We start from the raw sequence: 136,102 nt of genomic DNA on the forward strand, positions 1-136,102 counted from the left end.
ACCGTCCCTGAACAGGATCCTTCTTGCACACAAGCACACATAATCAGAAGGAAATATCAGGCTCATGGAATAAACTCTAGATGGCAGTGCAGAGGAGGTCTTGTGTAGGCCTGAGGTGAACGGTGTGAGAGTGTGTGCTGTGTTTGAGCTGTGCCTTGTTGCGTAGCTGCAGCAACAGTGTGAGGGCATCTGTGAGTTTCTCCTCCAGCAGGAACAGACGTGTCTTTTCTTTCTCCTCCAGCCTTGGCTTGTCCTCCTCTTCCTCGGGCCTCTGGGAGACGGGAGGAGGAATGAATGAATGCAAAGAAGCTAAGACGTCAAACAGTGGTGGAAACAATATTCAGATTCTTTACGTACATAAAAGTAACAATGCTCCATTAAAAGTTCAAGTATGACATATTAGATTGTTAATACTGCTGTGATGTAGCAATTTACTGTTGTAGTAGGTCGGGTTTGAGTTCGACAAACATTTCACAGAGCGAGTCTGGGTGCAGAAACACTGTGATGAGTGAGTTAGACCTCAGTGGTCAAAGCCAAAGAAATAGACTTGAGTGAACATGAACATGTGACTGCATCACCCTCATCTTTCACCTCTCTTGACTTTTTTTTTTTTTTACAGGGAAACAGTTTAACTTGAAGTTATCCAGTTAAATGAACCAATGCACTATTATGTACAGTTATGTTTTTCATATAAACCACATTCTTCTGTGTGTTGGTACCATCATCTGTCTCACCTTTTCTTTTTCAAAGCCTCTGTTTCCCTCCTGTTGCTCTTGGTTTGGTCCCCTCCAGCTGCAGCGCCCCCTGCTGTCTTTAGAAGTGCTGATGAGGTTTTTATCATGCAGGGAATGATGAACCATATGGTTCTGACATCTGGAAGAAGACAAACCAGAGTTAATAGTTTTTTATGTGCATGTGTGAGTGTGTGTTGGTGTTCAAGTCAAATAACTGTAATGAGGACATTTCTGCATTGTGAGGACACATTGGCCAATCCATTATGTCAGTGATGGTCCTCACAGTGATAGAAAGACATGCTGTGTAGTTGTGTGAGTATTGATTTGGTTTAGACTTAGACTGTTACACAGAGGTGCATAAATGTGTGCACACCCCTGAGAAGCCAGTGACTGTTGTTGTAAGCCTCATTTTGGCCACAAGAGGTTGCAGTGCACCACCTCCACAGTCAGGACCGAAAGCATTCGTGTTTTCTTCCGGTTTATTTTAAATTTCTCCATGCACTCTAAACACAACGTACATATTCTGTGTGTTAGCATTATGCTCATGTCTTTCTTGACATGAGTATTACACAAACTTGACACATCACATGACATTAAAAAGATAAATAAAAATAAAACACTTGCATCTCAGGGCTTTCACATGAAGGACTACACCCGCTTCAGAAATTCTGATTGGTGGAAGTTTGCACCTTTTCTCTTTTAACATAATGGTAGCAAGCAGCTGTAGTGAAATGTTAGCAAAGAGATGTACAGGTATCCACTGAAGATCCAGAGACGATCTGAAACTAGTACCACATGTTCTGATAAAGTTACCACCACTTTACAACACATGCATATGATGCATGCAGGAGTGATATAAAGGACGCAGGTGTGTGTGTGTGTGTGTGTGTGTGTTTGCGTGTGTGTGTGTGTGTTAGGTGTTAGCTAACCCTTTGCTACAGCTTTGCCGTTGGCTGACGTTCTTCTTCGCACCTAACAGGCAGCACTGTCCTTCCTCCCTCGGCCCCCTGTCCTCCTCCTCTTCATCAGAGGCAGCTCTCCCCTCCACGGCTCTCTGCAGACACTCTGCATCTGTAGACAGTAGAAGCAGTTTCCTTTACTTAATAATCCACACCTGTGTACCTGTGTGGATTGGGATTTTGTTAAAAGTTGGGGGTGACTTATTAATGTTAATGTTGCAAATCCTTGGTGTGTGAATAATATTTCATCCGCCAATGCAAAGCTTTAAAATTCCCCATGACGAACATGTCAAAGGGAGCAAAAGCTGGAGGGAAAACTACAGTTCATTTAGAGCATATGATGTCTGAACCTTCACTGTTTAATTATTCATCAGTTTTCCAGTCACTCACCTGTCTTGCTGCATGTGTCTTCTGCTCCGAGTGGATACATTTGTTGACGGGAGGAGTTAAAGATGCAGGTACAGCAGGATCTGAGGGTGATAAACATAGAGAACATAACTAAAATACTAAAATATCAGCTAAAACTGTTCACAGATGCTCCCCCAGCTTTTGTTTGTGGGTTATTGCACTTTGTACAGTATGGATTTTAGGTCATGCAGGGTAATGTCAGGATCAGTCTAATGTCAGATTTATCATGGCACCGTGACTTGGTTGAGAGACATGTCAGGCAACATGTAGAACACCTAACCCATAAGAGACTGCAGTGTACTATGATGTGCATCAGGCAAAAGCGTTTTTTTGAGCTGCCAGTGAGCTGAAAGACGCCTGTAACATGATGTAGAGCTGAGTCAAACTGCAGAAGCAGGTAATAATTCTCTGAGGGTTTGTAACTACAAGTGACACCTTTCACAGTCATTTGAGTCTTTGCAAAAGCAAACATACTGATTCATTCAGTTTTAATTTTTGTGGTTTAGTGTGTCAGATGTTTCTTTGATGACCATCAAAGCAGGTTTAAACTGTCTCTAATGCACCGTGGCTTTCAAATGAAATGAATCTGAGTATAATCTGGTCTCTGAGGAGGGTTACAAAGAGCCTCTGTTAAACATAAATGCATCGGTGTTTGCTGAAAATTAACCCCTTTTACCAAACACTCCTGTTCAAACTGAGTGTAACCTGAGTGTAACTCAGCCTGTGGGCTTTAATGCATTGAATTTCAAATCAGCAGAGCACAGAGGCAAATGATGTGTAAATAGATGCAACAACACACCCATGCTCACACACACTTTCACTCAAGACCACACACAGTGTTTGTACCTGTACTGGTGCAGTTCAGTCTCCAGCTGGGTGATCCTGGACTGGAGCTGTGGCACAGACTGAGCCTGCTCCTGGATCAGTCGAACCCTCTGTAGCCCCAAGCTCAGAGCCTCCCTGGCTTCCTCCGCTCGCCTCCTGATGGAGATGATCCGAAATCATCAAACCATTTCTCTGTGGTTTATACATTCTTCTATTTAATCTTCATCCAGTCAACTTTAAAAACTCCTGATAAAAACTAACCTGATCTGAATGTTCTCCTTCCTCAGAGCGGACTCCACCCCCTGCAGCTTGCGCACCTCCTCGTACGCCCATCGCAGCTCCTTCTCCAGGCGCTCGTTGAATTTGATGGCCTCCTCCAGCTGCCCGTCACGTGAGGAGCGGATCAGCTTTAGCTCCCTCAGAAGGGGGTCCCTGATGTCCTGTATCCTCATCACCTTCCTCGCCCCGTCTCCTCCAGCACCACTGCTATGTCCTTTAATTCTCTGTGTGGGTACCAGTTTTCCCTGTACGAAGGTGATGGACGTTGTGGGAGTTGAAACAGTGGAGTTAAAGGTGGAGGGAGAAGGGAGGGTGCGGCTCCTCTCCCGTCGGAGTGCCACCTCCAGAGCCAGGCAGCGAGCATCGCTCCCCTGCAGCGCCGAGCGGAGGTCCTCCACCAGCTCCCTCAGTGCTGATACCTCATCTGGAGAAGAAGAGCAAACGGGAGGAGTAATTAGTTATCATACACAGAACGATTTCACATAACATAAATATATGGTAATCTTAAAAATACAATGCATTGTTAAATATATATAAAATATAAGTTGTTTGCAGCTCCACCAAGTTTCCCCTCTAAATTTCTCATGTTTTCATTTAAATAACTGTTGAAGACATAAGGAGGAAAGAAAAAAATATAAAGAAAAAAGTTCATCATTCGAAGTTCCATCATTATCAAAATCAATACAGACTATCAGACCTTTTTTTTTCCTGCCACAATGATCATCTTCGTCTTATACTTATTCCACCACCGGCTGTAGGAGAACACGACTGATGACTTGAAGTAATTGGTGCTTATAAACTACTTCCGCCCCCTCTCTTACCGAACACTGTGCCAAGACAGTAATCACTGCTCAGTGTGTTTCCAGCCTGTAGATAATGAGCAGATTAAACTCTCACAACGTGTGTGTACAATTACGCATAGTTTCAAAGTAATAATAAAGTCATTAAATAATTTCATGTTTACTATTACAGGCTGTAGTAGATAGTGAAAGAAGATGTTTAAATACTCTGGAGACAGGAGGTTTTTCACAACATGTAAAATAATGTGATCCTGGTACAGTACCTGTCTCACGGTCCTCTTTGGTTCCACCTTTTGTAGATATGTCTACAGGTCCACTCTGTTCCCCCCTCAGATCAAAACTAACACACTTTCTCCTCCTGACTCGCGGCCACCGGAGCCGGATCTGTCTCTCGACCAGCTCCGTGTCCTCAGTGAGGGGCAAGCGCCAGGCACACTCCCCGGTGCCTCTGCGCGCACTGCGCACACGGAAATACCCACAGAGCCGCGAGTGGAAGTCTTTAAAGGACAGCTGACTGGGCAGCCCAGAACACACATCCCTAAACTCTTCATCTTCATCATCTTTCTCTCCATTTCCAGTTCCTTCCTTTCCTGTCCTCGTCCTCTTTCCCGTGAGCCCCAGCACGGCGCACAGCGCGGTGAAATCCTCCGCCGTCACCGTGTCCTCCCGGTTGCGGTAGGCCAGGTGGTGGAAGACCTCCTGCAGGTATTGGTCCATTCCAGTGGCCAGGACGACAATTTCGTTCTCCACGCCGGGGTCGGGGCAGTAGTAATGGGCCAGAGCGCTCCGGAGCCACTCACTTTTACGCGCAGCTCGCGGCAAGGGTTGGAAGCGCGACAGGGCCAATGCGGTGCGCTCCATGCCTACACATGAAGTAAGTTTTTCTTCTAGATGTCACCAAATAACAATCGGATTGTGCTAATTAGCATCGGAGATGATGTTGAACCTGACTGGCCCACTTCCCCGCAGTGGTTTGAGGCTGCGTAATTCCTTGGAAACCTCACCTTGGATTCCTCCCCTGTACATCAAGCCAAGATCTGATCCCCTCGAGTGCGAAAAAAAAGATCCCAACGCACAGACTCCACCCTTTTCTGTGCACAATCTGACCGCACGTGTGTGTGTGTGTGTGTGTGTGTGTGTGTGTGTGTGTGTGTATCACTGTACCAGTAAAGTGCTTTTCAGCTCTTACAGTTAGGTATGTGAGAAAGGCTGCTGTGGCTGTTTGAGTGGCTCATTTATCAAGTATTGCCACCAAACAGTTTACCACCCATATCTTTCACATTGTTCCTGCACATTGGACACATTGGACACTTCCTTTTATCTGATTAATGATCAGATGTATGGACTGCTGAGTCATTCAATGAGCTGCGCGACTCACGTTTTCTAATTAAATGATACAGTTTGCAAAAATGGAGGCATTTTGTGGCAACTGTCATCCAGTGAAACAATCACAACAGTCCAGAGTGAGTCATAGAGGGTTTTAGATTTCACCTTTACCAGAATGACTCTTAAGTGGCTCTGACTCATTACCTGTGTGGCAGCAACGACAAAAATGGGGAAAATGACTCCTGATACGCTACACCTTTGAACTGCAGTCGCCCACAGTTCTCACTTGAGAGTCAAATGTGAATTTGTTTCCAGGAAACTAAGCTACTCTTAGTGGAAATACCTCTCCCCACATTGACCTCACCACTTACTGCATGCCTGACTGGCAAAACAAAGGGAGCATCTTGGTTACTCTAAGCCAGGCATGACTAGACCATACCACGCAAATTACATGTGATTTACAACCCACTGCTGCACTTAAGTAAAGTATTACACAGTGAAAATAACTCAGTGCTTCAGATCTGGTGCCAAAACTATTTGTCAGTTGGCAGAAAACGAATCAATTGAACATTCAAATCAGCTACCAAACAAAAAGCTGCTGTAAATTCAGACAGAATAATCTGAGGACATCCACTTTTTTCTTTATCTTATAATATATTATAAACAAACTTGGCATTGAAAAAAATTTTCTATAGTCAAAGTCTACAAAGGAAACTGTTGGAATGCACTTTTGATTTGATTTTTTTTTTTTTTTTTTTTTTTTTTTGCATCACTGCACATTTAAACAAGGCTGGATCACCAACCAGGCAAAGGGGCAAATGATCCTTTGGGGTCCAAACAGCCCCAAGTTTACTCCACTCTATTTCTGTCTATAAAATCAGATCAATCTCACATTTATTAGAAATGTGAACCTCTGAAGAAGAACATCAACTACAGTATAGCATGAATACATCTGACATGACAGTTACCTTCTTTAATAATCAACTGATTCATGTAGAAAATATCAGAAAATTGTGACATGTGCCATCCTTATTCCCTGAAGCTCAAGTTAACATATTCATATTGCTTTGTTTTGTCTGACCAACCGTCAAATCCCCAAAACATTGTGTTTACTATCATAGATACCTCTCATTTGACTAAATTGATTAATGAATTATTAAAATTGTTCCCATGTCAGCTTTGGGGCAGTGGTTGGTTTCCAGCTACCTGAGGAATTAATGAAACTGCCATGTATAATGGAGGTCAGCAGGGCCCAACAACAGATTTGATGCATTTTAGATCTTAATCCCCCCAGTGCTGGACATGGAAACTAAAAAAACAAAAAAGAAACAAAAAACACAGTTAAAAGACTATTTTGATATTATACTACTATTTACTATTATACTATTTTTGTTAACTAAACTCTCTTTGCAAGTAAGTACGTAAGTTGGAAAAGTAACTGATAGATAGATAGAAACACAATCCACCTACCAGCTCCTCTAAAGCTCCCTGATTAACACTTTATATCAATCCACACAAAAACCATGTAAAACGTGATGTTTACACGTATACAATACTTTAAAATGAAAGGTAGAAAAAAGTATGTTATCATCACATCAGTATGCTTTAATCTCATCTAACTCTCGCTAGAAAGAAACTAAGATGATTTCCCAAATTTTCACTCTATTCCTTTCACTTCTATCGCTTTTAGTAAATATAGATCATTTGAAAAAGATATTACAGACTGACTTTTGGGTGGCTCATAAAAGATGTCTCAGAGAGTTGGGGAATTAGGACTCATGATCTCAATGATTGTAAAATCCTGGTAGCTGCATTCCACTACACATGACCAACCATACAAAAACATAGAAGCTTTGTTTTGTCTATGAATGGAAATGGGTTTTGTGCTGACCAGCAATGAAGAAAACTCCGCTCTCATCACAAACAGGGACAATTATTTGAAATAATCCATAATGAGTCACCAATAGTCCTACAGATAAGCATGTCTAGAGTTAAAGACCACACTTTTTTTTTTTTTTCTCCTTTGCTGGGCAATAGGTTGGTTATCTGAACAATCTGTGATATTGTTTAGTCTTTGCTTTGGTTTCCAGGACTGATCTGAGTGTGGTTGAAGTGCAGCGCTTGCAGTGACTCATCCGGGGCTTTTACCTTTGGAAAGGTGTGTACGGTTTATGTCTGTGCTACTTAAAGCTACGCATGTTGTAACTCTCCAAGACAAACAAATGCATTCTCTCAAAGACACGGAAATTGTCCTGAAGATATAAAAAAACATTTATCACCTGTGGCCTGTTTCTCGGACATGTGGAGGCAGGCAGAGCTTAGAGGAGGTAATCAGTTCAGGTTCTCTGACTGTATGTTGGAGACTTTCAGGCCTCTGTGCAGGAATCTGTGATAAGACAGTCAAGGTTAAGGTATGAACCGCAGCCACAGAAAAACACACACACATTATTTTAATATAACACAATGTAAATACAGTAAAAACTACTGTGTAGCCCTCAGTGGGTGTTCATACAACAAACAATGGCAAACAATGTTTTTTAGTGTAAACTACAAACAGTTTTGGAAAATAGTTAATGCTTAGTCTTAATCTCTAATAGACTCTTTTTTTTTTAATGTTTTTAAGTATATAAAAATGTACACTACACCACTACCCTGCATATATAGTACTCACACACCAGCAGAGGAATAAAAGTACTTCTACCACACTGTTAAGTATAAAGTGTCACTAAAAGAAAATACTCCAGTACAGTACAAGTGTGATTTGTTCTTGAGTAAATGTACTTTGTTACATTCCATTTGCACCCACAGGGAGTGAGTAAATTCCCCTGGTGCTGTTGTTGCAGTGAATGGTTAGCTGTCAGAGAGTCACCCAAACCTGCAGCCACACATCCATTCCCAGCGACAGCAAAATACAAGACCAGTCTTCACGTAAAGGTTTTTATAAAGTTAATTCAAACTCAAGTGTGAGAGACCCTCCCTCTGTCCTAACTTTAGAATCAGTATCTCTCTGTGAAGATCAGTCCTAAAAGAGAACAGGCTTAAGTAAATCACATAAGAGGTGTTTTGGTGAAGATAAATGCACTTTATCTGTTCTTCTAGGTGTGTGTGTGTGAGTGTGTGTGTGTGTGTGTGTGTGTGTGTGTGTGTGTGTGTGTGTGAGTGTGAGTGTGAGTGTGAGTGTGTGTGCATGTGTGTCTGTGTGGAGTAATTAGTGGTTAATGTGCAGCTCAGAGCTAGTCTCCTCCTCAGTCCTGCTGCTGTCGTTCTGCCTCCCTCTGAGAGTCAGTCCTCCAGCTGCTGCTCGCTCTGGGTGAAAGGACCTGATCTGAAAATGAAAGGATGGGAAGAAAGAAGAGGGGGGCAGTAAAAAGAAGGGTGAGGGTCTGCAGCCATGTGTGTATGTGTGTGTGTGTGCTTGTGCATGCATTCTTGTGTGTCCTGTTGTTCACCTTTGAGAGGAGGAGTGAGGCAGTATCAGTATTGATAGGAGCTGGGTTAAGGCTTTGTGTTGGCTGCCATATGCTCCCCTCAGGGTCAACAAAAAGACAAATACAGCCACACACTCCCAACAGACACACACACACGTTACACCTCTTTGAAGTGGTGACACTGACCGATATATTGTGTCCAGTTCAGCAGGGGCTCGGCCTGGTTTAACCCTGCAGGGATACAAAGGTCTCTAAACGTGAGGGTGCCAAATTTAACCTGTTTGCCGGCTATTGGTTGTCCACTCACTTCTTTATTGATCTGTGATTAGTGGACAGGAAAGAAAGGGAAGATAAAAGCAGAAACAGCAGCTTACTGTAGCTTAAAACAATGCTGCTGAGAGCTGTAAGATGGAAGCAAAACAGTGCAGGTGCCAGCTAGAAAACCAAAACAATTTCCTGAAAGACTCTAACACACTCCATGTGGAGCTGCAGAGCCAGGTCATAATTCTCTGTGAGTCCATCAACATTCAGTTCAATTCAATTTTATTTATATAGCACCAAATCACAACAGAAGTTATCTCAAGACACTTTCCATACTGAGCAGGTCCAGACCATACTCTTCAAAATATAATCTACAGAGACCAAACATTTCCCCCAAGAGCAGCACTTGGCGACGGCGGCAAGGAAAAACTCCCTTTAACAGGTAGAAACCTTGAACAGAAACTGGCTCATGGTGGACGGCTGTCTGCCTCGACCGGTTGGGTTGAGAGAGACACAGAGAGACAGAGAGACAGAGAGAGAGAGAAAAGGAGGGGGGGCTACCACAGTAGTCATGTTATCTGTTGCTCTTGTAAAATTATTGCTTAGAGCTGCTCTAGGTAGCAGTACCTCAAAATTCAAAATAGTGCTTAGCTACAGTATGTTGGGAAGTTTCTCTGAGGAATTTAAATCTCTGAGAGGAAGCCTAGTTTTTATCTAAGTCATCTGGTGTCATGGGGTTTACCAACGTGTTTAAAAGTTTGAGGATAAAGTATATGTATAAGAGCAGTGATAGTTTCCATCTTCACTGTATGTTAGGGCTTACTTTGTTCTGGTGCAGAACAGTGTGTGGCTGAATGTGTAATCTGGCTTTATTTTGTGATAGAACAAACAAGCTTTTGTAAGCAGTGCATAAGCTTTGAGTGCTTTGGTGATCTCTATACTTTGTGAGCGAAGGTGTGGCTCAATGACCTAAATCTCTGACAAAACTTCAACTCTGAAATGTCATGGAGACTTAATGCAGCCAGAGCGGAGCGAACTTTTCACAGGGGAGAGAGAGAGAGTGTGAAAAGAGAAAGAGGGGAGGAATGAAAACCTGTGATGACAAAAAAAAAATACTTGCAACAAAAGCGAAGGATGAAGCAGAAAGCTCACAGGAGAAAGTTTACAGTGTGGAAAGGTTGGAAATTGGAAACAACAAAACAGAACTGAAGTTTTCTGCTTGTCCTGTAGGAGTGAATTGTTGGACAAAGATAAAAATAAGGTTAAATTATAAGTTAAAAGTACATCAATCGATATTTTCTTTATCTTTAGTGAATTGAATGACTTGGAAAGGTACACTAAGTGACAAACTCACTGTTCCAGAGATTTTTAGCCTCCTTTATCTAGCTTCCTTCTTTTGGTTTAATGGTATATAAGCTGTATGAGTCAGTCTAACCGCTCTTATCAACCCACTGTGCCCTCGATTTGTCCAGCACCAAACAGCAGAAAGAGAAAATTTGTGATGAGCTGGAACTGGTGAGAACTTTTTTTGTAGTTCTGCCGCCCTATAGCTAGCAAGAGGATTTTTACTGTAAAGAAGAATCGCGAGGAAAAAATAACAAAAGATGTTTCTCAAATTGTTTACAGTTTGCAATGAAAGATTTTTTATATGTATTATTCATGCTTATGTACAATGTTTTCACAAAATGAAGGAGTCACTACAGTATCACAGACCATGAAGTCCCTCCATGTAGCATGTGGTGACAGGTAGAGTCCTTCAGTCCACAGAGCTCTAAACTGTCCAGATGGTCAGACGTCTTTCAGTGACCTTCCATTCACTTATTTTGTTGTAGATCATAAACTGCACATTGTTCAGTCACTCAGAGAACATCTGTCAACTTTGAAACCAATCCTTGTCCTTTCTGAGGGAGTAAATGTTATGAAGGTGTGTGTGAAAGTAAATACTTCTCACGTGGAGAGGCCCCTCTTCCCAAACACCCCAATTCATTCTAATCATGCAATCTGTGATAGATGAGGAGTGTGCCAACATGAACCTTGACATGAGAAATGAGGTTAGACAAAAAGCAGGCTCGGAGATCACTCTTTCAGTGGAGATGTGATTTATTATCTGTGTGTGTGTGCTTGTGTGTGTGTGTGTGTGTGTGTGTGTGTGTGTATCACATTGTAAACACCACTCCAGTGTGTGACAGTGTAAACATTTCCTCATTCCTGAGATATGGAAGGAGCACCGGCCTACCTTTGAGCTGTCCCACCTGTGCACAAGGTCATGGCTGAGACACATACGCATTGAGCCATCTACCCACTCATACACATCCGCAGCTACCCACCCTCTCACACACACACACACACACACACACACTGACACACACAGACACACACGCACACAGGATTTACCATCTGCATTCCTCAGAGCCAGTGAAGAGCCTGGATGAAGTTTAGGGAGAACAGATGAGGCATGTGGCTACAGGTAGAGCTGCTGCTCTGAGCTGAAACATTCACACACAGTGTCTGGGTGTGACTGAACACACCAACACATCCTAATATGTCATGTAAATTAGTCATTTGTAAACATTTGACGTTTGCTTGCTCACAATTTGAGGTAAACTATAAGAGATGTTCTGTTACACAGGAAGCTGTATGAAGTAATAGAGTAGACTGTAATATGCTAGTCTTTGGTAACTATCTTTTTGAAAAATTATCATATTTTCTGCAACACACGATGACCTGAAGACAACTGATTATTCTAGTTGGTGCACTGGAGACATGGGTCTGTGTGCAACTCACATGACAGCAACCTCAGATTTCAATAATTGTCTTATAAAAGCACTAAAAAAACCTGAAACCAGAAATCAAATATGCTTTGTTTTGTGTTTCTTGCCACTTGCGGACAGCAGAAACAAGTTGTGAACACCTGAAATGACAAACTTCTTAATTGCACATCCGGTAGTTATGGAGCAATATTATTGTTCCTTTGGAGTCAAGTGTCTGGCCACCTGATGAATGTAAGACCAAAATTCCCTCTCCTTTAGTTCTGTTTTGGTTTCAAAGATGCCAGAGGGAAATCTCTAGCTCTTTAGCTGTTAAATGCTTCACTGTGTTCACCAGCTAGTCTCTAACCTGCGTCTGTCTGCTGTTTGGAGCTGAGCTGGTAGTGTACAGAGTTTTAAGAACCTTGATACTGTAAACATCTGCCTAACAGCTACACAATACTGTATAGTCAGGTTTCCATCAAAATGTTTAACAATTTTTTTTTTTGCCAAATTTCCAGAATATTGGCACAAGAAAATACAAATGAGTGCACATTTCCATCCACTGTCATAATGTGCAGAGATGAACGACTGGTGTCGCAGTACAGGAGTTATAAGTTTGACATTGCTTGGATGCATAAAGCTACTGCAGTAAGACTGTAATGGGAAGATTACAGAGATTTTTTTTTATCTAGGCCCAGTCACGGCTCTCTGCTCCCAAACAGTAAACAGCTTGACAAAAAAACCTCCAAACTTCCTGTGGTCTTGTTTATGTATTCTCTATCTTAGTGCACAGAACACATACACACCACTGATGTGGAGCGGTTGCCTCCAGCATTACCGGCAACAACTCTGAGTAGATTTAATGATGCCAGAAGTCTGTGGTTGTTTGGCTCTTGTGAGACTTGTGAGTGACCGACAGCAGGGTCATGATGGAGGCCAGGATGAGTTAGAGGAGTCACAGCACTCATGAGCAGGTAGGTTTTGTCTGCATGGAGAGAGGTTCTCAAACAGTGAACAGTAAAAATGATACCAGCAAAATGATTGTGCCCTTGGTATCTTTCTTTATTTGAATGTTTTTTTTTTTATGTAACCCAAGATTGTGTACATAAAGAGGCAGATAAAACACACTGTAATTCCAAGATCACAATGTGACACAATATATTGTCTTGTTTCAGATGTCTGAGATTTGTACAAAGCATTGGGGACCCCTCGGTTTTCTTTGGGGGGGGTTATTTATATTCCAGCTTTACCACATCCATATGGAGTTATGAGAATGCTTCAGAGTGGCTTTTCAGATTAGAACCTGCATCATCTCAGCTACGTCTCACCTGACTAAAGAGGGAGGACCTGAGCTGTTCTCTGTAACAAAACCAGGGACCTTTTGTCTGAAGTGAATCTTTTTCAGACACGACAGCATTAGGAAATTTCTCAAGCAAAAGTTACAGTAACAGGAGACAGAGAGAGTCAGACTGATATGTAAAACACACCTGTAAAATAACTGAATGTTATTCATACAACATTTCTCCAAGTCTGCGCCACATACATACATTTTTTATTACTATACTGCCACCACTTGGCTGGGAGTTGGTAGTGCCGTAGTGTCGGTTGTTGCAGATCATGTTCTCTGTGTGGTGCACTCAGTTTTTCCTGTGTCTAGTTTAAAGTGGCAGTTCATGAAAACTGATAATGGGTGGAGTAATGTTTATGCTGGTTCTGGGAAATATGTCAGATGTGGCTTGCACTCCCTGGAACTGAATAACACTTTTTCCGATGTGGTATTTGTTGTTTTGTGATACATGTTACATGATACATGTATTGTTATAGATACATGTGATCTGTTGCCTACTAGAGCTGCAATGATTACTTGATTAATTGATTAGTACATAGAACATTAAATTGCAATTGTTTAGATAATCAATCCATTTGATGCCAACAGAAAAAAAGCCAAAATACCCTGACTCCATCTTCAGGGTGAGTATTTCCATGGTTTTTTTGTAGTTGTAGACTTAATATCTTTAGAGTTTGGGGGTGCTGGTTGGATAAAACAAGACAGAAAACAGTGAAAAATCTCCATCACAAGTTCAAAGGTCAAAGGTGACACCTTCATATGGTATGTCTTGTTTTGTCCAACCAACATTCAAAAACTTGAAGGTGTTCAGTTTACAGTTATATGAAACAGAAAAAAAGAAGAACTAATAAAATAAAATAAACTGAGTGGTGGCCATTTTACTGCTTGGAACCAAACCTATCCCTTGCATTTTCTTGCATATAACTATATTACAGCACCCCTCAGAAGCCTAAACGACACACCTTCAATCTGCAGTTGTTAATCTCCAAAAAACAGGGACAAGTACAGAAGTACAGTTATTCAGTAGATTAGACTCTATTCTGTCAGTGTTACCTGCCAGTTTGCCACAGCTTAAATAAGAGCTGAACCTTGTCTAACTAATGTAATAATATGAGCCAACACATTTTTTCTTCGGCTGAACTCGGATTCCACTCGGAGACACTCGGGGTGAAAAATGGGCGTGCTCGGCTGTGGTACGTCTCAGCCCGCGGTACAATCGGATGATCTCGGGCGGGCGGAGCCAAGTAGGAGGAAATGGTACAGTTGGCTGACTGCTCCCAAGAAAACCGGCGACGAGCATCCCTAGCCGGCAGTTTCATCGCTCATCTTCACAGCTTCTCACTCATTATTGCAACAGCTATCAAACAAAACTTCAGTCATTCACAAAAGAATACACCAACATTTAGCTACTTATAAACCAAGCAACACTTGTATGTTGCAATTTCTAGAAATATCCGTGAAGGGCTCGGAGATTAACGTTTCAGTTAAACGACTGCAGCATGGAGACGCAGATACATGTGCCCGTCGGGTCGCCGGTTATCAGAAAAATTCCCATTTTCGTGGACGAACACAACGTAACGGAGGGGGCGATGAAGCTCATTAAAGAGCTGAGACCGGCGTGGGACACCAGCCATGTCAAGACCAAGGTACCGATAGCCGCTGTGCTAGCTATGTAGCGTATGCTAGGCTAGGCTAAGACTGACAGCTCTGCAGCATCACCAAGCAGTGTCAGCCGGCCGGGAGGAGGGCCGAGGAAACATTAACGACTGGGGTGGTTTCATTTCTTTTAATAAACGACACACCGCCACACGGCCACATCCTCCTCCTAATTTATGAATGAAGACGTATTATGGTTTGGTTTTTAACCGTCTTGATAGTAAAATAATACAATAACGTTAGCCTAGCTAGCAAGACGCTCTCAGTTTGAACTCTAACTAAGCTAAGTAAATTACCGCAGTAAGTAAATTACCACAAAAAGCCACTAGGAAAATGTTATATACTTGAGCTAATGTCATTCCGTTTTCAGACAGCTTTATTTGTCCAAAGTACACAACATGAAGCATTAAATATAGCATGAAAGCCAAGTCATGCTGTCATCTAATCAGTATCAGTGACCAGCTGGTGCTGACGTGATGGTCAGTTTGGTTGAGAAACGTGATGATTGCTAATTGCTCAAGGAAGCAGGCACACCTTATGAAGGCTGTTTAATATCTGGTTAAATAAAATAAAACCATGTTTTATTTTATTTTCATATCACGTACTGCTCTCTCTTGTGAAATGTTCTGAATCCAGTGTGACTGAATGTTAATGGTAATAGAAACATGAGCTGCTGTGTGGGTGTCAGGGCACTGCATAGTCTGAAGCAAACTGAGAGACCTTTTAGGATGGAAATTTAGATTTTGTTGCACCAAATGTTCACAATTAACACCTGTTGTGGGTGTAACAGTCCGGTAATATATTGTATAGGGTTTAAAATTTGATGCATGCACATTAAAAAAAAAAGAAAAAGAAAGGACTTAAAACAGTTTTGGTAGTCAATTAAAAAAAAAAAAAACATTTTTAAGTACACTCTCTAAAACAAAGAAATAAACCCCTTGGTTTTACAGTTAGATTATTAAATTATGAAATTAAATTTGTGTCTTTATGAGAATGTTGTCATGAAAATGAAAAGCAATTGTCTGAACTCGGGTGGATCAACTTGCTTCAAACACCGGTTGTCCGCAAACTCCAGTTCCCCAAAACAGACACGGTGGACGGTGTAGTTCAGTTTCATTACAGATTGCAAAACTGATATATAGAGGTGACACCAATGCACATAGAGTCAATGGAAAGACACAAACAGATGGCATAAAGAAGATAAGGGACAAAACACAAATCTGTACCTGTTCTAGTTGTTTCACGTGAAGGTATAAAGTTTAAAACTTTCTAATTTAGATGGAAGATGTTGTATTATTCATGAATTCACAGCAAGAGGAGCAGAAACCAGACAGTCAAGAGGGAAATAATAGAAACGGTACTTCCTAGTAGAGTCTGTGTTTGTTGTCACAGCAAATTGCCTCCAAAGGTCATTTGGGGAACTCATCTCTTGCTTGGTTGGGGATAAAAGATGTACTGTAAAACCAGTCCTGCTGTCAAAGTGAGCCATAAATCCACTTCATGTGAAAAATGAAAGCTCCATCTGTGGGATGGAGCTTTATCTTGGAAGTCAGGGAGATCAGTGACACACTCAGCTATCACTGCACACTGGTAAAATACTCTGACGCATTATATAGTTACAGCACGCATGTCTTTGAAATTGTGCTGGATGAAGTTTGTAGTCTAATCTGTTTGGGGTCATGGACATAGAAAGTTTAACTGCTGCTGATGATAATAATGAAACATTTTGATAAACTGAATTTTTATGGATCCTTTCATATATAAACTGCAGCTTGAATTACTTTGCACAAAAGCAGGACTGCAACTACTGATTATTTTCAGAATTTATGAAAGAAAAAAACTGAAATCCAACAAACTTCTATATTAAAGCAGGAAATAAATGAAATGTAGAGAAGTTACATCTCCTGTTCACTGATCCAAAACGCTTTCTAAAGTACTTCCTGTTCTTTTCATGATCGCATATTAGCCCATTGTTAGCACTCTGCTCTCTGTAGCCTTCACCACTTCTGTTGAACATTTTACTTTGCCAGTGTAATATTAAAGATCAATAAAATCATCAGTCCATTTCCATTAAATGTGCATTTTGAAAGTATGGCAGCCGTCTTAAATAGACTACAGTACAGATAAAGTGGCTTCCTTATTTGCGTATGTGAGTTATTTCCAAATGAGCTTACAGGATGAAAACAGTCACACTGCCCATATTTGCAAACTATGTTTTCTAGTTTGAATTTCTTTATGTGACTTGAGCTCATTGACATTAACAGGGTTTGTATAGGGCTGGGTAATAAATCAGTGTATATATATAGACAGCTAGTGATGTTGTATGGTGATGATATGATCATATGTAACATTTCCCCAAATTTGAAGCAAATTGTAATTAAAACTCAACAGAATGAGATTTGAGGGTTTTGTTGTACGAATATGTTGTAATTGTTTTGTTTGTTGTAATGTTCAGTGGTAGAACATGGTTCATTCTGTTTTTGGTTTGGCTTCGGTTATTGACAACATCCAAATATTTCTAGAAATACAAGTTTGTCTAAACCTCTTTCTGTCCTTTTTCTGTCATTCATTGTCTCTGAGGTTTCCACGCTCTGTAAAACCTTCATCGAGATTGAGTCAGCTATTTAATGTAAGAAATCTCTTACATTTTTTTCTAGAAAATGAACTTGTGTGAACAATAGAGGGGAAAAAAAGAACAACTTCAGGAAGCAGACAAGGTTAAAAAGTGTCACAGACATTAAATTTTCGGTTTTAAGTATTTTTATGTAGTCTTACATACATCTGCCATAGTGTTAGGATGTTCTGGTCAAGCCTTTTGGTCCCTGATCCTGATCCTGATCTTTTAATAGTGGGATCAGAAGATATTCAGTATTGACTAACTTACAAATTGAAATAGCCGATGTATCCCACTAACTCCAGCACACCTTATTTTTCACGAGCTACTTGTTTTAAATACTGAAGTTTGGTGGTTCGGTAATTCAGTTGATGGGCTTAAATTAATTATATAATATGAATAAAGGTTTAATTGGGAAGCCCCGACTCCTGAAATTGATATGACGCAATGTGCTTGAGAGTTCGCTTTATTAGAACAACAAAAACACCCTGTCCACAGCACACGAGTGTGTTGTAGAGCAATCCATTTTAGAGGCTCAGCTTGTCAGGGAAAGGAAAATGCATAATTGATTCCTTGTAAAAGGATCAAGTAACTGATGTGTCATTGCCGGGTCAAAGTCTATGAAGGGACACCATTTACTGCTGTGACTCTCATGGTGCCATGGTTTGAACTCAGCTACAGCAACCATGTGTTTACATCCTGCTGGCTAATCTCTCTGGATCTGATACCCCAGCCACTCACACACCTGCAGCTCAGATGGTGACAGTGTTTACCTCGCTCGCTAAAGGCCAGACCAGCAGTGCTTTTCTCAATGACCATCACCCAAACAGGCTTTGTCCCACCGGATGCTTTTGTCCTTGTACGGCATGGTACTGCTGCATGACAGGCAATGTATTCATGAACCGAGTCACAGCAGATGATGGATGGAGGAAAATGTGAGATTAGGAAAAAAAAAAAAAAACCCAAAAAACTGTTGGTTATTTTGGTTGAGTTGGGAAGGATGTTCAGGAGCAGCAGGACCATTGTTTTGATGAGAGCAGGAAGTGCTAAACGTGGCAAAGAGCAGCAGGGCAGCACTGTTGACAGAAACACCTGCTTAGTCCCACCACCTGGACAGGAAGACTTTTACTGTAAATACACACTGTCCATTTCCAAACATCTCACACACACACACTGAGTTCCTGAAAACAGCAGATTGTGCCAATAGCAACAGAGCAGCAGTCTCCTCTTACAGCTTTCTCATGCTGAAGACAGAGCGATTCACCTCTGCCAAAAGAAGCCAGTTTCAGGCCGTGCAGTCACGCCATCGAACGTAGACTCATTGATGGAGAAAAAAAAAATGAAACGTCAGGCAGTATATGGATGAATGTTTACCTCTGTCTGGGTCCAAGCTTATCGCTGTCTGTCGATGTATTGATCACCGGTCTTAGCGGCGTATTGTGTGGCGGGTAGAAGGGATCAGTCATGTGGTAGCAAAGGCGTGTATGCTTGTGTATGTACTGTCATAACAGGGATGCCTGTGCGCCCATCTTTGTGGTCAGCCACGTGTGGAATGCCAGATATGTGTGAGTGAGCGTCTGGGCCGGGGGAGATGTGTATGTTGTTATTGTGTTTGCTGCAGTGGGATGGACTGGCCCACTGGTTTCCACTGGAGTGATGCTGCCATTCAGATATCTAGGGCCCAGCTTCAGACACAGAGGACTTTTTTGCATTCTCTTTACTTTAGAGGGGGTGTTGGGCCCAACTTGTTGATGTAACTGCAAAACAGCCCTGCAGAAGAGTCATTTTGGCTCATGCAAGATCACTTGTACAAACACGAGTCATTTTTTAAGCAGCACATATGATTTATTTTAGAGAACTTGCCACTTCTTCCAGTTTTCTCTTTTCTCATAAGGATGAGCAAAATTCTCCAGTGGTTTAGGCGTAACACGTGAGTCATGCCTTTCTCAACAGGAGACCAACCAAAATGAAATAAATAACTAAAATAAACTTAATGGAAATCAATATTCATAATCACTATTGCTTGTCAATATACTGAGACAGCAACTGTTATTTGTCTTAGATGTTAATGTCATATGTTGACCTGGCTTCCCTCAGTGCCTCTATAATGTTTCAGGATTTGATGGTCTGTGGTGTGAAGTTCTTGTTTTTACTCTTGGCAACAGTTTTATTATTAAACTTGTTCATGAACAGAACAGAACGGGTACAAGCAAAACTCTCTGAATAAAGTAATAGAGGTCTAAATTTGGCTGATTTTTGAGTGTCGTGTTGATGGACACCACTGTTCATCATCCTATGGGTGTAACGGTAATGGAGGAGTTACTCACGGGTGTCAGTAGTGTAATAAGTCAGACCACAGCTAACACACTGTAAACATTTTGAGATGTTCTTCAGGTTCAGCCTGCAACAGCCTACAAGCAACAGCATTGATAGAACATCAATATATAATTTGTACTTCATATATGGTATGAGATTTACGACTGAATGTTTCACTACTAGCACGTGAATTACATTACTAACTGTCTTGCATCTACCAATAGCCTGCACCTGAGGCATTTAAGAAGCCGGTAAATTATTGCGTCCACCAATAATCTGCATGTGAGACATTTAGAGGGAATCTGTGGATTGTATCTACAGAAAATAACCGGGGTCACACACTCCTCCTCCAAACTGCAGGAGTCTCTGCACGTACAATGGTCACATGCTGTGCCACTCTCCATAGCAAGTACCTTCTCAACCTGTGGGAAACACTGGATTGAGTTAAGAATGTTTTTCTATGATACATTTACCTCATGCAGGTCAGAGCTGCCTGGAGTCTGGACTGTTGATCCTGACCCAAGGAACACTGATAGCTTTGTGAAAGGACTGTAGAGAACATTTAGATTCTGTATTCTGTGTGCTGTACAGTCCGAGGTTAAGGCTATTCCTCTGTATGTCTGTGATCAGTTAAATGACTTATTTTCATCTGCTCTCAGCTCTTCACTGATGGAACCACCAACAAGCTGGTGGGCTGCTACGTGGAGGACAGTCCAGAAGACGTAGTGCTGGTCCGAGTATACGGAAACAAGACGGAGCTGATTGTGGACAGAGACAATGAGCTCAAAAGCTTTCAGGTAGTGTAAAAACAAACAGAGTCTAATGGGTGTGTGCTCTCTTCTGAAGTGCCACAGATTTGTTTGTTCCACCTAATTGCTACGTGCTGTGTGTCTTTGTGATTCTCCTTTAGGTGCTACATGCAAATGGTTGTGCTCCCCGCCTCTACTGCACCTTTCAGAACGGCATCTGCTATGAGTTCATGCAGGGGGATGCTCTTGGGACGCAGGATGTCAGGGATCCTTCCCTGCTCAGGTGTGGACATGGTAGAACCGTGTTAGTGCTCGTAATGTACCGGAGGTGGTACAGTTGTGAAACAGTTGTAGGCAGCTTTGTGTTCAGAATCCTTTGCGGTTTCGTCTTTCTACATAGAAGCTTTGACACAAACTGTTTCACACAGCGGAGATGCCTCGACACTGTGCAGGAAAGAGGCAAATGTAGCATACGACACACGCCAGTCACATGCAAATGATGTGATATGAAACGAATAAAGTCTGACACCAATGACACGTTTATGCAAAGGAGTTGCTCATGCCACTGTATTACTACAGCAATGTGCCCAAAGCAGTCTATACTAATACTTTATCTGGTAACGCACACTGACCTTGGTGTTTTTGTAACACACGGCACTCTCTGTCAGCTCCATGTGTGTTACGTGATGCATACAGTTGTTTTATTTGACTCCTTTCCAGAAATCTGCAGTAGATACTTGCCCTGATCTGACCTCGTAGATAGAAGTATCTCAATCCTGTAGCAGGGCCATCTGTCACTGGATCCTTGGATTTCTTTATAATCATTTTGTATAGTGTAATGATTTCATGTTGAAAATCTAGTCATGAGGATAAAACCGTATTCATGTTTTTGGTTGTGTGTCTCCTTTCAGACTGATAGCCAGGGAGATGGCTCGGATCCATGCCATCCATGCACACAATGGCTGCATCCCCAAACCTAACCTCTGGATCAAGATGCGAAAATACTTCTCCCTTGTGGCCACGGAGTTCACCGAGCAAGCCTCCAACATCAGGTGAGATCTGGATTAGTTGGCCCTCCTGTGTGTGGCTCTTCACACACTGTGATAATGGTTCACATAGCTCATGAAGCACAGCCAGTGAAATAGTTTTATCAAACAACAAGTTACCCTGTTTAGTTCTTTAGGTACCAGAGCTAGTTTATCTAACACATGAGTTACATACAGATTAGAGGTCGTGCTAAATCAGGAGATGTTGCAGATTTTACATGAAGGTGGCCTCACTTTTACCAGATCAGACCAGACTCTCGCTCAGCTGAACTGTTTAGCTAGTATTAGATAAAAAATACAGTATTTAGTGTCTGTGTTCATTTATTTTTTTCCTGTTGTGTTGGCTCTACACGTCAGCAACTGCTGTAGCCTCATTCAGTGATTGTGCAAAAAATTGATCCAAACGCAGAACAAATACATTTATTCAAAACTATCACGAATCACGAATATTGTGGGAATTTTTGTAAAAGTTATTAAGATTGTTTTTTTTCCCTCCCAGCCGTAGTTAGCTGACATAGTTATGTAAATCAACTAGTCCACCACCTTGGATGTGAGTGAAATATCTCAACAGCAATTGTATGGATTGCCATGAAATTTTGTTCAGTCATTCATTTTCACAAAGGAATAAATCTTACTGACTTTTGTTGTCCTCTGACTTTTCCTTTAAAGACCACAGCAGGTCAAATTTTATCATGTATCCAGTAAAATATCTCAACATCTATCAAATGGATTAGCTCAAAATGTTATATAGACATTTGTGGTTCCCAGAAGAATGAATCCTAGTACTAAAACTGAATCTTATACTTGACTTGGTGTCAACATGTAATCATCTACCCTTCAAATATAAGACAATCTCCACCTTTTCAAACCTGATCTCCAGGAAAAATGCTGTCTTGTATTTTTGCTAATACAGTACCTGATAAGAAACAGTCTGCATTATCATTATGAGCATGTTAGCATGCTGATATTAACATTTCTCATATAGTATTGCTGTACATTAGTACAGACTCACAGAGCTGCTAACATAGCTGTAGACTCTTAGTCTTGATATTTAGATTTAAAGGTGTTCAGAGGAGGTATGAGTGTTAGATATGGCCAAACATAAAATACAGCACTCTTTTCAATGGGCTGAAAACAAAAAGTAAAGTGGTAGTGTGGTTCAGTATAAATGAAAGGAACATTAGCAATCAGTGCTATATCAGCTGACAATCAAACTGTTTCTGATCAAAAAAACATTGTAAAGCCAGAGAGTTTATGACTCCTGGAACTTATTCAAACAACTTTTGACCCCTGGGCTGACGCACACATAAGGTCAGTGAGTTGGGTATTGAGAAATGCATTTTATGCAGTTGTGTTGTCATCTTTAGAAAAGGGGAAGGAGGAGAAGTTTAGAGGAGTTCATGCTGAAGGTGGTTCCCTTTGTGTCGTGGCACTGGACCTGTGGAGCCGGCAAAGGTAGACCGTTTCATAACCTGGACAGCTGCCCAGTCACAGCTGATATGATGGCTATTAGATTAAGTCCACCATGTGGCTTATATAACTGTAACAATAATAGCCGACTGGATTAGGGAGTCTGAGGCATGCAGTGGACCAGCAGATGTTTGCTTAGCTTTGTGTATCAGGTCACTTTACTCTCTTCCTTGGTAACACAGACAGCTAGAGTGCCCTGGTAGTGGAAAGCAGACACTTGTTACACTGTGGTCTGAAGCAGACTTTATAGAAGCCCACAGTTTAACAGGCTTTTTCAAAGAAGTTGAGACTCTGGGGGAGGCCGCAGGTGAAGGAGACGCAGTGAGCCAGGTAGAAATCTCCAAGGAGAGGGTGTGTGTGTGTGTGTGTGTGTGTGTGTGTGTGTGTGTGTGTGTGTGTGTGTGTGTGTGTGTGTGTGTGTGTGTGTGTGTGTGTGTGTGTGTGTGTGTGCGCGCGCGCACACCTGCCCAGCCTCTCTCCCTGCTTTCTCTCATCTCCTGCTATCAGGCTGACTGTGGATTAAGTCCCATAAGCCCATTACAGTTAGCACAGGGGTCTCTGCTCTGCTCGCCGGTCTGGTTGGCTGAGGCACAAACTCAGCGACTTAACCCTTTCTCCACTAGCCAATAATACCACTTTCAGACCGACACAGGTCAAAGGTGCACTCGCTGTTGATCTGAATGAGTCACTGTGAGTCATCTGAGCTGGGCTGAACCCTGGCTGGATGCACGTATGTCCAGTAAGCCTGTCTCATATGCACACAGATGGAAAAGGTCAAATGTTTTAATAGACAGAGCTGCAGGGAGGTGCATGAATACCATGTTTCAAGCACATACAGCGATAGAATGAATCACATATCAAATATTTATGGTCCGATCTCAAAAGTCATTTCAAAAGGAGACAGTAGTGTATCCATAGTGATTCGGGAGCACTCAGCAGCACCATTAGTATCCACTGAGAACTTGTTTCTCTGTGACTGTGATCCCAGGGGCCAGCTGGGCAGTGCCCCACTGAGCCTGTGTGCTGCCTGTGCATGTCGGTCTCAGCTGTGTTCACATCACATACAGTATGTTCCCAGTTAATAATGTTACCAAAACAATGAAAGCTGGTTTGTTCTGCCCCATAACAATTAGTAAAACAATTCCTGTTACTTTCCTTTGCCCCAGTGTTGTGTTTGCCGTTAAGCCTCGTCAAGGAGAAGAACCCGAAGCCTGTGTTAAACAGCTGACCTTTTCTGTCTCTTCCCCTGTCTCTGTTCTCCCTGTCCAGGATCCAGCAGGAGGTTCCCAGCAAGGCAGTGCTGGAGCAGGAGATGGTGTGGATGAAGGATCATCTCTCCACACTGGGCTCCCCTGTGGTGCTCTGCCACAATGACCTGCTCTGCAAGAACATCATCCACAACAGCAAAGAGGGTAAGCGCCCTCAAAGCATCACCCATTTGGTTGTCATGCTCTCCTGTCTTCACTCGGCACGCTGCACAGTTGTATTGTTTGCAGAGTGAAAAGAGGATGAGGAAGAAGAGATTTTCCTTTCCTATTGTTCAGGGTTTGTCTGTGGGGAAAAGGTCTCTGCTAAAATGACCCGGAAATTCTGGTGTGGATACGAGTCGTTTTCACATGAAAATAGCATTTTAAAAAAATCTCAAAGGGGCAGTGTAGACGTAGTCTGAAACTGTCACCTCTGATGATATCTGAGCTGTCAGGACATCCATTATCGCCACAGGATGCCACTGTGAACTCTTCTGAACACCACTGGTCGATCAAGGTCTTTAGAATTAGCACTTTTGCGTTTCACTTTTGCTAACCAGGGTTAAACATGCCACAGGCTGCACACTCCTCAGACCTCAGTGTCTTCTCAGTGGCTGGCTGGGAGTGGAGATGAATCTGTTTCTGTGCAGCTACACCTTTTATACACTGTACATGTGATGTGTTTTCAGGCCACGTTCGGTTCATAGACTACGAATACTCCAGCTACAACTACCAGGCCTTCGACATCGGCAACCACTTCAACGAATTTGCAGGTTTGTTGAACGTGATGCTACTGCTATATATGATACTACATCCATGTAGTAAGGCTTATTAAACAGCTGTATGTACATATGTGTGATCAGGTATGACTGAGCTGGACTATGGGCTGTACCCCAGTCGGGAGATGCAGATGGAGTGGCTCAAAGTGTACCTGCAGGCATACAAATTCTTCACCAAGAAAACGGAGGAGGTCAGCCCACGAGAGCTGGAGACACTCTATGTACAGGTCAACAAGTTTGCTCTGGTGAGGAGGAATATGTTGGCAAACACACACACCATCTCTACACACTCACACCCACTGTCTCACATTACTTCACTTCATCTGATATCTGATTTGTTTTTACTCAAGGCTTCTCACTTCTTTTGGGGCTTCTGGGCACTCATCCAGGCCAAATACTCCTCTATTGATTTTGACTTCCTCGGGTAAGTGTGTGTGTTTGTATATATGTATGTGTGTGTGTGTGTGTGTGTGTGTGAAAGAGAGAGAGAAAGAGTTAGAGCTGTGTGTGGTGCCCCCCCTGTGTAGAATATTACATGACTGATAGGTTTGTGTATGAAAAGAATCTGTCAGTGTGGGTTCAACAGAACATTATGAAAGAGTGAAACTGACCCTAACCCTAAAGCCAGCATGTCTCTCATTTCTTTTGTGAGCTTCCACACCACTTAACATTTCCTGCCCACACACCTGTAACACATACGGGTCAGGACTGCCTCCCCTAGTGGCTCACAGACAGGAAGTAGAGCGAAGGAGGTTCACAGACTGCAACCCAATCACTCCCATGTTGCTGACAGAGGCAGTACTAAAGTGAATCTCACCTACTTTGCATGCATGACTGTCAAAAAGGACCTGTCTGCTAATTTGACTACTGCTGCTTAGAAACGCAGTATATTACAATTGAACTGATACATTTTGGGGAAAAGTCTCACAGGAAATGAACTCAATTCTTGGGAAGAACATACAAATAAACAAGAGAGACTTTTGTTCCTTTTGTTAGCTAGGAGATGTATTCTTTTTCAGTGGATCAAACCCAGACCTCCAGCTGTTAACCAGTGGTATGGAGAAATTTTTAAAGTTCTACTAGTGGAAAGCCTGAGTTCTGTTTTAAAGGGGAAGGAGAGGTATTTAGAGAAGTTGTGGGCACCCTTTCTGGACCGCTTACCAGGCGACACAAGAGATTTAGTTCTCAGGGGGTGCTGCAGCGTTAACTGGCGCCCCTTTTACCCCTCTGTACTTGCCTAACTCAGCTTCCTGGGTACTGTCTTTGTCTCATTGCCATAGCTGCCTATTCACTGATTCACATATAATTTTTAAACTGTAAATGTTGTGAGAATTGTCTATATAAGGTATTTTATGGTGCTGCAATACTGTTTAATGTTTTTTTTTTTTTTTTTTAACTTCCTATTATGTCACTCTGGATGGCATTAGTTATTTTTCTTATAACAACGATCACTGTTATCATTTATGTTCTGTGTTTTGTGTTTGATCTAAAAATTCAATAAAATATATTAAATAAAAAAAATTGAACTGAAACTAATATTTTCTAAGAAGTGAACACATCTGTACTTGCTGTTGGTTTGAATTGTGTACTTGTCCAATTCTTAATTACCAAAGAATCAGTTTCTAATTCTCAGTGTCACAGTTTGCTTTAACTTAATGTTATCCACAGCACTGTGTGGACACAGGTCTTTGAAATGAAACAGACTGTGGTCAGAGATAAATATCTTCACCTGACCAGAGTTTGTTGAAAGTTTTGTGAAGTGCTGCGGTGTGTGTTGGTTAGCTGGTCTCATTTGTTAGTGCATGAGTTTGGTTTTCCTGTTCACTAACATCAGCTTAGAGTGTGGGTGATGGTGTAGACAGTATTAATACAATACTTCACCTTTGTCTGATAAAGCTAATGATCATTTGTGGGCTATACCTTTTGATATACCTCTTGTTTGTTGCAGGTACGCTGTGCTTCGTTTCAACCAGTACTTCAAGACCAAACCTGCAGTGATGGCCCTGCAGATCCCAGAATGAGAGGAGACAGAGGAGGACGGGATGAGGCGAGAAGACAGGCGGGTGGATGTAACAGGTTTTATGCTGGGACTTCCTATAGGGTGGGAACTCTTCTCTGTGAGCCAGCTACTGATGGGCCACTCCTTGGTCTGCCTGGCATCCTCTTCTGCAACAAGTGCAGTTACTCTTTTATTCCTTCAAACTTAGCTCCACATCTGTCGCATCTCTAGCTCAATAATTATAAAACTTCCATGAGTTCTATGTGCGTGTATGTGAGCGTATGCTCGTGTGTATGTTCTAAATTTATCTCGATAAACCTGACGTCTTGCTTTCCCTCTGCAGCTGAACCGGTTCGTAACGAGCACAGCAGTCTGAGTTTGGTTAGAGTTCGCTGTCTTAAAACCTGCTTTACTGTCTGTCACACTGGCGCCAAAATGTTCCGTAACGCTGGTAATGAAGGTCAAAAGAGGGATAAGACCGTTAAGGAGGTTTTTCGATGCTGACACTGACAGATAGTTTGTCCTGTTCTCTGTGCATTGTCTCTACGGGTCAATGCCACGGCCTCATTACAGTTAGAAACTGACCACTGAGGTGTTTCACCTGGGATTCCTCACATTTTGCATGTGGCGTGTGATGAGACCATTCCTCCTTCTGTCTGAAGATATTTTAACAGAGTTCTAACCTATGTGATCCTTCCTCTTATTTCTCCATATTTGGTGCTAAGTACTTGTAGCTGCGGTGTTTCTGCACTGTACTTCCCAGAGATCACCTGTTCATCAGATGCTGTGGGCGGCACTGCGTCGTCGTCTCTCCTCAGATTGATGCAGTTTGAGCTTCTGTCGGTTCCTCCTCTAGTTATTTCCAAGCTAACTGCTGCTGCTGAAATATGAAACATACTTTTCTGTGTGCGAGTGGACTCCTCCCCTGGAAGGACCTGCCAGACACCAAGTGTGTGGAACGGCAAAGCGGAAAAGCTTTTCATGGACTGGCTGCAGGTTGATTCACTATTGTGTTATAGCAATCAGTGATAGAGAGTAGGTAAATGTGCATGTATTTATTTATGTGGAGACATTGTGGATTATTTAACATCTCAGGTCAACAACTCTTCAGTTTGGGTTGCTTTAGTACGTGTTGCTTTATGTCAAAATGAGAAGTGGATCTGAAGGAAGAGGGGAGATTAGGGTTAAAAAAAAAAAAAAGGGAGAAAGAAGGGGACCTGTTTAAATGTCACTCTAAACTCTGTGTGTGTTTCTGTCCTCAAACCGTTTTTCCACCTTCTTGACTTTTATGGTTACAGTGAACCGCTCTGTTAAACTTTCCAGACCTCTTGGAAAATCCCCCCGCCCCCCGTGCACCTCTAATGCTTTCCAGCGTGTGCTCCCTCCCCATGTTACTATCTTTGATCTCCTCCCACCCCAGTTTTGTTTCATCTGTCCTTTTGTCTGTGGATATTAAGGCAGCAACACCTGTTCCACTAACCATCTTAACATCAGAGACTGCTCTCAGCCCCACACTTTAATCCATTCCCGTTCACATCGCACACTCAGAGCCAAATATTCTTACATAATCTGACACTGCGTAAGTTATGTAAAGTTCTAGCTTTCAAAAAGAGGCAGGAATGGGTTATCTGGGGCTACGTGTCCATCATGAGATCACCTCTTACTTGAATAGAAAAAGACTTCATATGAGTCTCTCTCATCTGAAACGTGATCATTTCCATGACTAAGTCCTCATTCGGTACTCTCAGCAGGACAGCTAGAAGCCTTAGAGGGCGGCTCCACTGATTTTACACATCAAAGTCTGCTCACAGGTGTTGATGAATTCTGCTGCAAAGGTGAAAAAAGTCAAAAACATTTCCTGTAATGCAACTCAGCATCACCTTCTCTGGCCTATATATGCCCACGTCTTTCATACTTAACAGTCGCAGTTTGCAATGCAGGGTTACTCTTGTGAGTTTGTGGTCTTCAGTCCCAAGCTGAAATGGGGCAAGTTATGTCACTTGCTACAGCTAATGATTATTTCCATTATCGATTATTGTTTTGGTTGTTTAGTCAATGAAATGTCAAAAAAAAAAATAGTGGAAAAAATGTGAAAATCGCATCGAAAAAGGAGGCTTCTTTCTTTTATTTTTGTTTGACCAAAGGTAAAAACCCCAAATATTTAGTTAACAATGATTTTGGGGTTGATTTATGACAAATGAGGGCAGCATATCTGCACACTGGAAAACCTGAAGCCGGTGAATGATGAGCATTTACTTCACTAGCTTTGCCTGAAAAATGACCACAATGATTAATCAGTTATCAAAAGACTCAGATTTGACAAAGCTCCTCCAGAGCCACAGAAGACACGATACACCTGTATTCACAGGAACAAGCCACTGGCCATCACGCTGATATTCATGTGTAAAATCAGGAGTACAGTGCCCCTTTAATGAGCACCGCTGGTCTTCATGGCCCTTGCTCATTAATTTCTTATTGTCCTTTTTTTCCTCAGTCTGGCCATTGGTTGTTTAAGAGCCTTCAAATTTTAATCAGACACTGGCAGCTTCTTTCCTCCTTGTATTCATGGATATTTAACCCCTCATTAACCCAGCAGGGGGAGACACTGAGCTCTGACCTTTGTCCTCCACCCTAGGTCTCATATAACTGACAGGCTTAATAATTTCCCAGGTGAGCAGCAGCCTTTCTGAACAGTACGACAGAGACTAACTGGTGACAGTGGTTTTCAGTCAGGATGGTTGGCACAAGCGTTTTGAGAGCGATCATGATTACGTCATCCTTAGAAGTGATGATTAAAGCCTTGTGAATGTGAATTATAACTGGTTTTAGGGCTGTGTGAGACTAAAAGGGTTTAGTGGAAGATGTACTCGTATGATGGCACATATTTGGGAGCAAAAAGCGACCAATGGAACTGTCTTGAAAAAGCTCAAATCACCGACAGCAGTTGAGCATTTTTAATTTGGGAATAATCAAGAGCCCCTTATTTTAGGGAACTAATAGTGGAGTAATCTGCTTAGTAGATTTACAGACAAAGGCCAAATTAGTGAGCTTGCTGCTTGAACGCACAATCCTAATACCCTGGTAGGAATTTAACCTAGATATAAAGGGCATTTGCACTCCATGAGCACTGAATGAATTTCTCCATTCACTTAATCGAGGACACTGACCCCGAGCGGACCTCCTCTGTTGACACAGTTTGGGATTTTTGAAGAGCAAAGTTAGGGCAGGTTTATTTAATGTCCTCTGAAATGGCATCCATCACTGTAGACAGACACTGATGGTAAAGGCTGGAGCTAAACGTAAAGGTTGAACTGAAAAACACATTCCACACAGAACTGAGGTTGCACTCATGCAGGCGTGTGCTGATATTTTAGCAGCCGTGCCCATTGGTCACCTTACCCACTGTGTTACCACCAAAACATTTGGCACCAAAATATACTTAGTGTTACTGAAGTGGTTCGGTCCGGTGTGTGTTCTAAATACCGTGGAGTACACATCTACACCACTGCACCAAGGTGAGAGGTCAAACCAGTTTCTTAGTTAGAACTTTTTTTAAAACAAAAAAAAAAGCTAAAATTAGCTATAAAGTCTGTCAAAAAAAAAGTCAAACAATAAAGTTTAACTATTTTTCTCAGCAGCTGCAGAAGTTTAAATGCATCATTTTCATAGTCATGTTTCCATTGCACAGTGGATAAGGTGACAATGAGCCAAACAAGACATGAGTGTAAATATTTGATGAAGTTCATGAAAACGTTGCCTATTTATAGACCAATACATCTTATCTGTTTTTGTGGTGAGGACTCTCATCCCAGACAGGCTGTCTGAATTTCCTGTTCCATGCTGGCCATCAAAGATTTCCCGCTCTTTGCGTTAGGCCTTTTAGGGTGTTCGAAAGCAGTTTTAAACAGGGTTTATTTATTGAGTGAATCTAACTTTGCATTTTACACATTTTCTTTTATTTTCTAATCATACCAAAATGGTTAGCTTAGGAGAGTTTGCATTGCAGTTCTTTTGAGATTACCTATTTTTGTGTGTGAATGTACTAACTTAATTTTAAGAAACACTGTACAGATAACTGATTATTTTTTTTTCCCCCCTTTGTATGCTATTTACTTTTTGTAAATGCTTTGACTTGAAACATAGAGCGCTGTTTAAAGGGAGCCAGCGTTTGGCTTGTAGATGTGACTTTGTAAATGTACTCATCCACTGCTAAAGGAGATGCTGTGTCAGTGTGGGTGGCCAGCAGAGAGATGGAGGATGTAAATACTGTAAGAAATACTGTGAAAAGCTTACTGTACAGTGATCCTTCACACCTCAGTAGGAGTGGCAAGAAAAATTATTTAACAGTTGTCAGTAAATATTTCCATAAAATGATTAAAAAAAATGTCTTTGGACTTCTTTGGTCTCAGAAGTGCTGGGAATCTATGAAACTACCAATATTTGACTTGTGTTCTGTTGGTGCTCAAGTTTCCTCCTCTGTTTGTGTCTGTGTGCCAGCTGACCCTGTGCCTTGGCCCTGACAGGAGGAAGGAAGGCGAAAACTTCGGTTGGAGGACATCCTGCCAAAACACACGCACTATGGTGATGACTTCCAACATGCAAAGAACAGAACTTGTAATGTCTCTGACTTCATATCTGCATTTTTCTACCCACACTCATATCATTACTTTGTTTTATTTAATAGACTAGACTTTTTATCAGTGATGTCACATATTTCTGTGAACCAATCAGGACTTCAGCAGTGTTTTACAGTTGTGGCTTATTGCTTTTGTTGCCAGGCTAATGTAAGTCAAGTCTGAACAAACCAGATGGATAATAATGAAGTTGACTCTTCACCTTGGTGCTGAGGGAATCATCCAAGCCCACATCCCACCCCATCTGGTTAGCCAGCTAAGTTAGCAGCATGCGCAGCTTATTTAAGCTTTTATTAATTAAATGGAGGCGTTCGTTTCTGTGTAGGAGTATTGTGTTTGTGTACAGCACCTGCTAGATACTTAATTCACAATTACTCTGACATTGTTTTTGCTCTAGCTAATAGCTGCCAACTGGCCACCTGGTTGTAGTTGTTTAGCTGGCTCCAGAGAGGCAGGCGGTACATGATTGGCTGAAAGGTGAGAGGTGACAACACCACCACCATGAAAAGTGAGCTTAAAACATGACGACATGATGAAATAACTGTATCACTGGCAAAAATGCAAGCAAGTATGAAATGATATAAGTCGTAGCTCTTGCAGGGGATAGACAATGTGGGTTAGGGTTCCCAGACTGTTGTGCCAGTCTTTTTAGCAAGCTCTTTAATTCGTTAGGGCGGCCCTGAAAATGGGCTGTGCGGTGCCTACCCTCTGCAGGACATCAAGACCATGATCCATTCATAAACTGCTTCTTTACATTTACAGCACTATACTTTTAGAACTCATGATAAATCAGTAGTTGTGACATTTAAACAGCTCTTATCAACAAACTCTATGTATCTAAGTTTATGGTTATGCTACAATAAGTCTGCAATGGTACATATTAATAAGAGGTTTATAAATGGATTTTGGCCCAGATTTCTTGCAGAGCATTCTGGGAGGTGAGTGCTCAGACTGTCCGTTGGACAAGTCTCCCCACAGCATTAAAGAGCCAGCTTGAAATACAAGCAAAGTGCCATACTGGAGGAGAATTTTCCACAACCTGGCAACCCAGAAATTTTTCTTATATAACTGATCCATAAATAAATGGTAGATGATTTACTTACCATTAGTAAAGCCATCATGAGCTTTTTCAATTGTGCCGTATTAGAAAGTGGCATCACAGTGAGGACTGCTCTTTGGGGTCTCTCATATTCAGGGTTTGTTGAGTCTCTCAGAGAAGCGTTGATTCAGCTCTGGGGTAGTTTTACAAGTTGTGATACAATGCCAGGGTAAATTATGATTAATATATTCTGATTTTTAATAATGCATCATTGCTCTTCAGTAGTGAAATTACTAACTACCTCGGTCTCTCTGTGGTGTTTTCACTGTATTTTCAACTCATCACACAGCCCTTTGAACCAGTTTATAAAACGGCTTCCACTTTTTCATGGACTTTTCATGAACTCTCTCAGCAGGAAAGGCACAGGTTTAACCAGTGACACTAACGACAGCTGTGTTCCACTTAGGTGTGTCCATTCCAGTGGGATATCACACACAATACCAATGACGTCTGATCGGGTGCAGTCCCTAATTAGTGCCATTAGTTACAGCTGTGTTTTTTTGTTAAAATATCCACTTCTCAAGTTTATTATCAGCTGACGTGCATAAGGGAAAAATGCAGAACGGAAGAAAATGCTGTCATGCTGCTATAATGTGCAAATGTTGGCGAGAGCTAAAAAGAGCTGAGGTGGTGTGTTACCCTGGGAACGTCCTCCGAGAGCCCTGAATGATGGAGCAAAGTAATTACTGAACCAACCAGGGCCTGCTGGGAGAGATTCACACAACCCTGACACGCAAGCATGTACTTATTAAAAAAAAAAAAAAAAAAAAAAATCAAACCCAACACAATTAACACAACCAATTTATTGTCTTTCAAGGAAAAAAAAAACACACAACTCTGAAAACATAGAGAAATGTACACCTTTAAATTACACAAGCTCTTATAAACAAAATAGTCTCTTTCTATATTTACATCAGCAGGGGTGACGACAGGAGACTCAGCATGTCTCCACCGAAATAAGATAAACGTTTTCCTCTGATATCCATCTCTGTACACAAAAGCCAGCATCTTTACTCCACACAGCCCCAACCCCGAGGTCTGAAATTAGTCTTTTCCCGCCATTTTGATTTGTCAACCCTGAAGTTAGCTGAAGGTGGACTGACCCCAGTGTTATTTAGTTTTTGTTGAGTTGTCCCACTGGTCAACATGCTGATTGAGGGATAAGAACAAGGACACCAAGACTGCCCATGGACACAGCTGTGTTAGCCACAGATGACTGACGGGCTAACATACTGAGGAGAATGTAGCAGGTTTATTTCTGGCAGTATTTTTACCTGATGCTGGCACATATTGAGCTGAGGGATTCTGGGAGGCACAGTTTGCCAAAACTCCAGAACTTCACTTGGAAAGAGGCAAATTAGCTAGTTATTCATTTTTTGTTTTACATGCTGCTTAAACTGTACCAATTTGTGACATAAAACTACAAAGTAAGCTACAACATTTGAAGTCAGCTTACAGGCACTTAAACACAGTGTGTGCTTACTGTGTTTAAGTGTTGGAGCTAAGGATTTGAAGACAAACCAAATAAAATCTTGAGGTGGTATTCTTACTTGAAAAGTCAGGTGAATTTTCATAAACAGTTTGCAGGATGAGACAAATCAACATGTCTGTCCAAACATATAAGCTGGTACAGCTCCAACTGTTCCAACTGTGCTTTTCATCCAGTAAAGATTAATTGCACCCATCTGTGATTACCACCTTACAATCAAGGAACATAGTATACAAATATACATCTATGCTTACATAGATCATAATATAACTCAGAAAGTTAAATTATTAACATGCAGCACCGTAGCCAATGACGTACTGAGGCCTGATGGATAGTTTAGGTGTCTGTGTTCTCATTAGTTGACCAGTGGTTCAGTCTCTGAAAAACTAAGCGTATTCCTTTCACTTTGGGCAGTGCTGTCACATCAGCAGCCTGAAACCATCACTTGACATTTTCTCCAGTTTAGAATCCAACACGGGAGAGAGAGAGGGGTTACATCATACCGGATTTGCCTGTCTGTTAGATGTTTGTGGAACAGGAACATTTCAAACATGAAATGAGAAGACAACTGTTTAGCATACTGACTGATCTGTCACTGCAAAAATGTCATTTAGTTTCACTTTCAGTCTTCAAGTCTGAAACTAATTCCAGTGCAGCTTCAGGAAATTTGAGAAAAATGTCAGAATGTCAATAATAAAAATAATGGAACAAGGCCCGATGCACTAGTACCAAGAAAATGACCATTCCTGAAAAAAGTAGTTTTTCAAGATTAAAAAGAAAAAAAACAAAAAAACAAACAAAACAAGCTATGTTTTATTCGGATATTTCCTGAAGTGGTGCGGGAGGCTGAATCTCAAAAGGAGAAAAAAAAACAGCAGACATTTGACTACACAGATAGGAGGTCCTCAACACGACAATCAATAAACACTCAAAGAAGCAAACACAGAGGTATAAAAAATAGGTAAGGCTGAGGTCAACCCACCATGCTGTGAAGAGGGAACTGATAGACACACAAATACAGCATAACACAGCACAGCTCAACTGAACAGTGTGATGTGGGAGGGCGAGGGTCAGGAGGGTTTGATTGTTGATATACTGTCTGAGTCACAACAGGTGTTTCACTGGTATTGGACTGAAAAGCATCAGGTGCAGTGAGAGATCCCTTAACTACAACACCGATCTGTTTAATTCTCTCACTCCTTTTACATGGAGCAATGACTGATAACAGCCGAGTTTTTTTTTTGAGAGACCTGATTTTAAAACATATTGTATCAGCTTAAAAGTGAACAGTGTGCTGCTGTGATGTGATTCTAATTCAATTTCATTTATTAAACAGGCACTCCAGCAACTGGACACATTGTTTTTGTGATGAGGAGGACTATTCAGGCTGTGAGTACAGTTGTTTAATGTTTGGATCTGTCAGGATCACAAAAATAATCTCTTTGATGCCAGGTTATCTTGTTTTGGGATCACAAATTTCTAACAGAAAACCTGTTTTATAGCCTGGGTGTCAGGTTACATTATGGGAAGTGTAGGATCCAGTGTGTTTGAAGCTTGAACCGTTCTAGGGACTAAAAGACAGTGTTTATAAAAAAAAAATACAGTGAAAATACACTACACTTCTTTCCTCAGTCTTTCCTCAAGATCAATTCTATGTTATAATCTGCCCAGTTTCACTAATGCCTGCTCACTGGCTCCAAACCCAGACAGTCTGAACCACAGGTTACATGGGTTAGATATAACATTTTATCAAAAGATAGAAGATACACTACACTGCCCCTGTGTGTCTTCACTAGGCAATAACCAATCTTTACCAGCAGGGGGCAATACTGACACACAGATAACATAAAGCTTCATCACAGGCCTGTTGCTCCAGCCACAGAAACATTACTCAGCTGTTCACCAGGTGAAAACAGGGATTCTACTGAACTTTTTTTATGGCTCCGTTTACACTTTCCTCCAGTCTAGTCCCTCTTGGCCATTTGATTTGCCAAAAGTCAACACAGGAGGGAAATAAACAGCCTAAGAGATTAAATGATAAACCTTGTGTCAGTAAAACTTCCAACTTCTGTCTTCTAACACAAAGCAGCAGATGAGATGATGTCTGTGAAGGGAAAAGAGTAAGAGTTTGTCTTTATGTGCAGGGCAGGGTTTCACTGGAGACTGCAAACTAACAAGGGAACGAGTGTGACATTTCCTTGCTGAGGAGCAATTTTCTCGTTCAATGACAACTCAGTCGCTCCCTGTTTTCCCTAGTTCATCCTCCATTCTTCCTCTCTGACTGTCAGTCAACAGCACCCCTTCCTTCGCAGCTATCCTCGCAGCCCCTCCCATCCCTCGCCTCCATTTTCCTTTTTTTTTTTTTTTTCAAACTCACCCCCCCCCCCCCCCTTCAGTCTGTCAGGAGCACCAGTTCCCCCTCACTCCTTTCTCCCCCGTCGCTTTCCTCTTCTTCGCTGTACGGAGGCCTCTCCCTTTCTCGTTCCCTCTCTCGTTCCCTCTCTCTCTCTCTGGGTAGGGAAGTGGGCGTGGCGTGGCCCTCTGCTCGACGTGGGGCTGGCGGTACCTGTGGCAGGTAATGCTCCAGCAAGGCTGGGTGAAAGGGCATGGTCGCCACGGTGACCGAGCCAGCGCTGCCTGGGTACTGGCCATCGCTGTGGGAGAAGTGCATCTGCTGAGGCTCTGTTTGACTGAAAAGACACGTAGAATAACAGACTGAATCAGCTTAGCAAAGTTTAGCTGCAATGCATTTCAGCAAGAAACCCGTCACTGAGCTTTAAATTCTTTCCCATTCGCTGCTAATGGAGGGTGGAAGCTAAAGATTACTGTGTTGTTTACTGCGCTGGCAGCTTTAATCTTCTGGGTTCTAGGTCAGTTTTGGATGAATTCAGCAACTATGGCGCAGTGTTTCGTTGACAAATTGAGTGTTTTGAATTTGCATCACTGACTGGCTTCTCCATAGCAACATGACTAAGGGTCATGGTTATTTTATTATAAATTCTATGACAGACACAGCATTTCTGCTCAGAAGCAAAGCTGAAATCAATCTGGAGGAGCCCTGCTTTTCAGTGTATTTAAATAACAGTTAGCCTAGCTTCCCAACATTAGCACTGATTCCCACTACACAGGTGGTCACTTTGTACATTTCCCTGTGTTTCAGACCATTGTGTAACGTATAAAGTCATGTAGTAATGCAGGAAATACTAACAATATCTCTGGAAATCTCAAAAAAAATTATTTTGAGAGATTCTGATTTTGACATTTTATATCTCAAGAAAGTGATAAAAGAGGGAACAGATGTGCTGAGAAAACGTTTGTGAGGCAGAACCAACCACTGTTAACAGTTCCAACCTCCAACTCCTCCAGCTTAACTAGTTGGAGGAGTTGGAGGGAACAATGGCGAGGGATGCTATTCATCGCCGAGGACAGACTGAAAACAGCCCAGCTGCAGTATCAATACTCCACTTTTGTTTCGGTCTTCAAGAATAAAAAAAAAAAAAAAAAAAAAAAGCTCTGGGAGCTGCAGGCATTGTCTACGATGTGTGGAGGTGCAGAGCCAACTCTTGTTAATTGAGTGAATTGTCAGTGTTGTCTGCCAGGGACAAATTCTCTCACATTATCTCAAAGGTTTATGAAGTGCACGCCGGCGTGTACTGGTGTCTACCTGTGTGTGTAGGTCGCTCTCTGCTCCTGCCGGCGGCTCTTCATCATGGCCTTGTACTCGCCCACCCTCAGCCGCCGTCCCTCCACGATGCATGTCCGTTTGGGTCGGGGTTTGTACTTGTAGTCTGGGTAGCGCTCCAGGTGCTGCCGGCTCAGCCTCGCCTGCTCTTCATAGTAAGGCTGCTTCTCTTGGTTGGACATGGCCTTCCACCTGGAGCCTAGAGACAAAGACACACAGGCACAAAGAGGATGAGGGAAAGAGCAGATGCACAGTTCTCTGACTGTGTAAGGGAACATGGCTCAAATTTACCTTTGTGTTTGTGTGTTGATTCTGGCTTTGTGTTAGATTTAGACTCAGTCATTCACAGATTTTTCCAATTCAAGTCTGATTTTAGTTGTCTTAGTATGAGCAAAGTCTTCAATCTGAGTCCAGCTGGGGACATTAGTTGCCTGTTATGTCCCTTTCTCTCACCTTGTTTCCTGTCAGTATCCAATAATGTCATCTTCTTTTTATTTATTTTAGACAGATATGCAGTTATGTTTTGTTTCTCCGTATTAGAAAATAAAAATAATTCTTTAAAAATCAAGTACATTACACATTTTCTACAAGCTGACTTCAATTTCACGAAACTTATTGGACTCACTGTCACAAAAATATCAGTGTCAGTAAATCCCTTTAAAAGTGAGACTACTCTGTGTGACCTGTAGGCCATAATAATGAGACATGTCCCTTAATTTTTCACAACTGTATTAACTAGATGTCAAAATTGAGTGACACTGCAAACCACAGGCAGAAAACAGCAAATAAATCTAAAATGGAAGAAGGAAGGACTTGGGCCAGACTGTGAGAGCCTCGGCACAGCTGCCTGGTGGGATACGACATGCTAGCTTCTTGTGTGACTTTTGTGACAGGAACGCTGAAAGTTAAATCTTTGACAAGCTAAAAATGTGGTGTAACAGAAGCCCAAGTAAAGAAGGATCTTTCAGTCACCAAATTTATCATTAGCGTGAGTTACACAACAGTGTCTGACTAAAGTTTGCTATATTTTTAATGATCACTACACTTTTATTAACATTACACCATCAGGGCCTACTCGCTGATTAAAAGGTAGCTTCGCAATTTTTGTTGACAAAATTAGCACTTCTCTTTAACCAAACACTCATTGTGACGCTTGAGGATGACTATTTTTATTTTTACCTAAACAAAGATGATTTGGTCGGTTAAGTTCCTCCTCTCTGAGTAAAGACACGGGGTGTGATATTAAGTTGTGTACTAATTGACAACTGGAAAAACTTTGATAATAATAAGATTGTGTGTTTAAAACACAAGTAGATTACTATTACTGAGATGCAGTAACTGGCATGCATGTGTATATTCACATTTGCATGTTTGTGTGTGTCCGTGTGAAGGATGAGCGCACATGAGCTCTCCACAACAGAAAGGAATGTAAGTGTTCGGTCCAGGGACGGGGGTTGAAGCCAGGATGTGTGCTTGTGTGCGTACATGTCTGGTCGGAGAAGCAGGTGGATATTCGTGCGCTCACATGTTCCAGGCCGCGTCTCAGAATAGAGACACTGAGTGAAACCCACCCCTACCCAGTGCTGGGCTCACCCAGGATCTTGCTGATGGAGGAGTTGTGCATATCAGGGAAGGCCTGCAGGATCCTCCTGCGCTCGTCCTTGGCCCACACCATGAAGGCATTCATGGGTCTCTTGATGTGGCCTGAGGAGGGAGGGGGCCGGGCCTCGGTGTAGCTGCCTGAGACCGAAACGGGCAGGGCACCTACAGGAAAGAGGGTTACGGTCAGAGAACCACACCAAACTGCCACTGCTATATGTTAACTTTTCTGGTGACTACATTTAAGCTCGCCTGCTTATTAACCTTTGCTCATTGAAAGTACATTTTGCGTTCATCCACAAAAATCCTTCTCCACCTACATTCTCCATCATGAAGTTTGGAACACAAACTTCAAGAAGGCGATGATGTATTTTGATACAGTTGAATCTGGAGTTGATGGTGGGAGTTATTCTTGGATATCTAAATGTCAATGTGATATTCTGAGAGGGCAATAATAATAGTTTGTAATGATAACTAGTATAGTACACTGCCTTTGAAATAACACCGCTCATCTCTCCCAACAATGAGGACTGTTAAACCGGCTCCTCCGTGGACACCTACCCTCAGAGTCGCTGCTGAGGTGGTCCTCAGTGGACGGCAGGCCATGTCTGTCTTCACCACGCTCGGAGTGAGAAATTCTCTCGTTGTGGGGAGAATCTTTGTACTCCTGCAGCCGTAGAAAAGACAAAGACAGGTGAAGTCAGACATGCAGTAAAGCCACACAAATATTCACACTCCAGCACAAAGAGACGATTTGAATTTCGACTGCAGTAAAAAAGATGACCCAGTGTCCGAGGGGTGTGTTCAAGGCACACATGTGTTACACAGAATGCTATTTAAGGTAAAGAAGCGGCACGCTCGCCATATCAGCTGCTGTTTAAATGCAGAGCTGTAAATGCAAAGAAAGGAAATTACAACACCATGGAGGAGGAAGAATGGTGTTTATTGTTTGAGGGAGGAAAGGTGAAGGAGAGAAGGAAGAGACGGGACATGACAACTTCTGAATTTGCAAAACTATCACACCACTGGTCTATTATCTGTCATTCATTCCCGTGCTGTAAAACATTATTTATCCCCATGCGATAGAGTACCAAAATAGGTCAGTCAACAGTATTGGCGTTACAGCAGCAGCAGAGGCGAGATGGAGCAGGATAATGGAGTAGAGGAGGAGAGCCACAGAGTACAGTATTATTGTGGACAAAGAGAGAGGGCAGGTGGCTCAGTCAATGCCACACTGAGGCCTTTGTGGTATTGTGAGGCTGCAACAGCTGTTGCTCCAGGATGAGGCTGGGACCAAAGCTCCAGCCACCTCAGAGAATGAAAACCAAGACCAGAATAGAAGACAGTTTTTACAAGAACCAAAACAAAAAAATAAAATAAAATAAAATAAAATAAAATAACAACCAGGGATTTTACAGCCGGGTTCCCGATGAAATATGTAATTTCAAGAGGCTTTAATCACACTTGAATAAATCCACACAGATGCGAGATGAGAACTAACCTTTATGAGTCCAAACTTTCCATTTAGCTTCACATTTTGCCACTAAATTTTTTGTGTCATTAAAACAAGGGTTTGTACTTTTTCCTACATGTAGAAAAATGACCTCACTCCCAAAAAGCAGAATGACAGCAGATGACACTGAATGTGCAGCCCCCGTTTTTTTTTTTTTTTTCACTTTCTAATAATGGAAACAACAGAGACATAACTTCTTTGTCAGTTTTATACCGCGTTTACTTATCAGCATTTTCCACAGGGCAACACCTAAAATAAAGTGCTGTAACAATATACTTGTGTGTGTGGTTATACTACAGCTGGGATATTCTTTTGTCGGTTAAATCCTCAGGAGGACCATGACTCTCTGTAACCCTAAACCTGAGTCTGACTCCTGATTAGACCCCCTGCTTGTAAGCCAGAGACAGAGAGGCACATTGAGACTGTTTGCTCATATTGGGATTGTTCAGTAAGTATAGTGAACTTACAAAACAATGTGCAAGTCTGGAAGGGGTTCTAGACCAAAACCTTGTGACTGTGTGTGTGTGTGTGTGTGTGTTCATTTTGTATGAATTGAGGATCAACGCACCATCTTTCCACCGCTGTCTCTCTCTCTGTCCCTGTCTCTCTCCCTCTCTCGCCCTCCGCTGCTGTGACTCCTCAGGAGCTGCTGGGCATCGTGGATGGCCTGGGTGACCACATCGCCTTCCCCGAGGAAACCTGAAGACGAGAAGGAAGAGCAGAAACAAAAATGAGGAAGGAAGGAGATGATAATGACGATGATGAAGAAATTTGATATTAGACAGAGGAAGAGGTAGATATGATGAAATGATGCCAATGACAAGGTGCTTTTCAAATATACAAAACAGAAATTAGGCATGTTAAATCTATCTGAATGTCTTTTTCCCCTCCTTTTCTATTTTCTTTATGTCTATGAACATTAACTTAACAAAAAATTGAGATACATGTCTAAAACCTATCCAGTGTCCTGTGAAGTCTCATCTCATTCATGTTCAGTGTTTCATATTTATGCAAAGCCTCATTTTGTTTCTTAAGTGTGTTTAGTGTGATCACCTACAGTTCCTGCTTTGAAGTTAACCACGTTTGTTGCCAAGGGATCATTACTGTGGTGTGACTGCTTGAGATCATCTGTCAGTTAAACACTGGGGGTGGTACTGTGCCTTCATTCTTAGACTCTGGGTTTCTGTAGGCTCCCCTCTCTTACTTGTCTTACTCACACTGACTGTTGGTGCTGGTGCTAACTTCCCCTTTGTTTGCCTGTTGATAGCGTTCCACATGCTGTTGGTGGATGGCTCGAAATATAAGAAATGTCTTTTTGCTCCATTTCATCTCAAATCTCAAAGAAAGAAGTAGGAGACACCAAATATAAAGTGCTGGGTTGTATCAGTAATGGAGAAAAAAAGACTTTTTCACAGCGTTACTCTGGTGGAATCAGAGACAATATCATTGATAACAGCTCTGTAAGCATAAAAAAATTATGTTGTCACAATAACTTGAAAGATTTAAAATAATTTTTAGGACAGTTTACACACAGTGACTTTAAAGGTGCCTGTGGTTTGAACTGTGTATGAACTGTGTATGTCCTTGAGGCCTAATCAACTTGCTGAAAGCATTTCCTTCCTCATAAAAGCCAATTTGTGGAACATTTTTAAAGTGTTTACATTGTTTATACCCATCTTTGCTAGCTCACAGACTTCTTCTTCTTTCTTGCCTTTGTTGGCACATTGCTACATTTCTTGACGCATTACCACCACCAGCTGTCAGTGAGCACCTGTGTGCACGCACAAAGATGAGAACAAAACGCGGGAGCCAGTATTAAAGGCATTGCCTTAGTGGTCACAGCCTGTCCTGGCCCAAAAGAAGGCAGTTTAAACCCTGTTAACGTAACAAAGCAGAAACACAGAGGGGGTCTGATACCACAACTTTGGGTTGAGTGGTGGTGAAGGGGAACAGCTTCAGTGGAACTCACTGAGGGCAGATCGTGGTGGACTGTGGGATACTTCTCTCTGGAGATCTCTGGCTCTGTAGGCCCCCTGCAGTGCCAGCGATCCCAGCTCCAGGCTCTGTGGACTGGGTGTTTTCCCCAGCTCCAGCCCTTTTGGCTTAGAGGTCAGGTTCAAGGGTTGACTGGTTTCCTAAACACACAGTGAGAGCAGATGAGCAGGGGTGGGGCCACTTACACACATTCAGCCATAACTGCAAAGGGCAAGGGTGTGCGTGTATTCCGGTTATGCAGATACGGCAAGTCAGAGCGTATCTGTCACACCTTTATAGCGTTTCTGGTCTTTTGTCTTCATGTTCACTTCATCCCCTCTCTCCTTTTGTTTATCTAAGCTGTGTTTGTCTATCTCTGCTTGAGAACAAGTCGTGCAAATACAGTTCATGCTGCATACACACACAGGAGAAGAACACCCATACACTTATACCACACACATTAAACCTTTGAACAGAGGGTGTGGTGTATTCGAGGAGCTTTTCAGTCTCCAACATAACATGAAAGGACATTATCTGTTTAATCTGGAGCGCTTCACTTTCTTTAACACCACTCCAAAAACACACACGTATACAATACATGCACATACTATACAGTAAGCAAACACACTGCCATAATTCATAAGTCATTTGGGAATTTTTGCATGTTGGAGAGATAAACTCTCTGTTAGTTGTGGGTGTATGCAATACAAACGTTTGTGTTCCAAGAACTTGAGAAATGAGTTTGTTACACTGAGATATACATTTATACACCGCTGACCATAAAATGTACATACTGTAGTGATGTTGTACCTGTCGGAAAGAACCGCTGCTCCTCTTCACAGGGGTGGGATGAGGATTTGGTAGCAGCTGCATGGGATAGTCCACAGCTGTGGAAGGGGTAAAATTTTCTGTATGAAAGATGTTATCATTGGTTGAAGCTCAGACAAACACAGATTCATCTGTACTGAATGTGTGGTGAACATCAGCAGCAGGCAGACCATGATTCTATTCTGCTTGACAAACTGTTAAATACAGAAAAGGCTGTACCAAGGTCAAAGGTCACACTCGCTGTGATCGTGCATTTAATTTTATGTAGGCGAATGTGATATCTGAAGAATACTTTGAAGGATGTTCTTTAAAGTTTGCACAAATGTTCACTGTCACTCAAAAATGAAGTGAGTAGATTTTGGAGGTTTGAGGTCAAAGGTCAAGGTCACTATGACCGTGTTTACGTTTTGCTTGGCAATGCGATATCTTAAGAACCCTTTGAGGGATTGTCTTCAAACTTTGCACAAATGTTGACTGTGGCTCAAGGATGAACTGATTAGATTGTGGAGGTCAGAGGGCAAAGGTCAAGGCCACTGTGATCTTCTGCTTATGAACACCCAACACTAACCTTCCCAAACATTTCCATTATCAGTACAAACCACCCATAACCTCTAACTCTACATCTACTACAAACAGGTACCCAACCACACGGAGGTGTACCACCGACACACGATACTTCTAGTTCTGTAAGTATCCTTATTATTATTTCTTTATTATTTTATCCAGTTTTACCATTAACCCTTATTCACATCACAACAGGCCTGTTCAGTAAATTAAACTTCCCTTTGTCTCTTCACAAGCACCATGTGGAGGGAATTAGCAAGTCACGCTAAACACTTAAAGTTCAGAAATTAGTGTATGGAAGCATTTCAGATTTGATCCCTTAGATGGCAAATTCATGGATAAAGCTTAGATCCACCTTGCCTGTTTACATGTTAACATGTTTGTTCTCTTTAATTCGATAAAACCAATTCTAAAACAGAGAATGTTTCATCATAGCGTTAGCATTAAAGTTTAGCATAGGTCTCAAAATGGCTAAAAATGAGGTGCACATGGTTTGGACTTCCAGGGAAACTCCCCAAAGTACAATGTCCAGTTGATAGTGAAGTTATATGCAAATGAGCAAACTTATAGGACCAACATGAAATTAAACAGCATGGCACCTCACCCTGTCCCTGTTGTTAAAGAAAAGATGACTTCAGTTTTCTGGCTACAGCTGACCTCTTCCACACAACCCAACAGCCGCTCTACAATTTTTCTTTTACATTCATCTGTCAAAACATTCTGAAGCACTCACACGCAGACGCACACATTTCTCGAAATAAAGAAAGCAAATGAATGGCTATCCGTAAATTCCACCTACAATGTTTTAAAGACTGTCCTTGTGTCAGTTAGGTTTGAAAAGATAGAGAAGACAAGGTCACCCATGAGCACAGCTTTTAAGACTTGTGAAAGCAAGACTTCACAAAGCTGTGGCTTTCTTAGCCGTGCCCTCTATAGCCTGCTAACTGTACAAGCGTAAGTGTATGAAAGGTACTATCCACCATATTGTTCAACTGAAGTCTACATTTATATTTCACTGATGCCTTTCCATTTTCTATAAGATAGGCCTTGAGTTGAAGTGCACAAATATTAAGTTTCTCTTCAGAAACACTGGAGTCAGAAGATGTTCCAGCGTGGATGGCAACTCGTAGAGACGCGCTAATGGTGATAACTTTTCAGCTCAAAGTTTTTGACCTTCGAACAACACAGTCATTGTCAGATAAGTTGAGTGTTGAGTCTTCCTTCATAACAGAGCATGTAAGAATAGGCTACAAAAGAACTGACAAACCCCAATGTTCTCAGCACTTAGAGCTTGGTGGAGAGAAAACCTTGGAGTATTATTAAGAGAGTGCATACAGATACAGATAAAAATGCTGTGCAGTGTTTGATACTTTTTGTCCACCAGGAAAACTTATCTCCAGCTAAAAAAAAAAAACAACACAAGGTGTTGGTTGATTAAATACGTGCAAAGTGTGCCTTCCTTATAGATTACACTGTAATATAAACAGATTGATTCCAATATTTACCTTATGTGATACGATGAAAGATATCATTACTGCTGCGCAAATAACTTTCCAGAGTTGTTAAATGCTGTCTGTTAATATTTTTAAACCAGTGTGTAGTGTTAAGCCTCAAAAATCATGGATCTGTTACTCAAACCGGCTCTCATATTTAAGAGGGCCACCGAATTCAAAAGATAAGCAAAAGAACCAAAAACAGAAGCAACTAAAACTGTAGCAGAAGAAAATATCAGACCTGTGTGACAGGGAGACAGATTCATACATGACACAGAAATGTCATATTTCCATCAAGTTTCCTACATTGTTTTTGTTCATGTAAGATCTGACTGCCACTCTTTGAGTTACGTCATCTTGTTTTGTTAGTGCCACTTACTGTTTATCTCAATGACCATAAATTTATTTTACTGACTTTCTGGTATTGGTCTTCTGTTAACAGCTTTTTGTTTGAGGACTGACCTGGCTTGCAGGGGATTGGTTGCAACGGCAAGGTCATCTGCGGGTCAGAGGTGACAGGTAGGGGCTGGGTGTTGGGGTGGAAAGCCGGGATCATCACGTAGGGCATGTTCACCTGCTGGGACAAGGAAGGACAAATACACCTTACAAAAAAGCACAGGTTTCTGATCTGCAATGGAAACCTCTCATTTCGAAGTGTTAGCTATTATATTGGTGCTGCTGGCTGTGATATATATGAAGATATGTGAAGGTCTTGAGAGGAGCTGACCTGGATCTGCTGCTGAAGCAGGTTGATCTTGTGCTGCTGCTGGATCAGCTGCTGCTGCTGCTTGGCGATCTGAGACACAAGACATGTTCACCTTCACACACATCATGTACTGACGTAGCACACAGACACAAGTGCAGACAGAAGGGGGCACATTGTGGTGGGTGACCATGATCAGGTTCAGGAACCACCTTAGTTAAAGATAGATATTTTTGTAACAATTGACAGTTTATTAAATTATCCTGAAGTCAAGTCTAGGTGTGTATTATGTGTTTAGTAATGTGTTATAAACATAATCAGCACTGTTGAATTGTTGAGACAAAAATCTGATATGAGAGATTGAAGGTTGAATCACATCTGTCAAGCCGTGTCATATTAGCAGTGAACCCAGTTTTGAATTTTTCAATCGCAGGAACTTTTCCAGGAAACTTTGTAGAACCTGGTTCTAGTTTTAGGTCATTGTAGCTGCTCCCCAACAAAAGGTTCCAGCTCCTCAGGTGACCGTGGCTTTTATGGAGGAGAATATTTAGATGGCCCGGCAAGTCTTTGAGAAAAGGGGAACGCCACTGATTTTACATATCAAAGTCTTTTTACAGGTCTTCGGTAATATCATTGCACATGTGGAAAAAAAAAGCCTTTTGTGGCTCCAGAGGGAGCTGAGCAAAGTCTGATAAACTGCCTCAAGCGATGTCACTTGAGTCAACGCTGATTGACTCACTTCTTTCTAGGGTTAGAAAGAAGTGAGCTTACCAGACCTCTGTGGCCCGCTAATCATCTCTGTTTGAAGCTAGAGTCTCCAGGCTACATTCGCTGTTACTAGCAGCACCGCATTGTTGGTGGTCGAGTTGCATTGTGGGTAATGTCGGAGCCAGATTTAGAAAAGGAATGCATGGAATCAAAAAGACAATATGACTTATGTTGTATTGATTTTTTCTAAACTATTCGTGAGTCCGACAGTGTTACAGAAGTGCAAGGTTAAAATGGTGGAGTACTGTTAACAGTCGACTGGTCACTAGTATCAATGTCAGAATGAGGCATGGGAGTTACTTCTAATGTCATTATGTTGTTTTTACCTGAGTGAGACTAAGAGAGAGTGGAAGAACGAGTGACAGGGTAGAAGGACCAAAACTAAAATGTATTCACATATAATTACAAACTAAACTGAAAACAAAGCAGGAGAAAAAGGCACTAAACAGACCATCTCTACTTCACAGACTGCTGTCTTGCCTTTCTGGCATTTCTACTCTCCCACTCCACTGCTGCACTCCTCCCCCCTAACATTCATTCAGACATGACACAGTCAGAGTAGTAGAAGTGAATTACAAATAAAAACGCGATGCCTCTGTGCACGTGATATCTCAAACAAAGGTCGCTTTTAAATTTCATCCATCTAATTTGCAGAGTCTTTACGCTTCTTCACTTACAGTCAAAACACAAACATGAGTGGACTTTTAGTTCCTGATTTAATTCCTGGACTTTGTCTGTTTGGTCAGAAAGGCCCATTATAGTTTTTATCAAGATAATAACCAGAGTGGAGACAAAAATTCTTTTTGACATTACACCATGTGTGTATGTTTTGATGATAGTAGGGGTATGTATATGAACTCTGACTCATACCTGTTCCTGCTGTTGTCGAGCCAGCTCCATCTGCTGCTGCTGTTTCTCCAGCAGCAGGGCGGCCATGTTCCTCTGCTCGGAGTGGGCTCCCAGTAGCTGCTCACGTAGACCGCTCAGCTGGTTGATCATCATCAACAACTGGAGCTCCTTCTCTGCCAGAGACTCGGGGGTACCTGGAGGGGGTCAGAGAGTCAGAGTTATGTTTGGCTATGTGTGGCTTCAGTTGTGACTTTTCTACATGCCATATTTTGGTTACACATTCCAAAAATATGTCATTATTTACTCAACAAAATTTATTATACTAATACAGTTCAAATGCTACATTGCAGATAAGGTTCTCTGGTTTGAGACATTTCTCCTTGATTTTATTCAGTAAAACTACAACAATGACATTAGACTGTTTGGTTTCTTTGTCATTCTGTCTCTATCTTTAGTATATTTTTTTATTGATGTATTTTTAATCACTTCCTACAACTACAAGAAATAACAGCAACTGAAATAGTGAAATAATGGAAAAGAATAAATGCTGAGAGGTATAACAGCCAAACTATGCATAAGACCTGACTGTGGTTACGACAGTGGGACAGGGACGGTGGTCTGGTGCCTGGTGATAATATGCATAGCTTCACTAAGCAAGCCGTCCCACGTTCTCCTGTTTCTCCAGTCGTGCCTTATAGTTTGTTTCTATATTTTTGTTCCATCTTACCCTGATTTTAGAAGGAACATAATCTGTAACCAAACATTTTAATGCAAAATTATCCAGCGGTTTAACGCTGGATAATAAGATCGCTTTTGAAATGTGTAACAAATGATGATGATGGCAAATGAAAAAGTAAAGCTGATATTTGCACAATGCAATAGTAATGTGTTGGAAATAATTCTATATAAAAGGTATAAAGGTGTTGGTGGTGTCTGAAAGCTGACCTTTCAGTTGTCCTGCCCCCACTGTGCTTTTATCCAGAAGTTTCTCCTTCCAGTCAGCATTCAGCAGCTTCTCAATGGTAGGCATTACTGTTAACAGGACACAACAGGTACTTAGCAGAACCGCACTGAGCTGCACTAGATGGCGTGAAAAATATATTCTGTCAAATAAAATCCATCTGACACCAAACTACTTTCTGAGCCTCTCCTCTGCCTTCCTAATGGCATTGATTGAAGAAGACATTTGAGGTGCCGAAGGGCAGAGGTTGTTTGTGTGTCTGGGAGAAGTTTTGAGTGTTTGAGTGGATCAATATTTGGACAGAGAACAATCCAAGGTCAGCTGGTAGGGAGAATTTGAGAAAAATTTAAGGCAAGGAGTGCAGGCTGGTGAAAGACTCGAGGGCTGGGAGAGTCTCAGGAGTGGCTCGGAGAGCAGCCTTTTACTACACATGTGAGAAACCGAACGAAATCAGACAAAAAAAGTACCTCGATCCCCCCAAACCCATTCAAGAAGCAAACAACACCCTCGCTTCGCTAGACAAATCGTCACTTCTGCGCATCGATTTTGAGCGGACTGCATTGTTTCATGCTGAATAGCAGCAGAATGTAGTGCACTTAAACACATAAGATATGGAGTCGTCAAAGCCTGTTCAGTGAGAAAATTGTATGGACGTGTATGTACAGTATGTCAGTCTCAGAGAAAGACTCTCACAGAAGAAAAAAAAGCTTGAGGTGCAGAAAGGAGACAGACTGCGGAGCTGCGCTGATACAAATGCTTCAGATGGTGAGTGCTTGTTGAGGTGCAGTGCCAAGTAAAAGTCACTAAACAGACTCCCATTCTGCTGAAGAACAACCTGGTCTACAAACATTAACAACTGCATCAACTTTGAAATGATTTGTGTAAATGTTTGTCTAGATCTCTGAACAAAAATCAAACTTCAGATAAATAGAGACACTCTGCAAATTGGAAAAATGTCCGACTCCGGCCTCCCCTAGTGATAGTACCCTAATGTCCAAAAGACTCTACAGCGATGCTAAGGGCTGTGTGAGGTTGTACTTATGTACAGTGTGGCATGTTAATGCTAACATCAGCATGCTAATTGATGTTTAGAAGGTAGTGTTTGCCAGTTTCACCATCTTACGGCACCTGTTTGTTGGATGGTCAAAAAGACATTCAAAAAAAAAAAAAAAAGGGGGTGGGGGTTAAACTTTTCTTTCATGCTATTTTTTTTTATTCTTGATACAACTATTTCTGTCACTTTTCATGTGAACAACTGAGTGCAACACTGTGAATGTCTCTAGGAGAAACTGTGAGATGGAAAATGTCTGCCATTATCCCCATATTTTAGCAGATATAGCATCTCGATCCTCTCTGTGACAACCAGCTATTCACCTCACTTTCCAGTGTTGCAATTCAGATCACAGACATCTCACCTCTTTCACAATTTCTGGAAGTCTCTCACACATCAATAGCAGCTCCCTGATGCCTGAAAATCATATTACAATATCCCAGAAATTGTGGTTTGGTTTTTTTTTTTTGTTTTTTTTTTTTTGAGAGAGAGCGTGAGAGCATCCATCCTCTGGGGAACATGAATGTCTACATAAACTTTCACCCGAATCCATCCAATAGTAAAGTCATTTCACTATGGACCAAAATGGTGGACAATGTGACTGCTGCTTAGATGCATAGAAAAAGAGCCAGCTTTTAATATACCAGAATGATCCTTTCATATCTAAAAATCATCAGTCATGAAGTTTAGAGGAAATACCTTTGTACTCTGAGTTCTTACTGAGTTCATTGTTTGATGCTCAACAGCACTGCATTTCCAGAGTAAGCAGACCTTATGTTAAAACTATTTTGTGAAAATATTCAAAACAGGTATTAACGGATGTCAACAGTGTGGAAGGATGGGCCAACTAAAACAGAATGAACAGTGCTAGCCAGCCATGATTCATATTCTAAATGGCAGGAGTTATGCCTCCAACTTCACAAACTATAAGTTTATATAAGTCTATATATATAAGTTTGTATATATATATATTTTTTTTTCTTTTACATGGTATCTTTTGCATTTCTGAATATGATTATGAGGCAGCTCTGTCAACACTAGTCCTGACACTGAGAGCCACAGAGTATAACTTGAATGAGATACCATACAAAGAGTCTAGACAGACCTTCCTTGAAGTTGGATTGTCCTTCTGGTCGATCATGTGTCCTGACCTCCTTCAGTCCCATGGGGCTTTGTCTGTGAGGCAGCTCCTTACCTGGAGAGCCCTCCTGTGGGGATACAAAAAAAAAAAAAAAAAACACAGATCAACTGACAAAACAGCAGACCAAGATAAGTAGGTAAGTAAGTACAGCTTCTACTTTGACATATTAATCTGGCATGTTTCCCACATTTCTTAAATGCCTGTCAACAACCTTTCTTGCTCTTTCATGCCTTTAGAAATCTCCTTACCGAGGGGGAGCGGGACAGTGGTGGGGTCAGCTGGCGGGCCTCCAGTGGCTGATGACCAGACCAATCACGTGAGGGAGATGTCTTAGGAGGTTCAGCATTGGTAATGACTCCACCTCCTTTGCTGCACTCCTCTTGCTCTACTTTGACACCAACACCTGCCATGCTGACATCCCCACCGGAGAGGACGTGCAGCATTGGAGGGCTGGGCTCAACCATTCTGTTGAAAGACAAACACAACACAAAAAACAAGGTGTCATTTGGGTGTGTTGAGGTCTGGGTACTCACCACACCCAAAATAAATTTGATTTGATAGCTGATATCATCACAGCAAAGAACAAAGTTCAAGATAATGCCAGGAAAAAAAAACAAATATTACAGGACAGAATCTTTTGAAGCACTTTTTTGTCTTCTAATTTATCAGACTGACAAAATGATAATATTTCTGTGCATCACCTCTACGTGCTTTGTGTGAGGTGAGGAAATCTGCAAGATGAACACTTTAAAACAGCTTTTGGGAAACCTGGTAGCTTGGTAGTAGCAGCAATAGCACAGAGTGAAAAGATAAGGATACTTAGAGTACAGCCATGCTAACAGCTCTGTGAGGAGGTCCTTAGGAACAGCAGTGCTTTGAGCTAAATGCTAAGATAAATGGTATGTACGATGTTTACCACAGTCACCATCTTAGTCGGGTGTGTCGACTGTGATGTTGCTGATTAGCACGAAACAGAGTAAAGCTGAGGCTGATGGGAATGTACTTTGTAATTTGTTTTGTAGGTATCTGGTCCTGAACCGAGAGTAGTTTTTGTCAACCACATTGTGACACTAGATGAAAAGTCAGGGGATGACCAAAATGATTAGGATACGTCCTCTTTTGATATCTGTAAAATATTCCGTTTTTTCACAACATTTATTTTGAAAAACAAGAATAAAAGTTGCACAAAAGGTTGCTGCAAATGTTGTTGATTCTGTCAGGGCATGTGCACGTGGAGAGAGCTCTGTGTCTCGGGCCCAGAAACACAGAGCTATAGAAATGTAAAAGAAGAGGTTAAACCAAAGGGAGAGGTTTTCTTCACCTTAGTGAGAAAAAGTTAAAAACTAATGAAATCACCGTCCACAATTTCAATCTCTAATTTCCATCAATATAAAAATGCTGTCATTTCATACTCACAACTGTGCTGCAGAGTTGCTCTTTAACACTGAATACCGAACACTTGGCTATGTTTTTATTTTTGGATCACTGTTGATAAAGTCAATGAAACTCAATACACTTCCTGCAGATGATTCACATTAACACCTCACCTGGGAAGGGAGGCATTAAGGCCTTTGAGGCAAAAGAAGGCTTTCAGTGTGAAACATCTGGAAATGCTGAGTTTCATGGATGGTAGCTAAACAGTGATCAAAAGAAAGGAATAGTTTGGACTGGAAGACTGGAGACTGGATGTTGTTGTAGCGATAGAATCAGTACAGTGCAAATGTACATTACAGTGAATTCATCAAGACGAAGGAAATTGGAGTTGTGAGTCTGGATTAACAGGGAGCTTTCTTTGAAATATGATGAAATAATAAAACAGTAGCAATTAGATTTTTCTGATTGATTAGTGTAAATTACTTTAGAAATCATCCAGTTACAGAATTTATAAGACTGATGATTGAACTGATGCATTTCACTGTCCCCTCTGTCTTCCTAATGTTGAGGTGATGCAGATCCCATCACACAGGGGGCCCCTGGTGTCTGACGTGTGTCTTCTCAGATTTACCACTGTTTTAGGTCACTGCTCAAGTCATGGCTAAGGGTTAGGTGCTGGTTGTGTTACCACCACCTAAAGTCACAGACGCTTATTGTCCGAGTGCGTGCATGTGTGAGTGTGACAGTAAATATTGGGAGGCTATAGAGGAGGGAGACAAACAACGCCTCAGTGAGGGGGAGAAAGGAGGGGAGGACAGGTTGAGTGAGAGAGGTTTGAACCACAGTGAACTTGAACAAATCAACTTGGGCTTGTGTTTGAGTGTGTGTGTGTGTGTGTGTGTGTGTGTGTGTGTGTGTGTGTATGTTATTTCCCAGCTCTGCAGCAGGAGGAAAGAAAAACACAGCAGACAGCAGAACAAAACAAACAGAACACACAAGGGCAAAAAGTGCACATATATATAAAGAGGCAGAAAAAAAGCCATTGTTAGAGCCAGGGAACAAAGGAAGCCGGGACAATGGGGGAGAGGCTGACAAAAGCCGCCGGCCGCAGGAAACAGGCCGGATAACAATGCCAGCGGAATGTGCCGACCAACTCGGGAACACGGCAAAAAAATGCGGAGCGCCACCGTTCTGCGGAAAGCATAATAATGATTAGAGCCCCCCTCCACTTCACCCAGCTCTCCCAGCCTGCACACTGTGTTTGTGAACAAAGCCACCTGTCTGCCAGGGTCTAAGGCTCCGAACCTCAGTGATGTATGTGCATGTGTGTAAGTGTGTTTTAAGCCACACAATAAAATGCAGCGATAACTTAAAAGCGAAAACAGTAAAAGCCATGTCGTCTCCTACAACCTGAGGTGCAATGAATTCAACCTCGTTGTGGTCACTGCTGGAAATCTTTCCCACACAGGAAGTGATGAATCATAACTTAAGTAATGCAACACAAAAGTGTTGTTCCAAAAAACAACAGGGAAATTTGCACTGAACCTGCAGCAAGTCACACAAGTTAATACGCTACGACTGGCTCTGCTTTTATGTGACAGCTCAACACAATCAATCTGTGTTGAGCTGACTGATTGTGTTGCGGAAGAACAACACAATAAATCTGTTGTTCTTTCGTAATAAAAAACCTTCTTAGAATTCAAGAGTTGCAGAGTCTTCTTGTAGCTAAACAGTTCTGTTTAGATGCTTTGTTCCTCACCAAAGCCCACTGTGTTCATCCTTTAGGTCTGACAAACATGTTAAGCGCACAGCTGATTGTTTATGTCCACGGTTGCAAGCTAGTGCTCTTTGTCTTGCCTTTAGCTTTGGCTGCTCCTGTGCGACATTTCTTGGCAAACGGCCATCAACTGTCGGCTGGTGAAATCAGCGGGAATGTGCATCCCATCACCTGCATACTCATGTGGGTACATACTGGAAGGCAATACCTGCACTGTTGGTACATACCTGCCAGCAGTGCAGGTATTGCCTGTGGTAATGAAATACAGTGCACAGGCAGAACTGGACTTAAGGGCGATTTAAAATGCTAATACAATATATATTTTTAAGACAAAAATTGAGAATGAGTTTAAAACTCAATTTAAACCTGTTGTAATTGAATGGTAGGGTGGTGGTGATAAACTGATATACTAAAATATTTGACATAGTTGAGTGTATTATACTTCTTCTACTGCTCCCAAACTGCAGCTGCAACTATTGCGACAGCTGTTGCTCCTACCACTAGTACAACAACTGCAACTCGGCAAACTCGTGCTACTACCTGGTTTGGGTAATATGACAGCATTTATATAAACATATAATGATGATAGTGTGGTACCTCAGACTGTTGTGGATAATGCTGCTTATCTACAAACAGTTACTGAATTCATTTTCCACTGTACCGTGATATATATCATTATCACAGTATAACTTACATATGCCAGTTCCATCCATATCATCTGCTCTTGTGGCTGAGCATCTAACATTATGGCTCCTTCATATACTGCTTATACTACTGTTATTTTCAGGAACCCATCACAGCCAAGCAGAGCCAGCAAATATGGCTGAAACCAGTATCACTGTATTTGTGTATTTTCCAGTATAGATACTGAGTGTAGGACATAATGGCACATTTCTGCAAAATTACATATGAAATAATCGAAATTATTATTTAATTATTGTTTTTGTGTTATTTATTACATCAGACAACACTTTTAATACATGTAAAACTAAAACCTCCAGTGTTAGTACTTAATTACATTTTACTTCATTAAAAAAAGTCTAATTTCTTAGGCAGTACAAAAATCAAGCCCAGAGACTTTCTGTTTAAGAAAGTTTACATAACAGAAAAAGTCTAAACCATGTTAAACCACCTTTACCAATATGAAGAGCCACGTTAATTTAACAGCTCCATGGAATTTGGCTTGCTCTCCTTATAACCACCAAAGTAAAAAAAAAGAAAACTGCCAGGATTCTGCTGAAATACCTAATAATGTTATTACTGCATTTCAACACAAAGCCACCTGTCTGCCAAGGCTCTAAACCTGTGCAAATTGCGTGTGAAGGTGTGTGTATTTATACTTGTGTGTGTGTGCGTGTGTGTATTAAAAGTCTGAATCATAAAAAATCCATTTCACCCAGCTGCCCTGTAGCACATTAAATACAGCTGCAAGTGGGGGGGAACAACAACACTCAAACTCATTTGATGCCACCTGCTTGACTACTGTTGACTTTGAATGTGATATCACAGTTATTTGTGTGTAACTGTGTGCGTGTGTGTAACTCTGTGTGTGTGTGTGTAACTGTGTGTGCACAAATGTGTCTGTGTTTGGGCCTAAATCTTGTTGTCAAGATCCCAAACTGAAATTTCCAAAACAAAATGTCTGTTTTTTGGTTTGAACTGCGCAAGTTTGCTCTTCAGTTCTGGTGTCTCATTATTGAAATGCTGTTTTCAACACGCTGATACATCTCGTCTGTGCTAGCCACTGGAATAAAATATCAGCTATCAGCTGCTTTAAACCCACAAGGATCTGTATCAGCCTAATCTTGTCTGATTGCTATTTTCAGGGTTGGTGTGTGGTTTTTCAGAGCATTAGGAGGGAATGAGAAAGGAGGGATGAAGAGGGAGAGGTGGCAAACTGTTTAGCCAACAAGGCAGCAACCGCCGTCGGTATCGGTGAGGGGTTGATTGTGTGATGGCGGGGGGTCGGGCTGGCAGCGGCGGCACACTGAGTTTTGTCCCACGCTGAAAGTTATTCCTGGGTCTCCCCTCTACGTTCCACAGAGGCTGGACTGTAGAGCTGCCACAGGTGGCTTTCACACGCCTCCACACAGACTGTGTGTGTGTGTGTGTGTGTGTGTGTGTGTGTCACCCAATGCAGAGGTATGCGCAGAATCTCGGCGACCCACAGAGCCGTTGACAGCAAGGAATGCGTCAAGGTGTGTGTGTTTTACGAGCACAAAGGGTTTTTTTAAACAATGCCTTTAGCGTCTTGGCTAGAACAATGCAAACCAGTCAAGGTTATCGTCTTCCTCCTCATCACTCTCATCTAGTCAAACACACACTTAGCCTATCTGCAGCTGACTGCACCCATGTGGAACCTGACCTTGTGTATGCGCTGTATGTATGTCGTGTGTGTGTGTGTTGCATGATTTGAATAGCATTGCTTTCTTACGAGGTTATCTGATTGAGGCCTGTTTTCCAACCACCTACAGTGTTGTTCAGCTTTTATAAGCGCTCACCACATGTAGCTCAGAAATCACAATAAAACAGACCTCAGAGCAGCTGTTGAGCCGAACAAAGTGGAACAAAGTGACCAAAAACTACTATTAGACACTTCTGCAACCATTTTTTCACTTTTAAAATATATAGAACGGAACAAATTACTGACTGTAGTGGTGAGTTCAGCTCAAACAAGAAATAAACCGCCCAGGCAGGTGAGATTATGTTTTACCTCCAAAGCTAATCCTTTTGTTTGACATACTAAACGTTGTTTGTTTTATGAAGGTCTTGTGATAGGCATCATTCAGCCATGTATAAACGCAAAGCTGCCTCAAGGAAATTCCTCAAAAATAAATAAATAAATGAAGGCCCATATCTGTACTAGTATGTGTCTATTAAACACTTCTATAATGAAGTTTAGAAGAAGTGTCAATTTGATCTTCCCCGACTTTTCTGAGGGTTGCAGGATCAGTAAGATGCAAACAGTGGATCATAATACACATCAGCTACATTTACAGATTGCACAGCTCATCCAGCTCTGTGCCGATCAGCACACCTCTGCCCACCCTGACAGCAGCCACACCGCCACTCCCCCACTCACTCACTCCGCTAGCTTACTGTTATCCATTAGCCTTTACACTGCAGCTAAAACACCAAACACAACTGCTAACAAAACTTTCTGTCCTTAACTCACAGTGACCAACACAAGTTTGTTTACAGTGTCTAATCCTCCCACAGACAACTCGGCTGGCGGCTTCCTATTGGTTCTCCAGTTTCAATTTTTTAACTAGATGATAATTCATAAGCTGGGGGAGGGGGCGCATATATTTCCATTGTATTGTATTTTGCATTGCTTGTGGTGACAAATCCCACAGAGAATTATCACCTGAGTCTGCAATTTTCCTAGGTTAGAGTGAGCCTTTTTTGCTTCTTTTAGCTTGTTGTTTTGGTTTTCACACCCAGAAACTCAGCACTTATTGTCTTGTCTTGCATCCTTAGCTGCTACAGTTGGTGTAGACTTAAAGCGCTCATAGCAGAGTTAATATTGGTCTTTAACAACTCCAAATAAACCAGTGTTAATGTTTATGTGTTAGATGTGTCAGTAGGAAACTGTTTGCTTGAATAGTGTTCGTGTTCTGCTGCCCACAAGAGGCCTAACATACAAATGAATGCAGCTTTAAAAAGTAAAAATCTGAACTAACCCACCACGTCTTTTGATATTTATATTCTAACATACTGATTTGTTTCTAGGAAATTCCTGAAAACCAAATGCAACTGCAATGGAAACAGATGCAATATGTAACTTACTTTCAGTGTTACAGCAGTCGCTCAGCTATGATTAAAAAAAAAAGAAAAGTGTTGACTCCAACATATTTCTTGGGGAAATTCTTGTGTATCTGAATGAGCATGAACCTTGTCGACTGAAGGCCTGAGCAACCAAACATTATCAATACAGTGAGTCCAAGTGATCAGCAGAAAGCAGGATTCTTTGCTTTTTTTCGGTCCTATGACTGTGTTAGTGAGACTTTCTGGTGTAGCAGTACTTGTTTCTAGTAAAATTGCATATAATATTGGGAAATCCTTCTTTTTTGTGATTTGTGTGAACTAACCCTTGAAAAAAAAATAAAGAAAAGAGTAAAAATAAAGAAAAACAACTATTACTGTGGTCAGTCTGACCACAGTAATAGTTGTTCTGTAACAGAACTGCAATTGTCCTGTCCCCTGCTGTGAAGTGAATGCTCCTGTCGCAGCAGAAAAGGAGGCGATGGAGGATGACAGTGGACAGAGGGAACATGCCTCTGCCCTCAGATAAAAATCAGCTCCTCTCCTTTGAGCGCTGACAACACTGAAATCTTATACTTCCCACGACACAAGAATCACTTCGCACAAAACCTTCAGTTACCCAACAAGTTGTAACACGTAAAACCTAACATTTCCCCCCTGGGGGAATGGCAACGCAAATCCTTTCTGTTGTTCTCCCATTCTTTTCTTTTCTTCCTTTGTTTCTTTATTCTCTCTCTCTCTGTGTTTTTTACTCTCCCCCCTCCCAGCGGGAGCAGCTTGTTGAGTTTATATCGTCCTTGTCGATGTCCAACTAGTGCCTGAGGCAGAATAGCACAGAGTGCACAATAGACAGTGTGAGAGCACCAGGAGCCAGTCTCAGCAGTTGAGAGCAGCGGGATGAAGTGTTAGATATCTGAAGAGGTTTACTTGATAAGCAAATAAAGACTTTTTCATTGTGATCCCTGAGACTGACAGCTGTAATGACAGAAGGTTCCCTGCAGGAACACATCAAAGACAGAAAACCACAGCATGTCTCAGTCAGCTGGCTCAAGCACAACAGTCTATCAAACACACACACACACACAAAAAAAAAAAAAATCAAATGTAAAATATCTCACACCTAGATCTTTGTATATTTCCACAGTCGGTTCCATCACACTCTGAAAGAGAAACATTTGCAATAAATTGTCTCACACATTGTTCAATTGTTGACAGCGTTTCGTGACAGAGCTCTTACAGTAAGTTTCCAACCTGCTGTGCTGTCGTGTTAAGACAAGTGTGAACCGATGTATAAACAAATGTTTGGGGAAATGTTTCACAGTAAGCAATATTTGCACAGGGATGATAAAACAATTCAGCGCTCTGTGCCAGCTAGTGCCTGTCTGCCCAGAGGGGCCTGGCTCAGGCTGATCACGGCAAGACAGAACTGACACAAACTGAATCTCATCTCTAAATGATTTAAAAAGGAAAAAAAAAAAGCCTGCTTATGAATGACCTGGTTTCTGTTAACCTGAACCTCTGATTGAGAATCTGTGGGGCGTCACTTCGCTTAGATTAAGTACGTCCGAGAAAAGTTTCGTAAAATTCAGAGCAGAGTTAAACTTTGCGCAGAAGTTCAGTTAAGGAAAAACAGAAGAGACAATTATTAAAAAAGAAAAACAATTATGTCTAAAAGCTACATTTAAAAGAAGGTGGCACTCTCATCCCTCCACACCCCGTCTCTCTTTCATTTTTCTGTACTGACCTGGTATGGCTGAGCGGATGTGAAGAGATCCAACAGCGTTCCCTGACTGGAACAGAGCTGCTGACACAAGTCATAGTGAGTGGCTCTCCCTCACCAGTAACGCCTGTCTTTTCTACTCTCCTGTTACCCCTGACCCAACCAATCCCCTCCTCCCCCCCATCTCTTCACTCATGAGGGTAGTACAAAGAGCCTCTTCAAATCCCACCGTACAGGGGCTTCATTTGCATAATTAGCATGCGGTTGCGGGTAGCCCTCACTGCAGCCCCGACGAGCACGTTACCGATCAAGAATCAACCCACCAACAGGTGTGATAGCTGAGTGATAAGAGCATTCATTAGCTTCAGACACTTTCGCACAAAGTCGGCTTTATCCTCAGTGATGATTTCCTGGAAACGTGACCAAAACTGAGGAAAGCGGGGTCAGAGTAATGACAGAGCCATGATGTACAGGCCAAAGAATGAAAGGCAACATGTAGGCAAAAAAAAATGAGAATCAAATTCCATTGTTACTGCTGTTTAATATAATTATTTATAAAGAAGTGAGGAACCTGTCAAATTTCAGCCAGTCTGTAGCTGAAAGACCTTGATCATTAAAGCAATAGCACACAAAAAAAAAGTCTTTACTGATGTTTTTTCCTTTTTAAAACCTGATATTGTTCTCTTTTTTTTTGAATTTTTTGAATCAGTAAAAAAGCTAAAAACTGTTGGAAGCTGAAGTAGGTTGTCATAAAGTGTAATTTGTCATAATTAACTCAGTAGGCTGTGATTATTTTTGATCGAATAAAGAAAAATATAAATAGCCTCGTTCTTGCAACACACACGTTTGATGTTGGCTCTGGTCCATTTGTTTTTATTTGAGGTGGTTGCAGTTACACTACCTGCTTCTGTGGCAATACAGCTACGACCGCATTCTCTCAGTAAGCTGCAGATCATGGTTAACATGCTGTACTTTGTTTCTTGTGTGAGATTATTTTGGTGTCGTGATTACATTCAGCTGTACTGCCACTATCTTCTGTAAAGCCCTGTCTCCAGTCTGCCATATTGTCAACAACATAGTGAGTGCTGACAGATGTGTTGTATAAGGAAGTAGGGAAGGTTACCTGAGTTGGGTGCAAATGAGTAAGGACATGTCTGAGGTGTGTTATGCAGGGCTTTCACATATAATGACAAGAGCAGCTCTGAATGGAGCAAGGCCATTATTTACAATGGAGAGAGAGGCTGTGCAAACCACTGCGATGAGAACAGCTTGGTTTTTTTTTATGATTGGTTTAGAGACGTTCAAGCTAATTTAACCCCAAACTGACCCCCAAGACTTGTGTCCACAAGCATTCACTGTAGCGTTATACAACACTGCTTAACGATCCAACCGGGGTTTGAGAAAAAAGAAATATATCCGAAATCATCATGGGGATACCATGTTAGAACAGTAACATTATAACTGTTCACATGAACACACGATAAAAATCCTGGTTCTTCCATTTTAAAACCTGCACTCGAACCATGAGCGCCAGCTGCATGTGTGTGAACACATCCGCCTGTGCAGACACCCAGTATTTTATAAATAGAGCTGCATGTGCATCCACTGTCTGCGTGTGTGTCCGTCATGGGCCTTTCATTGGCACTGACTCTGAATTATGTGGTGTGTACTGAGCTCAGCTTTGTACATGACTGTGATCACCGTGGGAGTGATCAGGAGCCCTAAGTCAGAAAATGTATGGTTATATGGAGAAATATGCCAACAGTCAGATGGATGAACACCCCAGAGGAGTCTGCTGACCACACGATGCATGCTTACTATTTTTAGTTCTACCAGTATATACCGTACATGTGAATATGCATTTTCTCTAATCACACTGAACAAGAGCCATCTGAGATCCCACATACAAGTGGAAGTCGCCTCTGTCAAGTGCTTCCTGTCCTCACAGCCAGACCAGACGGTAAAGTCACATTTCCCCTGGCCTGTTTTGGTGCTCTTCACCAGAAACACTGCTTGGTTTTTCAATTCATAGTAAAGAAGAAATACTTTAATAAGGTTGAACCGTGGCAGAGATCTCAGTTCAGACCAAACTGAACTCAACTCAATTGAAACGCAGACTCAAAACTCTCAAGCTTCAAAGATAGACAGATTTTTTGCTTGGTTTACACGCCTTTTCATACTGTTTGTTTGCTTTTCCAACACTTAACCTGGCTTTTATTTACCACTACCTGACTGAGTGTAAGAAAAGTTCAAGAACAGGCATACGATCACACTGATGGCTGATCAAGTCTCAAAAGAATTGTGCGCACATGTTTTTGGATCTTGGATTTTTTTTTTTTTTTTTTTGTTTTATTGGAGAGGTTGGTAAGACGTCCACACTCGCACACGCACACACAAGCAGCAGCAGACTCAGTTCTTGAACAAAGCTTCCTTGCGTTACTGACTGGGCCTCATTAGAGAATGAGCTCTCAGGACTAGAGACACAAAAGCCTCGCTCTCTTCTCCTTTCCTTCCCCTCTCTTCCTCTGTTCTCCTGGCCTTTTGATGTCAAGGGTACTGAACCATAGTGCACAGTCCAAAGAATAAGCTCATCAAGAATACACACTCAGTTTCCTCATTTTTTTTTATCTTGTACTGAGTGTGTGTTTGTGTGTGTGTGTGTGTGCTGAGAAACGAACACAGAGAGCTACAAGCCCTGATAAGGTGCTGTTGTTCTGTGGTCGCTGGTCAGTTCATCACACAAAGAGCAGTGTTGGGAACTCCAGCGCTGCGATTGAGTGATAGAGACATCACAAAGACTACATTTTACTCCCCTTTTCCTTTTGGAGTTCAGGGGCTGCCCCACAGAGGCCCGCCTACTGCACACACACACAGACACACACACACAGCTCTAACACATCTCTATTTCACACTTCAAATTTGTCTCATACCCAGTGATGCAATAAATACTAGATTAATAGCACAGGAAGTTGAAGTTACACATGAAAGAAGGACCCACCAAAGAAAGAAGAACAAAGTGTGATGCTGATTCATTCACACACTTTCATTAACAGGCAGTGACGAATTAGTTGATAAGGATTTTTACTGTATAATGACAACGGTTTCTGTTTATGTTGAAAAGATCATCTGTATTGGAAAAATGGCAGATATTGTAAATTTGAGTTAGTTATTTTAAGAAAATAAAAGTTATACGTGAGGACACGTCAGGGTTAATTCCTAATCCAAGTTATGTGTTTGGGATTTTTTTTAAAAAAAAGCATATTCACTCATCAGAATACACAGAAGACATGGAAGAGGAAGGCAGTGCAATCTACAGACGTGTAGTGTGGCAGCAAGATTAAAAAAATCAACTCAAGTTTGAGAAAGAAAAACAAAGAAAAAGCAGCAAAATAAAGTAATAAAGTGAGTTAAATTTAATGGAATTAGATTCTAATCCTGGTTTTACTGAGGCGATGCCATTCATCAGCAGGGTCCTCTTTTTTTAATGCTCAGGTAGAAAAGAAAGACACTGAATCTGACAGTTTTTGTACTGGCCACCTATTTTAATGCTGGCATTGGTAGATACCATAGAAGAAATATGGGGAATTACTTTGCCAGAGTAATCAGTGATTATTTCAAGATCCATCAATCAAGAACTTACTAATACGCAGCTCATTCAAGTACATGTGCATCGGTTAAATACACGTTGTTTTTGGCAGTTGTTCTACCAAATAGCAAATTTCCATTTGATTTGGATAACTGGATACTGACCAGCACCCATCATACAGGTGTGGCACAAGTTTAGCCAAACAGAACTCATCTGCAACTTTGCTTTTTGTTTTTACCTTTTTAAAATCCCCCCTGCAATAACTGATCCTTTAAATGATAGAATGATTATTCATCATTATCATTGCTAACAATCTACTGATTCGAATTTGAATCTTAATCAGAACAAACACGTAGGTTTTTTTTTGTTTTTTTTTGTCGTGGCAGTGGTAGTGGTCTGAGTCACAGAGTCATCCCACTTTGACAAACAAAGAACTGAACTTTCCTCTGAATTCTACTGACCAACAAAGTTTAGGGTTGTGGTTTGTTTGATGCACCTCTTAGCGTGCGCTGGCTGAGCTTCTACAGAACGGACGAGGGCAGAAAGAAGCAGCTACATGTATCGTCACATAGCTCCAGCCCACGCTAGGGAGCATTCAACTCATAGTACTGAGGTGCACACTCACAGTTTAAACCATGTATCCACTGATTATAAGGCTACTTACCCTACAGCAGCATGCGCTTTTGCTGGTTAACTAAATAAACAGAAGAGTTTTATTTTCTCATCTTTGTCAAAGTAGGACAAGAGGATGATTTGAGGAGCAGCTCTGTCAGATGAAGCAGCACGTGCAAAGCAAAAGGACAGACACATTTGGAAAAATGGTAAAACTTCTGTTTTATACAAGCAACGTGTATTTGTGAGGGTTTTAAAAGACACAGAAATATCAGTGCACAGAAACAAGGACTTTTAAAGTGATTTCTAACAGATTCTGAGGCCTGTGTGCAGTAATCTTCCCAGTCAACAGGTATGTGAACTGAAGTAAGTGCTCAGTTTGAGTGGACACAGTGGGCTACAGCTGCTGTGCTGCCTTAATGCACTGCTTTCAAGCTCAGACTGTGATTTTCAGTAGAATTAGTGTTACGGTGTCAACGAGACAAAAAAACAATATGACAGGACAGCTCTTCCTGGTTACACGTACACGGCTCGGTATTTTGTTATTACTGCATGTGGCTTTCCTCATCGCTGCCTGAACATCTGCAGCTTGTGGCCTGTTAGTAAGTGGTATACACGGTGAGGCTTAGTGCTCAGTAATTCTCCTAGACGCAACAACAAATCACTTCTCCAATACACATCATCTAAACACATCTTATCATTATTAAATCTGTTGAAGGAACAGTGAGCACTGTGAGATGTTTTATGTAGTATACAACAGTAACTGTTTGATCAGCTACGTCTTGATGCATGTGCACAATACAAACCAGTGGGAACCCACAAGTAATCATTCAGCTCCATAGCACTACTAGTGGTAAAAAAAAAAAAAAACTCCAGAGGATTCCTTTAAGTACGGTCTTAGCTTCTTGTTCCTAACTTTAGTTTTACATTTTGCGCCATGTTTTGGCTTCAACTACAAAATACTGTATTTTCTGTCAGCTACAGCTACTGGTTACAAATCAGGACTCTTCATCCAAAACATAAGATCATGATTTCACAGCAGCTGCTGACCTCATGTGACTCCATGTTTTGCGTGTATTAATGTAAGTTTTCGCTGCCCCTGAATGTGGTTTCTTGCTGGGAGTGGGTGGTGGCGGTGGTGGTAATGTTTGCTTGCCAAGAGCTTCAGCCATCGCTGTGTTTACAAGACAAGAGGTTAGAATCCACCCTCTGGGCAGAGCTACTTCTTCATCCTCTCATGTTGAACCGAGGGCAAACTGGACGCCACGGTAACTCACTATAGCACAGTGATGTTACGAGCTGGTTAGTATGCTCACTTCAGTAGAAGTTAACATTGGTGTTGCTTTCCACTGTGGGTAAAGGAATGAAGTTTAATGCACAGTGTTTCTTCTACAGTGAAGTAAGTGAACAGCTGTTAATGCCAATGTTGGCTCTGCAGCAAAAAAAATGTTTAAGAGTGATGAAAATGAAACGTTACACAAATATAACATGTCTGCTGTGTTTCCATCCTGCTCCAATACGCCTCAGAAGCCTTGCTCTCTCTCTCTCTCTCTCTCTCTCTCTCTCTCTCTCTCTCTGTCCACTCTCTCTCTCTGTCCACTCTCTCTCTGTCAAAGGCTTTCTAAATAAGATGTATAAATAGGCTGATGACACAACTGCACCCTTCACAAAGACACTGAGGAGAGAGAAAAGAGAGGAGAACAGGACTCTGGCTTTAGTCACGGCTCCTTTATTCTACTGCTTTTCAGAAGCACAGGTTAAAAAGCAGCCATTTTTCTTTTCATGCCTCCCTCCCTCTCATCCCTCTCTCTCTCCCTCTCTCTCTCCCCCTCGCGTTGTCTGAAACAGGTCGTCTATTGTGGCGGCTAGCGAAAGGCTACTGTGGCATTTATCAGAGAGGAGGAGGAGGAGGATGGGGGGGGGGGAAGACAAAACACACTCCCAATAAAGCGATAGAACAAGAGAAAGGGAAGAAAGGATGTGTATGAAGGCCACTTTTTTTCTCTTCCTTCACAAAGCCCTCCCACCCCCCCATCCCTTTCCACCCCCTGCTCCTTCAGGCTAGCGCAGACAAAGGAGGCCCAACTCTCACAATGTGCTCTCTCCTTTAGCCCGGCACACTTTATATCCTCACTCCATTCACTGATGCTCCTTGAGAGCACCCACGTGTGCACAATGTATGTGTGTGTGAGTGTGCGTGTGTGTTTTTATGGAGTTTGTAATGGTGGCGGATGGAGGGGGTCTATGTTTGCTGAGGGTCTTATAGACCAAGGGGCCAGGGCTCTGAGGTGTTACTATGGAAACGCCTTTGAGCAGTAAGGAACACAACAGGTGATTCTGCTGAGGGCCTGTTCATCTCAGCATTGAGAAACTGCAGGAGGTCTTAGCTCTGTGTGTGTGTGTGTGTGTGTGTGTGTGTGTACATGTGTGTATAGCTGCTTATGCTGCAAACAACTTAGTACCATAGGTCTTAACCAGCTCCAATAAGCCGGAGATCATGTTTGAAGTTGCTTGCCGACCGCCGTAATGACACGCTGTCTGGCTTCGAACACAGGCCCCGACCACAGACCTGACTACACAGATGATACATCCACAGAGTGTCCGAAAATAGGAAAAACACAGGAGGAACACTGGTGGGGGGAAAAAAATTAAATCGAGATATGCTCCATTTACCCTTATGTTAGGGTTTATAGAGAAATCCATTCAAATCGCAGTGCCAATTCAAGACGCAGAAAGAGAGGTGAGAGCACGGCCACGAACAGGAAGTAAGAACAGCGAGCAGGCACCAATGATTATTAAAGGAATAAATGAAAATATATATGTTAAGCAGCTATAACCAATGTTTTTTATAATATCTACGTATTAAATGACAATGTGACAAAAAAAAGAGATCGCTCAGAGTGATGAACCCACAGATGAATCTGCTGCTCCCCTCAGCTTTACAGAAGTTTACAGTGAGTTTCAGCTCATTGTTTAGCTGTCCGGCCCACAACTTTAATATTTTGGTTCACTCTCACAACCCTCAGAGTGAAGTTTTGGGCCACAGCAGGCAGCTGTTTTCAGCAAATGTGCCCTAAAAAAAAAAAAAAAAAAACCTTGAACACTACCTGCTCAGCACAAACCTGTGGCTTTTGCTCTTTTCAGCTACTAAAACTGCTGTTTGCTCAATTAAAAGACAGGGCTCGGATGTGAAATTTAGAAAGTGATTTCACATTCACTACAGCTAGGAGAAATACTGTCACAAAGTAATTTTAATTACTTGGCAGTTGCCCCTCTCAAGCCACATAATTAGGCTACTGTAATAAGCGTTCTGTTTAATTACATCATAAAAGTTACGTAGGTCGGTTTTAGCTAAACATCTAAACCCTCGTCTCATCAATTAGTCTAATGTTCCAAAACAAATCCAAAAGCAAACCGTTTAAGATCATCAGCCTTGCTAATATTATCTTCGCATAAAGAAAATGGAACCATCAGAGACTAACGTTACTAACGTTAGAGCCTTAATGTCACTAATGCAGGGTAATGAACAGTTTGACCTATGGTCACGTAAGCCAATCAAGAGTCTTACCTTAAGGCATGTGGGCAGTCAAAAACTGACCTCCCACAGACAGCCCTCTTCCACCCTCGTCTTCACACTTCATCGCACTTGTCAAGCACTATAACAGTGTGATTAGGTTTAAATTATCGTGGTTTGAGTTAAATGCTTAGATAAGGCTAAGGGAGCTTTGCCATCATAGTTACAAACCATCATGGTAAAGGTTTTAAAGCAAAACTATGGGTCAAAAACAGGAAACAGTGCTCTCTCATGCTAAAGTCTGATGTATTGTTGACCATGTTATCCATCTACTGCACTTTCCTCTCTACATGGGCTTTACTTCCAGTTTCCTAGTTTAGAATCCGTGGAGCACTTTCATCGATGCTACAAAACCACAGATTTATTTTTAAAGACAAATGAAGAAAATGCCTTGTAGAAAACTGTATTTACTGTTGTCTTTATCCCTCAGGCAAGCGGAGACAGCTAATGGTTAAAGTACTCGTGAAGATCCGGCTGATAAAACAGGATTAACGATGTTCTTGTGTCTCTTTGCCGTCAGTGAACTGTCACAGAAAAAGGCTGGTGATTTTCTATATTTGCTTTCTTAAGAATTCCATGAAACGACCAAAAGCAACGATAAACTAACAAGTACTGTGCGACATATCCTCTTCCTCTGAGCCACAGAGCTCCGCTGTTGTCCAAAAACTGTTAAAAACACATCAGTGAGCCACACTGTTGCACTGGGTGACGTGTTCCTTTATCACCACAAACACGCACAATGTCGTTTATTTGAACTCAGTCCCGCATACATTATCCTTCTGCCGTAAATACTCACTAGAGCACTGAATGTGGATGAACCCAATTCTGAAATTAGTCCCCAACATTTCTCCTGCTTGAGAAATGTTTGCTAAAAGTTACAGAAGCTACAGGGACCAGCTCTTTTAGAAAATGACTGAGCCTTTTAAGTGAAACTACTGTTTTTAAAGCTCTTTTAAATTTTCATCTTTAACTACAAGCTTCTGCTTTTTCATTTCAGTGCCTTTCTTGTGAAACACTATTTGTTAGGGAGGGAAACTAAACATAGTTTTGTAGTTTGAGGAGAAAATTCACGATTCTTTAGAGCAGGCTTCTTTGTTTTCGGAGGTGACAGGCTGATAAAGTGGTTAAATGCCACATTCTGAAATTTATCTGGGTGGTTTCTCCCTCAATTGTGTTACACTTCAGCTAATGATAAAAGTAAGACACATGAAAAAGAATTAAAACATGGAAAGAAATCCTTATCTGCCTGCAGATAAACAGCAGAGAGCTGGCTAAGAACAGCAAATAGAGGAAGTATAATAACAAAAGTTTAGGGTTTGTAACTGGCATTCTGTAGCAGGACAGCATATGAGCTCATACAGCCCTCATCTACCACCTCAGCTTTCTTTCTTTTTTTTTTTCTTAATCAGATATACCATACTTCATGCTTTTTCTGATCATTTCCTTCGTGACTTGATCACTCATTATTTTCATCTAGGAGCCGAGAGTGGCAGGGGACACATAACAGGGGCAGAGATAAGTTATCTCACTGCGCGGGATGTGAAAATGAGCGTGTGATTTTCAAGAAGTTATCGTGTTCAGATGAAGATAAAATGCAGAAAAGCTGCTGTTATATCCTGTGAGGTTAGAAATATGTTTCACATTACTGAAAAAAAAAAAAAAAATCACATGTTGAGTTTAAGGAGGCATCACTACAGAAGATGTAGTTAGACGCCTGTTTTTTTGTTTTACTTTACTGAAAAAAAAAAGAGTTATCAAACTCTTAAACACACCATTAATGATAAGTAACAGTCATATTATAGTTCAAAGAAGTATTACACACCGCAAATAGTAAAGTCAAACAAGAAACCAGCTTATACAAAGCAGGCACACAAAGACCTACTGTCGCTTTAGATTTCGCAGATTTTGAAAGGAAATGCAAATCATGCCACTGGACTACAGTGGCGCAAACAAACGGTCTCTGGTTATTTGCAAATGACCACACACACACATACATGCACACTTTACAAACAGGTGTAGAGCATGAGTCTTGTGTTTTAAAAAGAAAAAAGTGTACTTAAGGTTTCATATTGCAACAGAGCAGCATTATTGAGCCTAAGGGAAAGTCATGTAAATGAACCAGGAAACTGTTATGTTTTTATTTGTGCGCGCAGAGCTCATATATCAATAGAGTGTTTGTGAATTCCCTCGATCGGCGCAGAAATAAACAAATCAGCTGGAAAGAGGATGGCAACAAGCTGACTATACCTTTATCCTCAGTCTTGGCGAACAAAAAAAAAACATCTGTTTGTTGGCACTTCTCTGATGGCCATGCAAATGTGTGGGTTAACACTGAGAAACTAGTAAAAGGAGCTGAAACACATCAAAAAGCAAACAGAGCCTTTTTGTCATTGTGGCAGAGTATAATGTCCAACTGTCTGTAACTGTATTAATTCTATTTATGACATAATCATTTCTTAATTATGTTTAACAGTCATGTTTTTCATTTGAGCTCTACATTTATCATGATCATAGCAACACTAAATTCTCAACAGTATCATGTCCTTTTTATTCTTTTCTCTCTCTGCGGGCTCAGAATCGGAGGCAGATTATTACTGCGTATAAAGCATATAAACTTGCTTATTCATGTCCTGTATGCCAAACAATACTGGGCTGTTATGTGACAAGCATTATGGGAACAGTGAGACAAAAGAAACCTGTAGTTATGGCCCTTTCACAAAGATCAGAACTTGAAACACACCACATACTTCCCAACAAAAGCTTCCCTCTCCACTCTGTATTTAATGAAACACACCTTAGTCTTGTAGGAGCTTGTATTCTGACGTTGCGTGCTGAATGAACACACGTGCACGCAACACAGTCGTGTTGCGAACACACACAGGGAAAGTTCAGAAAATTCAAGTGCTGTGTTTTGGGGTTTTTTTTTTTTGTTGTTCTTTTTTAGGGATTAAAAACTGTTTAAAAGTGGCATGAGAAACGCAGGGCAGCGCTCGAGGATGCTTCCGTTCTTTCTTTGTCCAAACTGATTTACAGCTGTTGATAAATAGCCTGCCACAGCTGAGAGCGCGGGCTTTACTCTTGCATTATTAACGCGTTATTATGAGCTTATGACAGCGTTCACGGACGAGTGAGTGCACATTCAAAGCACAGCTGGCAGAACGTAAATGCACCATGCGTGTGCAGGACAGAATGAGATCTTCTAACTAGTTATTTAAAAACCTTGTTTAATCTTCAGCTTTATAAAAAAAAAAGGAAATCTAAACCAGTGGATATCACTTCCACTGGGTTAATCAGTTATCACATGCTTTAACAGTGCGTCTGGCTCAGAGACAAACACATGAAAAGCCTGTAAGAGCTTTAAGCTTCTGAGCAGAGAGGCAAAATAAATAAACTGTTAAAGAAGAGTTTGCTGCATGTAAAGCAGGAATCTTACCTTGAATGTGTGTGTAGATGCTTACACGCTTGTGTGTGCACGGCTGCTGTTGTCTCTAGGTGTCCCTGAGAGTGGCTCATCACCAGTATAAGACTTGCACTTTATCACCCGCCCCGTGTGAGCCACTGTGTGTCGTCTGTGTGTGTGTGTGTGTGTGTGTATAAGTGTGTGTTCCCTCTGCACTTCCTAAAGTCGTCCTTTTTTTTTTCCTCTGCCAAGGCAATAAGTGGAAAGTGTCTTAAAAAAGTCCCATGAAGAATGAAGACAGGAGGAGTTGAGACGAAGCAACAGGAATCAAAGAACGGTTCCACCTTTGTGTTTCCTTCACAAAGAGATGAACTCTAACACCTTCTCCTGACACATTTAACATCTCCGCTTGTAATTGCTGCTCCTTCTCACCCTGTTTGCCTCAAAGATGAAAAAAAAATCTTTAAATAACTGAAGATGAGATGCACCTTGGCACTGAAAAGATGACCAGGAAGTTCTCACCTCAGTCATTCTTTAAGAAGAAAAAAGAAGAAGAAAAAGCACCGCTCTCTCAGCACGTACACTAAACGTACTGGATTTTGTGTTTGTGGTATTGATGTACAGAATCAGCGAACACTACATGTTCACCGGTCACAACGGCTTAATATGAGGAGAACAGGCTGTTACATAATGCAAAAGAGGGCACTGCCAGGGATAGAAGCTGACTCTGATATCACGCTCTTATCAGGGAAGTAGTGAAGAATTAACTTGAATAATCTCACTTTATCCACTTTTAAGGCGCAGAATAGAAGAGGAACAGCATAACCACCTATTACGTCTGAACACAAACATGGATTTAGAGAGAGTAAACTCATAACTGACACCACAAGTAAGTACGGCATCGACAGCATCTCTGAGCAACAGACCATCGCTTTAAAAGACAGCTGCGACTGCCAGTTACTTTCTTGATTTGTTCACTGTTTGGTCAGAAAACTTCCCAGAGCCCAAGGTGACATACTCACAATTCATGTTCTGTCTGACCAACAGTCTAAATACAACAATATTCCGTTTACTATCATATAAGATAAAGTCTTAAACTCGTCACATTTCCAGAACTGCACCCACAGAGTCTTTGATCTTCTCACTTGAAAAATGATGACGGTTAACTGATTTTCAGATTAATTTCCTGCTGATCAATAAATCAACTAATCACAGTGCAGTAAGGGTAAAACTGCTGACCTGCAGCCAAAGATGTTTAAAGACGTTTTCTTTTTTCTTTAGTTAGCAGCACATTGTCTCCTCAGGGGGCTTTTTTTCTCTGTTAGAGCTGCTTTCTATTTAATTTGGGTATTCAAGTTTAACAAACAGTAACAGATTTCAAGCTGAACTGGAGTACTGTGAGCACCGACACCAAACTCTCAGTCATGATTTACCCATGTGTTCCTGAGCCTGTGTTCTCACGGTGTTCTACAGGTGTCAGTAAAGATGGAGCCTGGAACAACGTGCAGAAAAATTTCAAATTGAGAGAGATTACTTTCTTAATTCTAATTTTAAAGGCTCTTTAAAACAGTACTCTGCAAATGCATTTTGCTTCCAACTTATTTGTCTTAGCCTGTATTCTATCTCTTGTGTAACAATATTCCTATGCTGGCCTCTTGGCCAGGTCTGCCTTAAAACAGAGATATTAATCTCAATGAGACTTTTTTAATGTGAATGAATTTACATCTCAATTAGGGCAGGGGAAAAAAAAAGGTTGAAATCATTATCACAATATGTTCCAATTTTTCACAGAAAAATAAATTACAGTACAACTCTGCAACTGTATGAAAAATCAATTCTAAAATAATTAGGGCTGCAGCTTACAGTTTGTTTCAATTTTCGATTCGCTAGTCAAATATTTTAACTCGAAAATATCAGAAAAAAGTAAAAACAATTCAGTAAATCCTCACGCTGGAGAAGATGAGATGATGATGGATGGATCGATCAGAACTGCTGACAACTTGTCAATAATCAATTAACCGCTCAGCTCTGTAAATAATCAAACTGATATTCAAAGCAATGAACTGTTACGTGAGACCAAACTCTTCACGTCCAAAGCAAAAACTTCAATAACTCATCTGTCAATTTTTTTTTTAAATTTGCCACTTAGTCAGAGTCCAGACTAAGAAGAAGGCAACAATTATTATTCTAACAGTAACATGATATGATCATATTATCACAATATGATTCAGGTAATAATAAACAGTGCCTGTGAGTTACTGCCTCTGTGGACTGTGAGCATGTTTATCAGTCAGTCAACCAGCTGAGTGTTTTCACGTTCACAGTCCTAGTGATTCTTCTAAAGGACACAATGCAGCGAGAAGGTTTTTATTTAAAGAGATCACAAGGCTTCCCTGAACCCAGCATTGTTCTGTGTGATTGGCTTGGCCTCACACTGCGCTAAAGGAGAGGCTGAGGAGCACACACACACATACACACACACACGTACAGACACACTATTATTCTCCATTGTGGTGTTTCTCTGTGGACTCCTGGTTCAATAGGATTCAGAGAACAATGTCCAGAGGATATAGGAGGTCAGGAGGAGAGAGGGGAAAAAACCTTTGTCTGGTCTGCTGCCCGTATGGAGACATCGGATGTGTAGGAAATAGTGCGAGCACACACACACACACACACACACAAAGAAAAACAATACAATGCCACAAATTTAAACGCCTAATGGAAGTATAAAAAATATGATTGAAATATTGAAAATATTTCCTGATACTAAAAATAAAAGGTAAGATGGAGTTGATTAGTTTCTATATTATAAACACTGCGGAGTGCTTCACGGCAAACACATGGCTGCTTCAGGAAGAAGAGGGAAAAGGAAATAAAAGAGACTGCAAAAAAAAGTCATCCTTTTCTGAATGTTTTCTGTGTTTGTTTATTTCAATCCGTGGTTGGTTGGTTGGTTTGTTACGGTCCCAGCTTGTGCCTCTCATGTATTACCATTACATCCCAGTCACCAAGCTAAGCATCTGATTTTCCTTTTGTGCAATTATAACAAAGCGATTTCCCTGCAGGGATCAATAAAGTTTTTTCTGATTCTGAGAAATAAATACCTGACAATCCAGAAGGTCGTATAACAACACCGCTGCTCTGAAGGTATTTCAAGAGTCAAAAACACTATGTTTGTTGAATGAAGAAACAAACTGAGCAAAGAGATATATCATTTCTGGCTACCGGTGTGGATTAGGAAAAAGTGGCTCAACTTTGGAAACGGGTTAATAATCTTTTTTATTGTGTAGCGGATGCTGAGAGTGTTAGACAGCAAATGTTGTTAAATGACCTTCTGTGTTTTTCAAAGATAACAGAGGTTTTATTTTTAGAAAAATCAGATGCTTAACACTGGGACTTGAGTATAATGGTAATATGTGAGGGCACAAGCTGGGGCTATAGTAAACTAACCAAAGCTTGAGTTCACAAAAAAATTTGGATGCCATTTTTTTTTTTTTTTTGCAGAGCCTCTCTTTTCTTCAGTTTCCCTATTTTTGCTAAGCAGCTGTGTTATAATCTATAAATCACTCCACCCTGCTCCCAATGCAGAAAATGATAGACTCCACCTTACCTGTTTCTGCTGGAGTTCACTACAAGTTAATTATGATTTAACACACACTGGATAAACAGTACTTGTACTTTTTTAACACCTTGACACCTGCCAGCCAATCATAAACTATCATAAACTAAGACATGATAGAACTCAACCTGAACAACAGAGAGAGAGAGAGAGAGAGAGAGAGAGAGAGAGAGAGAGAGAGAGAGAGACAGTGAGAGCCCAGGTCACCTTTCCTACATGAACCCATTCACCTGGAAAGACAAAGCTCTGAAGGAGAGAAAGGGGGAGGAGGACAGGGAGGGGGGCAGAGGTGAAAGGTGAAATGCCAAACCACTCCTTGAGATTATCCTCTGTGTGTGTATTTGTGCATGTGTGTGTATGCGTGCATGTGTGTCAGATGGAGGGGGGCCAGTATATACTACACACTATACAGTGGTGTTGACAGAGAGACTCTTTTTTTACACCTGCACTGCTCCGTCCTGTTCACCGCTGTGGAGAGTTGTTGCTGGAGATGCAGTGTTACAGTCCTTCAACAAACCCAAAGAAAGAAAGAAAGAAAGAAAAGAAAAGAAAAGGAGTGGTAGCAGCAGGGGGTGTGAAGATGGTAGCGAAGGGGCCAATGAGGAAAGAAAGGAGACTGACGGAGAGAAAGGTCAGGGACTCCCCACTGACGGACAGCTTTGTATTCAGCCAGCCACTGTAAAGACAAGAACACAAACACACACACACCCAGACACACACTCGCACAAATCTACAGCCTCACTGTTCAGCACGGCCTCCGCTGTGGCAGAATGCCCACAAGCTTTTACATACATCATACTCTGCGCTCAGACCGGGACGTCACCTCTGAACCGGACCCAGACCTGCTGTCTGTCCGTGTGTCCGAGTTCGTACTGAGGGTATCCTCAAAGACAGCCTCACTGTTGAGCCGCATTAGACACACACACACACTTATTCCTGCCTTTTCACATGCTGTGGACCCCTGAAGGACCTTTGGGTGGGACCCTGGGCACCACTGACAACTACAATATCCCCATGCTTTGTGCATTACATGTAATAAATGACAGCTCCTGTAAAGTAAGCATGACTTTCTAACGCTCGGCCTTATCTAAACTACATTTCCAGATAAGTAACACCTGACAAGATGTTACTCAAGTTCTTCCTTCGTGTTATTTTTAAAAACATGACCGCTCACACAACTTTACATCATCGTGAAACTGTTGACGCCTGTACCTATTCTCGGTGAACCTGCTGATATCCGCTCATTTGCATCTGCCAGCAGAACTGACATCATCATCATCACCTTCGTCACCATCATCTTCATCACCATTACCCCCCCCTCCCCCCTCCCTGGATAATTGTGTGAGCTGCCTGCCATGCAGAGCAGTGCAGCACTGTGCTGTCAGACACTCTCTTCTGGCACATTCAGAGGAAAAAATAAAGACGTCACGAGAGAGAGAGAGAGAGAGAGAGAGATGGGGTGTCTGGTGGAGGTCAGTGGGGAGAAGTTGGGTCAAGTTAGAATAAAGTGGATGGTGTGACAGGATCATGAAGCAGAAGTGGAAGGTTTTGGAAGTTGGAGAATTTGAAATCCATGCCCCCCTTCTTTCTTTCTTTCTTTTTTTTTTTAGCTGATAGTTTGATCTCACTCAGCAAATATCACAGGTCCACACCTGAGGTTTAAGTGAAGTTTTCACAGCAAATGTTGCATGACGCAAAGACTGGCAGTGAGTGCTAGTGTGCGCAGCGGCTCCTAACACCTGAAGGATTTGTTAGTGACACAGCTTAGTTTTTACATCAAGTGCATTTAAAGCGTGATGACACTGAAATGTGATCAAGCCTCTACTCACCAGTCCCCGTGCGCCCTGGGCTCTCCACGAATAATAATAATCTAAACAATTAAAAAAAAAAAAAAAAAAAACTTCCGTCCTCCCCTTCTTCCTCTCCCGCTTTAATTGCTCACCGCATGCAAAGCACGGCGGTTTGGGACAGAGGCAGCTCGGTTCGTGCGCTGGAGTTTCCCTGCTCCCGGTCCTACAGAGTGGACAGAGACGGGCGGTCGCGGTGGGTTTCGGTGAGATGACGGTGTGGAGCAGAGAAAGAGGGAAGCGGAATAACAGCTGCCGTGCGTAAATGTTGTGGAGCCGGAGAGCGGAACTCTGCGCTGTCACTTACTCACTCCCGGTGACTTTCTATCTACTGCTCTGGGTTTCCAGCAGTCACCGTCCGCAGCGCCCTGCCGCTCACCTCCCACTTAAAGGGAGAGGGACTGATTTCCAGGTGGTGGGGCCAGAGAGAGAGGGAGAGAGAGAGAGAGAGAGAGAGAGAGAGAGAATGAAAACCAAAACAAAGAGTGAAGCAGGAGAGAGAGAGTCGATAATCTGTTACTTGCACCTTCGTTATATTTACACACAAACTGTCTATTGACGACTATTGATGGGTTAGTACCTATCAGTTGACAGTGTCTTCTCTTCCATTGCACCAATATCCAATCCAGAGATGCCACAGCCACAAGTTCCCATGGAGAAGTCTCCAAATGTCTTAGGGACTGTGTAAAAATTATTGGGGGTGGAGGCATCAGGAGGTCTTTCCCTATATTTATAATTCATGTCCGCCTTCCATTGTTAGATTTCTTATATAAAAGAGAGATGAGCACAGTTACATCATAAATCATGTGATAAATGTGTGTCATGGGTCATCAAGGTGTGCCAAGAATGATCAGTCTTTGGGGCAGGTGGCTTCTCCCATAACAATCAAATCAGTGGCGCAGGTGGAAGTTAAACATTGTAAAAGTTTTTATACTAACTAGTGTAATGAGATGAAATATAATGATCTTTACTGTGGAAGGTTTTTACCTTAACTGAGCAGTAACCCAGACAATCAGAGCTCCATTTGTACTGTGTGTTTTACTTTGGACATAAAATTCACCGACCCTCATGCTTAAAAAAAGAAAATGAATGAATAAGTAAATCTCAGATTGGCTGAAATATTACCATTATGCATCAAATGAATAAAATGTGATGCATCATTTGTTATATGTTATTACAGGAGTTGTACCATCTGAAAACTGTTATATTATATTAATCTTGATCTGTTTAAACAGTAAAACACAACCCTTTGCCCCGATCGCCAACCCAGTAATTCTCGTACACTCCCTTATTTTGTGGGCAGAGCAGATATTCTGTAAATAATTCTATAAAGAGTGAAAAGAAGCAAATCCTCCCACTGGAGAAGATGAAATTAGCAAATGTTTGGTAAATACTACTCAGTAAACGTCAGGTAGCAATTAGTTTTCTGTTGATCGAGTAATTGTTTCATCTTTAGTAACTAATTTTTCCAAACAAATTACAAACTCTGTTCTCTAATTGATCCATAACGGTTTCTATTCTCTGTGCAAAGTTTTGTTTTTATCTGTCAAGGTTTTGACAAGTTCACCATCGTAATATCTGCCACTACAATACTGCGAAGAATTTCATTTGTCCTGGTTAAAGCAACGAATAAATAACATTTCACAAATCTCTGTGTGTCTTTCCTGGAAAAATGGGCTGTAATCCACAAAAAACAAATGGGTACAAAATAAATGCCAATTCTCTTTTCTTGAAACATTTGGAAGAAAAGTTTTATTAAGAGTAATCATTTTTTCCCCCAGGTGCTTTAATTTCTTATAAATTTAGGGGGGAAAAAAAATGTTTGCACGCTTTTAGAGTGCCCTGAATATTCTGTATATACTCTATGTTATATTTCTTTCATTTCATATTTTATATATGTTGTATATTTGAAAACAGTAGTGTGTTTAGGACATTGGGAGACAGATTTTTAAATAAAGTAATTCTGGTTTAACAGCTGTTTCTAAACCTCAGGCAGGCGTAACACCAGTGAGGGTAAATGAGAAAATGTGATCTGAGTTTCTGTGCGTTTTCTGTCCACACTGGTGTTTTCAGATTGTTTTATAAGATTGTGCCAACAGCTCTGTGCTATGCTGTTGTTAAGCAGGTATAATTTTCACCATGTTCACAATTGTTGTTTGTCATGTAACCCTTTTCTAATTAGCACTAAACGTACAAAGTACAGCAAATGTCCAACAACTGTCATGAGAATCGGTCCAGTTGTTATTGAGACCATGAATGGTAATCTATCTGATAGTCAAGGACCAACATGTCCATCCTTACAGTCATGTTGGTATCGTGGTTTAATAATGATGTAAACTAAAGATTTTTCAGAGTGATCAGAAACTGTGAAGACAGTTTGAGACTGCAGTTTGTACTCTGCTTGTGTAATGCTGTGCAAAACAAGGTGATGATACATCTCTGAAAATAACTTCTTTTTCCGATTTCCAAACAGTGCGTTAGTGTTTCTGTTGGTCAGCTGTGCAAGTTGAAGTTGAACAAATGTGAACTCTTCCCTGCAAATTTAACAGGAAGTACATCCTTGAATTTAGTAGTTGTTCGGCTCTCAGCTGAAGTGAATGGGAGACTGGGTGAATATGCGCAGGACGCAAGAGTAACATGACTGTACCAATACACCTGTTAGTGCACCACGAGGTCACTGTTGAAGATGCACTGCTTTACAGGAGGGTTACGTGCTTCTTTCATGGGGTCTTTAAATCTCTTCTTCTTCTTCCTGTTTAGTGTATTTACCACAAAAATGGTAAATACAGTGTCACTGCAGCCTTCTGAGGTTGAATTGATGGACCAGTTACTCTGCTTGGTTCTGTCTCCTCTGACTCTGTAATCGCTTGCTCACTTTGTGTCTCAGTTTATTGGATCACACTGTAGCTGTCACTGGTGTCTTTCTGTTTCTGCTGTCAAAGGACTTGATGTGTAGAGAATTGGGATTTGATCAAAGTTTGATTCACTGTTCTTCAGTTTTCTTTCTCATGAGAAAACAGTCATCTAACAGAAACATAAAAATACAGTGTGCCAATAACAACACGTTGTTTCTGAAGAGTTTCTTAACACTGCTACAACCTGGAAGTACTGTACCTTCACCATAACTGTGAAAAGTTGTCAATCATACATCATACATCAGCATTCCCCAAAACCTCAAAGTTCAGCGGTGAAAAATGTTGTCTTAGTGATAATGAACATCCAAAACTGTGACTAAAAGATGCTTTTTTAAATGTCTCTGCATTAGTGTGGACAACTTGTACAGTAGCCTTGTCTTATCTGCATCTGTGTGAATAACGCTGGCAGTGAAGGAGGCGAAGAAGAAGAAGAACGGGCTGACAGAACGTCACAGAGGTGTGACCGAAGAAGTGAAGACCTCATATCAAGAGAGAGAGACAGAAAGGAAGAATAGGCGAGGTCATGGGAGTGCAGACGGTGAGAAGATAAAAGGAGGCGCGGCTCTGTGGGGACAGGGAGAGATAGAGAAAGAAAGAGGGGGAGAAAGAGAGGAGGAGAGAGAATGAAAGACAGGGAGAGAATGAGGTAGAGAGAGCTTGGCAGTGTGTTGGGGGAGCTGATGTGCCATTTCTAATCCCTCCTGTTCGTGGCTTTGTGCCGTGGCCCAGCAGGAAGTGGGAGCTGGGCAGACAACAATTAACAAAAGAGCTGTGAAGAATACAATTAGCCATCAATGGCCAACCACGGGCCTTTGTGCCTGTCGCCATGGAGACGGCACAACACCACTATACCGAGATTACAAAACCCTTTTCTACACTTCTCCTTTTTTTTTCCTCTCCCTCTACCCTTTTCTCTTTTACCCTTTCACTTTTTTCCACTTTTCTCTTTTCTTCCGCTTTCAAACTAATGTCCCTTTTTACTCTTCAGTTCATCTTTTCAGTCCTTTTCTCTCTGACTCATGTGTGCTGCTGTACATGTGATGCCTTGGTTCGTGCTTTCTGTAGAGCTACATGCTGTCTCTGGGCCATGATGTTCAGGCTTCTTGAATTTCTCTGGATGACAGACAGTCCGGAGAGGATGCACCTTGCTGCATCGTCCAATAAAAGAAACCGACCTCTCACTGTGAGTTCTGGCTAAATTAATTCAGGCCATTGTACTTGCGTATAACATTTACCTTTTAGCTGCATCTTTGCAGCACCTGCGGCTGTTTTCCAAGCTCGTTCCGTCATGTGGTGTCTCCACATCAAAAGAGGATGGTCTTTTGGACTGAGCTACTTTCAGTCAACAAGCTTGCTGTACCCTACACGGATCACAGCCACTGATAAATAGATGATTCTTAAAGGGGAACTCCACCGATTCTACACATCAGTTTCTGTTTAGACGTTCTAGGCAGCAAACAAGTAAAACTACTGGTGAAGAGGATCTAGAGAAGGAACTAGTCCTGAAATGTCAGCTTGTGGTTTAAAGTCTGTGCTATATAACTGTCAAAGGGCTCCTGCCTCTTTACAAGGGTTTTTGCTTGTTTGCAGCTGATAGACGTCTTTTGCAGTTGAGCACACCTCCCTGCAATTTAGAGAGTGTTAGCTACATTTAGAGCATGTTAGCTACATAGCACTCTGTTTTCAGGTGTTGGGAAGTACTACTGCATTTGTGCAAAAAGCTGCATGAAGCCTTTCGTGGCTCCATTGACCGAGGCTATGAGCACAACACACCAGAATCACCGACTGAACTGTTGGCAGTCAAGTTGCATTGTGGATAATTTAGCTCTGCTGCAATGGTTTTTTTTTTTTTTAACAGCCCATCAGGAGAATGACAGTGTTACAGCAGCGAGATGTGGGGATGTGAAAGAAAGCTTGTAAACTCTGTGGAGGGAAAATGTTACCTGAAAAAAGTTAACTGGAAAATGTCCACTTTCCAACACACTCACCAATCCTCAGTGGACTCCTGCACTGTGACTGCAGTCATGCCAAGGCAGGGTTTGTCACACAGAGCTTATTATTATTTTAATAAAAGTTTATCTATCTTTCTTATCTTAGTAGTAAACAAACAGCCTAAGAGATGATAGTTTTTTTTTTTTGTTTATCATTAAATGACTGCAGGTGTGAACGGACTGAAAGAGGAGTTTTGAAACCTCAACACAGTTTTTCAGTCTTGTTGCTTTTCTCTTCAAAACTGAGCCTTTTGTCTTCAACAATGCATCTGAACAATGGAGACACACTGTAGTATGTCAAAAACTGGAAGCAGAGGGAGTCAGAAGTGCAGCTGTGAGACACAGGGACTGCACCGGAGGAGGCCCTCAAAGAAAAGATCAAATGAAGTCAGGGCAGCGACTGTGGATACGAAACTGTCATTTAATCAAACACAGGCAAGACACGGAGCAGGAAGTGTCTTTAAACTGTCCTTGTGTCCACTTTATGAGGTTCAAGGTCAAGCTGGGCAGCAGGTTCTGACCCAAGTCCTTTAGTCTATGAACCACGTTCTTCCGTTTCCCCTCTATGTACTGCCTTAAATATTTTCAATATCTCACTGTATTTTTATTTTCATGTCACGTAACTGCAGACGTGAACTGTTTCAAAACTGAAGCTTGTTTTTCTTTTTCTATCCTCAGTGAAGATTTTTTTTTTCTGTAGTAGTTTTTTCTTTTTGGATACCTTTATTTGATTTTGTTAATAGTGTGAAGAGTTTCAGAACATAATAACGTTTCAAGTGGGCATTTACTATTTTGCAAACTGAAACGTGGTTGTGTTGTTTGTGTCACCTATTCCAAAAAGCATACGCTATTGTTTTTGACGAAGCATGTGAACAATGGAGAGAGGCGGCATTTTTCTGAGCGACTACCTTCAGCCCGCCAGCAGCAGCACAATGTTTTGATGATTATTATTTTAATATTTTTCACGCAGGCTTCACTTCCATCTCCCATTTCTACGGCACCAAGAGACCGTTCTCACATTTAAAGCTCCGTATGAGGACTTTTTCATGGCTAAATGTGAACTGTTTAGCTTAAGTTCATGTGCAGATAAATGAGGATCTGATCTAGTTCTCTGACATTTGTCAAATCATGGAGGTATCTTCAAAAGTTACAGTTTTTTTCTTTTCTTATTTTTGTAAAAAAAAATCCCTCCTTGCGTTACCTGGGAAAGTTTCTTTGCTGAACCTCAGAGGATGTTAAGGAATACAGACAAGCTGAAACCTACAAAGACTGGATAAACCACATTATTTCGACCAACTTGCACACATTTTTTAGTTTTTGACGGTCAAGAAGGAGCATGAATATTACAACTGAGTAAGCACACTAGACAACACATTGAAGACGGCTCAGTAACTAGTGGAGTTCTAGTGGTAGATGACCCTGCAAATCCCACAAGAACAACAGTTGTCGCGTGTTGCTGTACCAAAACAAACATGGACTGTTAGCAGCAGCTTTCGCTGTTTATATGCAGTAACACTGGTTCTTCATTGCAGAGTTTGGGTGAGATGCTGGATGGAGACTGTGTAGGACTGTAGAAGGAACTGCAGGTGAGGGAAGCAAAGGTATCTTCAGGTAAAGCTGTTTATTTACTGGTCTCTCTTGGACAACACACAGGTGAACTCACTGGCTGCACTGACAGAGAGTGGATCTGAAGACTTAACATTTGAATCTTTACATATCACACATATGATTTTATCTCCCAATGTCAACAAACTGATGTTGTTGTGGAGAAAGAGACTGATTGCACCTGTCGTTTCAAAGAAAAAGATTCTTCCTTTAACCTGAGTTACAATTTATTTTTGAAGTAATTATTTTATTCATTTACACTGGTACTTTACATAAATATTCCCATGTTATGCAACTTTCTGCTTTTCAAAGGGAACTTTTTACTCCACCGCATTTGTTTGACAAATGCAGTTACTACTGGAGATACTTTGCAAACTGAAGGCTCAGCACACCCACACAGGTGTTTTCAGTCCCTCAGGCTGACTAGACCTCCATGGAGAGATCCACAAATGAAGAATGAGTCTACAAATGTGCACAACAATTTGTGCATAATTTTGGGTTCTCCAATCTACACACAAATACCAAGCAATTTGAACACATGTAAAACACTTTTACAAATCCACACACCGCAGCTTAAATTACCTATATTAATAATTTACGTAAAGATTCTTAACTTCAGCTTCACAGATCTGATCATTTTTGCTTTTGAAAAGCTTCCTGTTCATACAAACGTCTGAAAATATTTGTGACATTCCTTTGTATTTATTTACAGATTGTTAAATGTGTGTGAACGGATGGCCTGATACACATGGACCGGGTTGTGTGTGGAGTTTTGAGACTCTTTTCGTGGTCTCCAGCTCCCACACAGATCCACAAAGGCATGCTGCGTTTAAGTGCAGGTGGAAATTGGGACATCTGAGTTTTGCATGAATTCAATTGTAATTTCAAGTCTTTATTCTGATACAGTGTTTAATGCTTACCTTCAAACAGATTTATTTCATTAAAAAACAGGGAATCCCAAGTATTTTTGTTGCTGTTTGGAACAGGAAAAAAATTGGCAAAGACAAATGTGTCATTGTATAATTCTTTTCAAAAGACAGTGTGAACATTTTGGCATTTTGAATGGAAATATAAAAGAGCTTTTTGTCGCACACTCATGATCATGTGCCTCACTTAGTTAGGGGGAGAAATATAGAAAAAAAAAAAGTCTTAACCCTTCAGCATATTGCAATTCATGAACTTTGCAAAGTCCCTCCAGCACCGAAAACAAATTTTCACTAATAGCACAAATTGGAACCAAGGAAAAAAGTTTCTAGCAGTGTGTCCTCTTAGATGGGAGACCAGTGAGAATGCTGTTGAGGTAAAATACTACTACTACTACTACTACTACTACTAATAATAATAATAATAAAGCAATTTGAAGACATTTTCTCATTTCATATGAGCTTCAGCCAAGTTAAGTGGACTCAAGAGGTAAGGTAACATAACAGTAACATAAGTGCTACACATCTACCTGAATGCAGCATCAGCTCTTCAGTATCATGAACCGTGCAAAGCTACCATTAACCCTGGAAAGAGAACAGCCATTACTTCCTTTTCACTGTCATTTGCTTTTTTCTTATCAGTTACTCTCCCGTGAGACAAAATATTCATTCATGTATGCTCACACTCTCCCACAAACACCTGCACACACACTCTCTTTCACCTAATTCTGATGTTGTGAAATACAAATCTTAATCTGTTTATACCGCACACACAGTGAAGACGTTCATGTACGCTTGTGCTTGTCAAGATTCTTCAACTGATCGACATGATCAGAGTGCGCTGTGTTGAGAGGAAACATTATCTCCTGCCGTGCTGAAAACTCAAACCACACTGGTGGTTGGTATACAGAATTTTTTTTTTTTTTTTTTTTGCAAAAGACGACATCGGTGGTAGATCTACCTTTGCTTTCCACCACTATGGTGAGCTGTCATTCAGGGGGGAACAGGATGCTGCTCTCTGTCCCTCATGACGTCCTCACTGGCCTTCCCTCTGAGGATCTTGCTGCCATAATAACAAGCCTAAAAAAATTGGATGAACTAGTATGGTTAAAATCAGTGCGTAGTGTATGTAGACAGTAAACTGTGTGCAGCAATATGGTTCAATTCAGTACATATTGTCAATAGATAATGGCAACAAACAGCATGCAGTACCATCTCTCACAGCTGGTGATAGCAATGTATTGAAAAGCAGACTGTTAGCAGCTGTTAGAATGCACTGTAATAAGTTACTGTGTGGTGAATGAGCGGTTGTGTCTGTTGAGGGGTTACCTTGTCATGCAGTGCTGCAGCTTCAGCTGATAAACCTGTGAATATCCTCTCAGCGTCATGGCACTGTTTTGAAGCGAGGTTTAGAGTGGCTGCAGTGTACAGGAGGTCATGGAGGTGCGTGTATCGATTCTCAAAGTCATTGTTAAACACCTTCTTCATCTTAGTAGTGAGTGCCCCGTCTTCATCGCATGCTGCTGTTTCTCCCATAGGATTTCAGCTCCCCTTATGTTGCGATGCAAAAAACCCAACCATCCTTTTTCACACTTCCCAGCTACTTTGGAGCAGTGTCCTCTTGAAAGGCTTTTCTGTGAGGCCAGATTTAATGTGCGAACAAAGCCCCCAAGGTGAGGAGGTCATCTCTGCTTCCTCTACAGCCACAACCTCGTTTCTGGCATGTTCAGCTAGCAGGGCTCGTTCTTTAGCAGCCACATCTCAGTCAACGCATGCTTTTTCCAATTAAGCGCCTATATATTTTTCCCTGTGTGTGATACACTGAATACTCTCATCTATGAGATATGACTCCATAACTCCCAGACAGGACAGATGTGGTGAGCTGTGATCGTCACATAGGAATCAGTTGGTTGTTATTGCCACTTTCTCTGCATTTGACAGTTTGGGTAACTTTTTATTTACTTTGATATACAACTCTGATACACATGTCAGTGAAATACTATCTGCTTGTTATTTTGTACCTCTGCTCTAATGCTACAAGCCATCACTCTCAATGACAGTGTAAGGTAATACAACTACAGATGCTGTGATTCTTGTTTTTAATAAGCAGCTGTTATTGTGCTTTGTCGTTTGTAATACCATTTGTGTCTAAAACTTCTGTAAGTTGTTCACTAACACTATAACACAGTAACTTTTCAAGGTGTTTAGCTAAAACACACAATTTAGCGATCGGCCTGTAGTTGTAAACATACATACTACTAAAAACTATATACTGTTGTATCAGACCTTGGTTCGTGTGGTAGACAGTTTAGTGACTGAAGCCACCATAAGCTGATTTCGAATTTACTTTAGGTATCGTGAGGAGACCTGTGCAAGATGATCTGTCCGGTGCGTACTCAGTGAGCATGTCAACAATGTAGGAAGGTTTTGGTTAAAACTCTTGCTGTATTTAACAAATGCATAACACTAATCTAGTCTGAGAAATGCATGAGTTTTTCAGAAACTGACTGAGACAGGAAGTATTTAACTTTAGATGTATTTCTGATCTGATCAAAGGCAGTCATGGAGATATTAGATGTGTGCTTCAGGAAGTTAAGATTAGCATCCAAAATCAAACCCAAGTTTCTGGCACGCCCACAAGGCTTTACTGACAAGGGAGTTAACAAAGAGTGAATTGCGTGCCTCAAAGCCTTGGGACCTACTCAAAGAATATCTGTTTTGTATTTATTTAGCTGTTAAACATTTTTTGGTCTTCCAGTATCTGACATCGGCAACGCACTGGATAAGCTCATTCACTGGGCTAAGGTTGTTGGCAGAAACAGATATGTATAAGAGTGTGTCATCAGCATGTGTAATCATATGGAATAAGTAGGTTAATAAAATATGGCAGAGTCATGAGCTGTTCAGTAAGTCATGTCCTCAGGTTTGGAGAGCTCCGTTTGTCCCTTTTTGAAACAATAAGAAGCACATTTTGGTCTCCACACCTTTCATGCACCTCATATGGATACAGTACAGTCAATAAAAGCAAAAGAGGTGCTGAAGGAAACAGGCTCCATGGTCCAAACAGAACGAGCCAAGACTCAGCCTGTACCAGACTATGTGCTGTGGCCATCTTGGACATCAAATCATTTTATGTACTAATTATATGATACCTCCATTAAAGATCTGATGTGTCATTAGCTAAACAAGGAAACAGTATAATAAGCAAGAATTTACTCTGCTTAGACCAAATATAACTGTAATGCAATGCATCAGTAACAAATCAATAACATATGACAAATATAACACTGACTGTGTTCGCGAATGTAGCCATTCACTAGTTTGCACAGGCTGGTAGATGTGACAGCATTGAGCCTCTTGTCAAAGATGAGAAAAATACAGTTCATTTATTTTATACTAATTTATTATACATTCTTATATCACATCATACTTTCTAGGCTCTCTACAGCCCGTGGCTCATGGTGGGACCTTGGGACAGGAAAGTGATATTTTCACAACCTGGCTTATTATTCACTTGCATCTGTTTGGTGTTTTGGTGTCAGACAGTGAAGTTAGCTGTGCCAGTGTTGGGGGCAGTAGTGCAGATCCAGCAACAATCAAACTGCGAAGTGCAATTTTCATGTGATTACCAGGATTTGCATTTGCACACACAAGGGCAGAGTAGTGGACGCAAAGCACAGTCATGTTTGTCCTGTGTTCTGTGGCTTCGCTGTCACATGTGCTCTGTATTTACTATTCAAAAACTGAACTTTGTGTAGATAAGTTGGCCGGCCGATGCAAATCTCTCAAGCAAGAAAATAAAAGGAAGATCATTTTTGATTTGAGCTACACACACATGGTTGTGGTGTGAATGATTGTAATCCAACACAGAGCTGTCAGTTTTTGCACCATGACATGGTGAGAACTGTGGAGGTGGCCACATCCATTAATGGTGTGTGTTTTCTGCGTGTTCTGCATTTGCAGAACGCGAAGAAAACAGACATCTAACTTAAAATTGCCATGTATTTGCATGCAATGACTGTGCATAAACGACATCCTTTTGGAGGGTTTTCTGGTTAATGTGTTTTGGACTGTTCTCCTCCACAGTGACGCTATCAGAATGCAATGGCACACCGAGCAGTGGGAAAGAGGGAATTTCATTAGTCACAAATTCAGCTGACAATGTATTCCTCCTCATTGCTAGCTTCATAGCAGGTGTGATATGCGCCTCTGGCTTCAAAATTACCAAAAGTTAGTTTCCATATTCTGTTTGTCAATACCAGACAGGGCCTCTTCCACAAGTGGAAAGGTCCGGTCACACCAGCATTTCTAGAATCCAAAATAAATAAATAAATAACGTGTTGCGGCTGTACAGGAATAGGTGTATGCACTTTCCAATTTCATGTCTTCATTAAAAAAAATCCATTGAGCTGCTGCTTTTTTGGCTCTTCCCTCTGTGATACTCATCATCGTCATTGTAATATTATGGGCCCAGATGTTCTGTCACAATCTAGAGACAAGTAGTTGAAACTGTGGTAGTGGATGACAGCAAAAGCTTTTACAGCAAGTCCTGTCCTCTGGCCTGCAGTGGAGTACTCCACCGATTAACCATTGCACTCCCTTTTCAAACTTTCATGTTAAATCTTTTTCTTTTTTTAAAGGATCAAAATTGATGCAGAGAGATATCGTCTTTTTTATTCCATGTATGTTTCCTACATTGGCCCTACTACCTATCCTACTTCAGACACCCTTGCTCAAAGGGAGAAGAAGAGCTCAGGCTTCGGTTTGAGCTCAGCTACAAACCTGTAAAGTTTTCTGACTGTATCTTGCACAGCTGTGACACTATCACTGATACAAAATCTTGTGAGCAGATTCTGTCTCTGACAGAGAGATATATACACAACTGCCAAAGTACTTAAAACCTCAAGGACCATATTAAAACAATACCAGCCATGCTGTCGCATCATGTAAGCATTTGTGTCAGTTTTGTTTGAGTGTCAGACTTTGTGTAAAGTTACTTTATTCTGTGCAACAGCATGGCCTTAAGAGTAATAATAAAGCATAACAACTAAACACAGATGATGGGAGCTCAACTGCATTTGTTCAGTCTTCAAACTTGTTCGAGTTGCCGAAACCAAAAACCCTTATATCCCACTTTGTCCATACAAACCACGCTGTTATTGTCTCAGTGGGAAGAACCGTGCCAGCCTTTACAATCTGACATCTTTATTCTCCCTCTTACCTTTCAGGTTGTGTACCTTTGTCTCTGCTGATGAGAAGCCAAGGCTTGCTGAGCAGCGCCAGCCTGCTCTGTTTGTTCTGCCAGGCTGGACCATGCTACAGCACCTTCAGCCACAATTAGCGGTAGTTTCTAACATATTCTTGTATTACCACGTTCTATACCATACAGCCTCAGCTTCTATTCGCACTCTTAGAGCGTCAGAGTTTCCCTAGTAGTGTGCCAGGTTGTTTAGAGAATGAAACTTTAATGATTCCCATGAGGACAGTGAGCTGTCCTCATGGGAAATTATGATAAGGATACAGCAGAGGAAAGCAACCTATTAGACCAGGTATGGTAGAAATGAATGAAATGCACTTAAAACTGGAGTTACTGAGGCCTCTCATAGTGTAATAAGTAGAATAATTTATCTCTAGGCACCTGATCATTTTTATTCACCATGCCAATCAATGTGAATCAATATTTTTGTGACTCTGTGTAATGTAAAGAGTATTGTTTGTAGTGACAAACTATCAATTATAACTCGACTTAGATCAGCTCTATGAGGCTTCTTTTTTTCTCATTTCCAGGATCAGACAGCTGTTTTCAGCCAAAATCCTCCTCTTAGCACCAGACTGCAGACAGACAACTTTAGTGAGCAGCTTGTGAACATAGCGGAGCATTGTATGTATAGATTCAATTCACTTCAGTTCATTGTCACCATTGGTCTTTTCATGGTATTTCTTAACAATATCTTGCCAGCCAACACCAGGAGGGATTTATTTCCACTACCATTTATTAACACAGCAGAAATGTACCAGTTGGAAGGTTGGCCTTACCAGCATGAAACCACTGACAACAGGCTCCATTGGCCGTGAGACAGATTACATGTTTGAGATATGTAACTAATTACACATGGTGCACTTGTTCTTGTTGTATTTCTGCAACTGATTACTTTACCATCCTTGCTCCTTTCTTACTGTGCTGAAGGTTTTGTTCATAAAGCATTATTAGGTACTATTATTATTAAAATTCTAATCAAGGAGTTATGCATATTGGTGCCGAGTCCAGGGTTGCCAGGTCTGTGTGATAAAACCAGCACGTGACAAATCAAAACCAGCTCAAAAAATCAGCCCAGTACCAGAACTCATAATATATTTCTGCAGAACCATATACACTGCTTTCAAAGTCCAACAGCATCGCTATCATTGCCGAACACATTGTAATATCTACAAAGTACACCATCAATGCTTAGTGTGCTAGCATTAAAAACAGTTTTGCCACAGCAGTTCTTTCATCTAGGTCTGAAAATGGCTTTGTGTAATTAGATACATTATATTGTCATGAAAAGATAAAGCTCTGAGGTGTAGACCAGTAGTTCCCAACCTTTTTTGTAGTCTCAGGAGAGTATTACATCATTACAGTGGCTGATCTGGAGTCAGTTTAGTAGGATTTGAGTATAAATAATTAATTTCATTGAAAATATGCATTTTTATTTATTGATATTATTCATGTAATTTTCATGCAAAATGGGTCCACCCAACCAGCGAGAAAAAAATAATTCAGCCGAAAGCAACACCTGAAAAGTAGACCACGGGAAAACCACGGACCAGTCATTCATGTACGATGGACTGAGCTATCGATTTTTTTCCTATGGACGAAAATGTCAAACATTAAATGATAAAGTGCCAAAAAGTAACAGATTAAATATAAATGAGTGACAGATCAACATATATTTGACAAAATGACATATTCATCATAATATGTCATTTGACATATTGTGAATTTATTATATGAAAAACACTTTTCATTTCATGGGTGAAAAAGTTACATCTAGGCAGGTGTAATTTACTGATATTCCACATGTGAAACATGAGAAATCACTTGAATCAGGTTCATTATTTGAAAGCAAAACAAACTACAGGAAACCAGAATCAGATTTTTTTGGTTTTTTATTTTTCATATTTTTTTTTAATTTCAGGACATGTGAGCTCACTGAATCATTTGGTGAGTGTGAAAATGATATGACTCCTTTACTATGGCCTTCACACTCAACCCAGTTGAACACCTATGCAAGATTTCGGAGTGATACATTAGATGTCTACCGCCATGATCAAAACACCAAATAAGGGAACATCTTTTAAAAGAATGCTGTTCATCTCTCCAGGAAAATCTATGACAAACATTGACGCTCAAATTAGTGTCTCGGTGAATGAGGAGATATAATTAGATTTTTGTGTACAAATGAAATAAAATGTGGAAGATTCAGACAATTGGGTGAATTTATGTACTGCGGGTTAAATGGATCTCCCACAAATGACTGTAAAAGCATCATAAATGCATTAAATGCACCTGAATGAATGCACAAAAAACTATTGGGTGTTCAACACAGGATGACAGTGAAGGTATTAGCATCACGTAAGACATGACGCTATTAACACAGTTTTTCTTAATTTCATAATTCGAGGGTTTAATCAATCAATCAAGAACTTTATTCAAGAACTTTTAAGTTCTTGATTGATTAATCATGAGGAAAGTGTATTTATACTTATCATGATCTGTGACAAATCATCAGAAATAGTACTGTACGTCAACCAACAGAAAAATATGTTATTAGAGCAAATATGTGTCTTTTTTACACACCAACACAAACCCTTCTGGCCGCAGTGGCAGTTGCTGGAGGCTTGTGGAGGCTGTGTCTGAGCAGCCCAACGTAATCTATACACAGCATGTCATAACAACCCCGACCTCAACTGAAGTCAATTACCCACACTGTCTTCCTGTGTCCCAGTTTGCCCCTCTTTTCTGGGGTTGTCAGACCCTGATGGTAGAGATTGGAATCAGGTCACTCAGCTGCTGTATCTCTACTCTGCCATTAGATAAATATCTGCTCTATCTGGAGGCTGCTGACTGCACAGGCTACCTGCTGCTTCACTCACACCTACACAGACACACACACACACACACACACACACACACACACACACACACACACACACACACACACACACACACACACACACACACACACCTACACACACAACCAGGCCTGTCCGGGACGAAATCCAGCAAATACTTAAATAAATGATTAAATAAGACGATGCACTGCACCAACAATGAAAACTTCTACAGATATTACACCAAAATATAAGCTGAAGAATGTGTGGTCATCTGTAGTTTCAGTGTTCATGACTTCATGAAATCAGGGATCATGTACTCGTTCAAATATGTTATCAGTGTCACATTAACGAAAAACTTCCTTCTTGTTTGAATTGATGAGGAACTTTGCTGCATCCTGCACGCAGTTCACGGTCAGATGCATGCACAACAATCACTGAGCTGTTGTTGCACCATTTGGAGTAACAAACCTCCACAAACCTCTTCATGGGCCGTGATGACTGGAAACCACTAAGAGAGACTTGTCATCCCCCAAAAATGACCCTCACAGAGACACACTGGGGTTTGTTGGGTCACAGAAGTAGTTCAGAGCACGGAAATAGACATGAGAAGCTAGTAGACCCACAGCCATTGCTCCAGGGAGGTTTTGGGTCACTTTTTCCGGCAGCAGTGGTCAGACAGAAAGATTTGGTCATTATATCTGGAAATAATACATTTTGTCAGATCAGTATGTTGATCAACAAAATCAACATTCTTGAGGATGGAATCCTTAACAGATTGAGCAAAAAGAAAATATGGGTATTTTTTCCTGTATAAGTATTAAGTATAATCAGTGGATTTATAGACTACTCATTTAATCATTTTGTGGTTTTCAGTGAAAATAAAAATCATCACGTCTCCATTTAAACAAAAAAGTAAATTTCCACCTTTCTCTTTTTTCACAAGTGGTGATAGAGAGGCGATTATTATCTTAGAACCATAGGAAATGAACACCGTGTACTGTTTGATTAAGGTGATGTTAAGTCAAATGTGGATCCTGTCACCAAGAGTCATTCTGTTGGGCTGATGCAACCTGGTCATGTTACCAAGTGAGACAATATGAACATCTGAAGTTTTTTAATGTGACCCAAACACTGGAAATACAATGAAGCTATGTGGCTAATGGTAGCACTGCTTAGTGAACAGTGACTCTGTGTTGAACACAACAGCAAATCATTCTCATTTATGTTTTTATCAAGTGTTCTTATACAGGGAAATGTATAAGAAAATGTCAAGGGAGGCTTAAATCGTCTTTTAGCTAAACCTCATCATGAGCTTCAGGCTTTGTAAGGTTGTTGTGTTCAGTTCACTTATTTTAAAAAGAAAATGGCTCTGTGAATGCATGAGCACTTAATGTGTGTAAATATGTAGGCGCCTCGCTTTTGACAATGAGATTCAACCTTCAAGGTATTAGGTTTTATAGCAACTTTCTTCACCTGCAACAATGTGACCCATGACATCCAGCTCAACTATGGAATGTATCATGCACACCAGAAGGAGGGAGGGCCCCTGACTGACTGACACCACTGAGATAAACACCAACAGTGGAAAAACCTCATAAGATTATTCTGCTTACCTGACACAATATCACAGCGATAGCGCAGATCTGCTTATGTGTGCATTAGGCAGAACAAGGTGTCATACTTTCTAACATGCAATAAGGCAAAGTGGCAAACAACACACACACACACTCACACCGACATATAGCAAGCCGCAGAGGGGCGGCTGAATGAGACTTGTCGAAACAACCCTTTTTTTGTGAGCTTGTCAACATGTTTCAGATGCTCCCGTCCGATAAGCAAAGTTCGCATTATTTCTGAGAAGCAAGCACACCGAAACACCCTCTTTTCCTACCCCTCATCCGCTGAATGCGGCAAAACAACACTGCGGAAGCATGTCAAAGGCGACAGCTGCTTTTCGCAAACATTACCCTATAAAGATATGGAGACCACAATGACCTGATTGGGTTGATACCGATATGCACAATATTCTATAGAAAGTCTCCGGAGGGACTGAAGATGCTCGGAGCAGTGTCGGCGAACATGACTTGACAGTGAGCCTGAACAACAGAGGGCAGTTGGACGGGCTCAGATACTCCCACCGGTCAGGACCCATCACCTCCCCATCTCCCAATTTTTCCCCTTTCCCTCCATCACTGTGCAGCTCCGGCTACACTTTGCCCTCCGCTGATGGAAACCAAATAACAAGCCACATAAAAGGCCTGCTTTCTGTCCCTCTGTCCACAGGCACACACATACATGCACATGCACACACAGAAGAGATAACAGGGCCTTTGCAGGGGCGGGGGAGGAGGGGTAGTTGAGGATCGAAGAGGGGTGTGGGGGAGTATGGCACTGCCCCACACAAAGGCAGCCCTGAAATAGCCCCCTTGCACAATGAGACCTGCCACTCTGTCTATGAGATAATGTCTAATTGAAAACACTGCAGCCATTGTACTCCTGTCACCGGCACTATTGTCCAGATAGCCCTCCCCCCCCACCTCTTTTTTTCCATTGACGCGGCACGATTGTTCCTCACCATTGTGGCAACCCTACTCTCTCTCTCTCTCTTTCTCTGTCTCTCTATCTCCCCTTCTCTCTGTATTGTTATAATTTCATTACTTATTTGTTTTTTGTTCCGCTTCTCCTTTCACTCCCCTGCAGACCTTTTGTTCACCATATTTAGGCACTTCATTGGGATTTGCTGCCAGTGTGTGTGTGTGTGTGTGTGTGTGTGTGTGTGTGTGTGTGTGTGTGTGTGTGTGTGTGTGTGTGTGTGTGTGTGAGCAGGTGTCAGTTTCAAGAGGACATAAAAACAGGAAGCAAGATAAAATAGTTCTCTGAGATGAAATAAAGCCCTTGCAGGCATCACAGAGGGGGAGATTGGTTTTATCCATGTGCAGCTCTTGATTCTGGTAATATGAAACATGGCCCTTGTGTTTTGTTGTCCTCTAAGACAAGCGGTTGTGGGGACAACAGGCAATGTCCTCAGAGAATTACAGCCTGTGCAGAGAAAAAGCGTTTTGTGGACATTGTAGTGGCCTGCCTGAGTTCAAAAACTATGAACTACCTATCACCCAATGACACAGATATGTGGTGGAAATAAGGGAAACATGGATCATGAATCATGGGCCTGATGAGACCAATAGACCTGAGGGAAGGCTCAGCAGTGCACCAGAGCCCTGTGGGGCCAGTGCTCGGCTGTTACATACCTGTTGCTGTATGCTGAAGAATCTCCTGCTCCTCACTTCACCACTGTCTTAGCAACATCATGTGTTCACAGCAGCTGTAAAAAGGCATAGAGGGTTGCATGAAGCATTATAATATGCTATGTGTTAGCTTTACAGTTATTGAGAAATGAACAAGGTCCCAAAACTTCAAGCACAAGTTAAGGGGAGGTTGTGAAGCCCCATTCACAACCTTGTCAAGTAAGGTTAACGTGAAATTCCTAGCATGTCTGAAAATCCTGTTGTTAACCTCAAAATATACCAGACACTCCATATATGCCAGATATATTAGTGCAAAAAAAAAAATCATATTTGATGACTGCAGAGTATACAGGCAAAGATTCATTCATAGGAAACTGTGTCAATACAGGATTTCAGTATTTAATATATTTTTTATTACTGAAAAGAAGAATAAAAGGTCTCTGGAGATTGGTTAGATCAGAAATGTTCATTTAGCCTCCAAACCTCTGGATATGCAGGTCAGTGTACACATTTGATTGACAGCTGAGACAGCATGAGCGCCAAGACTCACTGTAAACAAATGTGTGCCAGTAGCTGTAGCTACGTGCGAGCTATGGACAGTGTCTTGTTAGGAGAAGCATTGAGCAATGTGGACCACAGGAAATATATGGGCTCAAATTAGGGTAAAAAAAAAATTGATCTTGTAAAGTGATGTTCACAAATATTCCCAAAGTGTGTAGGTCTAAATCAACCTTTGTAAATCTGTAAAATAAATCTACACAAGAGATTCAAGATTGTAAATAAATAAAATCTGTGTACAAACTGTTTTGTTTTTCTCAGGAACAAGCTGCAGTAGTTGTACAGTGAAGGTGTGTGAGCTACAGGCTAGGCTACTTTCCCTGTCGCTTGTGGTGAGGGAACCTTCTGTACCTTAACAAGGTATTGCCAGCACGTTTGCATTCACACACATCTCCTGCAGCTACTCATCCACTCACAGAGAAATGTGAAGTTGACAGCCAGCAGCAAAAGACACAGATGAATCATTGTTCCTGTGCCTCTCCTGCAAGTAGACTTTAAGTCTGAACACTTATTCAGCCAAAGTTGTGCACCAACAAGTCAGGCCACAAATGTCACGTTGATTGAAAGAATTGCTCAGAACAATGATAATTATCCCTCTTGCTGACCTTCTTTACTGTCAGCAGATCAACCAGCACACTTCAAAGGCACCGTGGATATGGAGCATTTCACCCTGTGGAGGGACTAAAAGACGCTGAACCTTTACCATGACTGTTTGACACTGACAGTTTGACAGACAATATCAAGAGAGGTGCAGCACTGAAATGAAGATTCATTGTAGACATGGCAAAACTTCAGTTTGACTAGTTTGGGATTTATCCATAAAATAAATATGTTAAACTAAATTTATAATGCTGTATTGTGATGCTGTAGATTACAGCCCACCATAACAATGTTATTATTTATATTATAAAAGGTATGAATAAAATACTTACAGAATAGATTGCAATTTAAAAAGTTTTAAAATATGGAGTATTCATTCTTATTATTGTAGCAAGGGCATGCAGTGCAGTGGACAGACTACTAATCTGTAAAGGGTGTTTCCTGCCTTTCACCCAATGTTGGCTGGCTAGGATGCCCCCCCCCCCACCAACCCGTCAGTGACCTTTAATAGGATGAGCAGTATGGATAATGGATGGATTACTGTGGCTCAGCCAGGGTGGAAGAATGTTTTTTTGTAGCTTTAAAATAGTTCATGGTTTTATGGAATATGTTTATGTTTTTTGAAATGATCACTTAATATAATAACCTCTGTCATTGTTGTTCACCTTCGTTTCACTTTGACCATAGAGTGGCTGGAGATTGCACCTTGTCATTTTACAATATTCAGTGTTTGATTACACTTACAGAGTAACATAATTCTGGGTTTCTCCTTTCCTTGGTACCATACATGTATAAAGTATTTACACTGTAACTTGCGGGTGTAATCTAAAGCTTTACCCCTGGTTTTGGGTAGGAGGCAAAGATATAGCTACGTTAACATGTAATTTTGTTACTTTGGGAGCACAATTTAATATGTTCAATAAATCTTTTCTTTGTGTATTTGACTGTTGGGTTGGCAGTGTCTGAACTGAACCTTTTTGGGACTGCATTTGAAAAGGAAGAACTTTAGAATTTGATCTCTTTGGTTCCTCTTTGATAAGAAAAGGTATTTCATTTATACAGGTGACTAGATAAGAAGACAGCATTGAAAAGGTTTTTGTGCTGTGCCCCGGGTTGCACACCTGGTCGCACGTTCCACCAGGGCTGAGTACTCAACGCTGCAGCCCAGGTTCAAGTCCAACGTGGGCCCTTTGCTGCATGCCATCCCCTGTCTCTCTCTCTTTCCAGTTTCACTATCATAATAAAGTAAAATAAATGCCCAGAAAGTACAAAAGGTTTTTGGAAAATTACCAATTGGCTGCACTCTGCTGCTGTTAGATTATGTGTGGCTCAGTCAGTACCTGACTCACAGCTGGAACCTCTACGGTCAAATAATACTCATTATCATTTGAAACTAAACTCTGCCACTAAATTTCCCATGACAATTCTGTTTTATGGCGGATTTACCCTTTAACAGATGGGGTCGCCAAGAGCCCAGTCTCCCATAACTTGCAAAGAATAAAAATGGAACAAAATACATTACAACATTGCATTTATTATCCAAACAATTTGCTGTTCAGGCCCTGTACACCAAACCTTCAGTGTTCTTATCAACACATCCAGCAGATTCAGAGAAAAAATAGTGTTTATCTGAAGGCAAGTTTGTGTCCACCTGATGAATTTAAGTCCAATATTCACCATGTTTTAGCTCTACTTTGGTCTCCACCTCCTGAAAAAAATATTTGGCTCTTGAGACATTAGACATTCCATTATGTTCACTATTAGTCACTTACATTGTGAGCAGTGTTTGGTGCTGGGCAGGTGGAATACAGGAGCTAGAAATACAGGAGTTCTTTTCTTTTTTCTTTTTTTTTTGCTGAAAACAACTGCCTGCTGGAGACAAGGCTGATGACAGTAATCAGAGTGACCCCGCCAAGTTAAGTTCTGGGGCCAAAAACAAAATGACTTGAAAGATGCTAAAACAAAAATAAAATAAAAAAAATAAAAAAAATAGAAAGCTGAGGTGATACTTTTATGTGGGTTTGTCACTCTGACCAAACCCTTTCATATAATCCCTATACAAATGAGCAATTATTCATATAAATACAGCTTTAAATTATTAATATAGATTATCAAAATTTTCATCATTTAGTTCTTCTGTCATCGGACTGCAATTCAGAATTGTGGCATAATTTTGATGATGTATGTATGGTATATACTGCATATATAACCAGTGCTAAATACAGCTTTGTTTTTAGCCAAACCAAGAATGAAGCCAATTTATCTGAAAATGTTTGAGTAATTAACCCCAATGAAGAACCAACTACAACAAAAGTCAGTACCCCCTTCAGTAGAGAGATTTCATTTTTATTTGTAATATTTTTATGTAAGTCTGTCTTTATTTGTGATGACAGATTCAATCCTCTTCAATGAGACCAGTCTTGCACAGATTTGTGGAGTGATGTTGTGCTTCTTCACAGTGATTCTTTTCAGCTGTTCTTTGCTGGAGGTGTTTTGTTGCTCTACCTTCCACTTAAAATACTCCAAAAGTTTTCAACTGGGTTCAAGTCAGGGACATACAGGACCTGGTCATGGTTTTCACTCTTTTCTTCTTTACAAACTTATTCTTGCAAAATTCCTCTCCTGCCAAGCTTTTGAGACTGGTTTCATTTTTTGGTTTCATCTTATCAAAGAATGTACTGCCTACGTTCATCAGGCATCTTTTCGTGTCCTGTGGCAAAGTTTTGTCATTTTGTGAGTAAGGATTTTCTACTTGGACACCGTGTGTGGGGGTTTACTTACTTTACTTTACATGCAGTGTCCTTCTCATTGCCTGATCAGCCACTGAAACATTCATTTCCACACATAATATTAATTAATAATAATAAGATAGATAATAAGTCAGAAGAACTTAACTGTTTTTCCAGTGAAACGTTGGATAAACTGAATTGTGTGTGTGTGGCGTCATTTGATGATGACGGCCACTGCTCCCTCTGTTATTGATAGTGTGGTTCTTCCTGTACTTGCTGTGTTTCAGCTCATGTCCCGTCGCCTGCTGATGCTCTTGTACTCTCACCCATCTTCATGAAGTCTCACAATCTGGTTTCTTTCTTATTCAGGCGGCTCCTGACCAAGTGGAGCCGCGCTGCATTAGATACAACCCCTGACAAAAGTGAGGAGGCTGTGTTGTTCACTGGTCATTATGTAACATTGTTCCTGCTTTTATCCTGAACTGGAAATCACAGCTGTAATCACCTTCACTGCAGTGATCACAGTGAATTGACTTTTATTGCTGTGATGACTAGTGTGGCCTGTTTGATTTGAATTACACATGAAATCAATTCACCTTCACTTTGACTTAAAATAACAGTTATTGTGAGATGGTACCGTTTTTAATCATTTAATATTTTTGTGATATTGTACAGGGGTGCACTCAGTTTTATTGAAAGATTTGACAGAATGTTAAGGTGTGACTATAAGGATCTTACTTTTTGCACTCAAGAGAGTGTTAAAATAGTGGTTTGGAATAATAGCTGATTAATATCTGAGAGCAGTGAGATGGCCAGTATCTGCGATACTGCTGATGCTTTCCTCCTCCCTTCCTCAGCGACTCCGCTCGCTGACCCCTGCCACTTCTGGTGCAGCTTTTGCCGACATGTTCATCAGATCCCCAGTGTTACAGCCAAACAACCTCACAATGAAAAATGCCTCCACATTTCCTCGGTTTCACAAACACTGTTTGAAACAAAAAGCCCTTATCGGACCTGCGTATTATTCACCGTGTTAATTGGAGGGAAAATAAATGTATTGTGCATCGCGACGGTGCTGTTAAAACAAGATAAGAACCACATGAGCAAGTCTGAGGCAGTGGCTATTGAATGAATTGTTTAATAGAGAAAGTGTGAACAAGTTGGAAACTGTTTTTTCCCTCTTTCTGCTGTACTGAAGCCTGGTGTGACCAGTCTTGTAACCCCCCTGTACATGTCATTTATTTACCGTCACTCATCGAACGAACATGTACATGTACGTTGATACTACAAACACACATAAATCACCACCCAAAACAAACAAGTCTGATAACTCAACCATGTAAGACATTGGATGTAAATTTGTGTGGATTCCCCACAGCAACCACAGAAAGCAGCATTTGCATTTCCAAAGCTACACTGAACATTACACTGAACTTCTACAGATATGGACAAGAGCATACTACTCAGATAAATTTGAATGAGTAGGAGGTTATATTTCTTTCATTTACATAGAGAATACTGTGACATTTTCAGCAGCTGTCAAGGTTTTTCCACCTTCGGCCACAAAGCACCTCACCTCTCTATTCACTTTTGTTCCTGACAGGTACAGCCGCCTTATATTGAGAAAGTGACAGCTTTGCATGAATTAACAAAAAAAAAGTGCCCTTATTTTTCAACTTGATGACCACACATTTATAAAGTTTGTTTTTCTTTTTTTCAGTAGCTTTCAGAAAAGACTGAGAGCTGTAGGAACCTGCAATTTTCATAAATCATATAAAATTTGAACATGAAAATCTTCAAATTTGTGATTTCATGGTAATCAGGTGAGAACGTATGGAAGTGTTTTGAGAATAAACAGTGTCATACAGTATATGCATATATGGGCTTATGTTTTGACATGTAACACCACAAACCGAAATTTGGTTTTACAGCCTCTACTAATTAAAACAACATGGTCAGTTGAATTAGTGCAGTGAGATAATTATATTCTGACTCACATTAGTGGACTCCTTGTTTGGTAAAATTGGGACACCGAAAATAAAAACATGGTCACAAATTTCTATAACTGGTTTGTGTCCTACATCACAGGTTAGAGCAATAACATATCACTCCACCCTGTACAGTAGTGCACTGATTGTCTGGTTTGAATAAAGGGAATAAACATGTCGGCATTCATGCTTGTTTGATAAAGAACTTATGACCGCTATCACCTCCCTGAGTGATACCATCGACTGAAGAGAACGGCACCAGAAACACTGACCTGTGTCTCACACTGAGCATGAATGGGTGCATGGGTAGGTAGAGGGTTCACCTAAAGGTTATAACAACCCGCCATCACAATACTCACCAAACCATTGGCTCTGACTCAAACTCACCAAGTTTGTCTGTATCAGCAAATCTGGAGACAAAATGGGTACTGTGCTGTGGCACTCAGGTGATCATGAAGGCTGACGCCAGTGCTTTTTATAGTTATTCATTCATCTTCTATACCGCTTGATCTGTCAGGGTCTCGGGGAGCTGGAGCCTATCCCAGCTGGGCAAGAGGCGGGGTACACCCTGGACTGGTCGCTAGTCAGTCGCAGGGCCGACACACAAAGACAGACGACCACACACTCACACTAACGGGCAATTTAGAGTAGCCAATTAACCATATTTTTTTGGGATTGTGCGAGGAAACCAAAGTACCCAGAGAAATTCTACGTAGGCACAGGGACAACATGAAAACTCCGCACAGAAGAGCCCAGATCGGGTTCGATCCCTCTTGCTGTGAGGCGATAGGGCTAACCACTGCACCACCACGCCGCCCATTTTTATCATTATTTTGTGTCAATATTCAATATCTTTAAGGTAGACAATTTATATTTGTTTTTTACAGAAACACTCTTCTTTAGCTGAGCAGCAGCCTCTGCACCAATAAGTCATACTTTACTAGACGCTGGTGCATTAAATTCTTTTGAGCCCTGTGTCTGATCGGTTAAGCGGACTTATGCACTGAGACTGGCCTTGAGAGGGTGGTTCTTGGGTTGGGTCAGTGAAGGTTGATTACATATATACAGTATAAACAACATGGTCAGTGAACCCAGTCCTGGAACACACACAGAGCAGTTTGAGAACCACTGTCTAAAGTTAAAATAGTTGCAAGTTGATTCAAAGCCCGCACATGTACAGACATCATCATTAGCTCCCTTCACCACTCATTCACTATTCTCAACAAAAACACACTTTATAGTGAGCAGTAAAATGAGATTTTGGATTTACTGGCTGCAGAGCAAAGAGTTGTGACATTTGATGCCACTAGCACACACCAAAGAAAGCAGGATGTGTGTTTGTTTTTTGAAGAGTTGATGTGTGTTGACATTGAGAAAAAGGAAAAGAACAGCGGCAGATTCTGATGAGCCGCAGCACGTCACTGCATTTTGTGACTGCTGGTGAGCAGGCTCAAGTAAAAATCAAGGGGTGCAGGAATTTTGACACACATCTGACACTGGTGGTGTATGTTGCCCTTTGTGAATGACCATCGGTTTGTGCATTTACTGCCAAGTGACTTACATAACTCCAAATCACACATGTATCAAATCTGAAGCAAAACATTGTGGGATTTACTGCAGAAAGTCTTGTGGACACTATGGCCATGTCCAAAATGACTTCTTGACCTTCTTTACTATATTTACTGTTATTTCACTGAAATCTGAGTGCCAAAACATATGCACTACATAAAAAAAATCTCCCACAATGCAATGAAAAAGCCATGTCCATGAAGTGAACACTACTTTCTGTGAGCAATCCCACAGTGCAATGCGTCACATTTTATGGATCAGTTACAGCAGAATAATTTTATTCTTGAATTTAATAATTAGAAACATAATAACTATGTAATTAAACTGTGGCAATTTCTTAGTAAAAGCCTTTATGGGCTGAGACAAGCAGTCTGCCTCTAACCGTGTCCCAAGCACGCTATGAATATCCTGTCAGTCAGAGAGGCAGGAAACAGGCAGTCAGCGGGTTGTCTGGCTGGCTCTACCAGGCCTGCAGGGGTCAAGCCTGTCAGGTGGGGGTCAGGCAGGTGAGGCAGACAGGGGAACAAAGAACCACCAATAACCCCCCCCCTCCTCCTCCTCCTCCTCACCTCCCTCCCCTTCTTTCCCCATCCCGTCTGCCTTCCCTTCCCCTCAGAACAATCACCACCAACAGGAACAGGAAGTGATGTAGAGAGGAGGTTGATCTAACCAGGGCAATTCCTTTGGCCGGGTCAGACGAGGAAAGAGAAGGTAGGAAAGACTGGCTTGGAAGCGAGAAATCATAGAAAACACACACAGCAAGAGGTGGCAGAGTATCCTGTTTGGGTATCTGTGTGTGTGTGTCTGTGACTTTCCTATTTATAGAATATTCCAGTTGAGTCTTATGGTGTTGTTTGTGGTGTTAAGGAGTGACTTACAACATCATGTATTTTGGAGAAAGATTTGAGTTTAACTCCTGTTGTATCACTCTGGTGTTCGGGTGATATTTACCACATTATTCTTCTATTTTTTTCTCTGTTCATAATTATCTCCTTCTAAATTATCTTTTAGAAGCACAGTACTCACAAAGACATATCAGAAGATGCCCATATGACCTTGACTGTGAATAAGGCCGTAACAGCAGTTTGAGGCACCACACTCTGTGCATGTTAAAAGTGGCCTCCTCATTGTTATTTTGACTCCAGGGCCTCTACAGTATGGTTGCCAGCTGGAGTGCCAGTGTCTGCAGTGTCTGCCTTCTCTCAGTCTTCCTTGAGAATGTGAGCAGGCGTGTGGCATTGAGAGTCAGCAGCCCATTCCTGCTCTCATAGCACAAAGACAAGCATGTGGCACTTGACAGCGACGAGCGTCACACGCTAACACAAGCCGCAGCAGCCCTGCCTTTTAAGATGCGGCTAAGGGGTCCCTGCCCTGAAAGGCGACACCTCAGCCTGCGCCACCGAGACTCCTTGCGTCTTTTCTTTCACCCCACTCGCGGACTCTTGTCTGTCCGCGGCTGCTAATTTCCGTCACACTTTCTCTCCTGAGCAGGGGGACAAGCCTGTGTTGTATGTTATTAATACTATTGTTAACTGCACACTCAAGGCTGGCCTCCCTGACTCAGCTCATCATGTTACAGGTATATTGTGCTCAACAGAGAAATTGCCAATCATGCTTTATATAATACCATCTATTAATATCAGAGGGAATACCTTGGCCAGTTATGGTCAGATGCAGGCTGATTGTCATGATGCATCTGGCAACAGACTTATAGGCTTTCCTCTTGGCCTGAAAGCAGTAGGTGTTTTTGAACATGGTGATCTCTGAGATGAAAAACTAAGGGACAGATTATTTTTCCAGGGGCTCAATGCAAAAACGAACAGTCAGTATATCAGAGATGTCAAATGGCAGACCAGGAGTGAATGCTCATTTCCATTCATCTTGCTGTGGTTCAGAGAAACTGCTGTTAACTTTAGCAGACAGTTCAAAAATTCTGTCAAAAATGCTGCTGCAGTACTTGTTTTAATGTTTGATATGACACAGCACACTCTAGAGGCTGATATGGGGACTGGTTTGGACCTGAATTTATCAACTGCTAAAAATGAAATTTTGGAGGAAAGTAAAAGATAAAAGTAAAATAATGAAATTCTATTTTATACCATCTTGCCAGCTCCTTATAAAGTGATCTTAAAAGTTATTCATCACATATCGGATGAATTAAAAACATCAAGAAAGCTCCAGAGGTCTGTTAAAATTAAGAATTATTCTTAAATGACTGCAATACAGAAACAGAGGTGAGCACACACCCTGTGATTTTACAAAAGAGCAGTGGTAATAGGTAATAGGTAGTTTTAACTTTTTTTGCATTTGAATTGCACATTTAATAGGATGTAACAGCGTTTATTACTTTTAATTGCATTCACCAGGAATGTAATCAATAAGAATGAAGCTGGCTTTTTTTTTCCTTTGCAGGCATCTTCATTATTTCCACTTGTCAGTGTGATATGAAATTCTCTTCATGCTTTCATGAAAATTTTCAAAATTGCATTGATATTTATGAATCATTATTGATATTATAATTATATTAGATTGTTCCTGATTTCACATGCCAGTTGCTGGTGGGGATATTAAGGATTTCTCATAAATAAAATCAACTTAAATTATTCTGCAAAGAATAACGCATCACAAGTAAAATGTACATAGACAGTGGGACAAAATATGTGCTTCATCACTTGAGAGCTGCTCCTCGCCTGCAGTCAGCTGGGATAGGCTCCAGCTCCCCCACAACCCTGACAGATAAAGCGGTATTGAAAATGGATGGATGGATGGATGTTTAATTATAACAATGTTAAAGGGACATTGCACATTGTAAAGACAAGTCAGAGATCAAGGTCAGCAACATCAACAATGTCCCCGAGCTCTTGGAAAGATTCAACAGTAGGGAAGCAAAGAAGGGCCATGAGGCCTGGAATCTGAATGCCTATTTAAAACTACTGAATACTTAATGTTGAAGTACAGGCCAGTTGAAGAAGCTGAAGACTCAGTGCTCATTAAAGCTAATTATAGGTTAATAAAAAAAATATACATTTCTCAACACATTTTTTTAAACTTTTCAAAACATATTTGTATGGACAGTTGTATGCAAAGGTTTGGGCACCTCCAGGTAAATTTCACATTTTATTGATTTTTGAAATGAAAGAAGTAAATACAACCCCTCTGCAAACAAATATTAAAATGCTGATGTGCTGTTATTTTATATTCCATGAACTTTTGAACACATTTGCCAACTGTTCAGCACGGGGTAGAACCATTCTGCCAGGGATTACACTAAATATGAGCAAATTCTGGATGCATATGTCCTGTAGTCAGCCAAGAAAATGATAGTGAAAAGAGGCCAGGACGGAACAGGACCATGATCCAAGGCGGACCTCAAAATCCACCATCAACTACTTCAAGAAACACAAACTGAAGCCGTTTGTGGATCAATATGTGGGTGCAGTAAAGGCCTCCTACCTGCAGAGGCGCTATTTTACACCGTGAGACCTTTTCATCACTACTGGCACCGCACGCGGAAGGAAGCCCGCCATCAAGGCACATTCACAACGTGAGCCTTTCGTTGAGGTACACTCTGTTGAAAAGATTCAATTTTTTCTTCTTATACCTACCGTTGGTATTTTGTTTGAGGGATGGCGTACAGAGGACAAGGACAGAAGGTCCAGAAGGTTATGGTGCAGCCCATTGTATCCTTTTATTGCAGTAAGCGACTGGCGCGGTTGAAGTGGTTGCTACGATAAGTTAGCAGCTCGGCTAGCCTTTTCTCGTTAGCTGGCTAATCATTCATTTTCCATAAAAGTGGACGACAAAATGCTTTTAGCAGAGCTACGGGGTTTATCAAAGACTTATTTCAAGCAGGAGGTTTTATGTTGAGTGAAATTGCTTTTGCAAACAGTTTTGGTTTATCGTAATGCTTTCAGTTGATCGGTATGTAGATATATTCCCGGTAAAGCTAGTAACCTAACTCCGTACAGCAGTTCTGGTATTTTATATCTTAGCGTCCTTTAAATGCGAAGGATGTGTCCACACTGTAACAATAGATAGTTTTCGGCACATACGTTAGCTTAACCCACACAATAACATTACAAGCAGAGCGGAAATAATTAATTATGCGGTAAGTCAGTCGACAGAAAGTTAATTGACTACTTTGATAAATAAAAATGATTAATGCACAATGAAAATAATTATTTACACCTCTAATTACTAATGATCCAAAGTAACCTGCTCTCCTATAAAAGTGTTTTCATAGAAGAATGTAATATAGCCTAAATCTAAGTGGGCTAATTATATTCCTGGCCGGATCACCTTTAATGAGTTTGAGACAGTATCTGTGACCTAAAGAGATTTCTTACATTGTCCTTCCAAAAAGCTCAATTCCAGTGTGTAAAAGTCTGAAATGTGATTAGCCAACATTATCAGCGACTGAGAAAATATTTAACTTGTCATTGTGTCTGTTTGTGTTTCATTTAAACATTGAACATTGATTTTCCTTAACTCCATGTATCAGAACCTCATTTTCAGGTATCTGCAAAATGTAAGTATTTAGTTCAGCCTCATTTTATAGTCTGTTCAGATTATTTTTGTGTCGTTAGAATAAAATTGAGTTCTCATCTCTTGATCTTCTCATTCTCAGCGCTCAAGGATCCAAGTCTGGTTGTATGAACAGGTGAACATGCGGATAGAGGGCTGCATTATTGTAAGTTGTCTTTTTGCTCCTCTCTGTTTAATTTTATTAAACTGGGGGTAAAAAAAATTAAACATTATTTGATTTCCTACAGTCATTTCATTAATATATGGGTAAGTGGACAGGGTAGGGTAATCATCAAATTGCTTCAGGTAGGATGAGTGATCTGGAGGAGATTCTGAGACTATGGTCACACTAAGATGGAAAATCTTACAATACATGCTAACGTGGCAAAATACTACTAGATAAGTAAAATCACTTGTGAAGGTGATTAGCTGGCTGAAGGTGAATAGCTGGTTTATGCTTGTGATCCTAAAATAATAATTTTCACATTGTGTAACCATGAACAGACTGAGGTGTCTCAGTATTCAACCCAACAACAACTAACTCACTAACATCAGCTTGTTTAATGAAGTGCCACTGTTCCCATGGGGACTGAGTGGACTCTAAGGAAGTTAGTCAAATGTCTAAATTGTGGAAAAATATAAGTGAGCGCAGGAAATGGGACCAGCTTTATGTTATGGGCACTGAATTCAACAAGTGAATGCCATGTATTGCATTGTGTGGGCATGTATTAGAGGTAGACAGAGAGAGAGAGAGGAGGGAAAACATGAACTATGTTATTAAACAAACGCAACTGTGTTGTCTTAGCAACACATCAGCTCTGTTTACATGCTGAATCTTCAAACCACCACAATAACGGAAAAAGCATCAGTTCGTTAGAATATTACTCCATAAATAGGTGATTATTATTTATTGTCATTTGGATCATAATTAGCACAATTTGTGCAGAGTTTTTCTCCAGACGAACAGACATTGATCACCCCTGATGTATTACTTGTAAAGCCACCTTTGAACTTAAATACAAAACTATAATAAACCCAATGCAACATTAATATTTGGCTCACACATCATTATGGCTCCCTAATTTACTGAGAGGTTTGAAAACACTTTTAGTCACTTGGGTTTTATTGGCACACTGGTACATGTCACCTTATACTGTTTCTGCATTTCTCCTGTTGCATCTAACAGTGTAAAATCATCTGCAGTGTAATATTCTCTCGTCGACCTATGTGCCACATCCCCCTTGACAGCCTCCCTTCTATTGTTAATGTTGCTTCTGGTCCTCTAACATGACCTCTTGACTGATTATTATTTGATCACCTGCTGATTTTCAACAGTAGTATTAAATGCTGATGTGAAGTTTATACTTTTGCACTTAGGTGAGGTGGTTTTGAATAAAATTTGCCCAAATACAGAGTGTAACAAGTGGCCTTATAAAGCAGTTTCTGGTCATTAATTATTCTAATAATCAAGTCTCACTAACTTGCACCTTCTCAGGAACAGTTGGCTTTAATCAGGCTAAAGCAAGCAATTCACAACAAGCTTGTGTGGTCAGTAAATTCAGTAAGACCAACCCTCTTGGAAAAAAGTTGCAAATGTTCCTGTATGAAGTCCATTCAAACTAATTTTTGACTCACTGTTTCCTCTCTGTTTCAGGGTTTTGATGAGTACATGAACCTGGTTCTAGATGATGCTGAGGAAGTCCACATGAAGACTAAGAGCAGAAAGCCACTGGGTAGGAGTACACTCCACATTTTGACACGTCTTTTGTAGCTTTCAGACAGATAATTACAGATGTCAGTTGTGCTGCTACACAAATAGATCTTTTTCACAGCTGACATTTGGACATGTCTTAGCAGTAAAGGCACAAGTGTGATTAATAATATTAATAATGAGTGCATTCAGTTTAGGCTGAGTCCACATGTGCATGGGTATTTATTAAGACGGGAGTTTTCCTCCCATCCCATCCACACAAGTACTGTTTTAAAGAAATCTCTGTCCACATGAAAGTGGAAAAAACATGCTGTCAAATGTATAAGTGGCAATATAATTGTAACCTTAAAGCCACTTTGGCCAATCAGAAGCCTGAAGTAGTTATTACTTCTGTAGCACATTCCTACACTTCTGTCCAACTGACATGACAATGGACAGGAAGAAAAGAATTCAGTTTTAGACTGTTTACAGAATAAAGATTTGATCCTGTAAATCTTTTTCCCCTAGAACACTTAAGTATGTAACTTGCAGTGCTGATAGGTATGTTTCTGTTGTTGGATCAAAGTTAGCTAATTTTTTTTGGGTGAGTGTGAATTTATTAAAACCACTGTAAATAAATTTAATTAATACCAGCACAAAGAATACCTTGCTTCCCCATTTTTCTTTATTCAACTCATAAAGTATTATATTAATTACCCAATTTTCAGTTTTTTTTTTTTTTAATTTTGCTGGAAGGACCCCTGGGGGACGTTTGGTGGGGACTGCTGTATTTCTTCAGGAAGCCTTTTTTTTGGCTTGCACTTTACCTAATGAACACTCCTAAGGGGAAAGGCTGATAGAAACCAAACAAGCTACTGGTCCCAGGTGGACTGTGACACTAGATTCTCATTCATCTTTAGCCAGCTTGGTGGATGTTCACTGCTTTGTCCAGAAGTGAACCGACACTTTGCATCTCTTTCCATCCATCATCTTCCTCCTCTGATCCATTTGCACTTGTTTTTCTCCCTCTTTGTTCCTTTATCTGTGTCTCCTAGGGAGGATCATGTTGAAAGGAGACAACATTACCTTGCTGCAGAGTGTGTCCAACTAGGACAATGGCGACGCCTACAAATATTACCTTTCCAAGGAAGAAATATTTTCCCATCTTGTTTTGTTTTTGCAAAAGGTGTTGATTACGTTTGTGTTTATGTAACATGTGTATGGCAATGTTTCTTTCTCTGCTATGGATCCATTTTGGGAATAAAGTTTGTTTTTCTTACTGCTGTTGTCCATATTTTAACTGATTTCATTGTGAATGTGTGTAAGTTGTTTCATGAGTATTTAGGTCATTGGACTACACTGCCATCTATTGGCAGACATCAGCATCGCAGTGCACTTATGTAGGTCAAACTCCCAGCTCTAAGCAAACTATAACAGAACAAATTTACTTGAAAGAGAATAAATAAACTTGTTTGCGTTATGCTTTGGGACCTTTTTGTCATAATGTCAATTTAGAGTTGTGAGAGAGAATACTGGTTTTGTACTTTTGATACACTATAATGCAAGGTAAAGAGTTAAAAAGATAATCACTGCATGAAAGCAGATTTAGCCAAATGCACATGGCACATGTTAAGACTGTACATTCTCTGTATAGGCCATCTTGTGATATGTATTACATTTGCCAAAATTGATAGTACACGTCCATTTGTAATTAGTTATTTTAGATACGGAGACAAATTCCTTGAGCTAAATTTCTCGTACAAAGTGGGTGGAACACACAACTATCGACATCTAGGACTGTATTTTGAAACGGGCTACCAGGGCAGGAGTAAAAGTTCAACTTGAGATGTTTAAATAGTTTTGAATTTGTCCCTACTGTCTCTTGTATTATAAAATGCTGAAAACCAAATACTACCTTAAATGCTAAACCGCCTGTGGGGGGGGTGGGGGTCTTAGTTATGGAAAAGTAGCCTGATTGTAGTGAAATTGATTAACGTAATTACGTAGTACTTCAGTACGCAACGCAACGTGTCCCTGTTCTGTTGACTGGGAAGCCCCTAGTGCGGAGCTGCCAACGCCCGGCGTAAAGACACAAATAGAGGATACGGTAAGGGGAAAATTTCATTTTTTTCTGTTATTGGGACGAAATTATGGCGGGTTTTTAATTTTAACCTTGTCAACATCACCCATATTGTACATCTGTGGTACACTGGTTGTAACTGTCATTTAAAATATGTCATTCAGCAACAGCATCCGCTAACGTTAGCTCACCTAGTTAGCTCGCAAGCTAATTGGGAGGACAGTAGTTAGCAAGGCAGGGCACGCATTAACTGCCTAAAACATTGGACTGGCTTGTAAGGAAACCTTATTGGACTGTGTAGCAAACGTATTTCACTTCGGATGTATTGGTGAGTTTGGTGAAATGAGAATTTCTTCATCTTTTTGCCTATAAACAAAGATGCAGGGAGTTACGAGCTAGTGGTTAGCTGCTTAACGAGCTCAGTAAAAAAGGCGTAACAAACGTTAGGTTAGAATTTGTTCTTTATCTAAAATGGATCTGGGATGTTGGATGTTTATACGGTGTAATATTGGGATGGTAAAGTGTAGGTTCACAATACAGACTGGGTAAAATGAGGCATAGCTCATACGTTTGTCGTGAGGTTAGACAACCGGCAGGAAATTAGGCCAGATTGAGGCCGGGGATGTGGCCGAAATACAGCAGCCAAGGCTAGTACATCCAAGCGAACGTTACCCTTTACTGATGCCAGTCACTGTGATGTGATCTAAGAATGTATTTAGCGATGATTAAATGTGTGAAGTTTTCATGTCCCTCGTTGTCGCAAATTTAGACAATGCATTGGTTGTGAGCACGCAAATGTTACACAGTCGATGTTTGGATGTTGTTAATATATTTTGGAAATATGTCACAAGAAAATGCTTGAGGTCTGCATGTGTCAGGTTTCAAACGGCCTGTGCTTGTGCTCATCGCTGATTTTTTGTTCTATATGAAGGAAAGCTTTGACCACGCATTGAGGTTATGTTGTTTTATCCGTTGAATGCCGGTCTTAACATCACAGACCTGAAGCTGTGAAGATGTAGTGGTGCTTGATTCTGTGATAAGCAGAATGCACACCACTCGGGTCTGATCATCTTTTAGGAGCCTTTCAGAATTTTTTTAGATGCAGTTTCTAACAGAGTTAATTTCAGATTTGGAGCTTTGTGTTATGGGGAACCTACCACATCAAACTGAATCTTAGCTGCTTTCACTACCAGTCTTTAAGCTGCCTGCCCTCAGAGTGCTTGCTGGCCCACAAACACAAATGTGTGGATTAAGTCTGGCGGCATTATTGACACTGCAGCCACCCTCTGTTGCCTGTGGCCATCAGCTTACTGAATTGTTTAGCTTAGAGTTTGTCTAAAATTTCAGAAGATTAGAGGCTGTCTGTAGATTTTCTTCAATCACATGTAATTCATTGGAAAACATATACTCCAGTTCATACACTGTTGAATGGTTGTAACAGTGATCACCATTCAGTGAAACTATCTATTCTTTCACTGCCCAAAGTGGTAAAAGGATTCCTCCCAATGATGGCAGCCCTTGCTTAACTATTGGTTTAGTTGGTGCCTAAGGCACAGCTTTCCCTGGTGTTGTGTGTTGGAATGTTGTTGCTCTCTTGAATACCCATATTGAATGTCTGTCTTAACTTTAGAGATCAAATTGCCTTTCATGTAGATACATTGGGAAAACCCTGAATTGTGAGCAGAAATTACAAGCATGTTTATAATACACATAACGTTGAAATATGCTCATTTGGAACAACAGAATATTTGACTGAAAAAAGTGCTTCTCTGCAAATATTTTAATTGTCTAGTACCTGTGACAGATAGATAACCAAACAATATATACAGCTACATTGCTTCACATAATGTCAAACAAATAACATCTGACTCAGTGAGGTTTGATTACATATTGTGATTGGGCAGTAAGCCCGGTCCTGGCACATGCACGCAGCGCGCTTTCATACGCACCCAACATAACAGGCACATAGAGAGAGTCAATAAAGACACAAACTGGGACGGAAATACTTTGGATTTTTTTTTGATGGTGCACTGGCCCACTGATACGGCAGGGTTTCCCCTGGTGCTCCTGATGGCCAGCCTGTGACAGATGGGTCAATGTGTTTGTTATAAAGAAAGAGAGAGCTATTTGGGCAAGGAGGGGCTGAGCGTGTCATGTGAAGAAACAAATAGAAAATCAATGTTGATGTTGTGGTGGGCTGCTACAGATAAATAAGTGTTTGGGAAATGCTGAGAAGTGTAAAAATGATTGCTTCATTGTGAAATTGTGTCGGGAAAAGTTAGACTATGACTAAGACTATGGTGGGCTGCCACAGTTCAGGTAATTAAGGGGAAACACTGAGTTATTTATCAATGACCACCGTTCTCTACTGGTTCAGTGTATTACACAATTACCAGACCAAGTGCTAGGCAAGTCGTTGTCATGCTCCTTGTGGTGTGGGTTAACAAAGCGAAAAATTTCCTTAGGAGAACCCCATTTTTTACATTGCCAACCAAGTTAGTCACACCACCTGCTCACAGGATGTGGTCATTATCATAGATAGTTTTACCTGCCAGAGAGAAGTTTTCTGGGATCCATATTACCCCATCCTCTCTCCATTCACTTTTCACAACCAACAAGTAGAGGCTGTTGGCTTTATTGTAATACACAACCATACTAGATTTACACAGCTGGGACTTAAGGAGAGAGTATAGGTTCTCCGACAACTACTACTGGGGTTTAAGCCAGCTTTATATGTCCTCCTACCTGTTGGATGGTTGGATAGTTGCCTTTAAAGTATATTGTGTTTCCCCACTCTGATGGCCAGCTTTACATCTTGTGTTCCAGTGTGGCCATTTGGGACATGTGACTTTAAATGTGGTTGGATAGCATGTCTTACAAACTAGTTCTGACAGAGCACGAACCAGCCCTAAGACCCTTCAGACTGCAAATCAACACCCATAGCACCTTCCTCATCGTGCAAAAATCTCACTTCTTTTTGCGTCTGTATCTTTTCCTGTTGGCTGCACAGTTCACCTTTTTTTAGCCTTTCTTGAGAAACTGGCCTTTAGTCAAGGTTGCAAGCTGTTTGAGCCACACCATGGGCTGGCTCTGTGAGTGTAATCCATTATCTGGCTATTATCAGAATGAAACCTGTTCTTTAGTCATATTTTTGTTCCCAACAACTTCTTAAGCAAGGAGACTTTGTCTTTTGTGGTCGGGTCTTGATAGAATTTCATTTTTGTCTTGTGGTTAATATGGAAAATGTTTTTGTAGGGAAATCAGTTTTATAGACAGTAGCACCAAACATCTGATCAAATATTGTATAATGGCTTATCTAACATAATGCCAGCCTATTTTTCAGAGTAATTATTGTGCTAAAATCAGTGCATTCCATGTGTTTCTGTGGGACATCCACCTGTGTGTGTGAACATTGTTAAACCATGTTCACACTGTAACATTTGGCAGCAGCAGTTTTGTCCCTCCTGCTTCTCTCAATGACACCCCCACCCCCACACAGTGGTGCAGAGCTCTGCAGTGGCTTAGCGCTGACATACCGTAACCTGTGGGGGAGAAACAGGGGAATATTGTGATCCACAATCTACATATAGGGTGTTGTCTCAAAATGCAAACTGTGTCTAGATGAACTGCGTTGTTAGGAACAGATTTAAGGTCAACTTTAATGATTTTACTCATCTTTATAGGCCTTTTTCATTGAAGATATTTTGACATGACACAGTAGGAAACCCACAGGTGTAAATAATAAAATTAATGATGGCTGAATTTTGGGCTCCTGCCAGCTGTTATTTTCATTATAGATTAATCTGCAGATTATTTTCTTGATTAACTGTTTGATCTGTAAAATGTCAGGAAATGTTGAAAAATGTTCATTTAGATTTCCCACAGCTCAGGGTGGCATGTTCTGATTGTTCTGTCTGACCAGCAGTCCAAACCCCAACATAATCAGTTTACTGTTATACACGACAGGGAAACACATCAGATCCTCCTTGAGATCCCTGAGAAGTTAAAGCCATATCATGTTTTTCTAGGAAAAAATTACAGAAGTTATTAATTGATTATCGAAAGAGTTGCAGCTTTATTTTCTGTTCATTTATTTATTGACTAATCTATTCAGCTTTAGCTGAATTCCATACAGCTGCTTCAGTTTCAGGGTTGTGGCACCGTGCCTGCTGGCTAAATGTTGGGACACTTAAATAGAACGGAGCCATCATTAATGTTATTAATCAAACCTGTGTTTTTGCTGCTATGCTAAGTCAAAATGTCTGCTGTGGAAAAAAAGCCTGTTGAGATTGTAGGAATCGCTCTCCTCCTTCTGGTGGCTGAGGGAAGGTACTTGTTTTCTACTGTCGTGCAACTGAACAGATGACCTTTAATGACCCTGATGTTCAGATTCTGAAAATTGTCATCTAGTGATCACTTGGCCTTGGGTGTAAATGATAACAAGAATTGACTGATAATAGAATCAATACTGGTCCAGTGGCCAGCTGCTTCAGTGGGAGGCAAGATACAAAACCTAAACTAATGCAGGCTACAGATATTGACTGATATGACTGTTTGTGGTGACTCTGTCAGCTTTGACAATCAAACAGTCTTTTGTTCTTAGATCTGATTTTAAGTTTTCTTTGAAATAGTAATAGTTAACAGATTTTGCTCATTTTTTTGAGGTAGTTGAGCAGTTTTCCACCCCTGCAGCACTGAACTTTACTTTCATAGGAGCTTATTGTCAATGCTTTATTTTATGCGAATATAAAACCTGATTAAATATCAGACAAGGATCATATGATCCGTAATTCCTTGACACCTTTAATGTGTCAGACTAAAACGATTGTTGATTTGATTCACAGGCTGTTTCAACCCGTCTGGTGCTTTTTCCTTTCCTTAATTCTGTGCGAACACAGCCACAAAACGTGCAGTGCCTTTGCGAGAAGTACATTGATACTGTGTTATTTCTTCCCCAATTTGGTCTCCAGCTGTGGATCTGTATGATCCCTCAATCCCTTAAATTGGAAAATCTCATCTGAACAGCTGGACCAGCAACGTCCCAGTGTCAAGTAGATAAAGAGATTTTCACGCAGGCCTTTGGTTACAGCAATTTCCAGATTCAGGCCAGGCTTCAGTTTTACAGTTCTGTTAAAGTGCTTTTACCAATAGTTTGTCAAGTTGACAAGTAATGAAATAGCCATCTGGTGTTGAGCTTCTCAAAGTCTTCACCAGAAAACTAGCTAGTTCTTCCCCTTGCACATGTCCTGCTCACACAATGTGGACACAAATGTCCACACAGAACAGTATAGCTCTAATTTTGATCTAAGTTATCAACAAACCTTCAAGATTGAAATTGATTTCAATAGGGCCTTGGCTAAGAATTGACCCAAGGGCGAGGCAGATGCTTACACAGTGAAATATTTAGTGTGATATATTTGTATATTTAGTTACATTTTTGTTTATCTTGTTATGTCACTCTGTTTTAAAACTATATTTTTAACCAGTGCATATGGTGTCTGTGTGACTTTACACTGCCATTAACTAATGAAGTTTCCTTTCTGTTTGTGTTTGTGTTCCAGATCTTGAATGAGTAGTGAAGACTGTAAAACACAGCTATGCAGACCATCAAGTGTGTTGTAGTTGGGGATGGTGCTGTGGGTAAAACCTGCCTGCTCATCTCTTACACCACAAACAAGTTTCCCTCTGAATATGTACCTACGGTAAGTGTGTCAACAGCTATTAGACTTATTGACAGGACTTCATTTTATGAGAGTCCATCTTTTAGCTATTGCTCACTCACAGTTGACAGATGATATCCCACCTTCATAGCTGCGTTTGTAATTGTGATGAAGTTACTTTATCTTGATGTTACTTTTTTCCTGGTGTTAATATGATTCTGGTTACCCACTCTATGCTAGCTTGCTGCACAGCTTACTAATATTTAAGACTGATATTCTAACTAAATGCTGTTTCAGTATTTCATGCAGGTAACTCTGTTTCATTGTTTCATTCTGAACAGTTCAGAACAGGAAGTTCAATTTGGAACGTGACTGGTTTTTGTTTGATAACCCTGTAAACCATATAATTACAGTCTTTGTTTATCTAATTACAGGCTACGTGTGTCAATTGTTTAGTGAGGCTAGCCCAGCCATTTTAGCTAGCACCAGTGATTATTGTAAACATACAAGTCAGAATTTAAAGACCCTTCCTGATCATCCACACGGTTATGGAGCTCTATGGTTCTTCAAAATACATAACAAGAAATGTATACTTTGCTTCATTTACAGACCATGTCTGTTTTCACCACAAGCAGCAAGATTAAGTTTCCTTTTGAAATGCAGCTAAAATAGTCTAGAACTGTACTAGATAGAATCTCATACCTTTTAAACAGCATTGAATGATATTGATGCACTATTGACACCATATTTGTCAAAGTCTAGTGGTAATAAAATGTATACATACCTCACTAATTTAAAATAACTAACCGTTGGCTTTGGTCTGTGTGCTGTAGGTGTTTGATAACTATGCTGTAACTGTTATGATTGGAGGTGAGCCCTACACTCTGGGCTTGTTTGATACAGCAGGTATGTTTTCTTTTTCCAACCTACACTTGTTTGGGTCTGTTCATCCAGTATATAGTTTATGTAATTGCTGCCTATCAAACCCTTATCATTATATACTGTACACTTTGTATTGTGAAGTGTTGTTGAAGTAAAATGGAAATAATGGAAAAAATGAGTTGTTGTCATTCACTTCCCATCCACATACTAACTTTTATGCCTGTAGAATGTTGTAATGTCAGGTTTATTTTAGACCGAGGTGTGCCTTCTGGTTTTGGTGTTTTTCCTCATTCTGCTTACAGAGATATCCCACTTTGCCCAGTGTATTAGTGCTGGTATTTTGATGTCTTGACCATGTAAATTAAACATCTGTGTGTGGTTTCTCCAGGTCAGGAAGACTACGACAGGTTACGACCTCTGAGTTATCCTCAGACAGATGTCTTCCTCGTCTGTTTCTCTGTTGTCTCCCCCTCTTCCTTTGAAAATGTTAAAGAAAAGGCAAGTGAAGCCTCTCCTTGTTTCCCTTTGGCACTCATTTTTTTTCCTTTCCACTGTGAATTATAAATGGTTTGTTGTTGTTTGTTTGTTTGTTGTTAATATCTTTAAAACATTCATTATCACAAATTATTAAATCCTCTCATAACAATATTACATAGTAATCCCACTTTGACATGGTGATTTGCAGTTAATTTGGTCGATGGCCAGTCAATACTAGCATTTGTAAATACAATAGAGCCAAAAGAAGGAACAAAACTGGCCAATACTGGCTGACAACCATATTGAACCAAATAATTGGTCTTTGTAAAAAGCTGACACAAGAGAAGTTTTTCTGTCCAAATTACATTATAAACAGGTTTGCACTACTGTACTGTACAGCAAAATCTGTCATCTTAGGATGAACTGACTCAACAGCCACAACAGCTTCAACGGCTGTAGATTTAATATTAAATGAACAAAATATCCATATTAAAAACTAAAAACTGAAATTTCTTTTTTACTAAAGCATTCAGAGCCTTTGCTTTGACAGTCCAACTTATCAGGTCCCTCCTGTTTTCTTTAATTATCCTTAAGACGTGTCTACAACTTTGAGTCCACCTGTGTCAAACTTTGATTGATTTAACATAGTTTGTCAGGCAAAATAGTAGTTTTATCCACTTACAAATAACTCTACAACATTTCAAAAAGTGAAGGGGTCTGAAAACTTTGTGAATCCACTGTATGGCCCTCCTGAGTCTAGTCCCTGAACATGAATACTGACACATAAAACTTTTGCTGTTTTACTTTCTCTACTTTGCTCAGATTCTTCTGACCAGTACAGACCAGTATACACATTTAGCATTAAATATGGACATAAAAGAGAACTTTTGTGAAGAAATTAGAGGACACCTTCTCAGAGAGAGGGCAGAACTCTTGCTGTCTGTAATAATCATTTCTTAAAGAACCTTTACATTTATCTGGTGGAACTGACCTGTACTTAGAGTGAATCAGCTTGAGGTATTATGGAGGGAACTGCTATTCAACACTTGATGGAAATGCATGTAACATGGCGTGTTGATTGTTGCATAACCCTGGGTTTGTGTGTCCAGTGGGTTCCAGAGATCACCCATCACTGTCCAAAGACCCCCTTCCTCCTAGTTGGGACTCAGATTGACTTGCGGGATGACCCCTCAACTATAGAGAAGCTGGCCAAGAACAAGCAAAAGCCTATCACTCCGGAGACAGCCGAGAAACTGGCGAGAGACCTCAAGGCTGTGAAATATGTGGAGTGCTCAGCCCTCACGCAGGTAATATACAGTAAATATGTGTATATATACATGATTAACGGTCTATATGTACAGAGAGAGAGAGGGAGAGACTCTATACACTTAATTTCCTCAAATACTGACCATGGCTTTTTTTTTTTTTTTTTTTTTTTTTTTTAAAAACTGCAGAAGGCAGGAGGCCTTTATTTGAGAGGCTTGTTTTGTAGGCCCTTGTTTTTAATTCCTTCTGTTTAATAAGAATAAATTGTCATATTTTAGTACAGAGCCTTGTTTTGATCCACTCCCATATTCCTTGTAAAAGTTTTTGTATTAAGCTATTAATAAAAACTCAACATTTCCTGTAACCGTTTCAAATTAAAAGCCCATTATGTGACAGGCACCAGGAATTTATCCACCCTTGTTTTTTCCCAGGCCTGTTTTTTGAGGGCCGGCCTTTAGTTGTTTGTGTCAACCACACCCATCTGCCATTATCAGAGACTTGGCTTTTAATTTACTAATGGTTTTTAATTGAGGAAATATGATAGATGGAGACAGAGAGAGCGCCTCTCTCTCTCTCTCTCTCTCTCTCTCTCTCTCTCTCTCTCTCTCTCTGTCTCTCTGTGTCTCTCTCTGTGTCTCCCTCAGACACACACAATTTTCACTGCTAGAACAAAGAAAGTGGAGGAAAGAGGAACATGTCCAAATTCCTCCCTGGCCTGTGCACGCTGTGATTGATAAGTTTTGTTCTGCATGCTGGTTTGGTTTCAGTGACCGCTCTAACACATGAACTCAGTAGTCGTGCAAATTATAAATCATCAGTAGTTTTCGTATGGCTTAAAAGCCTAGCTGTAGGTCATAGTGTCTCCTGATTACAGTAAGCTGCCTGCATTTAATTGTATTAGTGCTGGTGAAGAGAACAGTGTAGACTGTATGGAGAGTAAGTTGTAGAATTGCTAACTGATGAGAGCAGAGCTTTGTAGGGTTTGACATGTTCTCTACAGGCCTTTCCAATATAACAACCCACTGACAGTGACAGTGACAGTGATGTTGTTTTGTCTTTTTTTTTGTCCCCGCGTAGAAACTCTCTTTCCCACATCCGGAGTTAAAGCTATGCTGGTTGTGTGTATAGTAGTATTACAATAAGCATGGTGCATCTTTGAGACAAACTGATATTGATTAGCAAATTAATTTGCTAATTATTAATTAATTTATTTAATTAATTTATTTCTCGGCGAACTTAGAGAGATAACCGTTTTGTTTTCTGGGTTGTTTTTTTTTTTTTGTTTTTTTGTTTTTTCGAGAAGGGCCCATGGCTGTGCAGACGAGCCTACTGCAGGCCTCTTCGGTAACATGCCTTGTTTTCTGTTTTCCTTTTTTAGCTCAGTGATTTTAATGAGAATTGTAATGACCTGCAAATTATACGTTGTTCCTTAAATGTTTAAAAGGGACAGAACGGACAGCATGAATTCTTATAAAATCCAGGTATTTTGTATTATGATAGTAAATCAGTTAGTGCTTTTATGAGTTGGTCTGCTTGATGAGTACCTGTGTTGGCGTTAATGCATTGCTGTTAGAAACTCGAGGTGAGTGACCAGAAAGAACATGACTCAGAGGAGAACATTGGAGTTAGACCTCACTAAGAAGGAGAACAATGGTGTTGATGAAGCTGAGATGTAGCCCCCCAACTCCCCGCTCAGCTCTTTCCTTCCTCCCCCTCTCTCCCTCGCACTGCTGTTGTATAGCTGCTGGTGTCATTTCCTGTTTCCTGTCGGGATCTCAGCACTTGGTCCACACCTCACTTTCAGCCCACTGTTGAATGACTCCCCTCTCTCTTTGCAGTATCGAGTTCATTTCAACACTATTGCACTTCACCCTTCATCTCTGTACCATGCGTCTCCTTCACACAATCGTTGTGAAACTTTTAAACCTTCTCTGTATTTTCACACATACTTTCCACCTTGTTCTGCCATGTTCCTCTGATCTTCCTGTCCTGTCTGTCTCTTTCTGTGTTTGCTGTGCTAACTGTGCTGCTGTTCTCTTCCCTCTCCTGTCATTGTAGCGAGGGCTGAAGAATGTATTTGACGAAGCTATCCTAGCTGCCCTAGAGCCACCTGAGACGCAGAGAAAGAGGAAATGCTGTATATTTTAAACTCTTTGTGCCACTGCTCTCATCTCATCCTCCTCTAATTGCCCTTATTCTCTGCATTTTTCATTCCTTTATCCCATCTCTCTCCTTTCTTCTCCTCCCCTCTCCATCTCTTTACATGTGCTGCTTTTTGACTAGACGGTCTCTGCCATCTAACTCTGTAGTCAGAGTGCATTACAGCTAATCACTGTGTTCCGGCCTCATTCACACAAGGCCTTTCTGCACTGCAGTGACTTGTTGCCTTTTCTAACCTGTAACTGCTGACATTTAGTTTGTTTGGTGTGGTAAAGTACTTCATGTCTTAATTTCCGGAGTGGTTTATTTCCTCATAGTTTTGCATCATAAATCTTGTATGTCAGCACTGTAACATTTTAGTTTTCTTACTTTGGCCCAGTGCTCATTAATGTGGCAACTGGCCAGCAGTGGAGCCGAATCTTACAGAGGATGTAGGATGTCATTTGGGATGTAGCCATTGTTTTAGTTTGTCTTTCCCTTCTGTCCTGTTGTAGTAGTTTTATGTGAGGAGTGTCTGGGCTCCAGCGAGGGCGGTGGCTTTACGTGACTCCACATTGAGGTTGATCTCAACACGAAACAGAGCTTCCATTTCTAATGCTAATGTATTTTTTGTACTACTGTTGATGTCTGATTAAACAGAACTTGGAGTGTGACTATGGTTGTATGTACAGTGCGTTCAGAATGTATTCAGACTCCTGCGCTATTTTCACATTTTTGTTATGTTGCAGCCTCATGCTAAAATTGTTTAAATTCATTTTTTGTCCTTCATTAATCTACACGCAACACCTCAACTTGACAGTGAAAACAGAATTTTAGAAATTTTTGCAAATTTATGACAAAGGAAAAACTGAAATGTCACATATATATCAAACCCTTCGCAGTGACACTTAAAAGTTTGCACAGGTAGCTTCCATTTCTCTTGACTGTCTTTGAAATGTTTCTACACCTTGTTTGAAATCCACCTGTGGTAAATTCAATTGATTGGACATGATTTGGAAAGACACATGCCTGACTATGTAAGGTGTCATAGCTGACAATTCACCCCTGGGCAAAAACTAAGCCATGAGGTCACAGTAACCACCTGCAGAGCTCAGAGACAGCTCCAGAGCACTCAGGACCTTGGAATGGACTTGAACCCAATTTAACATTTCTGGAGAGACCTGAAAAAGTCAGCCCTCCGACAGTCTCCATCCAACCTGACAGAGCTTTAGAGGATCTGCAGAGAACGATTGCAGAAAATCCCCAGATCCAGGTGTGCAAAGCTTGTCACATCATACCCAAGAAGACTTGAGGCTGTACTCTCTGCCAAAGGTGCTTCAACTAAGTACGGAGTAATAGGTCTGAATACTTATGTCAATGTGATATTTCAGTTTTTTCTCTTTAATAAATTTTCAAAAATGTTTTAAATTCTAATTTCACTGTGTCATTATGGCGTAGTGACTGTAGATTGATGAGGAAGAACTGAATTTAAACTATTTTAGTATAAGGCTGCAACATGACAACATGTAAAATAAGTGAAGGGGACTGAATACACTATGAACGCATTGTAAATACTAACGTCATATATAGCGAGTGTTTGGCCATTTCGTCCACATAACCACCAGATGATGTTTTTCCTGTTTGGTACCATAATCATTCTGTCTTATTGGTTCAGGTTATTGCTAAGCTGCACTTGATGTTTCTTAAAGTTGCAGTATTCTGAAAAATGCTGTCTGACTTGTTTGGGCCAACTCTCTCTATATATGACAGTAATGTGCCATTAACTGTGGTGCATATCCTGCTATCTTGGAAGTCGAGATAATAATAAAAAAAAAGCTATAATCGTGTGAAATGACCTGTGAAATGAATTAATAAAGGACAAATGATCTTGGTCTCCTTTCTCTGGCTCCCTTCTTTTTCCAGTGCTTTGTCAGAGAAGACTTGAACAGGGTTGGTTGACTGAGTTAAGCAGTGCTTGAGGGGCTTACTGGTTTACTGCATAGTGCAGCACTGTGTCAGAGCAGCTCTGGTTACTTCACATGACTGAGCTCATGGTGTAAGCAGCTCTGCTCAGGGGCAAATACAAAGAGGAAAAAAAACCATTCACCTCTTACGCTGAGCATAGTTAGTGGTGATTTTAGTTATTTTAAAATGTGTTTATTCTCTGTTGCATCTGGATGTCCTCTTGTAGGGAGCAACTTTAATTCAAAGAGTAGAGCCAGTGAAGTCATGAAAATAAACACAGGAGGCGTGGGATAAAAATGGTCATTCCATTTTTGTTTCATGCTGTAGCATCAGGGGTTTTGCTGTGTTTTTTCCTCCACTTTCTTGTTTGACTTGCCTTTGATTTCAGCTGCACTTTGCTCTTAAACATGCATGTGATTTATGTTGTTGACTCTTTATCCCTCATGTCTCACACTAACTGAAACAGACACATTTAAAGGAAAACAGAAGATTCTCTTGAGTTGTTTGTCGTGCACCTGCTTTATTCTCCTTGAAATTGTTTATGTTTATGTATTTGTTGAATTTTTTTTGTCCCCAGCAGCTCTCTCACATTCTGTTTCTTATAATATCCCACTAAATGATGTTCAGTGCTGCCTCTGTTTTCACCTGGTCATGTTTCTTCTGTTAAAGCTGATGTTGTGCTTCCCCTCAACGTTTTTTTTATTTGACTTGTGTGTGTGTTTGCAATGCCCCTTCATTGAGCCCGTGTGTTTGTTTGTGTTCACAGAAAGGCCTAAAGAATGTGTTTGATGAGGCGATATTGGCTGCATTGGAGCCCCCAGAGCCCAAGAAGAAACGCAAATGTGTGCTGCTATGAGAGGCTCCTACCTTTTTCAAAGCACACACACACATAACACATTCACACATCTTGAGTACACACACACGCCCTCCCCCCCCAGCCCCCACATCCCTTTCCCTTGCTCTGCTAAGGCTGGTTGACAGCATTGTTTTCCACAGGGAAGACTAGAAAGAAAACAGCCTACCAAGTTTCAGATAATTCTCTGCAATAATACGAAGCTTCACCCCCGGAGTCTGAGTTTGGGACAGAAGGGGAACCTAACCTTGCCAACAGGCTGCTGTGGGTTTTCGGGCAGGGTGGTATAGCCTTGGATGGTGATCCAGATACCAAGCTTATATACAAGTAGAATTCATTCTGTCGTGCTTTTGACAGATTGATTTTAAATCAGCGTGTGGCCTAATCAACTTTTAGAAGCCCAGCCATTTAATTGTTCTCAGCCACTGTAAAGGTTTCATGGTTGAAGCCCCACCCCAGCCCCTTTCAGCCACCTGATTGGTTGCTGCTCATGCTGCTGGTCCTGCCCCCTCTTATTGACGAGCACACTCATCGTCTGATCCCTACATTCTTTGTCAGCACTACCCGAAGAAATCCTAACAAGAGTAGTTATGTTTGCCAACACCCCCTTTTCTCCTCAAACACACAAGTCTGAGATATTTATTCCGTGTTCCAGATAGATGCACTCGCAACCACTAAGGAATCTGTGTAGGTCTGACAGGACTTGGTAATTCAGGGCAATAAGGCTAAAACTCCACACGCTCACTCTGAGGAAATTGAACTGGTAAATATTGCCATCTACTATCCAGTCCTCTTAGTGTGGACTTTCACAGTGCAGAGTCGCAGTCCATTTGGAGTGTGGAGACCACTTGAAGAGCTAAAGGCATCCAGTAGTAATTGGTCTGCCAGTATGACCACAGGAATTGGCCTTTTAGATGCAGGGAACTTAAACAGTGTTAGCAGAACAAGTGATGTGTTCTTCATGCGTTGCCAGGGACCAAGGGAGAGTAAAGCAGGATCCTGTGTTAACATTGTCATCACCTTACACTTAGAACGGGTACAGCAGAGACATCCATGTAAAACTAATGTTTCTTGGCTGGAGTTCCGCGTTTAGACAACTGGTAAATGATCATGAATTTCCACCAGATTTCTGTGCCAGGTCAGAATTTGGTGCCTTCCTGTAGCGTGTTGTATCCAAGCTGTATGTCTGAGGTGTGAAGGGCTGTCTGGTCTGCTGTACCCATTCAAACTGTGCGGTGCTGCATGTAGCTGGACCTTGGTCTCTGTTCTAAATGATAGGTTTAACAGATGTAATTATAATGTAAGCTGACACACAATGTTGATGTAGGCTCCAGGTGTTTTTACCAAAATCTTTTTTTTTTTTCTTCATTATTTCTGTTTGTGCTGGTTTTTTTTTTTGTTTTTATTTTATATATATATAAATATATAAAAAAGGTTACTTTCACTCCTTTTACATTTAGGGGTCGGAACTCATCTGAACTCTTACCTGCCAGTTTATACCAAGAAAACCTCTGATTGGTTTAGTTGAATAAAAACCTCCAATGGCAGAGAGACTGTTTGGTAAAGATTATTTGTGATTGGTTGGTTCTTGTTTTTCTTTACTGGTGGCTTAGAGTTGGGTTGATGCCCAGCCCAAGTCAGTACAATTATTATAACCTGTTGTTGTTTTGGTGCGAAACCAAATGCTTTGTCTAAAGTCTTTGTTCTTTGTATATGCATTCTTTTCAAAAATATTAAACTTATACCTTAATTGCCTTTACCACTTTTCCATTGCCATTCTTATTATTTTTATTGTGGCTGGTGAACTATAGAATAATCTACTCATCACCAAGTGTGTTGGTGATGAGTAGATTGTGTTACTCTCTGTCAGAGCTTGCAACAAAGTCAAAAGTAAAAAGTGCATATAGGTGGACCTATGATTCAAAGTGGCTTACATGGCATGTGTATAGATATTTTCCTCTCAGTAATGTAGGTGGGATGATCCCATTCCATGTCTTGCTGGAGGTTACTACACCAAATACTCAGGGTGTCACAGCTTAATGATGCCATGGCATGTTCAGCCAGTAGGCGGTGCTGTTCACCCAAACATCATACCTGCTGTTGGTGCCTCTGGTCACAGGGGCACTGATACAGTATATGAAAGAGTGATGTTATTCACACTCTACCAATGTGCGTTTATCCCTTTTGTGTATGCTGATAATTGAATATTGACATTTGGATTGTTTTGAAGACATGTGCACGCTTAAGCATTGATTGGCTTGAGTGTGCACGTGTCCCACAGTTCTGAGGTAAGTTGAAACTCAAGCACATATGAAGAGTCAAAGTATTTCTAAATGTTATACAAAAGCAACTGGACTTGCTTGAGGTTCATGAAGATGTCTCACCTCTCATCTCAAAGGCTTCAGTTCTGAACTGAAGTAACCTTTCAGATGAAGTCACAGAAAAAAAAAAATCTGAGATATTTGCACGTGAAGACAATGTTGACTAATATTTTCTTCTTTTTCTACAGAATGGGCACAGAGATTTATGCATCGAGTTTTTGTGCAGTCAGGGTTCGTTTTAATTGGTGAACTGATGAATGGACTTTGTGAAAAGTAGTTTGTGAGTCAGTAAAAGCTTGATTCAGACAAGTAGTGACTGTATTGTCTGTGTTCAAATGAATCTTGACCAGCTGCAGATACAGTATTGTTAATAAAAATAGGGAATAGAGCAGGTGCTAGTAGAGAGCCTTGCGGTACACCTTTTGTGATCTTCTGGACTTTGGATCGCTGCTTTAATGCCTCTCATGAGAAATCATAGTTAACAGAACCAAAAGCCTTGGACAAGTCAACAAATACAGCTGCACAATGTTGTTTCTTTGATGAAAGGAATAACACAGTAACAAAGAAGGCTGCTGATTTTGATATTGAAAAATTGTTAAAAATTTAATGAATAAATAATATATAAAGTTTTTGTCAGTGCACCAGCTTTAAGTCAGTGGCACATTTTACAGATCAAACGTATTTTGCACTTTGCTACATCTTGAGGAGTCACATCCATCTTTTATTTTCAATCAAATATGGTTTGAACTCTATATGTTATGTTTTTGTTAGCCACACCTTGCATCTCTTTGTGATACACAATATAAATTTGCTAAATATTAGAAGCACAACTAATTTGCAGCACTAAAAATAGACTCTTGCATTCGTTTGTAGCCAAATCAAATTTTGAAATTTCAAATTTGGAATTTTTACAAGATTTGGTTTTCAAGCTACACTTGTCTTTCACACACACACTCATTGGCATAATGTATTCCCTGGCCCCTTAGCCTAACCTTAAGCATCACTAAATGCCTAACCCCGACCCCTACCCTTACCCTAACCCAAACCTAATTCTAACCTGAACCCTAAAACCAAGTCTTTACCCTCAAACAACATTCTGAAGGTGTGACAGAAAGTGAGAACCAGCCAAAATGTCCTCACTCTGTAAGGTTTATAACTTCTCCTCACAAAGAAGTACACACACACACACACACAGTATCTAACACTGTATTGCTGTAGTGTAGGTGTTGAGAGATCAGTATCACTTTCACACAACTTACACAGATGTCCAGGAATTCCTCAAACAGCAACAAATGAGGGTGATTTGGTGACCTGGATCATCTGCCACAGACAGTTGGGAGGGATGTTGCATTGCAAAGCCCCCACCCACCCCCACCGTCGGCTCCCTCCTGCGCCCCCATCCACCCCTGTGAGGCGTTCACACATTCCCTGCGTTTCTGGAGTGCTGTCTGTCAGCGCCTTCTTCTGCTAAAGAGACGCTGACAGCCATTAATTATCACACAGGCTGAACGAAGGGCATTCCTCTCTGCTGAAATATTGGTGTACACACACGCTCACGCGCGCACAGATGCTCCTTAGCCCTCTGCATCCACACACACACACACACGGAGGGAGACACCACCTGGCCTCCATTGGTCTTCATCATGTTTGACAAATGAGTCTAAATGTTTTGTCCTCTGGGGTCGTCCGATCACCATCGAGACTGGTCGAGGGTCTCATCTGGGTGGAGTGAGCAGGCAGAGGTGGGAATGTAATGGCTAGGAAACACACCAGGACACTTAAAAAACCTGAGACACACACAATGCTGGCGGAGGGCTGCCTGTGTGTGTGCGCTGCACCCATTTTTATGAGACGATTTTATGATGATCTGCACAGATACTGACTTGTGATGAAAAGCACACTGTGGATTTTAGCAGTTTATCAGAGCTCAGCAGTAAATCAGTGTTCAGACATCTGAGCTATACAGTGCGGGGGCATGCCTGCTACGTGTACGTGTGTGCATGAAAGTAAATCATTGCTGGCTGGAGCTGGGACACAGCCTGCTTAGCCATGCCGGCACTGAACCTTTGACAGTCTCTGCTGTTCCAGTGTCCAGAGCTCCTGCCAACACATGGAACACAATGTGGTTTTCATGTAGATGTTGGCTGTGGTGTAGAGGTGCAGGTTTGGCCCGCTCTGCCTGGTCTAAATGCTCTCCAGCAGGTAGGAGGAGGGGCCAGAGTAAGAGAAAAGGGAGAGGGAGCCATCTTTGTTTTTAACTAAGCCATATTGTAAATTGTGGGGAATATCTCTCTCGGCTACAGCATGAGTGTAACCGTGTTCAAGTTATAAGAAAAGCTCCACACAGTTGGATATATAGCTTTATATTTCAGACAACAGCAATGACAGTACATCTTTTGAAGTTGGTTCATCCACATAATTAAACATTTAAAAATGAATCTGTAATTTTGCTTTTATGTGCTGACGTTTAACCCAGTGCAGTGAGGTAAGGTGAATGGGCTGTCATTTATGGTGCTCAAAACATTGTGACCTGTCTCTACTGAAATAATGTTACTCTGGATAAATCTACAGAACACACTGTTAATATTTAGACAACTAGTAACCACCAGTTTTTGTGGAAGAAAGTAGGTTCAGTGAAAAGCATTGATAATGAGCTGTTGATGCTGTTGATTTTCTTTTTTAAATGGTATTTTTCAGTTCTGTGAGCAACATAAGCTAAAGTCCATTCATCTCCATTGTACTGGGATGGAAGCAGACACATGAAAACCTGGACGAATGAAGCAACCACAAATGTTAAACTGGCCAAACACAGCTTGTGAAGAGGTAAGTGAAAATGTGTCTACAGTGTGATTAGAATAACTTTCTCTGTCTTCTTTATATTTTGATATTTCATATTTGTATTCTTCTTATTCTACCTGTATGATAATATCTGGTGCAGGACTCTTTGTTCTTCTTGTGACTGAAGATAGTTCTTTATGACTGTGGTTGTGTGTTTGGAGTTGTTTTCATGCTGAAAAAAGAATTTGGGACCAATCAGATTTCTCCCTGATGCTGTTATGTGATGAATAAGAATCTAAACATCCAGAGTAGCTGAAACTTTTGCACAGCACTGTATATGGACAGATAGATTTTGGATGTGGGATGGGAACTCCTACGCCAAGAGAGGAGGCTGGGTCGACCCTGTTACTATGGGAGAGCAGTTTGGTGGAATGTGAGGAACAAATTAGAATAAATTTAGATATAAATAAATCACCTTTATTTATGTATTTATTGCAGTTGGTGATTATTTAATTTGCAAACGGTCAAACATTTAGAGTCTGAGGAGCATTTTCGTCCGGATGAATAACCGTGTCAGGCAGCTGAGGCTGAGGTCATCAGAGCTGCAAACTGTCCTCCCAGCACAGAGCTGTGCAAACCATCACCTCCAGTGTTTATTGGATTGTTTGGATTTGTTGGTGAGCCGACTGAATCCCGGCTGCCATCAAAAACAGGCTCTTAAAGGTTCATCAACATTCAGCTTTTAGAAAACAATGACACGATGATGCACATTACCTGCAGCACATTACTGATTGTGAGCAGGTCTGCTGAGGTCACCCAGGAGTCTGACATCTTTGGGATGTTTGGTGAACACGGACTGTTGCCTTTACTGAGATTGTTACTGAGCCTTAATGATACCGAAAATCAGTTTTGGTCTGAAAAAAACAAAAACAAAACAAATTATTTTTTTCAGACATGGATTAAACTTCACTGAATCCAGTGTTGCTACCACTTCAAAGGCCTTTCTCACTGGGCTGCTTGCTCCTCCATGATTAAAAAACAAAATGATCTAATGGAGTGGCACCAGTTATGATCCAAGGGGAGTCCCATGAACACCCCCCCCCCCCCCCCCTCGTATATTATATTTATTTTTTTCTCATGTTTAACTAGTGCTGTTTTGTACCATTGTAGCATTGATTCCTCTGTTTTATACTTTTTATTCTTAATTCTTAAATGTTGATCTAACTGGAGTTTGTGTTGCTGCAGAGAAGAAGAAAAGAAGCAGATCTGAACATCATGAGGTTGTTTTCCATTTTCTTAAACAGCTGCATATGTATGTGTGTGTGTGTGTGTGTGTAAGTGTGTGTATCCCTTGATAACCAGAGGTGGTTGTGTGTTTTGTGTATCAAACAACATGTCTGACACTACCTCTGGTCACTTCAAGGATTATTTTGACACGGCAGGTTGCTGCTTGGCTAACAGATACATGTAACACACACGCTTCAACCCTCTTCACCCACATATACACACATCTTCAGGTGTGTGTGTGAGTGTATGTGTGTGTGTGTGGTGCCCAGGTGTTAAGGGAAAGTTCTCTGCAGTTCAGCTAAAATCTCCCTGATGACAGACACATGACTCTAAGCATCAATAAAGAACGTGTGTTAGTGTGTGTCTGTCGGGGAAGCTCACAGTGATCCTCCATACCAGCATCCAGAGATGACACTGTGGCAGCTAAAGCCCCCATCAACAGCTCGATCCACCATGTGTGTGTGTGTGTGTGCACTTTCACTCCTCCTGACTGTTCCTCCTCCCCTCTCTGATCTGTCCTTATCTGATCTGTCCCATACTGGGATAAGTGAGATTAATTCAATGCAGTCAAAAGCTCCTTCACTGAGTTTGTATGGACAGATGTGAAAACACACCTGGATCAATGTCTCAGAAAATTAGTTCTGTTCTGTTCATCATCTAACACAGAGCTGTGTTTTTGTCTTTTTCAGCAGGTCTCAAGTCTCCATGTGTCTCTGTGAACACCTACCATGCTCATTAAATGTGCAGGGGTTTCCACAGCTGTATCCTTTGCAGACGCCTCTTACCAGACGTCAGCACCTGTTTGATCAGAGAGGGTTTAATGATTGGTCGGCTGATGGGATGGCATGTAAACAGAGTGACTGGGCTGCTGTGATAAAACTGCATGAGATTGCATGTCTGTAGGTTAGACAGACAGACAGACAGACAGGAATAACAGCACCATATTCATATTTATTCATAAATAAAAACATTACCTATGTGGAATCTGAATCAGGAATCAATCACGATTTTATTTTTTCTTCATAAGCCCAAAGGCTTTTTCTTTTCTTCTTCTCTTCTTATTTTTCTTTCCTAGTGCATCTGGGCTCCTTCAGGAAAAATAGACGTCTGTCTGGACTTGTTGGGCCTGTGGTCAAAGATATCGTTGTTTGGTGTTGCACATCATGGTGAATACAGTTTGTTTGTCGTTGTGTCTCTTCCTCACATCTCTCTCACTTCAAACGATGTGAGGGTGAGGTGCGAGTGAGGGAAGCGAGGAGCTTGTTAGCTGAATGGAGAGCGGTCACAGATGACACCACTGGCACGGTTACGTACAGGGTTTGGTCACTGAATCATTTTCATAATTTCACAAAGTTTCAGGCTGCAGCCCTTTGTTTCTGTGACTGATTGTCTGAGTGTCGGCCTGTCTGTGTGTGTCGCGGCCCACAGGGGTTTACCAGAACAGAGTGGAGGAATGTGTATGGTAAGCTGTTGTGGGTTACCTACATCGCTCTGCAAACTCAACCACTAACCTCCTGTTATCCGCCTCTCCTGTGTGTTTGTGTCACCACTTCCTCTCCCACAGCGACAACAGATTCATTCACCGATCGGCTGTCTTTACCTCCTCTGCTAAATTAACCCCACATACCTCCATCGGCCTGCTGCCCTGCTTTTTGGCAGCTCATGAATATGAATATAAAGCACGTTGTAAGCCACATGACAACAACCCCTGTTTTTTCTCCTATAAACTATGTTTATACGCAGCTAATCAGTGTTAGTGAGTTACCTTTGCAGCTGCGGTGCAGAAAATTGTGTCATTCATATCGCGAAGCAGAAATCAGGGGCGTGGAGATTAATGGTTCATGTTCGTCCTCACACTTGTAATTGGTGCTGACAACATATTTTGGTAATGCAAAATAGCAGCATAAGAATGCAGTTGATGGGGAAAAAGTGTGAGTGTAAGTACACATTACACTTGCTGGACGGCCTGGTTTACCCACCTTTTGATTGGGTTAATTAGCACCTGTGGGCAGAGAGGACGTCACACTTAGAAGCAGTGTACAGGCAAAATATGGAGAGATAATAGAAAGTCTGCTGCCGCGTCAGATGCCGAGCCTGGTGTCCGTGTCTCGATGCCCATGAGCCCGGCTCTCTCGCCCGCTCCACTCATGTTGCACAACGTGGCTGTTTCAGGGCAAAAAAACAGCAGAGACACCAGAGGAAAGCTGAGAGGGAAGAAGAGGGGAGGAGGGCTTGGGGAGAAAGAATTGCAACTGTCATCACAAACAAGAACCATCTGTCTCATTTGTGTAACTTGTTTTCTTTTAATATGAGAAGTATGCTGAAGAGATCTGGGAGTTTGAGAGAGGCCTGGGAGGGCTGGGCCCTGGGCTAAAGCCAGCCTTCTTCTGGGTTCTCTGAGCGAGTGGCATTAATATCCAGCCAACCTGCACTGTTAACCCTTCACACTCAACACAACACGCATTAAGAGACAGAGAGACAGCATCAGAAAACCTTTAACCTGAGGTATGCAGAGGTACCTGAGGTGTAATTTGAACTATTAGCTGCCTGTCTGGGAAAGGAATTGGCTTGAAGATTTATGTGACACCGTTGTTATCTCATTACCTCTCATACCTTTAGGAAGTATTTATTTGAGAAGAACCAGTGCTCCTGTTGGTTGTGAATAACACATATTGTATTTATGCTAAAGTTAATGTCAAGTGTGGCCGTCACCTCTGTAATCAGTGACTGTTATTACATGCCATGTTTATATTGCTATACTAAATAAAAGTTTTGAATTAAAACTTTTGATCTTAATTTGCTGAAGTTCTTTAATTTGTGTGCCCAGGAGAAACCTGTTGAAAAGCCCAGACTGTGCACAGGTATTTACAAGACAGACCACTTTACAACCCACTTGAGGCCCACATTGTGTTAGCACTGCGTCCGCAGAGAGCTGAAGCAAAACCGGGACTTCCAGGGTCTGTTCCAGAGGTAAGAAAACCTCGTTCAACATCTCACTGACTTTTGTAATAAAGTAACAAAGCAGCCTTTCTCACCGGTTTGTCATATGATTCACTTCATGTGTTTAGATGTAACTGGTACATTTTTATAAAATGATCTAATGTTGTTTATTCAATTCTTTTGTTTTTAGAGGCCTCTAACAAACACCATTTCCCATAAGCCCTAAAGGTTTAGGAGACTTGAGTTCATGGTTGGTTCAGATATGTCTACAGTCACAGAAGGATAGAGACAACGAAATCTTTCAACAGAAGAAACACTAGTAAATACAGCTGTTTTTTTGCTCACAAAATAATCATTGTTTAACTTTAAAATCTGTAAACATAAAAATTCCAAAAGTTTCATCCTCTAATAGGAAGTATTTTAGTGGATGCAGATTTGTCTTAGAATATGGAAACTGGAGGAGATCTAGTGCCACATTGTTCATACCCATTTATATGGTATGTAGCAGTGAGTTTAGAGTATTTCTATTACTGCCAGATCAAGCCAATATTCACTAAGTTTTCACAAGTTAAATTCAATTAGGTTGTTTGTTTGTTTTTTTGTTTTATTTTTTGGTGAATTTTACTGGTTTAGTGTTTTTTTTACACCAAGAGTCAGGTGATCTCAAAGATACCTGTCACTCTGATGGTGGACCGAGTGGAGAGTTTAACTTCAGCTGCTGTATGTCCTCTAGGTGCAGTTCACCTCAAAAGTAGAACAGTTATGTTCAGTATTCTTCAATTTGCAATGATTTTTAAAATCTCTCTGTAATTTACATATTTCTGGATAATGCTAATTTTCATCTAAAGATATTTGATTAAAGTGCCACAAGCGACGGTTACAGGATAATGGTCAACGCTAAAAGATGATAACTGCAGCACAAGTACAGAAGAGTCATTAAGTTAGTGAACTGACTCACTAATGTCAGTTACACAGAAATATCTACCTCTCTGTGTGCAGGCACAACATGGACAAACACAAAGCAAGCTAATTGCTAGTATGCTAGGCTTTTCCTGTCTTTGATTGTAGCTGTTTCCTGATCCAGTCACTGAGCTATACAGTGTCTATGGGATTTTTTGGTCCTTAAAGGAATCTGCATAGATGTTAGGTTTGAGCGCAAATGAGCTATGAGTGGTTTCATTCCATAAATATCTCTATCATCCTTCATAGGCCCATGTTTGGTGCATCTTAATTTCCACACACTCCCACACACATACACAGACTCTAAGTGGTAAAACCCTACTGTCAGCCTCTTGTCTCCACCACAACTGCAGCAAACCACAAGAGGCATTAGACTACTCTGACTGACTGACTGTACATATGGCTGTCTGACAGACAGAGCACACACACAAGCCCACAGACATTCCCAATCAGTGTGGCCACCACCACCGACCTCATCTAGGCCATCATGGCAGCTTAATGAAGGACAGATCCCCGCCGTTGCAGACAGAAACTGGTTAGAATTACACTTTCTGCAGAGGGGGAGCCGACTGGAACCAGCGTAAGTCAAAGATATTGCAGGAGTAAGAGCGAGAAAGCCAGAGTAAGGGGGGGGCAGTATGCTATTGATAGAGACAGGAGGAGGGAAAAAGCCTGTGCCATGTGGTCTGCATTTCGCTCTAATCCCTGTTCTAGCCCGGTGTTCCTGCCTCTGGTCCCTCTTCAGCCCAAACCCAATCAGGCGGTCGCTGAAACCCGAGCGTTCTTCCCAGAACCAGAGCTGCCAGTTTCTCAGCGCCGCGGGAAACACATCCATCTATCTCTGGTTGATATACTGTACGTGGTGATATACAGCGCATAAGTTGTGTTTATAGGTGTCAGGGGTGCAGGGAAGGACCTCAGGGTGTAATGTACCTCACACAAACAGCACACACAAACACACACACAGACACACACACACAAAATGCTGCATGGTGCACACTGTGGCCACATAATAATGCAGCTGAAAGACACGGGAAATGGACGATTTTATTGAAATATGTGTATGTCTGTCAGCAGGGCTGTGTGTGTGTGTGTGTTTCAGGGCATGGTGGTGGAATAGGATCTGCTCTCTCTCACTTTCCATCTTTCTGTCCACTCATTCTTATTTTCCTTCTGGGCAACTTTGGTTTTGTGGCATTCTTTCTCTCTCTCTCTCTTTCACACACACACACACACACAGAACACGTTTCTTTTGAAAGAATCCACGACAGTCATTTTTGACACAGCATATATTCCGTATTAACATACATTCATAGGCAGTATAGTCTTCTTCAGTGTATAAGTCTTTACAGATCTACAGTATGTCTCTATAATGATAGCACGTTATAATAGGAAAGCTTGGCTTTATGGTGGTGGTACAAGACAACAAGAGAGTCCTGACAGT

At 41.1% G+C, this 136,102-nt stretch overlaps 5 protein-coding genes across 10 annotated transcripts in view; 3 read left to right on the top strand and 2 right to left on the bottom strand.

The window, feature by feature from the left end:
- Positions 1-5,018, bottom strand: part of si:ch211-112f3.4 (EF-hand and coiled-coil domain-containing protein 1) — a 5,718-nt gene extending 700 nt beyond the window's left edge. The window contains exons 1-7 of the mRNA XM_041033028.1: positions 4,269-5,018; positions 3,188-3,629; positions 2,948-3,082; positions 2,084-2,163; positions 1,664-1,805; positions 735-873; positions 155-271 (exon numbers count right to left, since the gene is read on the bottom strand). Coding sequence (XP_040888962.1) covers positions 155-271; positions 735-873; positions 1,664-1,805; positions 2,084-2,163; positions 2,948-3,082; positions 3,188-3,629; positions 4,269-4,866 — 1,653 coding nt within the window. The 5' untranslated portion in view covers positions 4,867-5,018. The remainder of the gene's footprint in view (positions 1-154; positions 272-734; positions 874-1,663; positions 1,806-2,083; positions 2,164-2,947; positions 3,083-3,187; positions 3,630-4,268) is intronic.
- A 9,393-nt stretch (positions 5,019-14,411) lies between these two features.
- On the top strand, positions 14,412-32,853 carry etnk2 (ethanolamine kinase 2). Of its 4 annotated transcripts, none has more exons than XR_005893866.1 (10): positions 14,412-14,764; positions 20,364-20,501; positions 20,615-20,736; positions 21,365-21,505; positions 24,239-24,381; positions 24,906-24,989; positions 25,080-25,240; positions 25,346-25,419; positions 26,944-27,071; positions 31,492-32,853. XR_005893866.1 is itself a non-coding variant. In XM_041034266.1 (10 exons), the coding sequence occupies exons 1-9, from the start codon at positions 14,618-14,620 to the stop codon at positions 27,014-27,016; spliced, it is 1,083 nt and encodes a 360-aa protein (XP_040890200.1). In that variant the 5' UTR covers positions 14,412-14,617; the 3' UTR covers positions 27,017-27,058; positions 31,492-32,853. The 4 variants fall into 4 exon arrangements, 2 of the variants coding, with proteins under 2 accessions (XP_040890200.1, XP_040890199.1); XR_005893867.1 differs by having other exon boundaries at positions 31,518-32,853; XM_041034266.1 differs by having other exon boundaries at positions 26,944-27,058.
- Positions 32,854-35,379: 2,526 nt separating this feature from the next.
- LOC121179270 (transcription factor SOX-13-like) lies at positions 35,380-76,958 on the bottom strand. Of its 3 annotated transcripts, none has more exons than XM_041034014.1 (14): positions 76,599-76,958; positions 51,591-51,807; positions 51,307-51,409; positions 49,135-49,221; positions 48,211-48,383; positions 46,597-46,665; positions 46,332-46,443; positions 43,795-43,871; positions 42,980-43,145; positions 41,579-41,709; positions 40,059-40,164; positions 39,492-39,662; positions 37,881-38,097; positions 35,380-36,906 (listed from the first exon to the last, which is right to left on the bottom strand). In XM_041034014.1, the coding sequence occupies exons 2-14, from the start codon at positions 51,804-51,806 to the stop codon at positions 36,609-36,611; spliced, it is 1,926 nt and encodes a 641-aa protein (XP_040889948.1). In that variant the 5' UTR covers position 51,807; positions 76,599-76,958; the 3' UTR covers positions 35,380-36,608. The 3 variants fall into 3 exon arrangements, with proteins under 3 accessions (XP_040889948.1, XP_040889946.1, XP_040889947.1); XM_041034012.1 differs by having other exon boundaries at positions 46,332-46,446; XM_041034013.1 differs by lacking the exon at positions 76,599-76,958 and adding an exon at positions 71,184-71,226 and having other exon boundaries at positions 46,332-46,446.
- A 29,387-nt stretch (positions 76,959-106,345) lies between these two features.
- snrpe (small nuclear ribonucleoprotein polypeptide E) lies at positions 106,346-110,329 on the top strand. Its single transcript, XM_041032915.1, has 5 exons — positions 106,346-106,516; positions 107,338-107,364; positions 107,464-107,526; positions 109,015-109,093; positions 110,106-110,329. Exons 1-5 carry the CDS (start codon positions 106,463-106,465, stop codon positions 110,159-110,161), a joined length of 279 nt encoding a protein of 92 aa, XP_040888849.1. The 5' UTR covers positions 106,346-106,462; the 3' UTR covers positions 110,162-110,329.
- A 765-nt stretch (positions 110,330-111,094) lies between these two features.
- Positions 111,095-126,131, top strand: LOC121178851 (cell division control protein 42 homolog). Its single transcript, XM_041033254.1, has 6 exons — positions 111,095-111,157; positions 116,692-116,832; positions 117,624-117,696; positions 118,061-118,170; positions 119,259-119,456; positions 124,286-126,131. Exons 2-6 carry the CDS (start codon positions 116,728-116,730, stop codon positions 124,373-124,375), a joined length of 576 nt encoding a protein of 191 aa, XP_040889188.1. The 5' UTR covers positions 111,095-111,157; positions 116,692-116,727; the 3' UTR covers positions 124,376-126,131.
- Positions 126,132-136,102: the final 9,971 nt, after the last annotated feature.

This window comes from Toxotes jaculatrix, chromosome 3 (assembly GCF_017976425.1).
Source record: "Toxotes jaculatrix isolate fToxJac2 chromosome 3, fToxJac2.pri, whole genome shotgun sequence".
In the NCBI taxonomy this organism is placed as follows: domain Eukaryota; kingdom Metazoa; phylum Chordata; class Actinopteri; family Toxotidae; genus Toxotes; species Toxotes jaculatrix.

What these genes read in the sequence shown, in the direction of transcription:
- etnk2 (XM_041034266.1), top strand. Translation starts at nt 14,618, where the DNA reads ATGGAGACGCAGATACATGTGCCCGTCGGGTCGCCGGTTATCAGAAAA. An exon ending in ATGAGCTCAAAAGCTTTCAG is followed by an intron (nt 20,502 to 20,614) that starts GTAGTGTAAAAA and finishes ATTCTCCTTTAG; the next exon opens with GTGCTACATGCAAATGGTTG. An exon ending in ATTGATTTTGACTTCCTCGG is followed by an intron (nt 25,420 to 26,943) that starts GTAAGTGTGTGT and finishes TGTTTGTTGCAG; the next exon opens with GTACGCTGTGCTTCGTTTCA.
- LOC121179270 (XM_041034012.1), bottom strand. Translation starts at nt 51,806, where the DNA reads ATGGTTGAGCCCAGCCCTCCAATGCTGCACGTCCTCTCCGGTGGGGAT. An exon ending in GGGGGCAGGACAACTGAAAG is followed by an intron (nt 48,384 to 49,134) that starts GTCAGCTTTCAG and finishes GACCCCCTCCAG; the next exon opens with GTACCCCCGAGTCTCTGGCA. An exon ending in AGAGCGACCTACACACACAG is followed by an intron (nt 36,907 to 37,880) that starts GTAGACACCAGT and finishes GTGTCTTTTCAG; the next exon opens with TCAAACAGAGCCTCAGCAGA.
- snrpe (XM_041032915.1), top strand. Translation starts at nt 106,463, where the DNA reads ATGGCGTACAGAGGACAAGGACAGAAGGTCCAGAAGGTTATGGTGCAG. An exon ending in TTTTCAGGTATCTGCAAAAT is followed by an intron (nt 107,365 to 107,463) that starts GTAAGTATTTAG and finishes TCTCATTCTCAG; the next exon opens with CGCTCAAGGATCCAAGTCTG. An exon ending in GGATAGAGGGCTGCATTATT is followed by an intron (nt 107,527 to 109,014) that starts GTAAGTTGTCTT and finishes TCTCTGTTTCAG; the next exon opens with GGTTTTGATGAGTACATGAA.
- LOC121178851 (XM_041033254.1), top strand. Translation starts at nt 116,728, where the DNA reads ATGCAGACCATCAAGTGTGTTGTAGTTGGGGATGGTGCTGTGGGTAAA. An exon ending in CCTCTGAATATGTACCTACG is followed by an intron (nt 116,833 to 117,623) that starts GTAAGTGTGTCA and finishes TGTGTGCTGTAG; the next exon opens with GTGTTTGATAACTATGCTGT. An exon ending in TTGAAAATGTTAAAGAAAAG is followed by an intron (nt 118,171 to 119,258) that starts GCAAGTGAAGCC and finishes TTGTGTGTCCAG; the next exon opens with TGGGTTCCAGAGATCACCCA.